Source organism: Lycorma delicatula, chromosome 3, assembly GCF_047948215.1.
Source record: "Lycorma delicatula isolate Av1 chromosome 3, ASM4794821v1, whole genome shotgun sequence".
Lineage (NCBI taxonomy): Eukaryota > Metazoa > Arthropoda > Insecta > Hemiptera > Fulgoridae > Lycorma > Lycorma delicatula.
Genome location: NC_134457.1, coordinates 85,456,581 through 85,600,217, shown reverse-complemented (window position 1 = coordinate 85,600,217; position 143,637 = coordinate 85,456,581). Strand labels below are relative to the sequence as shown.

Below are 143,637 nucleotides of genomic sequence, written 5' to 3'. Positions count from 1 at the left end.
ACTTACAGGAAAAAGCCCTATTATGCTTCCACCATTTTTAATAACTTCCAAACCATTTAAAAAAAGTCCCTTCAATTTATTTAATATAGAATTAACAGAATCTCTTTTACAATAACAATTTACTCTGTCTATGAATTTTTAAATAATACTAATTGAAAATTTTCTACATATCCTATAATGTGTAAATACTAGTAAATATTGGCTTATAATTTTCATTAATGCCTTTTGAATTGTGATTTTTTTTATAATTAATATCTTCAAAAAAATGTATTGAAAATTGAACTTCAATCAAATCTAATTTTTATTTTACAATTAGTTGTGTATTTTGTGATACTGCTCTGATCCAATGATTTCCCTCAATCCATCCAGGCAAAGGTTGAGATAGTTTCTTTTCTTTTAACCCATGGCGTAACATATCTACCCATTCCTATTGTAATCTGTATAATGTATTATTACATAACAAGCAATATTTATTTAGTTTATATTTATATTAAATATATGGACACATCAGTTAATAATTTGAATAAAAAAAGCAGTAGTATGTATCTAAAAAAAATTAACTAATTTTAGCATGTTTTAACAAATACAAACTAAAGTTGTAAACTTTAGTAAAGTTTAAATATAAACTAAAGTTGCATTACATACATATATGAATTATATACATAACATTTTGAAAATTCAAATAAATCATCAAGATACTGATCAGTGTGCAAGGTGAAGGTTTTGAAAAGAAGAAAAAAATATATATCAAAATATTCAATAAAAATACAAACTAAAAAATATTGAGATTCTCATCAAAGAGCAACTTTTTTTTTTATCTTAATTTGATCTTCTATACTATAATGAACACTTAAAATTGGTTATCAAAATTAATATTAAAATAAATTTTAAATGATTTTATTTTTATATAAAATCATAATATGCAATATTTAAAGCCATTTTGTAGAATCTATTAATTAACTGTGAAATCTTTCATATACTTTTCATTTCCTATTAAAATAACTTTTTTCATATAACTTATTCTTAAAAATTTTATAAAACTAAACTAACTCAGTTGCATGTGATGAAAAGTATCATTAAGAATCTACATTTTAATCACTTAGGAAAAACTACTTTACATTAGAACTTAAGTGATAAAAACTAAGAAGCAGAATTTGTTCACATTTAACTATCAAACTAGCTTTTAAATTTAACAATAATAATCATAATAAAAATTACAACTAATTACTATACTACCACTAAGCAAATGTTTATAAAATAAATAAATAATCAGAAAATAAAACATCTAAATCATTCTATAAAATTCAATTTCCTACATAATACCTAACTTGAGCATATAAATCTGCACATAATGCCTACAAAAATAACAAGCACAGGGAGTTTCCTCATTGTTTTTGATCACAGTACTGATAATCTTCAAAAATAATTCTTCTTTATTAGTTCTGAAGGAGTTGCATTTGGAATGGAAAACAAGAAAGATAAAATCTCAATGATGGAAGCCATATTTGAACATAAAAGATATACCAACAGTCCACTAGTCAGAATATTAAGGAAGAAACAAGGTAACAGATTTGAATGGTACTCTTATCATTAAAAAGAAAAATTTGAGAATGAGTGATAAACAAAGTAAACAAATATATTTTTAAATAATAATCTATACAATTGAATATAATGCATAATTATGTATGAAGTTCAATACATCAGAAATGGACTATGATAGACAAAAAAAATTAGCCAATTCAAGTTAAAATGACTGATTGTAATTTTAAAATTCCATAGTCAGATTCTTCAAAATTTGAAGCATTAATTAAACATTTTTAGATGGATCTGCTGGATTTTAAATTACCAATGTTTATACTCTTGCATTATTTATGATTTTTATGAAGGCAGACATCACAAAATATTTTATGAGACAATCTGATGTAGTTTTGTTATTCGTCAAAAGATGTTTACCCTGAAATTTTTTTATTTAGACACGCACATACTTTTCTTCTGTAAAAATACTGGACATACTATGCAGACTTACTATGACTTATAAACTTACTATGTATTTATTACTATGACTTTTTAATTAAATATTAAAGTCATGATGAGCAGACCTTTCAATATAAATTGGAAATGTTTTTATTATATGATGGAAATGTTGGGAAAAGTGGTCAGATTCCTTTAAACAATCAACTTCTGTACTCATCAAGAAATTTACTTAAATATATATCCAAATTTAACTTACTAATGTTCAGCATGTTTTATGCCAAATCTAATAATAAATAAAAAGAGCTGCTATTCAAAAATTAATTTTATTATATAACTAAAAACATTTTCTTCATAATAAAGCCAACATAATTTGTCTCTCAGACTATTAGAAAACTTTACACATTCAAAAAAAGTAAAACAAAATAGGTTAAATTTTTACGAACACTGAAAATTTGACGTAACATTTCTAAGGAAATCTTCCTTAAACCTGATTGAAACATAATATTTAATCGGAAAGTAGTACACTCAAATTAAATAGTACTTAATTGTGTAATTGCATGCTTCATCATCAGTTAATACATGCAATACTAATGGATTGCATGCAATAACAACAGTATGAGCATACATTACAAAACAATTAAAAAATTTCTAAAAAAAAAAGGCATCTGTATTGAAATTTAAAGAATAACAAAATACATCTCACATCATTATAATCCAGTACAAAAATTTTCAAACACAAAACAATAAAATGTATATTCAATATTTGATAAAATGGTTTTAGTGCTAAAATGGCACATTCTTACATTTAGAAATTATTTTAACTTAAATTTAGAGTAATCAGTATATTTCAATAATCAGAAATATTTCTTATTAAGAGCAAATTTTTCTAGTGCCCTTTAAGGTTACAACACTGTGTACATGACTATAAATGAGTCAGAATCAGTTACTGTCTTAAATTATTAAATAATAAATATATTTGATATTTACAAATTAACATAAAATAAAAAATAATCAATCATCAGATAAAAAAGTAGTATTTACAAATTATCCAGATCCACTCTACCAATGGAAAACCCATGCAATTACACAGTTCATTAGTGTAAAAAAAAAACCCACTACGTCTGTGAATATATATATTACACTGGATATAAAGATATATTTTATATGGAAAAAGTATCTAACGATGCCAAAAGAGGAGATTAATTTAAAAATTAGAAAAACAAAGAGTAAACTGAAAATACAGATTAGAGAACTGTATCTGAATCAAAAAACAACTATGAAACATAAACTATGGTTTCTTATGCATAAACCAAATAATCCTCAGTAATTTGATCTAAGAAAAGTAAAACAAGAGTGCTGCCTAGCCTTGTATATTTAACTTGTATATTTATGTTGAACATATAAAAAAAACTCCAAAAAAAATTTGAAATAAAACGTAATATGAAAGGACTTGTGTTGAACTAAGGAATAAGGAAAATAAGTTATAAAATATACAAGATCCACATATGACATGGTGCTTTTAGGAGATCAATACAAAGCATTGTATTCAACAATGATTTAAAATTAGAAGTTATGACAAATCATAGTATAAAATAAATGAATATTAAGAAAGCAGAATTAGTGAGCATAGAAGACAGCAAGCCAATGAAAATCTATACAAAAAAAAAAGCATGTTAACAGAAGACTACAAAAATACAAAATAAAAATAGCAGTAGCTGAAGAATGATCTACTGCATAGTTAGTTGTTGTTACACTTGAAAATACATCTAGTACAAAGTCCTATGTTAGGTAGATACTGTTATATCGATGTAAAACATAAACACTATGAAAAATGGAGAAAAAATAAAGGCATTTGTATGTGGATGTAAAAAATACTATTTTTAATAGATAAAAACATTTTACAATAACACACCACTTAAGTACAGGTACGTACTACTACCTATGAAAAATAAGAGAAATTTGTATAAGAAGGTTATACAAGAACTTAACAATGCACTTCTCTAGTTAAAAAAGCTTCACCATGTAGTAAACAGTAATTTTGTGTAATCATTTCAAGTAAAAAAATAATTACTTCTGCCGGAAAAATCTGATTAGAAATTATAATAATTTTATTTGCTTGAATTAATTTAAAAAATAAAAAGTTTTATGAGTTAAAAAAATAAAATAAAAACAAAAAACAACAATATTACAAAATTTTACCACAAAAATTAAGTTGAATTTGTGTCACAATAAAATATATAATATAATGTTGATACATGAATCTGGCTAAACTCACGTTTATAAAAATGTAAACAAATAATAAAATTAACTTCAAAAATGCCCTACAGAGTACATAATACTTTTTCAATTCTTTAAATTTTTTACTTCTCAGTTATATTGGTGCCAGATTAAAAGCTACGTGCACTGGCTATTACACAAAATAAAAGAATTGACTATGTATTCCTTTTGTAAATTAGTTCTGTTTTATTTATTAATTTTTTTTATATATAAGCATATAAAAAAATCTTTGCCCAAATGAAAAAAGCCATTTACAAGAAATGCAGAAGCAAAAAAACAATATTTTTATAAAAAGTAATACATTGGGGTTGCTAAAGGAAGCAAAAAATAAGACATACAAATAAACAGATTGCAAATGGGTGAGTTAGGGCTTTCTGTCATGTGGATTCATACGTTACTTTAGTTACACTACCACCAGGCAGATTACTTTGTTTTAATCAGAAAACAGATATGTCTGAAAGTAAAGATCATGAAAATAACAGACAAAACACATGATTTTAAAAATATGAATAAAAAGAAGGTAGGAAACAGGGTAAGAATACACTTAAATATGAAAGTAATAAGAACAATATAAATATCAAGTGTTATTTACATTACAGGTTTTTTTAAATTATGTTTCTCAATAATGATTGCCAGCAACAATTTTAAGCAGAATTTGATACTACAGTGTCCCATAAGTTTCCATTCATAGAATACATAAAAATAATATAATAATAAATAAAAATGGTTTTCATAAAAAAAGTTATTTTTTCCATGTATGGTAACTTATACAGGTTCATGTATATAAAAAAAGGCCCTCTTAATTTTCTTTGTAAAATCAGTAACTGATGCAACATATAGAAAAATGAAAAAAAAAAAAAATGATTTACCTATGTGGGGTAATTTTTATCCAAACAATTTTTTTCTAAGCATGTTTACTGCTAGTATATTAGATAAATAGGAGCCCCCATACTAAATTGGTTTTTTAGTTTGCATGCATTGATGGTTAGAATTTATAAAAAAAAAAATAACGATATGGCAAATTTTAAACAAGGTTTTATATATCAACTAGACCCGTACTATTATTACAAAATCAAGACAAAGCTAACTGCTGTTTGTCACCAGAGTACATTAGATATTCAATTTATTAATGCTACCTTTCAAATTACCCATCCTCTGAATGTTGCAGTACTTGCACTGAGCATTTAGATTTATATACTAAAATCAATTTGAAGATAATGTAAAAAAATTGAAACTTTATAAAGGAATAAAGTTTGATCGGAAAGTACCTGAACCGATGGAACAAGTTCAGAACTGAATAAAGTCACATGTGGCTGGGCAGAGGTTGATATTGGACCCTAGCACCCAGGGTCCTATGACTCATGTTCTATTACTGCTCATCCAGTTTGCTTTCAGAAGTGCTTTGTTCTAATGCCTTTGTAAATCTATTCATTGTGATTTTTAAAGTGTCAAAAAATTAATGAATTTGCATAAGATTTGACAAAAACTTTATGAAACATTTAAAGACATATTTTAAATTAGTATAGCCTGCGAGGGAGATTTTATAAGTTAGAATGATAGAAACATGTTTAAGATATGCTGAAAATGAAGTAATTATTTGCAAGTTATCTTAAGACTTTTACATTAGTTTTGGTTTAGTTCAGTTGATTCTTATGAATGTTTAGGTCTAAGATACACTGCAGCTGAGTTTGTAAGAAAGCTGTAGCTCTCATCATACTAAAAAAGAGGCTTCCTTTTATCTGCTTATAATAATTGGTTAGAATCTGTCAAAATTATGAAAACCTTTTAAACACAATAATTACTGGTAATGAATCATGAGTTTGTTATGAATATGATCCTGAAACCGAGAAACAATCTACTAATGGAAAACCACACATTGTGTACTCAGTCCACCAGGTCCAAAATATATTACAAATATTACTGTCCAATTTACAGTGTTTGAGAGATGTAATTGATTGTTGCAAATGGCCAGCATTAAATCAGAGTGGCAAGTGACAAGTTTATCATTGCAATGTACCAATACTTGTACCACACCTTATGAACCATTAAATTCTGCAAGTTCCACAACACTATTTACCAAAGTTTGTTCCCTGTGACATTATCTTCTTTCCGAAAATCTACATGTTTACACACATTACATAGCACTAATAAGCTAAACCAGATGAGCAGTAGACATATGAGGATAAACAGAGATACGAAGTCTATCAGAGAACAGATGAACATGGTGCATGTGTAGTAGGACCTCTAATACAAACCACCTGGATACTTTCTACCACCTGGATAGAAATGCATCACTTGGTTCTGGACTTGTCATCCCAGTCTGGTACTTTTCGTAGAATACTTCATCAACTTTAATTTTTTTATATCTAGTATACCTTTGGTATAATAAATTTAGTCTCTTAAATGATAATTTTGTTTCCTGTAAAAACTCCAAGTAAATGTTAATTACAAACTCATCTGTCAATTTTTTTTTTAATAAATATAGTATCCCAAAGCAGATGCTTTCTCAACCTTTTCCAGAATTGGCAAAAATGCACAATTTTTCCAAAGTTATTATGCTGTTTTAATGTAATGCTTTTTTTTTAAATGTTTATATCATAACAACAATAACATGCAGAAACAACCTTGAGGTTTGTAATGAAAGTAATACATACTTTGAAAGACAATATTTTAGACTTTAAAATATCTTGAAACAGATTCCTTAGATTTATTTACAAGCTATGTGACAGCATATTTTAAAGAACAAGAACTATTAGTCCACATAAATTATCATGCCCTTTACTGTAATATATAGGAACCATTTCATTACTTTTATGCAATAAAAGTAAAAATGACAAACAAATATATTGCAGTTGAATGTTGTATAGCAACAACAACTATTGCTTCACCATGAGCAATCACTCAGAACTTTGCAAGTTCAAATAGATTTAATAGATTTTTGAGCTATCAAGCTTAAAAATCTATTAAAACAAACTCATTAAACCAAACTTTTAAGAAAACTATCAATTAACTATTTTAATATTAATTAGTCTAAGTCAATATTAAAGTAAAATAATAATAAAACCTCAATGGCTAACAATTTGTAACTTTTTCATTAATCTAAACATACATACGGCCAAATTTCTACATTTGAGCAACTACTTAAATCCAAAATGACTTTATAAGCTTAATGTTTAGAAAGAAAAAATGATCTACACATTATTAACTGCAAATATTAATAAAAAATAAAGATACACAGTTTATAAAAATGAGCAGAAAATTATATTTTTACAATTGGCATGGCAACATACAAATTTTAACCAGAGTTTACCAGATCTTATAAGAACACTATTCTCGTAGTATGTAAAGGAATCTCTCCTTTTAGACAGGGCAGAAAGATAACACTTCTTGTTGTCTTTCTATCTGAAAGAAACACAACAATTACTAATGGTTATTTGTTGTGAAACCCTGATAACTGTGTTGGACAATTATATATATATATAAAAATTGCCATGTAGTCTCCCCATTCAATAATAACACCTGTTACCCTACTACCCATTAAGCGTAAGCGACTATCACATACTGATAAAGTTGTAAAACCATTTGGCTTGAGATTGTTTCAAAATAACGAAATGTTTAAGTGCAAAGATGATATGGTTAGAAGAGCAGGCAGAAGACTTATCTTAAAATAAATAAGTTCATTCATTTACCATGACACACACTTAATATATTCTATTATTCCAGCAAGTTACAAGCAAAAAAAACTAGTTAAATTCTACATTATTTTGTATAAAATTATATATATATATTTTTTTTTTTTTATAAGGTATGTTAGTAGAATGATTCTGACTCTAACAATATTTTTGTTACAATCTCATGCAATATGATAATTATTAACTTTCAGATACTCCATACACAATTTGAATAACTACTGAAAATGTTTCAACTTGTTCATAGTGCAAAGTTTACTTAACCATTATCACTTACTGCTTATTACTACTCACCTTCATGATGAATAGACTGCTACCCAAGAATGATAATCTAGCCAGCTCTTTCATAGTAACTATAACAAAATAACTTTAAAAAAAAACTAGAGACTGCAAATTCTTAAATTTAAATACATAATGGTCAGTCACCACAGATTCATCAAATAAAATTCTATCAGAAACAAGAATTCAAATAATTTTCTCATCTTATCTAACCAAAAATATTATTTTAATAAAGATTTTAATAAAGTAGCTTGGTGCACTTATTTTGCCAAAACTAATTCAAGAGTTAAGATATGAGAAATATCTAAAAACTAACTTCCATTTTTTAATATTGCTACTGCAGCACTGTAGTTCTGATGATGTAATGTGTACAGAGTTTGTTTATTTCTACTAAAAAACTGATCCCATTTTCACACATTCATGCAATGTATACGGTAATGTGTTCATGGTATGAGTTTGTAATATATAAGCAAATCACGTTACCTACCACATGTACATCAAATTAAGTGTAATATACTTCTATAACAAAAAAAAAAACATTTAACCAACTGAAATTCATCAATAAACGTGTGATGTTTATGGAAAACAACCAGTCAGTTATTCAATGGTAAGGTGATGGATGCAACTTTTAAATGAATACAAAAGTATGCATGATGATGATTAGACAAGTGAACTAACACTGTCTTTAGTGAGTAACAATCTGATCCAGGCATTTGAAGAGAGGAATTTCTAGAAATATCACACCCACTTCTACATGAAATTGTATGAGAAATTTAACTCTGCTAAGTGCTGAAGAAAAACAAAATGTAATAGCAGGATAATACATTGGCTTTTTTAACAAGATACAGAGGAGAAGGCGATGCACTCTTATAGTCACCAAGGATGAGATGTGGATGTCATATACAATATTTGAATCAAAACAACAGCCCACAGGATGGAAGCATATGACATCGCCAATACAGATGAAATTCAATTATAGGTTTTCCACTCAGAAGATCCAGAATATCTTGTGGCTGGTATTTGTGGACAGAAAAGGAGTTCAGCTTGTGAACATCTTGATTCAAGACTCCCCAATTGATGCAGAAGTTTACTGCAAAATGTCTAAGAAATTGTGAAGTGGAATCTAGAACAAACAACAACCCTAACCCAAGGTTCTATATTAACTCATAAGAAAATCTGCACACTCTGTTCCTACAAAGTAAAGAATTTTTACAACTTTTGACTGGAACAATTTTTATCATCCTCCTACACCCCAGACAAATTTTTATGTTTCAGCATTTAAAATTCTTCCTGGGTGCCAGCAACTTTTAACAACAAAAAAACACAACACCTAGTATTCCATTATAATAAGGCCTAAAAAATGGCAAAAATGATACAGAAAAATACTACTGTAAGCTATGTAATTCAAATAACAATAAAATGTTTTGTAAATACATTTATAGTTTTTTTCCCAATAGGCCATCAGACATCCCTCATACTTACATATAAAACAACAAAAAAACTTTAAAAATTTGGCAAACAGAAGATATAATGGTTTTTTTTTTCATTTAAAACATTTTCTAACAAATCACATGCTAATAAATTTTACAAAATATTTATGGATTTTACCAGTCCTCAAAATTAATCTTAGGAATTTAAAAAAAATTATTTTTATCATCAAAAATATTTTTTTAACCTCATTTACTTGTAAATTAAGTTGACTTTGTTTTCAAAAGTTAAAAAAAGACTTATTAATTAAACACTGAAAAACCATTTTCCAGTATACAAATTCTCACTATTAAATATCATTTTAAACAGATACAAAAATAAAATAAAATGGCAAATGTAACTAATAAGCCATTAATAGTAAACAAAAACTGTATTTGAGACAGTATGTTACTAATCACAGATATGAATTTTAATTTTCTAATGTAATTTCTATGTTATAAACAGAATAACAAAAATAAAAAGAATAAAATAAAAAAATCAATGGAAGCACTGAATCTAACGTGAATAACAATTAATTCTCATAGTAATCAAGAAAAATGTAATGCATGTTTACGTTAAGTAATGTAAACAAACATGCTTGAAGTTATGATTTTGTTAAACAGAAAGAGTAAAATCAGATCTAAAAACTTTTTTAATTTTAAAAATCATTATTTGGCTTTAAAATTTTCCTTATAACTTCATAAAACGTGTAACAATTAGTAACAAAATAACAAATAATTCTAGCACTTTGAAGATGAAGCTTGAATCCCAAGTTTTGACCTCATGGTAAGGTAAAAACAAAAGAGGGGGTTTCTCTTAAATGATGCTGATATTCTAATTAACTCCATATCATCATCAGTTCTTTTTTCAAGAGTATGCTTTATAGTTGAATGATTTGAAATAAATTTTGGACTATCAAATTGATCTTAAACAGCACACTTTACTATAGTAGAACCAACCATATTTGTTTTTTTATTATTATTGTCATTATTTGTAACCATAAGTGAATTGTGTATTTATTACACGCTTAAGCTTACTTAACTTTACCTTTCTAAAACTGAACCAATTATAATTTACAATCAATAAACATCATAATATTATTTCAAAATCTCCAGGACTTCTAAAAATTTAAGCACGGACATATATAAAATATTTTGTTAATCCAAAAATACTTTTAACAATAAAAATTATAAAACCAGAAATTCAGATAGGCCTGAAGTGTATAACACCAAAGGATGAAATCTTCAAAGTGATAAAAATTATAGGCATAGAAAAACATTTTTCTTTCTGTATATTAAGTTTAATATACATAGAACATACAGGATTTTAACAAATGATGATAAATTACTTAATAATCTGTAAAGACTGAAATTTTTTAAGCCAATTTATTTAACACTTAATATTAACATGCAAATTATTTAAAACGTAATAATATTGAAAAAAATATTTTTATGAGTTATCAAATATTTGTAGTTTTAATAATTGGTCAAATAGATTAAATGATTTCACATCTAAGATTTATTTGACTATAAAAAAGACATCTTCAGTGATAAAAAAATTTATTTGTTATACAATGTAAGTAAAAAGTCTTTTAATCAGTTTTATTACTAATAATAACAAAAACAACAAACATTACAAAAACAGTTTTACGTCTAGCTAAATAGTCTGATTTTTTTTAATCTTAATGATTGCTAATGTGCTTTCTATTAAAAAATTACTTATACGATTTACAATGGTTTTTCCACAGCTAATTTTTGGTAAATTTTAACTTGACATTAAATTTTTCTTTATTATTACATGTATACTTATGTAGCTTGTAGATCATATATTATGAACTACTCTTTTACATATATGGAGATGTTCTAACTTTCTGCGATTGTAAAAATTATTACAAATAAAAAATAATATTAAAAAATTATAATATTTTAAAAACTATTATTATAAAAACATTTGATTTGGAAATTCATTCACATCTAAAAATGAATAATAAATAACTGAATGTCTAGAGAAATATTTAAACAATATAAAGCCATGAAAAGTACTGATAAACCATCTGAGAGTAATTTAAGTGAAACAAAACATAAAAAATTATGAAAGAAATTAAAAATTGTCACTAAAATAAAACTATACTTTTAACTAATTATAGGTATAAAATATTATAAATTAAAAACATAAATGTACACTGAATTGTAAGCCAAATAATAGCTTGTCAAAATAATAAATACAATTATGACATAAACACTATACAAAATAAAGTAAGCAAATACTGTAGATTGTGCTTAATTGATTTTCTTCAAGATGAGGTCCTTTACACCTATCTACTGGTGACAATATTTCACTTTTGACACAAGATTTATACTGCAAGATTATAATGATCTGACTTGATACCGAATTATTATATATTAAACATTCATTATATCTTACAGAATGAATGAATTGTGAATAATGGCTAATGGACTAGTAGTTGATGCTATAAAAAAAAGTGAACTAATAAACACAAAAGGATAACTGTGATCTGATGCATAAAAAAAAATCAATAGATCTTTAAGTCTTAGAAAATTTTAAAAGATACAAAAAAGAGTATTTTAATCAAATGTTGAACATTTCAAATATTGAGTCTAGATATACTACAAGATGATAGAGATAATATGCAGAAGGATAAATATTTAAAGTTAATGTAATAAAAATATTAAAGAATACTTCAAATATTTGGAAAAATAATATAACATTACTATGTTATATATACTATCTGAATCTAAGATAAGTTTCAGTATGAAAGGTTGTAGGAAGTAAACAACTGTTTTGCTACTACAATGATTACAGCTCACATTATAAAAATAGTCATTTTGATTAATGTCACACCAACAATGAATTTCAGTCAATTGCCTAGTCAACAAACTTAATTTTAGTACCAATCGCTAATAAAGGCAGCTATATATACAAATCCACGCTCGACTGTAATAACTGTAATAACTTGTAAACTGTAATAACTACAACTGTAATAACTTAATGCATTCTTTAAAATTACTCAGAACTTGGAACAGACCAGCATTAAATTTTTATTTATATATTTAAAGAAAAGTAACTAGATGATAAACCACCACATAAAGAATGAAAGTGATGATTTGTACAAACTTGCAGAGCCATGTAGACTTATCTTTATAAATCTTTATAACTTTACTATCAGTCTGCATTTGTCCATGGGTATATACAGTTTTAAAGGTTGACAGACTTCATGCTGATTTTAAAAATGTAACATGTATCTTTAAACATACTGATTGATGATGATGAATTTAAAGGCAGTGATAAGTTTGTAAGTATCATCACCAAACACGGCATTATTGGTTTAAGATTCTTTTTTTTAATTAAAAAGGGTGACAAATTTTTAGTTGAATTAAATGGTTTAAAAAAAATTCTTTTGATTTTATCTCAAAAATTATAAATGCTGTATATAAACTCAAATTTATACAAAAATAATGAACATTTTATTAATTTAATAAATAAAATGTTTGAAAATTAATTTTGTTAAATTTTGTTTTTACTTACATTGTATCAGACTGTAATGTTAGTGAATTTTAATGAAAGAAAAATATTCACAATCCCACTTAAAACAAACAGAATTTTCAAATAAAACAATTACAGATTAAAAATATACAATACTAAATAACAATATTCACTTAAAACTAACACAAATGATTTTATTACAAAATATTAAAACCTAAAAACAGCAATTACATTTAAAACAATATACAAACAACAAGGAATTGAATAAAATATTACAATGTATAATTAATTACTTAGGAGGGCTTAATTTACAAGATGTATCTAGTAAATTCCCAAACTTTTAAAGAAATGTGTAAGATTACTTGCAGATGGCTTAATTAATTATATTACAATGAAATGACAAAATGAGTTATAGTCTAATGAAAAACACAATATTTTTCCCATAACAAGTTTTAGATGCAATTAAGAATAATTTTTTTTCATTTAATATAACCAAATTTCATGAAAATAAATCAGCATGAAGATTTTGCCACATTGGGAAAATTGACTGCACAAACAACTTAAATGTTAAGAAATCTATTAAGAAAAATTTGTTTTTAAAAATGTCAACTTAGATCTAAGAAAATTCATCACGATTAAACAAACAAAACAAATGTAGTTAAACATTTAAACAATCAGTTAAGTTTGTTTTATTGTGAGAATATTTATTTACCATGAATTTCTACTATAAAAAAAATCATGAATACAGAATATTACTTTCGAATAATTTCTTAAATAACTAGAAAATTGCAGGAAGAGGAAACAAATGAATGTTCCAAACAATTTTCCATGTAAATACTGCACTTGCAAACATTTTTAGTTTTAGTTTTAGGAACAATGGCTATTCCATAGCATGCTTGTTTAATACCTAAACTTAAATATGAAATGAAAGGCAGAAATTAGAGTTGATTAATGAATAAAAACTTCCATTATCATGGAAGAAGCATTTCAAAAATGTTTTGATGAATGGAAGAATTATCAGCAGTACTGCGTACAATGTGGATGGAAGTACTCTGAAGGTAAGAAGATGAAATTGCTTCCCAGTTATGCAAAAAATTTACATTAAAAATGTTTGGGAATTTACCATACAAATAACACATTAGCAGATTTAAGATCATATACTAAAGAAGTAGTAGTACATATTTTTGATTTTATTTTAATATTTTCACACTTAGAAATACAAATTTAAAATTTCTGTTTTTAGCTAATAATCTACCTTCAAAAGAAAATAGTCCTTTAAAAACTGAGAACTTCTTTCTAGTTACAAGGGCTATGGGGTATGGCATAGCATCTGTACATCTATAAAGTACTATAAATTAATCAGCATGTGGATAAAGGTGACCTGAGCCACCTCCAATAAAAAACATAAATTCACTGTAGGTATTCAATTCTGTTTGGCAATCTTTTGAAGATTGTTATAAGCTCATTCTGCTGGGTTTCTGCAGCAGTATTCAGTCAGGAGGTGGACACTTTAGGTCATTTTTTGGGAGGACACAAAAGATACAGGGATAGGAACTTATATTATTGTGGATAGATTCAATCCATTTGTGTTTCAGTCCATGGATAAACTCATTAAGAGTAAGGCATCATGGACCGCGATAGAATAGACATCCAAGCTTATTTCGTTTCCATTCTTCTAACTAGTCCTTCTGTACATGATGCATTGGTGTCTAAAAATAGATGTATACAATAGTGAAAACACTGGAAAAGAATTAAAAAGGAACATTCCATATGGTAATCATACGGAAAAGTTCCTAGTACAAGTGAAGAGAATCTTTTTCTCAAAACAGAAAGAAAATCTATATTCTTTAGGAATTCAGATTTCAGAATAGTTGGAACTTGAAAATAACAAAATTAGGTAACAACATATATATTTCCTAAGAGCTTTGACTATGGAAATATATCTTCCTAAGAGCTTTGACTATATTAACTATGGAAATAATGTCTATGAAGTCTATTGAAGTTGAAATGCAGATTAGGGAAGAAGAAGTGATGTTATATGTAGTAATCTATCCTGGTGTGGCCTTGATCAGTGAACTAGAAGATTTCTCTTGGTTCACTGGAAAAGGAGAAGAAGGATGATTTGGATTTAAATTGCTACAGAAGACTGTGAAATGTAGAATAGTAGTTTTTGTTGACAGCACGAAGGCTGAAAAAGATTAAAAGTGAAGGTTCAAAGGAGAACCAAGACAAAAGACACAAATCACAGGGCCATCAGGTTTGGAAGACCAGGCAAGTGAGAACAAATGCTATTTTTATATATAGACAAGGGGAAATAGCTGATGCTGATGCATTAAAGCCAATTAGGGTGGTGAATGAGTAATATTCAATCTCTTGAGTAATATTTCCATTCATTAGAGGGAAAACAGGAGGCAATCTTTTGAAGATCAAGAAAATAGGAACCAGGGTCTTCTTATGCAGTCATTGAAGAATCTCACTGTGACCACATAACATTTTTAGACAAAAGTGGTTAGTTTTAGGAATAAGAATGACATTACATCACTACTGTACCAAATGAAACGGTTAAGAATTTTTATGAAGTTACAGATATGAAGATTTGTAGCATGCACTATGGAGCGGAAAGTGGAGCACAGGAGGTAAAGTTAAAGAGTTAAAGCCTGAGTTAAACCTGAGAGTGTACAGGTAATCTATGAGGTAGTGACTGTCAGTCTTCCAGCCAAAATGGCAAGTCAAGCTGTGGAGATTTAAGTTTGGCTGAATAACTGCCAGAATCAGACCTTATATGTTCAAATAGGATGTTTTAAATGTTGGAAATTTGGACATGTAAATTGTAAATGTTCTGAAATAGGTCTGGGTGAGATGAGTAAGATTGAGATTGCAAGATGGAACTCATGGTCTGTTAACAGTTTTCTCAATCATTAGCTTAATGATGTGATAAAAAAAAATAAAAAATTTCATTCAATTGTTTTCATTAAGTGATTAATAAATTTTTATCATTAATTTATTGGTTCTTCATTTTTACTCTCCCCCTCACCAAAAAAAGGGTAAAAAAAATGTATGTTTCAGTTTTAAATTAAATTATATATATATTTATCTGTCTTATTGTTAAGAGATTTCAAAAAAAAAGATTATATCAATTTGATGAAATTTTCAGATTTTTTTCATAAACTGGAGGCTCATTAAAGACCTCATAAATAATAAAGTAGTACAAGAGAGTATCTATTACAATACGTTTATTTGCATTTGAATACAATACCTTAAACCATTAAAAATTTATTACTGAAATAGCAGCATGAATTTTTTCATTAATTACTAATTTAAAATGATAACCCTTTCATTACAACATACCAGAACAAGTATATATGCTCTGAAAGTTACATAACTGAGATAGCTTATTCACTATCATTTTGCAATGAGTAAGCAAACTGATAATTTATTCCTTCGTGTTTATTTTGCTAACTCATTATCATTCTGTTTGGAATGATAATAAATAAGCAAAACAAATATTTATAAAAATACACCTAACATATTAAGAATGGTTCATAATCATTAAATATTCTAGTCATATTTCCACTTAATTCTGGAAAATTGTTGACGGTAAACATAACCGTTCAATTTATGTTTTCCCATATTATATGTATTCAATTAACAATTAATTAATGATTTCACATTAAGAAACATGAATACTAAACTTATCACTTCCAATTTAATCAAACAACATTGAAAAGAAAATCAAAACTTTAGAGTAAAAAAATTCCTTAAATATACATACCAGATGAGAAATTATTCTGACAACTATAACATGGGACTCAATTACAATTAATAACTAAAAAGCTCTGCTATCCTTAATATGAATGTATAATTTTAGAATAAAAACAATACAAATTATCACACATTCAGAGAGAAAAAAACAATAAATGAAAAACAAAGCATTAATTTATCAATGATTTTTAACAGAAAATTAAAAAATCAGTCTTATTCTGTCTTAATTACTATGTGCTCACAAACTCAAGATTTTTTTCACATAACCTTTTGTGTTTTACAACAGTTATTTATTATAATAGATCATCTATTTTAAATTAGAGAAAATTATGAATTGTGCCAAATCTTAGTTACAAAATTTTAACACTGGCCAAAAATAGTATACAAATTACTGTTAAATTGGAATAAATTAAAAAATAAATGCATAGATAAAAATATTTCAATATTTATTTATTGTTCCAATAAAATGCTTAACTCAAAAACATATATCATTTGAATAAATGCTTTTTACATATTTATTTTTCTGTTTTTTGCCATGCGTACTCATGCTGAGAATATTTTTTTGTGAAAATAAATGAGAAGCGATACACAATTTATTTGAATAAATAGTTTAAAAATAATTTTAAATTTTTGTTGATTTAAACTGCAAAGATATGACTAACATGTCGTTAGTTCAAATTTAATTTATAAGATGACAAAACATAAACTTTAATTTCAATAAATGAAATGGCAAATCAACATTCTAAAACTGAAATTCTACAAAAAATTTAGAAAATTAATAATACACGTAGGATATCTCAGAAAGATTCAGCTAAATTTCTTCAGACATATTTCTCTCATTAAAATAATGAAAAATGTTCATATAAACATGGGTCCGAAACGCTTTGTTAGCCAGTCACAGTTAGTGAAAGATTTCGCTCAGATTTCTGCTCCTTCACTGAAATCAACCCGTACTGAAATTCTAGGAAGATTTAAGGGACAAATTTAGTGGTTTCTTATAGTTTTTGAGATGAAAAATTTTTAAAAATGGTTCCCAAAAGAATATCACTATTATTTTCTGTGAAATAAGGTATAATAAACAAAAAAATTGAGTTGAAAACAGTTTTTTAATTTTGGCATAAAATAACATTGTTAAATTGTCAATAAATAAGTAAAATTTATAGGTTAAATTTAATTCTGAGAAAATTGATGTATATTATCTATCAATAACATCCCACAACAGCAATTTTGTTGTACTTTCATGAAAAACAAAAACAGAAAAATAAAAATAATATGTATTTGTCCACCTGCAGTATTGTGAGTTATTCCTTAATTATTAGTGAATTAATTCCTCACTAGGAACACTGTAATGCTGTACAATATTTGTAGTGTGTATTTAATCACCCAAAGAGCAAAGCTCAACAAACAAAATTTTCAAACATTGTTGAGGTTATAATTCAGAATCTTGCCTCAGTGTACTGTATTTATTATTGAAAAGTTAATTTTCAATATAAAATTTGTAAATTGTGTATTTATGTTTTACGTGTACTTAAATAGTTCATTTACATTAACTTTAAAAGGTACTGATAATAATTAGTAAGCGATTTTACATTCATTTCATGTATGGTTTTGTAACAGCAATGCTACAAGAGCCATTGAAGAATATTGAAGATTTCCCAATTGAAATATTCCTAACCAGCAAGTATCTGCATATGCTCACTAGCACCTAAGGGAAAGTGGAACAATCAATGTAACATCTGAATGGGAAAAAATGTGAATGAGCAGATTTTACATATGACAGAACGAAGTCCAACTAATATTACTCAAAAATTATCTATATATTTGGGATTCAACACAACAGTATATGGTGAACATTATATAATGAAGATCTCTCTATCCATATCACCCTCAACCAGTTCAATATCTTGAAGAAGGTGACTACAATCTGCGGCTGAATTGTTGTCAATGGCTATTACAAAACAATCTTCCATTATAATATTTACAGATGAAGCAACATTTACACAAAATGGGAAAAACAATACATGAAACAAATGTTTTTGGAAATGTAACAATTCTCGTGAAACAATTGAAACTAATTTTCAGCATCGTTTTTCATTAAATAAATGTTTGGTGTGGGATAATATGTAATGTTCTTACTGGACCTCACACTTTCAACAGTACACGCAGAGATAATGGTTACCTGAACGTTCTTCAATACGTTTGGAGGATGTTCGACTTAATACAAGAACTGATATGTATTTCTAACATGATGATACACCAGCCCATTTTTATTATCCTGATATTCATTATTAAATGAAACATTTCCTAACCGCTGGAGTGGTCGAGATGGACCTCCAACTATGGCCAGCTAGATCAATTGATATGAATCCCTTAGATTTCTTTTGGAGATATAAGAAAACATTAGTGTACACACAAATATCAGAAAATACAAATGAGCTTTTACAAAGAATCATGTTGACCACTGAAGACAAAATGACCCAAGAATGCTAGAAAATGCTATCTCATCTGTTAACTCACCATGCTGAAGTGTGTTTTCAGGTTGATAGTAGACATTTTGAACAGTTGATGTAATGTAAAAATAATTTATGTTATTTTATCTGGTTTTAGAAGTCAATTTGTTTTTACAATTTTATTCAATAATAGAAGGATGTTTGTTTTAGTCTAAAACTGTAATTCAGTTTTTCCTTATTGTTCTGCATTAAAGAATACATTATTTTCTTGCCCTATTATTTACTTTTTACTGACTTTATTTACATCCATTTTTTCAGAACTAAATTCTCTACTAATTTAACTAATAAATTTTATTATTTATTAACAATTTAACAGTTATTTTATGCCAAAGCAAACAAACTATTTTTTTCAACTCAATTTGTTGTTTACTACACTCTATTTCTTAGAAAATAATAGTGATACAGTTCTGGGATCCATTTTTTAACATTTTTCAGCAGTTAACTTGTTACTGCAGATCAGATGTTTAACAAATTAGCTGATTTTCAAAGTTGAATGTTTTGAGATTCAAACACTAGTAAAAGCTAGTTGCTTTTATATGGATTTAAATGCTAAGCAGCTGATACCGGTGTACTTTAGTGGTTGGGGTTTAATTAACCACACATCTTAAGAATGGATGGCCAGGGTCTGTACTATACCTCATTTACATGTCATACATATCATTTTCATCTCATTGGGCCATAAGGGGTTGGTTATTGTTTACTAGTTGAATAGACTTAATGTACACATAAAGGGGAAAAATGGATTATAATAAAAATTAACATTATTTACCGCATGAATTGAAATTATATAAACTCCAAAGAATACATGTTCAAAATAAGGGAGTATAATATACATTTTGGGAATGCCTAAAAACCAAAATATGTCTATTGTTGACCATGAAAAAAGTTCAAAGGTAATATAAAAAAGCAGAATGTCATCCTGAAATAGGGGTGAAACACAGTTAAAGAGAGGCAAATATCTGTTTGAAACAGTTATATTGATTAGTTATTATTTGCATAATACAATCTCTTTTTCAAATTCTGCTGTAAAATTTTTGAAAGATTTTGGGAACTCTGCTGGAAGAATACATGCATGAATTACGTAATTTATTTTTACATTTAACTATATTAAAATAAATGGTGAGGATTGACACCACTGAAATATATGAATCATGTTTTAGTTTGTGTATATATTTTTCGAGTCACATGGACCTTCAACAGTGGATCCTCAGACTTTCAATAAGATGTGAATGAATTTCGTATCCGGTATGTCTCCAACAGAAAAGCACAAAAGCAACTGTTATTTGCTAATCACTTAGCCAGTTTTAATAATCATCTGATCTCTGGTTACTCACTGTGGGTAATATAAAACTTTTCTACCATCAACAGTAAATATAATCTAAATATCACTGACTATCAAATGAATTTTAACAATCATAAAAATGTTCCACATACAAATAATAGCATAGAATCTATTAAGTCATTTGTAAAAATAAAAATAAACAAAGTCTAATTCTTTTTAAATAAAATGATTTGATAAATAAAAAACATTGTAAACATTTATCTGAAAATTGTGTTTAAGGATTATTGGCTTTTTTTTAAACTGATTACAGGTAGCGCTGTTTTTACTTCTTTATTCTTTTAATTTATATTAGTTAATGGAACCATTAAACTAATTCAGGCTCATAGAGACTTAAAACTGTAAATATAAAGAATAATCAACAAGACCTAAAATAAAGAATAATAATATATAATTATCTCAATTACTTTTTATAATGACAATAGTACAATTAGAAAATGAATATAACACTTTTGGGTTTTAATTAATCTTACTAAGTAAAATTACCAGTTGTACAGTAATGTTGTATACAGTGCTTCCCAGTTATATTACACTCTGTTATACTGCAGATCAATTATACCAAAATAATAAATAAAAGGAAAAAGAATTAACAAATATAACACAACATAACAATCCAATTTTTTAATTTTAATGTAGGTGTAGTGCTCATATTGTAGTTTTACCACTTTTTAAAACATTTTTTTCTTTTTATTTGATTATTTTATGTTGTAAGGTAAACTATATCTATGTCATTAATTTTTCATGCAAAATCACTATTTCTGAAATGTTTTCTTACTAAAAGATTTAATTTTCGAGTCACCTTAATAAATATTTTTTCTACATCTGAAATTTACTTCATATAACAATAATAATAATAAAAAAAATATGAATAATTTCTAATTATTGAAGTAAGTAATATTTTGTATATAACACGAGTAATTTATAAATTACTGTTCTATAGACTACTTTTACAGTAGGCAAACAATTAACAGATAATTCATTTACAAGTACTTAAAGTTTAATATAGATGTGAGCTACTGTCAAACTTACTATCCTCTGAAAATTATTGATTTAACTAATTTATTATGTAAATAATCTTTCAAATCAGATAAATTATATGTAAAAATGAATGCTTTTACATGAGAGTTAATGTGTAGTTCATAAATATCTTCAAGTGCACAGTAATTCCACTATGAAAACATTTTCAAGCCATATTAAAATTTTTACTGAAATTATGCCTGTAACAAAGATTTTTCATATCTCTCTTAACATGTGAGATAACCCAGAGAGCTCTCTGTACACACATATTTTTTTGTTAAAGATAAATTTAATTTTCAATATAAGTTCAAAGCTTGTGCATGGTAATAAGGTTAAAATTTTTAAAATTGTAAAATGCGAAGTCTGACTAGATACTGCTACTCCAACATGGAGATTAGAGGATAAGTGGATATTATATTCCCATGAACAATCATTAAGCTTACATAAACAAAAAATAAAAAAATGAAATACTTCTACACATATAAAGTACAAGACAAATTTTCTTTCACCATTATAATTTGGATACAATCTAAATTATACAAACTTAATACCAAAAATGTAACCTATTCTTATTTAATTTTTTTTTACTTCAGTCAAATATCATGGCATTTATTAAAAAACAAGAATCTGGTTATTGTGACAAGAATAAATGTAATGAAAGGGCTATGATATTATAAACAACATCCAAAAATTGTATATTAGGTAATGATAAATATTTATGGGAAAAATCGAATAAATTTTTTAAAAAATATTTTCAATATAAATTTATAACAATACAAAAATACAGAAGGATGGAAGTAATTAATTATTTCATTAATTTAATGTTCATCTTAAATATTTTTTTTTCTTTTTACTTGGTGTAAAGTTCATAAATTCTTTTTCTTTACAAAGAGTTGTTTTCTTTTCATTATGTAACTTATCCAAACTCCATCGATACAGAAAACTAACTGCAAATCTCATTGGAAACACAACAGGTGCGCATGACTTTGTATGTTTGTAGGTTTATGTATGGTTTTTTTTTTTGTTTTATTAATTTATCTTTTAATGTGTACACATGTGTGAGTGTTTTCCAATTAGGAAGCAGTGCCGATCGGCATTTCTAAAACTACTCACCTTATGTATGATGACAAAAGCACACTTGACCTGTTGAGGCACCTATATGGACTATGATAAGTTCAATAAATTACTAAATTTTTTATTACATATTAATAGTGTCATTTGCTTTTCTTAACTGTTTACTGACATCTTCAACAGATATTAATTTTTCAATCGGTATGCACGACAGTTCACCACCTACTTGAATATCAGGTGAAGGACGTAATGGTGATGGTCTTTCTTTAGGAGGTTTACTTTCAGAAGCTTCTTTTGCACGTCGTTCTTTCAGCTTCAGAGAGAATATAGCAACACTACGAGCCCTCTTCATCAGACTCTGTTTTACTCTATGTTTTTTTGCAGCTACTGGATCCGGCTCAGATGTAGTAGTCTCTACACTTGTCTGCTCACTTACTCTTTCTACTATTGCTTTTGACGATCCACCTAGATAAAAATTAAAGTAATTAATTTTCATGAGTATCAGTAGAACTGTAAGTTTTCAAGGGGCAACTAATTCTAACCTAATTTACAATTCAGACAAGTGCCATTACATATACAAAAAAATATAAAACAAATATTCAGTCATGCAGTTAAGTTTACTGACAGTTTCTGGTTTATACACATAAATTAAAATGCATGTAAACAAAATCTCTAATATTAGAAAGGAAATAAATGTACATGATCGTAAATTAAAAATATTTACACCAAGCAGCATATAATTTGAGATTAAAAAAAGACTGATCATGAACAATGGCTAAATTGTTATTTATATATTGTAATCAGTAACAAAAAATTATCTCCAATAAACGCTAATGTAAATTAATTCATAAGAAGCAGAGATTCATAAGATATATAAACTGCAATATATACCTGCTTTTTCCCTTTCAGAAGGAATAAATGGAAATCTAGAATGTACCCAAGGAGGAGCTGATCGAAGAAGAAGATCAGAATCAGAAGAAGAAGCCAAGTCCTTCTGCTGAGTAACAATACAGTCAGTGCTGCGATGAACAGCACTTGTAGCTGCTCCCATATCCGGTTCACTTGTTTTTCTAACACCTTCCAAACCAAGCCTTCTAACCTGAAATTTTAAAAATTATTCAGCTCTCTGTATAAAAAATAAAGCAAATAAATAACATGTTCACCAACATGTGAAAATCTTATTTGAACTAAAAAAAAAAAAAAATAAAACATAACCAAATTTGCTAACCATAACATACAAATTACAAAGAGTATATGTTTGTGATGTATGCAGCACATAAACATAAGTACTACAAACTTAACACACTTGAATAATAAATGTATACTCACTGAATTTGATAAAAAATAGTCCGCTCTACAATGAGTTATTTAAGTTAGTTCTTAAGGATATAATGAAAGTCTCATTTTAAAGAAAGCATCCCTGACTAACTCAATACAAACTCTTAGATTACTATCACAGTCCTATCGCACATTAAATCAACAACATAAATATTTACAAAATGTAACTCTCTCCATGTTTTGGCCCTACAAAACATTTCTAAATTCATTAACCATTTCTTTACTAATACCCAATGCTTTATTTTTTTTTAAATTTTAACTTAAACCAATACTTTTTATAAAATCTGCTGACTTTATTCAACAAAAGCTCAAGGTTGTCATTATTATACACAAGAATGCAACATCACCAGCCTAGCATAAATTGTTAATTAAGTACCCATTACCTTTTATACCAATCTCCCATTTGTTTCAATGTCTCTTGACACACAGCTTTAGAGTAAAAGTTAAAAAGAGTATCAAAGGATAAACATTCTCGTCTGATACTCATTCATTCTTACATTCTTGATCGCTCATTGTACTAGATAATCCATTGTACCACAACGTTCTGCTACAAAAGCAGCCAAATTTGAACTCTTTAAAAAGCGATATGATAAAATGATTAGCCAAACAATAAATTAACTGTTCTCCTGCTATGATGAAGACTGAATTATGTGATATAAAATTACACAACGAAAATCAAAAGAAATTTCTAACAGTTGACATTTTTGAAAATTACGGTCACACAGTTCTATGGTTCCCACCTTATCAGCCTGACTTAAATCCCATTCAAATGACTTGGATTCAAGTGAAAGGGCAAATAACCAAAAGAAATACAACTTTTAAGATGCTGGCAGTTCTTAAGTTAGCTGAAGAGGAATTTCATAAAGTGTCTGAAGCTGAGTGGAGCAATGTCTGTGAGTATGATGTCAATGTTGAAAAAAATACATTGAAGATGAACATTTACATAATGTGCACATTGACCATTCTGTGATAAATGTGAATTTAGAATCAGACATAAGCTCTTTAGAATCTATCGACGACAGTGACTTTGGAATTTGCAAGTTACAGCAATAAAAGAGTAGAAAAAATAATTATTTAACATATTATAAAATAATATTAATTGGGATACTAAACTAGTTTTAATTAAATAGCATTGTATGTATTTTTAGATATAAATATCTATACTAAACTGACAATGTTTTCAGCAGGCCTATTACCATGCCAAATGTTTGTTGAATGCTAATAGTTTTTTTGTACCAACTTAAATGCCGATAGTTATATGTTTCCTTATTCACATCTGATTTATATAGTGATAAATGCTGTAAACCAATATTTTATAATAACAGTCGAATGATGTCATTTCATGTGAATCCACAAATGTATAGACATGTCAGTCAGTCAAGTAATGAGTAATTCAACGTGATGAAATTTTCTTCAGTATGAGTTCAGCTGTTGGTATGACTTGTGTTCTTTAGTTGTGGGAGTGGTATTATAATACAGATATTATAAAGATTGTTTCACAAGTGATGCCATAAAGTGCATGTTTGTGTTTGCACGTATGCATGGTGAAACAATTTTATGAAGTATAAATATTTAAAAAATTAAAACTTAATTTTTATAATTAAGTATTTCTGTAATATTTCAGTTTACTTTCATTCATTAAAACATTTTGAATTTTACAATGAATAAAAATCGAATTTGAAAAAATTCTCCAAATATTTTTTATTACTTTGCTAAGAATTTACCATGAAAACCATGCTGAAAACTGCTTACAAACATTATTTTGACTGTCCCTTAGGAGACCAAGATAAATCCTGGGCTTTACATGTAGCATGTATCAAGTGCTACGTTAAACTAACCCAGTGGTTAAAAGGAAAAAAAGAGTATTTGCCTTTTGGTGTACTTATGATTTTGTGTAATGATAAAAGAGTGTACAATCCAGAATACAATGAGGCTAATAATGAAAAGATCACAGATCTGGCCAAAGTTGTTCCCACCAAAGATCTGACTAACAATAATGTACACTCACCGATAATAAATCCAAATAAAATTGTAAAACTTCTACTGATTACAGATCTGGCCAAAGTTTTTTCCACACATCCATAAATCGGATAATAATTAGTACGGCAGTGAATAGATGTATACAGTTCATCCTCACTCCAACATGTGAAGGATGAGGAGGATGAAACGGATCGCCAGTCACAGACTATTAACAAGTCTTACCACAGAAGCAGTAAGAGTGATAGGATCATATTAGAAGGTGCCAAAAAAGATAGCTGGTAAAGTGATAAATAAAGGCATCGAACTACTGCCAGCCAAATTACATATTCCAGGATATCAGTACTGCAGATCAGGATGAATTTAAGAAACCGTTTAAAAAGGCGATCCAGGAATAAACAAGTTGGATGCAGCTTGTAAAGTACACGACATTGCATACACTACACACAGTGATAATGCAAACAAAGCCATTGCTGACCATGAATTTTGTCAAATGCGTGCTTGGGAACAGGTTAAAGCCAGCGACTCAAGTATCGCAGAAAAGGCACTGGCTGTTACAAATGCGATGAAACTCAAAGCGAAATTCTGTGGTGGATGTGGTGGTAGAAGACCATGTACAAAGAAGAAAAATAATCTTGTAGAGATGATGAAAACAAAAGCAAGGACTGGAGAAAGAGGATTATACCTCAAACCCTACCATATGACTGGGTTGGAGATCGATGAAAAGATAAAAAAAACATCATCAACGTCATCTCCGATAAAGGGAATACCAATGCGACCACTATTGAATATCGAATTGATATGGTATGCGCAAAAACTAAAAATAGTAGAGTTTCAAGGAGTCTATGTTGGATGCATTACCCGATGAACTGAAAACTAATGAGTCTCTGATAGTGAATCTAGATTGCAGTACTGGTCATGGAACGTATTGGGTTTATTTTGAAAACGAGGACAGTTAGCAGACTATTTTGACAGTTTCAGTAATTTGTGTCCATCGAATGAATTGATATGTTATTTTTATCAGACTCATTATAAATTACAATTATCAATCCAGGCAGCATACAAACACGATTATATGTGGACATTTATGTCTTCAATTCTTCAGTCGTGGTTCATCTGCATACCTGTTAGCATCATCATGTTCTGTATAAGCAGAACTACTTCATTAATACACACTACATTCTTCCCAGCTTTAGATCTAGTAAAGTCAGTTATTTTTACATGGATTTGAATAATAGATCATGGATACTGGTGTTCTTTTGGTGGTTGGGTTTCAATTAACCACACATCTCAGGAATGGTTGAACTGAGACTGTACAAGACTACACTTCATTTACACTCATACATATCATCCTTTGAATTATTATCTGAAAGGTAATTACCAGAGGCTAAACAGGAAAAAAGCTTTAGATCTAACCAATGGTCAATGGAAGTTGGCACTGATAAACGTAACCACATATAACTCTGTATCGAACGTTGAACCCGGGGGGGGGGGGGTGTCAACAACTCATTTACCATTTTGCGAATTAAAAAAAAAACAAGATAAAGCTAACACTAACAGTTGGATGGTATGAAGTAGATGATATCGCTACAAATTTTGCTGATGAATTAAAAGAAAAACATAGAATAACCTTATTTATGTGTCTTAAAATACCTTAAAATGTGAAGTTAAATGTACCGCCACGATTGACCTAATGTCAGAAGATATCTTGGCATCGCTGTTAGGTTTTGATAAGGCATGTCTAGGACCAAATACATGGCACACGTCGTTGAAGCAGACGACATTAACAATGTGAACACTGTATGTGTCAAATGCAATCTTATACAAGGTTCTTATAGAAATGGATCAGATCACATGTTGCATGAATTTAGGCTTAGCATACCGCCCGGCTTCAAAATAATCGAATAACCAAAGAATATAATATACCTACCGGTGAATACAAAGAGTATAAACAAAATCACTTTAAAGTTAAAATATGAGAACGGAAACTGATAAATTTTCATGGAGAGACCATAACCATGAGGTTACACTTAAGATAAACTGAAAGATGGGATTAATATACAACAATAGTAGCAGTACAGTTCGCAATCTGATCAGTCAATGTTTGAACATCAGAGCGTTAGCATCGCAGAACGTGTTTTTCCTTCACAAAATTGATTTCACAGTGATTCATAATGCAGCAGCAAAGGATACATTGGATGTTATTTAATGTTTCCTATGATAACACAATCACTCAGTTTGAATATCACACCCATCTATTGTTGCTTCGTCGACTTATAACAACAATGACAAAATTTGGATACCAATTCACCCACAGGATGTGTACACATTACCGTATGGAAATTTTTTGATGGTTGAAGGAATATTGACTATTAAGGCTGGTGATAAGAATGCGTTGGAATCAACACTGACGAACAATGCAGTTCTGTACCTGTTTGAGTACATACGATATGAAACAGATGGAACAGAAATGCCTCGTGTTCCAAAGTTGGGAATTACAACTACAATAAAAAATATTCTGTCGTGGCATAAAAGTGAAGAAAATATTTTGGAAAATTTCGGCTGGAAGTTCAACATGTCAGATAAGTTTACTTTAGATGAAACAATGGAAAGATTTTGCTTCTATGTGCCACTGCATTTGCTGATGGGATTCACCGAAGACTATAAGCACATAATATTGAATGTGAAATAAGATTGAATGTGGTTTTGCTTAGATCTTCTGGTGACGTAAAGGCACTTGTTTCCACAAAAGATGCACCCAATTCCAAGTTGAAGGTTACAAGGAGGCACAGAAATATGTTCACATTACTGATACCATGTGTGAGTTGGTAAACAAACATCTGTATTGAGGAATGAAGGTATTGAGTATCATAACTTCCTTGACAACCGTGATGATATTATACTTAAAGAACTCGCTGTTGTCTGTACAATACTGTAGATGGTTTGTGTTGACGTTGTATTGGTGTTAATGGTGGTGAGGAATTCATTTAAAATGGAAGGGGGTCTATCAAATAAGAGTTGTGTGAAAAAGTAGTAGACCACCATTCGAGGTGAAGTGGTGAAAGCGTCCACATGGATGGTCTTTCTTACTGGTTGGTCCAATCACAATGCTTACTTACCTGAAGGATATTCCTACTATAGTAAGAATTCAGAAAGAGACTTCAATAATCAAAAAGACTTCAGAAGACTTCAATAATTGAAGAGACTGACACTTTACCCAATACACTACTGCTGGGTACAGTGTATCAAACAAAATTACAAGTTATAGAAGATGAATTATTGGGCATAAATGATTGAATTGTGGTAAGCAAATGCGATATTTGAATATCTTTGAAGAAAAAGTTGAAAAAATTAAACAATAAAATCGTCAAGACTAAGCAAATGGTGAAAGATTACAAGGACGTAATATTTCTACATAAAAAATTATCAAATTTTAATGGTGATCAAAGAGACGTTTTTCAAATTGATTAACGATTTGATAAGGATCGGTTCACAGATGTGCAGACACTGTTCTATGATGCTTGTCACCCATTCTGTTTATTCTGATGACTATCATGCAATTGATTGTGAAAAATTTGACTATTGCAGACATGGGTCACCCAAATACTTACGTATGTGTAAACTGATAATTGGAAACATGAAATAACTGAAAGCAATTGTGTGTGAAAAGAAATATTAATTATTATAGGGCACTCCAAACACCTGTAGAGTTATTGGTGAAAACCAACTGTATCAGTTATTTTGTAAAATTGCCAAGAAGAGTTGGGGAAAGGAGGAAGACATAGGTATCTATACAAAACCATTTTGCAAGTCATTCGAGTATGAGTACTATTACTATGATGGTTGCCACATTTGTTAAGGCTTTTGACAGAGATTGTTTTCTCAAGAAGCTACCATATATGTAACAAATTAAGTTATGTGTTGGTACTGATTATATATTGTTGGACATGAGAAGGGTTTTAAAGAATAAGGTAAATTTCTCAATTGAAATACAGATCGGTTCACACAAGATGAACTGAAAATACTAAGACGTTATCCAATGAAGCTAACTTACTATGGTTTGAGAGATTAATGGTATTACAGAAAATATAGAATTATATTTGTAAAAAATTAATTAGTGTTTTATAGTAGATCTCCGTTGGGAGTGGAACATACAGTTATGGTAGGGGTGATTTATACTTTGGTTTGGAGGGGGGAGGGTTGAGAAGGGATACACCAAACATCATTCTGTATAAGTTTTAATAAATTTGCTTATTAGATCTTGGAGTGAAAATATAATGTTTTCTCTATCAGTGGCAATTCTGTTTATTTATTAAGTGAATACTTATCAAAGAAAACTTTTTTATCCATACATGCAAAATTGTTTTAAATATATTGTTTTTTTTAAATATTGCTTACATATTGGGACTGTTAACATTTTTTTTTTTTCTTTTAATAATATTTATTTAACTGTACAAACAAATACACACTTAAATTAAATTAAATATAGGGCCAGTGTAAGCAGTGTCTAGCAGTGGAATGCAGTTTCACAACTTATATACAACGAATTTCACATAGAGGTGAGCAAACTGGTGTAGCCATGAGGCATAACACACCAGGTACCAAGTCAACCGGATGACCCTGTTTGAAACCTACACAGTTACTTTTTTACACTTTAAATATTATTATTTATTTAATTCTACTGGTCACCTGTGATGTTACATCCTAGCGGATGACTAAAACAGCTGATGTACTACCAACCTTTGAAATAGGCCACCAATAATTAATATTTAAAGTGTAAAAAATTATTTCACTGACAACTATGGAATTTCAAATTTCCTGGAGCAAGAGGATGAGGTAAATGGAAATTTCTCACAGGGAAAAAAAGGAATTTCCAAGATGGCAGCTGGATTTCTAACTTCCTGGTCTAAGATGGCAGTTGTCAAGTGATTGAAGTACTGGCCAAGTATCATTATTCTCTACTACTATTATCATCAATTTTCTTTCATATACGTCTATTACTTAATAAAAAATTATAATTAATACTTCAATGAGCCGAAAATGTTATGCCACAACGTTACAGTTTTTCATGTAAAGATGTTACATTCTGCTAAGCATTACGATATATACTGAGCAGAATGGTCATATATTTTGTCCATTGTAATTATATAAAGAATTAATGTATGCTACTCTTTCTCTCCTTTTAAATATTTGCCATATAGAATAAAATTCTGTACTGAGATATCTACTGCAGAACCACACAAATGTGTTGACCATTTATATTTTCATGGAAACAGATGGAAATTACTTTTTTCTTATTAAAAATAAGTTATGAACTCGTCTAAATATCTATGTATTTTTAACATAGATTTTTATAGGATTTTTTATTTGAACAATCATACTTTGACTACTGATCTGTAATGTACAATCTGAACGGATATTCAATTTTTTCTATACTTAACCTAATTATATAAGGTGCAGCTGTAATGATATGATAATTGGTACCCTCTGAATTCTATGTCAGGGTCAGAGCAAGTTCAATTACTATTTTCATTGTGAAAGGAAGTACTGCCCTAACTTAACTGTCAATTATACTTATGTCATAAAGTAAAATGTTGATCATGGCATGTGAGAAATTCATGCCATCAGATTTAAAAATAAACATTTTTTAAAAAATGTTACATAGAGGTTTACGTTTAACATTAATTTTCTTACTTTTACGGTTAAAATAATAGCTATTTAAAAGGGTATGATGTGGATAATAACAATAAATAATGATTATAACATATTTACCCAATCGATTCCACCATGAGGACCAATAGTAAGATGGTGATTTAATGCATCATTATTTGGTGGCGGCCATTCGCGAATTTTCTTACGATCAGGAGGAGTAGTGGGAGGGAGAGGTTCTATTTGTAATGGTGTTGGAGATATTGGAGGTGGCAGTTCCTCTTTTACAGCTGTAAAAACTAATTCTTCAGTCTCCAATTCATTAACTACTTCAGCAGGCTCAACAACCTCTTCTTCAGTTGCTGGTGAAACAACAAACCTAAAAAAAAGAATTTAAAACTTACATACTGAATTTAAAACTTATATAATTCGATTACATACTGAATGCAAAATTATAAAAAAAGAAACGAGAGACATAAAGCTCAAATAACATCAATTAACTAGTACATCAAAGGCAAGTAAACTTTCAGACATGAAAAAGATGAAACACTTCATGACTAAATAAAATAAAAAGATCAACAGTTAAAGAAAAGTGGTGGATGGAAAAAAGCATCAATACTTTAATATTACTTATTGAATTTATAGTCTTAATTATTAATATGTAATATAAATCCATTTTCTAAACTAAAGAGAAAAAATAACAGTTGCTATAGTTGCATCATGATTAAAAACAGGATATGGAGCTTAGGCATGTAGTAAAAATATTGCCAATTAGCAGCAGTTGCACTATCCTAAAATAACACAGTTCTGGTGCTTCTGACACAATTCAGAGAAAGTAGACTCAGCATAACATTAAATCTTATGCCTCTATTGCAGCTTGGGAAATATTTCAGGATCCTGCAAAAAGTCCATAAGACGCCATAATAGTTCCTCAAAGTCAACAGTAATTCAGAAAAAAAATTCTCTCAGGAGTCCCAAATGGCTTAACTATGAGCCAGCAAAATGCTGATTAATTCTTTAATAGTTTACTGTAAAATAAAAAATAATCAAAAAATATTTGTACAAGAAGTTTGTACAAAAAATATTAAGTTTAACCTTACCCGAGTAAAATATTTTTTCTAAAATCTTTTCAGCTCAACAAAGACTAACAGTTGATAGTATGAAAACCTTTAGTCTTTCTTGATTTTTTTTACTCCTGTTATTGTGATTTTGGGATCTACTTCAACCCAACTGTTTGTGAAGATTAGCTGCAGTTCGTGAATGAAACCTACATGTAATACTTTATCCACTGAGAATATGAGTACATGGGTTTGACGATGTTACCTGATGTGTCTTCGTACCCTAATGTTGCTTTAATATATTTTCTACCAATAAATTTACTGCAGAGTAATATTTAACAGACTAATCAGTTTCGTGCGTGCATGCGTGTATGTGTGTTTTATATATATTATTATTATGCTTTTACGGCCTTATTTTTGTTCCTAAGAATCTATGGTTGGTAGGATTAGGCCCATGCTTCTAGTATGCTTGGGTGGGGGGGGATCATTAGGAGTGGGAAGAACCAGCCATTTCACACACCCAACCAATTCATCAGTAACGCTCATGATGTCAGAGCATCAGAGCAACAGGTGCACCCAACCATTGTGCAACGCATAATTATAAAATTTTTTTCTCATGAAGAAGTACAAGTGACGGAAATTTTCCAGAGATTGACAACACAGTTCGGGGACCAAACATTGTCAAGGACTTGTGTTTTGCCTGGCATAAAGAGTTCAAGGAAGGACGAGAACAAATGGTAAATCAGGAACACAATCACTGTCCTCGAACCAGTATTACAGACGAAAACATTTGTGCAATTTTAGACATATTTGGAGATGATCAATGGGTGAGAGTATCTGATATTGCAGAACAGGTGGAAAAGTTATGGGAACTGTCAAGTAATCATCACAAACGACCTACAGTCTCATAAAGTTAGTGCCAGATAGGTCCCTTACCTTTCGACCTCAGATTAGAAGTTGAGACGTTTGGAGGTCTGTCAGAAGCTTACAGCATGGTTTGCGAAAGATGATGCATTTTTGAGTCGGATCGTCACCTGTGACAAAATGTCGGTCCACCACTACACTCTTCAGTGGTGGAGAAAAAGGAAGGCAGCCTCAGTGAAAGCAAAGACTCGACTGTCAGCTGGCAAGGTTTTTCAACTGTTTTTTTCAACCAGCCCAGTGAGAACTGCATATTGCCACAAAAGACAAGATCAACTGATTCGAGAGGCCATCGTCCTCCACAACAACCCCAGGTGCCATAATGCAGTTCTAACAGTCTCAAAACTAAAAGAAATGCACTGGACTCAACTTGATCATCCTCCCTATATTATTTTTGCAATCAGTAATAATTATGTTTGCATTCTAACAGTCAGCTACATTAGCTATACCACTTTTTTGTTTTTCTAAGATATGTGTTGTTCTGTAAATCTTTTTCTAAATGATCTGTTGGTTTTATCAATACAAATAGTACATTTATTGCATTTAATTTTGTATATTTTTCTTAAATTTCCTCTATTATTTTATTTTTTATAATGTGGTAATTTGGTTTTATACTTTTTATATTTATTTTTATCATGTTACGAATGATATGTACGAATGTTAAAAAGAAAATTCTTAAATCAGCAGAAGCAAACTTAGGTGGAATAAAGAGAACTGGTAGAAAACCTTGGGTTTCAGACGATATATTGCCGCTGATGGATGAACGTAGAAAATATAAGAATGCTAGTGATGAAGAAAGTAAAAGGAACTATCGACAATTCAGAAATGCTATAAACAGGAAGTGCAAACTAGCGAAAGAAGAGTGGATTAAAGAAAAGTGTTCAGAGGTGGAAAGAGAAATGAACATTGGAAAATAGACGGAGCATACAGGAAAGTTAAGGAAAATTTTGGGATACATAAATTAAAATCTAATAATGTGTTAAACAAAGATGGTACACCAATATATAATACGAAAGGTAAAGTCGATGATAGATGGGTGGAATATATTGAAGAGTTATACGGCGGAAATGAATTAGAAAATGGTGTTATAGAGGAAGAAGAGGAAGTTGAGGAGGATGAAATGGGAGAAACAATACTGACATTGAATTTAAGAGAGCATTAAAAGATTTAAATGGAAGAAAGACTCCTGGAATAGACGGAATACCTGTAGAATTACTGCGCAGTGCATGTGAGGAAGCGATTGATAGATTATACAAGCTGGTGTGTAATATTTATGAAAAAGGGGAAGTTCCGTCAGACTTCAAAAAAAGTGTTATAGTCATGATACCAAAGAAAGCAGGGACAGATAAATGTGAATACAGAAAAATTAGTTTCACTAGTCATGCATAAAAAATCTTAACTAGAATTCTATGCAGAAGAACTGAGAGGAGAGTGGAAGAAGTGTTAGGAGAAGACCAATTTGGTTTCAGGAAAAGTATATGGAAGCAATTTTAGGCCTCAGATTAATAGTAAAAGTAAGATTAAAGAAAAACAAATCAACATACTTGGCGTTTATAGACCTAGAAAAGGCATTCGATAACGTAGACTGGAATAAAATGTTCAGCATTTAAAAAAAAATTGGAGTTCAAATACAGAGATAGAAGAACAATTGCTAACATGTACAGGAACCAAACAGCAACAGTAATAATTGAAGAACATAAGAAAGAAGCCGTAATAAGAAAGGGAGTCTGACAAGGATGTTCCCTATCCCCGTTACTTTTTAATCTTTACATGGAACTAGCAGTTAATGATGTTAAAGAACAATTTAGATTCGGAGTAACAGTACAAGGTGAAAAGATAAAGATGCTACGATTTGCTGATGATATAGTAATTCTAGCTGAGAGTAAAAAGGATTTAGAAGAAACAATGAATGGCATAGATGAAGTCCTACGCAAGAACTATTGCATGAAATTAAACAAGTACAAAACAAAAGTAATGAAATGTATTAGAAATAACAAAGATGGACCAATGAATGTGAAAATAGGAGGAGAAAAGATTATGGAGGTAGAAGAATTTTGTTATTTGGGAAGCAGAATTACTAAAGATGGACGAAGCAGGAGCGATATAAAATGTTGAAAAGCACAAGCGAAACGAGCCTTTAGTCAGAAATATAATTTGTTTACATCAAAAATTAATTTAAATGTCAGGAAAAAATTTTTGAAAGTATAAGTTTGGAGTGTCGCTTTATATGGAAGTGAAGCTTGGACAATCGGAGTATCTTAGAAGAAAAGATTAGAAGCTTTTGAAATGTGGTGCTATAGGAGAATGTTAAAAATCAGATGGGTGGATAAAGTGACAAATGAAGAGGTATTGCGGCAAATAGATGAAGAAAGAAGCATTTGGAAAAATATAGTTAAAAGAAGAGACAGACTTATAGGCCACATACTATGGCATCCTGGAATAGTCGCTTTAATACTGGAAGAACAGGTAGAAGGAAAAAATTGTGTAGGCAGGCCACGTTTGGAATATGTAAAACAAATTGTTAGGGATGTAGGATGTAGGGGGTATACTGAAATGAAACGACTAGCACTAGATAGGGAATTTTGGAGAGCTGCATCAAACCAGTCAAATGACTGAAGACAAAAAAAAAATCATATATGTTGGTAATTTTTTTTATTATTTTATTTGTGTAATCGGATTATAGGTAAAAGCTATTATTAATCTGCGTTATTCTCCTGTACTTGTATTTTTATACAATTATCGTAGTGTTTTATATTCTATTATTAAAACTATTAAACATTGCTATTTTATTTATTTCATCTAGTTCTTTTTTGGGTTGGTTTTTATTGATTCTTGTATAATGATTAACTCTAAATATTATGTTTTTTCTATTAATTTTTTATACCCATGGGTGATTAGAATTTAAATGTAATGTAATATTACTTGTGGGTTTTCTACAAACGTGTGTTTCTATTATATTGTTCATGTTTATTTCAATTTCAATATCTAAAAAATGTTTTCTATTATTTTCAATTTAAACATATTCAACATTTGTTAGAATGTGAATATAAATATAACTGACTGCAAAAATAATTTAGAAATTTTGTAAGTTTGCAATAATGATAAAAAAATGAATATACTCACAAAATATTTTATTTACAAATATAAACAAAATTGGGAAATGACGAACCACGAGTCACATTCAAAGATGATCATTTAATTAAAAAATAATACAACACAATCTAATGTAAGGCAGTAATGACATTAGAACAAAGGAGAATATAACATTTTAAATATTACACATCATTCCTGTACTGGACAGCAGAATTTGCATATTTGTCCATTTTTCTTCAGTCTTCAGTCAGTTGACAGGTTTGATGCAACTTTCCAACATTCCCTATCTAGTGCCAGTCATTTCATTTCAGTATACCCCCCTACATCCTACAACCCTTTCAATTTGTTTGACATATTCAAATGTTGCCTGCCTGCACAATTTTTCCCATCTACTGTCCTTCCAATATCAAAGTGACTATTTCAGACCGCCTTACAATGTGGCCTTGTTTTAGCTATATTTTTCCAAATGCATCTTTCTTCATTAATTTGCCACAAAACCTCTTCATCTGTCACTTTATTCATCCATCTGATTTTTAACATTCTCCTTTAGCACTGCATTTCAAAAGCTTCTAATCTTTTCTTCTCAGGAACTCTGATCGTTCAAGTTTCACTTCTATGTGAAGCTATGCTCCAAACATAAACTTTCCAAAATGTCCTGATGTAATTTTCAATGTAAGCAAATTATATTGCTGACTGAAAGCTCATTTCGCCTGTGCTATTCAGCATTTTATATTGCTCCTGCTTCATCCTCTTTAGTAATTCTACTACCCAAATAACATAATTCTTCTACCTAAACAGTCTTTTCTTGCCCTATTTTTATATTCAGTGGTTCATCTACATTATTTCTACTATATTTCATTACTTTCGTTTTGTTCTTGTTTATTTTCACGCAGTAATTCTTGTGTAGGACTTCATCCATGCCGTTCATTGTTTCTTCTAAATCATTTTTACTTTCAGCTTGAATTACTATATCATCAGCAAATCGCACCATCTTTATCTTTATCTTTTCACCTTGTACTGTTACTCCGGACCAAAATTGTTCTTTAACTTCATTAACTGCTAGGTCTATATAAAGATTAAAAAGTAAAGAGGATAGGGAACATCCTTGTCTGACTCCCTTTTTTATTACTACTTCTTTCTTATGCTCTTCGATTATTACAGTTTGGTTCCTGTAAATCTTAGCAATTGTTCTATCTCCATACTTGAACCTTATATTTCTTAAAAAGCTGAACATTTTATTCCAAACTATGTTATCAAATGCATTTTCTAAGGCTATAAATGACATGTATGTTGGTTTGTTTTTCTTTAATCGTTCTTTAATATTAATGTGAGTGCTAAAACTCCTTCCCTTGTCCCTATACTTTTCCTGAAACGAAATTTGTTTTCTCCTAACACTTTCTCCGCTCTCCTCCCAATTCTTCTGCACATAATTGTAATTAAAATTTTTGATAGATGAGTAGTTAAGCTAACTGTTCTGTATTTTTCGTATTTATCTGCTCTTGCTTTCTTTGGTATCATGACAATAACATTCGTTTTGAAATTTGACGGTACTTCTCCCCTTTTTCATAAATATTACACACTGGTTTGTATAATCTATCTTATCGCTTCCTCAACTGCACTGCACAGTAATTCTGCAGGTATCCCATCTATTTCAGGAGCCTTTCTCCCATTCAAATCATTTAATAATTATTAAATTCAAATCTCAGAACAACTCCTGTATCACCCTCTTCATCCTCTTCGATTTCCTCTTCTTCCTTTACAACACTACTTTCTAATTCATTGTCTCCATATAACTTTCAATATATTCCACCCACCTATAAACCTTTTTTTTCATTTTATAAATTGCTGTACCATCTTTATTTATTTAACACATTATTAGATTTTAACTTATGTATCATAAAAGTTTCCTTAACTTTCTGTATGCACTATCTATTTTACCAATGATCATTTCCCTTTCCACTTCTGAACACTTTTCTTTAATCCACTCTTCTTTCACTAATTTTCACTTCCTATGTATAGTTTTCTTAATTGTCGATAGGTCCTTTTACCTTCTTCAACATTAGCGTTCTTATACTTACTATGTTCATCCATCAGTTGCTATATATTACCTCTGATATCCAAGGTTTTCTAACAGTTCTCTTTGTTACGCCTTAGTTAGCTTCTGCTGATTTAAGACTTCCCTTTTTAATATTCTCCCATTCTCCTTCTATATTTTTACTTATCTTTTTTAATCAGACCTCTTGCGTTGTCCTCCTAAAAAATCTTCTTTACCTCCTCTTCCTCAAGCTTCTCTAAACTCCACCGATTCAAACACCTTTTTTTCAGATTTTTAAACGCCAATCTACATTTCATTATTACTAAATTATGGTCACTATCAATGTCTGCTCCTAGATATGCTTTGCAGTTGACGAGTGATTTCTAAATCTTTGCTTAACCATGATATAATCTATCTCATATCTTTCAGTATCACCCAGCTTTTTTTATGTATAAGCTGCTCTGTTTAAGAATGTTAACATAGTTGTGGAAATGTCCGTCACCAGGGGAAGCCTGCAAGGCTCTGTTCTCGATACCTTGCTGTGGAACCTGGTATTCCACGAATTTTTGAGACTGACATTTACAGTAGGGGTCACGGCCCAGGCTTTCACCTGTAAGTTTGAAAAACATGATTGTCTCCTGTTAGTTTGTGGTAACTCACGATCGCAGCTAGAAGACCAAGCACAAGCGGCTTTGTCAACGCAGAGGACTGGATGGACATTCAAAATTTAAAGATTTCTGTCCACAGATGAAGTTTATGCTTCTCAAGGGTGCAGACAAATTATCAAATAGTCATTTTAATATAATAGCTTATAAGCTTATAATAGCATATAAGCGCTTTAATGGTGGACAGGTACTTGCTGGCATTCAGCAACCTAGATATGGCAGCAAACTGCTGTCTTAGACGAGATAAATTTAATTTTTGATAGTCATATATGTGTTAGTAGTTGACAGGGTTCGCCTACTCATTTTAGTGATATATGACAAGTGAGCAGTGGGACACACAAGCAAGTGGTGTATGGTACCAAGTTTATTCCACTCACACTTTTAGGTTAGTTCTAGGAGCTAGTTAGGACACTTCTAGTCACTAAACTGTTTTGAGGCTCAGCAGCCGTTTGTGGCACAAACATTTGATCTTATGCTTTAGAATGACCGAATGGGCTGGTAGTGGGAGAAATACTAAGCAAACCAATAAAAATATGTATAAACTGGAAAAAATTGTGATTATGATTTTCAAACTATTATGAAATTTAAACTGGGTGTTAGAAATTACTAAATTATACTTCATGCAAAACTCAATAAGTCAGTTCCTTCTTTCATTTCTTTTGCCCAGCCTGTATTCACCCATAATATTTCCTTCCTGGCCCTTTCTGATGCTTGCATTCCAATGTCCAATTATTATTAAATTTTCTTCCCCTTTTAAGTGTTTAATTGCTTTGTCATTTCCTCACATTCACACTCAACCTCATTATCATCATCATAGTTACTTGTAGGCATAAGATGTTACATCAGGTTAGAGGCAGAAGCAAGATGAGAATAAGTAAAAGATCCTGAACCAATGAGCCAACCTGCCATGCCGGACGTACTGCCGGTAGGTGGGGAGACTTATTACAGTCTCAAGGACACTCCCCTGGGCTGAGTAATATTTGATTGTTGAGCCTGCCTAGGGGAGCAGGAGAACAAAAAAAAAAATGTTAATCATTGTCAATGTTAATCTTAGGTTTTGATTTATCCTGATTGCAATGATTCTATCGCTACACTTTTTGTAATACTCTATTCTCTCCCCTATCTTCTTGTAGATTACAAAACCTACTCCCGCCTGCCCTTTATTTGACGCTGAGCTAATTATTCTAAAATCAACTGACCAAAAGTTGTTTTCCTCTTCCCACTGAACCTCACTAATTTCTACTGCATCTATATTTAATCTACCCATTTCTCTTTAAATTTTCTAACCTACCAACTTTTTTAAGTTTTAACATTCCAGACTCCTACTTGTAGAATGTTATTTTTTAATTTTCTGGTGACTCCTTCCTTAGCAGTCCTCAGCCAGAGATCCAAACAGGGGACTAGTTTACCTACAGAACATTTTACTAAGGAAGGTGCCTCAATCTTTGTTACATAAAAATACATGGAGCTACATTTTCTTGGAAAAAAAAAACAGCTGTAGTTTTCCATTGTTTTCAGCTGTGCAGTACTCAGAAGATTGAGTGATGTTGATATGATCATTTAAGTCTTCCTGACCTATGCCCTTAACAGTTATTGAAAGAGCGACACCCTCTTTCAGGAATCATTCCTCAGTCTACCTCACACAAATACCACTCCGATATGGGTGCACCTTCGATCCAGCTACTTTGTATTACTAAGCACTCAAGGACCCTCACTATCGGCAAGGTCTCATGATTCACAGCAGAGGGCATCCATAATAAATTTCAAAATTATTTAACAGTAACAATTTCAACAAATTCCAAATTATAAAAACAATTTATTTTGTAATTATAGAATTAAATACCTACTGAAAATGAAGGATCCTGCGAAAATTGATTTTTTGAATTTATATGGTAAGTTTAATTTATCTATTTACTGTGTTTTGGTAGTTTAAATAACATTTAATTTATATAGTATAGTTGAATAAATTAAATAAATAGTTTGACAGTTCATAAAAAATTTAACTTTCATTATATAAACAATAACTAATATGGTTTCACAGGAATGTTTTTAACTTGGTACAATTGTTGTTGACATCTATATTGATTACTGTGTGAAATAATCAGATCTGAGAAGAGTAGAGAAAAGCTTTCTCCTACTCCTATGAAGATATTGAGAAAGCTTTTTGAAGGCTCAAATTAATCAAAACAAACTGTTTCTATTGCACAGTGATGTTTCAGAACAAAGTATAGTAAACAAACAATCCAAAAGGCAATCCACCTACACCTGAAATAAGTAATTAGAACACACAGGATGTTTGTGTTGGAAGATCTCCCATGTTGGAAGAAAAGATCGATCATCTTCACACTGCATACCAGCTTCCAGGTAAATTAATTAGATCAGCGAGTTAGAATCACAAATTTATCAAGCAACTGAGAGGAAAATTTTGTGGAAACAGTTGAAAATGAAACTTTACAAATTTTAATTAAGTTTAAATGATAAATATAGTCTTATATAAAGATTTTAATGTCGAAATTCAGTAATAGGTTGATGAAAAGATGGTTTCTTTCACCTAATTTTTGGTGACAAGTGTACACACATCTCAACATTAGTGGAAAGGCCAACACACACAACACATGAGTGTAGAACAGAAATTAACCAGAAAATTCTAAAAATTCTGCGCTACATATATACAACTGAAAAATGTGAACATGTTTTGTGCTATTTTCCATGAAAAGGTGTACTGACCACTCTTTTTTCATAAACAATCAGAAGGGTGGAGCAATTTATTTTAAGTTAATAGCTCTAGTACCTTAACTGAGAAAGATAATGAGTAGTACTTCATTCTTGTACAAGAAGATGATTAGCTTCACAGGTAAATAAAGGTTCAAAATTATCTGTATAAACATTTTCCAAAAGATGTTGGATTAGTCATGCAACTGACAAAAACGTGTTGATATGTTGCCATAAAGAAATCCAGACTTAACATCTAGTGGCTACTTTTTTGAAGTTTTATAAAAGATAAAGTTTTTGTCCCGCTCTTTCCTTTAGATGTAGACGACTTAAATAATATACCATAATCACCGCTACCAGTGTTGAATGTGATGTGTTTTAACATGTTTGGATTGAGTTGGACTATTGTGTTGATATCTTCATCACATAAGTAGAAAACCTATGGATACAAACTAAGAAATTTCCTGTAAAATCATGTAAGCAGTAATTTCCATATTTGAAAAATAGATTTTGTACAAACCATCAAAAGTATCTACTTCATTTGTAAATATTCTATATATAATAGCTACTAAATAATAGCTAATTCCCTGCTTCAAGTCACATTTAAAAAAGATAATTATGTTGCAGTCTATCAGGATCATGACAATGATAATAGAAAATTTTATTATACCAAGTGAAGAAATGTGGGTTTACTACTATGAAGTCAAATCTAAAGTTCAGTTTTTCAATGAGTCAGAATCTCACCAAAAATCACTTACGGTTTGATCAAATTTTAAAGTTGTGCTAAATTTTTTTTGACAGTGAAAGTGTTATTTAACATACATTTTTATCTTAATCACTTGAAGTAATATTACTACTTTGAATTTCAAATAGATTATAAGAAAAAAAATCAGGAGGTTGATGCCTAAAAATTAGTGTAAGTTTTGACTCCTTCCCACAGTAATGAACCAGCACCTTCAGAGTTGTTAATCCAGGAATCTTATGCAAAAAAGTGGGATGAGTTCAAATGAAGCTCTGCAGTCTTCTGATCTGGCCCTGCAAACTTCTTTTTATTTCTTTAAAACAACATTAAAGGGTGAAAGACTTGACAACTGAAAAAGCTAACAGACTTTCACAAACAGAACTGAAGACAATTCAAACCAACATGTTTTATAACTGCTTCCACTAGTGGAAACATTGCTGGAATAAGTATATCTAAAGAGGGAATTACTGTCAGTAGGTCCTGGGTAAGTCTCCATAATAAAAATTTGGTACTCTCTGAACAGGGCTTGCATATAAAATTACCTGCCAATTGAAAGTTGATTAGCTGGTGATGAAGAAGGTGATGTGTTAGAATCTGATGGTGGAGGCGTAGCAGTTGTTGACAACCGTCGTACAGCTTCACGTCTTGCAAACTCAACTTTTGCCATTTCTGTAGCAACCCAATCAGGTAAATCTGGTATTGCACTTGTTACAAGAAATCGCAGAATCAACATCACATGCTAAAAAGGAAACATTTAAATCATTTTAGTGCCTAAATAATTATAGTGCTCGCAAGAGATTAATTATAATGTCTTAACAAAAACTCTTAACATATTCTTTGCTACATCTGCGTGTAGGATGGATACCATTCTACACTATAACACAATTCTGCGGCAAAGGGTCATGTACTCATTTCCATCAATCCTGGAAGAGCAAGTACTTCTGAACATTAAGTTAATACTAAGAATCACTAGTGAATTTTTAAAGAGGAGTTCCATTGTTAGATTTTGTTATATACTTTTTTTAAACATGTTTTGAATTTTAGTCAATAATTCTAACCTGAGATGTTTTTTTACTTACTGTCAGAACTAGTGTAATAAAATTTTTGCTATACAATAAATTCTAAGAGAAACTTTGGTTAATAAATAAACTGATTGTTTTTGTATGTATTTTCTCCATAAATTTTTTTCTACAGTTAGTTGTTTGATCTGCTGTTATCTTATATTCAATTTATTTTTAAGTAATTCACATGAATCTTTTCAGAATTAAATTTTCTACATTTCTAGTTGATTACTTAATTAACCACTAAATAAAACAAAATCTTCTTACATTGGACAAATGTTATAAATGTTGGGGCATTGATCACAGGGGAGTACAGTGTCAAGGACAGGATAGATCGGCTCTTTGTTTTAATTGTGGGGGTCCCAGACACAAAGCCAACGAATGCACAAAAACTAGGAGATGCTATGATTGTGAAAACACAGGACACCGCACTGGAGGCCAGGAGTACAATTACAACATGTTGGAATGCATTTAAGCTACTCGGAATCTATTCTACAGGCTAAGGATATCGAGGAGTGGAGAACAGGCTTTTAGCTGGAGAGGTTCTAGTGAGAGTTTTTTGTATGGTGTGGATCAAAATAGAGGTTAAAAAGATGAAAGCCAGTGAAGATGTAGAAGATAAGGACAGGTGAGCGAGGGGGTGAAGGACAGCCTCCTGTAGAGCCATCATGCATCCTCGCTTGTGTGGATGGGCAATGGTAATGATGCACAAGGACTCCCCCAAGCTCGGGACACCTCCCACGGCTGAGTAATGCTTACTTGTGGGTCCGGCCCTGGGAGGAAGTGTAGTGAAATAGGAGGTTTAGTCGATAGGACGCAGGCACACGTACACTGTTAGTAACATCTTGCAGAACCTGTTAGCAAGCCTGACACTCTGCTCATAAATGGGGTTCCTCCAACTCACAGGGAAAAAAAAATAAAAAACCCAAAAACATATTATTTTTTATCCCCTGATTTTATGGTTTACATCAGATTTCTTTAAAACTAATGGGGTTACAGTTCTGGCCATTTTTTTAAAAATATTTTAAGGTCACAAACCATAAGAAATAATTAAATTCACCCCTTAATTTACCTTCTCAGAATTTCAGGACTTCTTCATTTCACTGGCAGGAACTGAAATCCGGGAGAAATCTTTCGCTAGTCATAACTCATTAACGAAGCATTTTCAAGGTTTTCTTTATAGAAACTTTTTTTCCTATTTTTAGCTATAGAATGAGCTCCTGAGAGACTGCCACATAGTTTTGAATCACCTTGTATGTGTGTGTGTATATATATATATATATTAATATTTTATACACGGGATACACGGCATACACGGGATCAAAAAATAAGTCACACCCTTGCCATGTTCTTGAACTGAAAGGGATATATTAATGTCTTGTGGTGGCAGCACTGGTTGTGTTGTCTTCATGCTCACCCAGCAGCAATTCTGTATGATATTTTCAGTACATGTGTAGTGCTGTTGTCAATATGGTGTATTCTCTAGAAGTTTTGTCCAGCATAGAAGTGCGTTCAGTAGTCTGATTTTTGTAGGCAAAAAATTGCAATTGTTGTGAAATTTATCGCCAAATTGTTGAGGTGCATGGTGAGAATGCAATGTCATGCCCCATGATCACAAACTGATGCCAAATGTTCAGAAACGGAAGAACAAATGTGATTGACGAACTGCGTACTGAGCGTCATTCAACTGCAAACACGACAAGTAACATGGAACGCATGATGAAATGATCTTGAGTAATTGTCACATTAAAATTAGAGAGTTTGTAAATGAACTTAATATCAGTTACGGTAGTGTGTTTACAATTATTCACAATCAGCTTGATTATCGTAAGATATGTGCACGATGGGTCCCACATCTGTTGATCAACAACCACAAACATCAACGTTTTGTGTCTGCTCTTTCTTTTCTTCAACATTATTCCAGGGCTAGTCCACAGTTTCTGAAAAAATCATCACAGGAGATGAGAGCTTGGTGCTTCATTACACTCCTGAGGCTAAAAGAGCACCACATGAATGGACACAAAATTAGCTGTAGCCAAAAAAAGTGAAAACATCCCCACATGTCTGAAAGGTTATGCTGACAGTCTTTTTCGATTCTGAGGGAGTTGTTTACAGTGAATTTATGCCCCAAGGAATAACAATCGCATAACAAGGAATAAGAACTGCATAAAGCCATTAAAGATTAAAGACCCAAAAGATTGAGCGATGGGGTTGTTTTTCTTCACAATAACACTACTCATTCAGTTCATGTAACGACGCAGTTTCTGCAAAAATTCTAGTGGGAAGTATGGTCTCATCCACCTTACAGCCCTGATCTAGCACCCTGTGACTACCACCTGTTTGGTCCTCTCAAGCAAGATATGGGAGGGGAGCATTTCGCTAATGATGATGAATTGAAGGAAGTGGTCCTTAAATGGTTGAAGGAAACTGGACGAAATTAAAGTGGCCTATACTACACCACAAGTAGTGGTCTCGTACCAGAAAGTTGAAGTAGGAGCATTTGCTGAGTTTTTTTTACGTAAAATTATATAACATACAAAACAATAGAAGGGCAAGTCAAAAAGTAAAGTGAAATTCAAAAAATCAATATATTTATTTGTACTTACATAAATGACACACATTATTTTTCAACATAATCACCTCCTACTTCTAGGAAGTAAAAAGATGGCACTTAGGCTATCTTTTATGAGCTTTTGAATTCCTTCCTGGAAGAAAGTTTTCGGTCTGGTGTATGGAAAATTTTTCATTACTTCTATGGTGTCTTCATCGGATGAATAATGATTCCCTTGTAACTCTTCTTTTAACGAGCCAAAAAGATGAAAATCCCTTGGAGCCAGGTAGACTGTATGGAGGGAGGGTGGTCCAGCAGTTGAAAATCAAGATCATGAAGGCAAAGGACCGTATTTTTGGTTGTATGAGGTGGAGCATTATCCTGAAGCAAAATCACGTCTTTAAGATCTTAAAGTTTACTACATCTTTTGGATTTAATTTTTTGCTTCAGTAAATGCAGTAGCTCACAGTAGTTGTCACTATTTACCGATTGACCTTTAGGTGTGAAGTATAAATCAAAAATGAACCTTCCATACCCCAGAATATTGTCATCTTTCCTGCAGACATCTGAGATTTGAACTTTTTTGCTGCGGGAGATGAAGCATGTTACCACATTAAACTTTGTAGCTTACTCTTGGGTTCAGTGATGGACACATGTCTCATCAATGATAATTATTCACTTAAGAAATGAATCTCCTTCATCCTCATAATATTTAAAAAGCTTCTGGGAAATTTTCAAACGATTCTCTTTCTGGATGCTGGTCAATTGATGTGGAACCCAGCAAGCACTTTTGTAAGTTTACAAAAATGGCTTATATTCAACTCACTTGCAATGTCGTCAATTGTAATTCATCAATTACAGAGAATTATATGTTTAACTGCTTCAATATTGTCGTTAATTTTGAAGTGGAAGGCCTACCTCACGCTGTTCATCACAGAGACAAATCCTACCATTTTTAAGCGATCAATCCACTTGTAGATCTTGCTTCAACTCAAACAACTATCTCCATGTTGCTGCTGCATTTGACGAATAATCTCTGCTGGTTTCACTCCTTCTGACCTCAGGAAACATATAACTGCTCATATTTCTTCCTTGGTGCAATCAGACAAGGAGGCACTAATTTTAAACAGACTTTTAAACATAATCATAAATAGCTAACAATGAAACAATAATTTTAATGAACTGCTGATAGAAGTTATGAGTTACAGCAGAACAATCATTGCTGCCATACATGTGATTGGGAGGCAAATCAAAATTTCCCTTTACTTTTTGACTTACCCTTGTAAAAATTAATAATAATTTTAACAATAACATTAACAATATATATATATATATTTATTTCATATTTCAATATGAAAATATTCATATTAGCAATATATTGCTAATGAAATATGGGAACCCTAAAATAATTTTTTAACACAGGAAAATTAGGTTTAGTCAATGCTCCTGCCTTGAAACTATTAAGTTTTCAGTATGAGATCACCACACCCCGAACATCCAGGAAGGAATCATGGGGGAACAACTCAAACAATTTTAATGGAAAGGGTCTAGATGTTTAGAGTATCTCTTAAATAACTGCTCGACAATGAAACACCATAAAAAAAACTCAGCAAATGTTCCTACTTTCAACTTTCTGGTATGAGACCACTACTAGTGTACTGTAGGCCACTTTTGAGAGTAAATTAAAAACATTTTGAATGGCCAACATTTGGTGTTGTCCTTGAATATTATACAATAATAATAATAATAATAATAATAATAAAACCTTGAATATTTTTTGACAAACTTTTGTTTTTCAATGCTTTAATGATGTATCAAACCCTTCCCTTTCCATTTAAAATTTTTTTAGTTGTAGCTTAGGGGGGCTCCTTACGAGTGCTTGGAATGTGGTGGTCACATATCAAAAAGTATATAGTTTCAAGGGAGGCGTATATGCTAAATTTCATTATTCCATGTAAAACAGTTGAAAAGTTATTTATGGTTCCCATACTTTATTTCTGTTAACTTATTTATATAAATATTATATATATTTCAAGTAATTCTGTTTTTTAAGTTTTAAAATAAAGTATCAATAACATATAAATATTATTAACAGTCTACAAAACGTTTTTACACTCTATTCTATAATTTTAGGTAAAAACAAAACTTGTCATCTCCATATAACAATATACCGGATAATTCAAAAAGGACTTCACAACTTTAGAAGTATATAAAAGCTTATTTAGATAACTTGCAGATTCAGTTGAGGTCTCATTTCATAGCATAACATACCAAAGTTTTGACTCGCACAGCTCATTAGTACCAAATACAGCCATCAGCGCTGTCACCAGTGTAGTTAAAAATGGATGCATTTACTATTGTGGAAGATGCTCACTGTGTGTGGTTTCACAATTTGCAGTCAGCAACTGCAGTTTAACATAATTTTTGTAAAGAGTATGATAGGGAGCCTTCTTCTCTGTTCTTCATCATACTCATCCAATCTCATTACAAAATACTTAAACCTATGTTACACTGCTGCATACTCATTACATTAAGACCATAAACTGGAGGCACTTTATGGAGATTTGTGGTTTAAGCTGAGAAACTTCATGATGAATTTTTATTGGTACTGTCTTCTTTGTCAACAAAAATAGAAGAACAGAACCGCAACTCTTCTTGTGTACAGACATAAAGAACAATCACCATTGTTAAACTACCTACAACCGAAAAGGAGTGTGCTGGAATTAATCACTCCATCTAGGAAAACATGAATCAAAACTAACTGTTATCTAAGAACCAAGTAGCTGTACGTAGTACTTCAGCAGCAATTAAATAGGGTAACTCATTTTCTGATTTCTCCTTTTATTCACAAACTGTTTTTTCTATCTAGATTCTATTTATAGCTAAATTTTATTATTATATTCTTAATCACCTCTAAAGCAACTATAAACAGAATAGTCTGAGTTGTAGACATCTCAGGAAACATTCTATGCACCTGTCCAGAGAGTCCAATAAGAGCACAGTTAACAAGAACAGCTATAATTCCCATAATCTCCATAGCATTCTAAGAAAAATGACAATAAATTGTAAATTAAATATCAAATATTTTAAATGAATAAAAATAATTACTACCAATTACAAGTTGAAATACGTACAAAGAAATAATGTAAGTCAATCCTTTTTTAAGTACAGTTATAACCTTAATTTTAATTATAATCATGATTAAATATGGGGCTAGTACCCCTTACTAGTATAAACAATTAAAATAAGGGACCACTCTCTTTACAATGTTTTTTCAAAATTTCCTCAGCTTTGTATACCCTATCAAGTTGAAGCAGTATCTAATTGTTTTGCTTTATAATAGATGGGATACAATTTAATACTTTCCACTATCTATTTCAGTCACTCTCATGGCTGACATATTCTGTCAAGATACAAAAGGTATCCGTCAGTTTCTTTCCCATATGTAAATGAGTTCATTATATATAATTAGTCCTGCAGTGAATAGAAAAAACGTGTTATTTATAAGGCTCAATTCATTCACATGGACTTGGTATACTGTTATGAACAGTATATATATTCAGCTTAGTAAAGAAAACATTGTCTTATAACTCATGTCAGGCTACCTACAGCCATTACAGCTACAACACTTTATGTGCACACAGGGTTAACTCTGTAAGCTCATTTTGATTAAATGTATGCAGGCCAGCAACTTTAACTAGCAAAGTTTTGATTTCAGTTAATGTGGTAGAAAAAAGGGCTGTGAAAGATATAATTCCCATTACAAAGTTTGCAATCTTAGCCACAAATTATAAAAGATCAGTCGCTTGATTGTACACTTTAATGTACGAACATAATGTTTGTATTTATAGCTGTTTTAACTCTACTGTGCTACAGACTGAAATAAATGTGTAGCATACTTAGGTTTTAAAATTAAATTAACTTTGAATCTTTAACAATTTAATTTATTGAAAACAGTGAGCTTTAGAGAGTTATTTAGTCTAAAATAAAATAGACGTGTCTTTGCTTTTGATTTAATTTCAAACTTATGTCCAGCACCTCAAATATAATGTTCTCCATTTCAAGCTGGTCGTTAGGAATAGTCAAACTAATGAGGATTTAGATGTCACAGTACGATTCCAACATAGACTTCAAAATAAATCAATTTTGTCATTTATCTACCAATATTATTGGGAAGATAGTACCCTCAATTTCTAACATTTCATTCTATCTACTTTGAATTAAAATAAAAATTGTTCTGAATGCACCACAAACAAGTTTTCAGTTATTTTTATTAAAATCTGACACTTTAAAAGATTTCTCATGATGTAAAGTCTCTAATCGGTTATAATGAGAGAAACCAATAAGCATTACTGCTTACTGGCTTACACAATACTGGCTTAAAGGTAATGTACAACAATATTTTATTTTTATAAATAAACAACAATTTCTGGCTAAATTACATCTGAAACTGTTTTCTATAACTAAGAGATACTTTTAAAGAACTTAATATTTTAATTGTATAAGAAAAATGAAATGGTATACCTGCCATGTCCCAATGTTTGGGACACGCTGACCAAACGGCCTCTGAAATATGAAGCACAATTTGAATGCATCACTACGAATTTCAACAAGATTATTAATAAGAGCACATAATGCAGCCAATGGAAATGCTGAAGAGAATAACACAACATATCCCAACTGTATGAACATCTCCAGATGATCAGCAAATGTTCCATCATACTGCAAAAAAAGATTAAATTTTTATTACAGAAGGACCACTTTAATAAGCGATTTTAGTATCATACTGACTGAGATCAATTAAAATAATAATTTTTGATTAATTAAAACAATATAGATCAATATTATATAATATAGATCAATATTATATAACTTGAATGGATCAGGCCAACAATCATAAAATAACTTTTAATGGACAAAATATCTTGAATTATTTTTCATTTTACTTCAAAAAAGTGGAACCAATTATAAGATATTTTATCACTGTGAGATCAGGGAGATGTGTATGATGTCTTCTCCATATCATTCAGCCATTCTTGAGTATTAAATGAATACCAACAACCAAAGTTGCTAGCAAAATGAGCATTCAATTACAAACAAAAGTAACTGTATTTATATAAATCATGAAAATGTGTTTTGCCATTTTTTTAAGTATAATAAAAAATACACATGAAATGCATAAACATATTATTTCAATGGATATCCAGATATACTACTTCAGTGGTTTAGCTATTTTAGCACCAACAACTACATATTGTGACCGAACTACCAAGTGACACACACTGCTCACCACTAATAGCTGAACAATAGTGTTTTGTTATTATGTATAAAATATAATTATAAACATACAATTAATAAAACACTATTTATTTAGAATATGGCACCAAAACACAACACCAATTACAGTCAAAAATTACAAACAAAGATTTAACAAATTAATATATGCTACTGATTCTGGAGTCACCATCAGGAAATCTTCAGGATTCCCTTCATAAGCTGTCCTAGGGCAAACTTCTGTGATGTGTTTCACCACATTGACAAAGGGGCGTCAGTGTTTTACCCCACTTATATAGACTTAATATAGACCCCACTTAAATAGACACCATGCTGAGTTCATAGTCTGTTTAGAGTTGACCATGTCTTATGTGGCAAGTCAAAACCTGGCGGCCTTTGAGTAATACATGGAATTTGGTTATTCTGCTTTGTGGCCCATTCTTGACGCCAGGCGTCAGTTAGGTTAAATCCGTCCTCTGTGGCAGCAATTGCTGTTTTGATAGGTGGCTTTCTAGATCGAAGGCGACCACAATTGGCATCCTCAATGTCCTCATGTAATGGTAGATATAAAACACTATATATTGTGGCATTTGTAGAGAGTAAGTACAGTCTCCTTCTATCACCAATGCAGTGCTGCAATCACAGCTTTCATACAATCATAAACATGAGCACCACATTCTCTCATTTGTTGACTTTTGATAGATCCAATATAAGTACAGCAAGGTTTGTTTAGAGTTAAATAAACATAATTTAAAATTTTCAAGTCAATCACGAATCCTATAGACTGTGAAATTAGGTCAGTTATCTGATCTTTAAACATAAGAAATGTCAAACCAGCTGATATTCATCTACAAACTAGTGAAGATTATGGTGAAAAAACTATATATGATGGAATGGTTAGAAAGTGGGTGTAGCAGTTCAATAGGAGACACAGTAATGTGCATGATGAACAATAGAGTAGGTGCCCTTCAGTCATGAAAAAAACCAGTTACGCGAGTAGATGAAAAAATTTAAAGTCAATGGTGTACAATATTTTTGTTAAGTACTGAGTTCCCAAACTTATGAACTGATTCTGCATGAAATCATAACATGAAACCTAGGCTATCTTGAATTCTGCTCTCGTTGGATGCTGAAAATGTTGAAAGATGTTTACAAGACCAAGCAATTAGACTATGAACCCATCGGGTTGGTCTAGTGATGAACTCATCACAAATCAGCTGATTTCAAAGTCGAGACTTCTAAGGTCCAAATCCTAATAAAGGTAGTTAGTTACTTTTATATGACTTGAATACCAGATGGTGGATACTGGTGCTCTTTAGTGGTTAGGTTTCAATTAACCACACATTTCAGGAATCGATCTGACAAGACTACACTTCATTTACATTCTTACATATCATTCTCATCCATCCTCTGAAGTAATACCTTATGGTGGTTCTAGAGGTGAAACAGAAAAAAAAGCAATTAGACTCTCTCCTCAGTCTTGTCTTACACAATATGAAAATGAAGGTGGTGATTTTTTGAGTCGTCACTGATTTAGGCAATCGCAATTGAAAAATTAATATTAAGTATAAAAATCTAAACAATTATACCTTCATTAAGTCATAGTGGGATTCCCCACCATGATTTAACAAATAAGATTATTTAAGAAAGTAGTTAACAGTTTACAATGTTGCTGACAAGGTAATGTAACTTCTGTTTGGGAATAAAAAATCAAATTCACAATTGATAAGTTTTGAAGTTACATAAGGATGTGCAAGGCAATTATTAGTAAACAGAACAAATCTTATGTTTTGCCTAATCATTTTTTTTTTTTTAAGTCTACTCTTAAAAATATCAGGGGCCAATTATCCCTTTCAATTATAACAGTAATCAGCTTCTACAGATTTTCTAGCCTTTACACAATCTTGATTGTCATCTTTGGTGCACCAAAACTGGCATCTTTCCTTTGCTGTTTTAACTCCATAACAATTGAAATTTTTAAAAGTTAGATTTTGTTTGACCAACATTTAAAGAAAAGGCCCTGTTTTGTTATTAAAAAATGTTATCTGGAGTGTATTTCAAAATCTTTTTTAAACCACTGTTTTTGCAGTGTGACACACACACACACTTTCCCAAAAAAAATCTTTTCTGATATGCTATATCGTTTTAAAATTAGTGTAACCAGTCAGAAACAGCTTAGGAATTTATTTACATCAAATTATCAGTATTGACTGATTAAATAATTGGTATGAAAAGCTTTTTTCTGTTCTGAGATAGCCTGAAATCAGCATGTTTTTGCAGTGTAGGAATATAAGCTGCAAAAAAAAACCCGCTGGACAATTCTGTGGGATTGTAATAACCTTGGATTTCAATTTTAATGCATTCTTCCCTTAAAATTTCAATTCCAAATTAATGGAACTTTGTTCATCTGACAGTATCATTAATAAAGGAATAATTTGCCTACTATCAACTTTTTTTACGTACAGAAACATTTTTCCCATTTTATGATCATAAAGATTCTCAATAACTTTGATATGTAAAGAATTTCAATAAATTCAATAAATCTGATATTACAGGCATAGAATATATTTTGTTACAAATTAAAAATAAAACAGAAACAATAAAAGATATAAATACACAAATGAATTACTTTGTATAAAGAACTCTCTAATTCTGCTTGACTGACACTACGAGAACCAGGCTTCTTGTCTTCATCATTTCCAGAAGTAGGTCCACCAAATGGTTCTTTTGCTGCATCGCTTGGACTAAGTGCACCAAACAAATCAAAACTCATCTTTGCCAATCTTAGTTGTTCAAGAAGGTACGGCAAGGCAGATTCTTTTACATTCCCGATAACTTGCCTGGCAATCAACAATGCAGCTAATTGCTGTAAACAAATTAACATTAAATTTTTAAATAATAACATTACATTAACAACAAATGTTTAAGCAAATAAATTTAAGATTATTTATAAAATGAACAAATATTGTAAAAAGCATTACACATTTATAGTTTTCAGTTACTTTCTTGAATTTATTCAAGTATATAACAAGCACTTTACCAATGGATTAAGTTGTACTTTAACTATTAGACCTATTTGGAATGTAAGTTTGAAGAAATTTTAAAAATGATTTCAAGTGTATCAAATTCAAATTTTGAATGTAGAGCTGACACAACTAACACAAGATCTAATCTGCTAGATCCTACATACGATATATACATACCTAATTAAAATTGAACCTTATTACAAGGCTACGACAGAATATCCTGTTGTTAAATAGAGTTTATTAAAGTGTCCGTTCACATATTATAGGAAATTAGTCAATCAAAACCTTTAATTAAGAATACAATCCAAGGTCCTATCAGTATATTTCTAAGATCAAACTGCTATGTCTCTAAATTACCAGTAACAAATAAATGAAATTTTAAGGTATAAATTATTTTAAATATACAGTAAATATTTTTTATAGTGACCTCCAAGGAACCAACGATTTTTGGTCATTATAACTACTAGTCATACTAACCAATGTTTAGGAAGCTTAGATGTACTACTTTAATATGAGATCTACATGCGTATTGCAATACAGTAAAATAATAATCATTAAAAATATTAATAATAATTTATTTCCATAATAAAATAATATAAAAAAAAAAAATATGCAATAGTAAATATTTTACAGTAGAGCAAAAGAAGATAGAGAAAAATTTTAAAAAATTACTTTTGCTGCAAAAAGTTGGTTATTTTCCTTTGTTTCGAACATTTCGTATTGTAATACAGTTTTTGAAGATTCTTTTCTAATTCAAAACAAACACTCTTTGTTTCTTCATTAGCAATTTCTGTAAAACTGAGAAACCAGCAAACAGTTTTCATTGCTACTAAAACTTCTGGAAGATTTGGCGGGTTGATGTCTTCATAGTTGTTGCAATCGTTATCTTTGTATTCATTACCTACGTCCCCGTCTATTTCTGCTAGTACTGAAGCCACTACTACATCATCATCTGTTACAGTTTCATGTGTTTCTAAATCTCTGTCAACCTCTTGATAATCTTCAAATAATGCATTTGATAACTGGTTTTGAAGACTATTGCCCCATTCCACTAAAGATTCTTCTTCGCATACAACATTAGTAACTTCACAAGCCTGTGGTAAAAATCCTGCATGTCGAAAGCAATTTTTTACAGTCAGTAAAGAAACCTCATTCATGATCTTTGTAACATAATTATAGCATCCAGAATAGTTATTTGTGTTTCCTTTTATTGATCTAAATCCTGTAATCATTTGTAAAATTAGGTGTTTTTTACAGTGGACTTTTACTAACTTTATCATGCCTTAATCAAAAGGCTGTAAGACTGCTGTTGTTTTCAGTGGTAAGAACACTAACATTATACACAGAAGATTTTCAACATGTGGATGAGCCGGACAGTTGTCAATGAGCTTTCTCTAGACCAGACTTTCCCTTTAACTCCCCATACTTTCCCTATAACCAGAAGTGTTTTTTGTCAGTTCCAGTCATATTTGTAGCAATTAGTACTGTTAAGTCTTTCTTTTGATAATTCCCCCCCAAACACATTTTACCTTTAAACCAAAGGGTTCCTTCTGGCATCAGTTAAAAAAAAAGACTGGATTCATCAGCATTAATAGATTTTTTTGTTCAAATAGCCCTCTTTTAATTTTAGCCAAATAGTTTCTATCCATTTTTCTGACACACCAGTTGGAGCTATTGCAGCCTCGCTGCTTATTCTTCCTGACACAATATCACGACGCTGATGGAACTGTTGTATCCAAGCTGAAGTTATTTCATGTGGTTTATCAAATTTTCCAGAATAATTGTTCACCTTAGATTCCAATATAGGGCTGCTAATAGAGATATCACTAGCCCTCTGGTATTTCAACCATTTTAACAGCCCTTAGTCTACATCATTACGCTGAATAGGCTGTTGTTTTTTGATTTCATAGATTTTATTTCAAATTTTTTCTCAATTTTTTCACAGTTCTTCCATATCACCGACATTGTTGAATGACTTACCTAATATTTGGGCAATGTCCTTATTAGTTTCACCATTCTCTAGCGGCCAGATAATGTGCACCTTTTCCTCTGTTGCGAATGTTTTTCACAAAGTCATAATTAAATCACTATTAAATGAATTGCACTTTTTTTTTTTTGTCTTCAGTCATTTGACTGGTTTGATGCAGCTCTCCAAGATTCCCTATCTAGTGCTAGTCATTTCAATTCAGTATACCCTCTACATCCTACATCCCCAACAATTTGTTTTACATACTCCAAACGGGGCCTGCCTACACAATTTTTCCCTTCTACCTGTCCTTCCAATATTAAAGCAACTATTCCAGGATGCCTTAGTATGTGGCCTATAAGTCTGTCTCTTCTTTTAACTATATTTTTCCAAATGCTTCTTTCTTCATCTATTTGCCGCAATACCTCTTCATTTGTCACTTTATCCACCCATCTGATTTCTAACATTCTCCTATAGCACCACATTTCAAAAGCTTCTAATCTTTTCTTCTCAGATACTCCGATTGTCCAAGTTTCACTTCCATATAAAGCGACACTCCAAACATACACTTTCAAAAATCTTTTCCTGACATTTAAATTAATTTTTGATGTAAACAAATTATATTTCTTACTGAAGGCTCGTTTAGCTTGTGCTATTCGGCATTTTATATCGCTCCTGCTTCGTCCATCTTTAGTAATTTTACTTTTCAAATAACAAAATTCTTCTACCTCCATAATCTTTTCTCCTCCTATTTTCACATTCAGCGGTCCATCTTTGTTATTTCTACTACATTTCATTACTTTTGTTTTGTTCTTGTTTATTTTCATGCGATAGTTCTTGTGTAGGACTTCATCTATGCCGTTCATTGTTTCTTCTAAATCCTTTTTACTCTCGGCTAGAATTACTATATCATCAGCAAATCGTAGCATCTTTATCTTTTCACCTTGTACTGTTACTCCGAATCTAAATTGTTCTTTAATATCATTAACTGCTAGTTCCATGTAAAGATTAAAAAGTAACGGAGATAGGACTCCCTTTCTTATGTTCTTCAATTGTTATTGTTGCTGTTTGGTTCCTGTACATGTTAGCAATTGTTCTTCTATCTCTGTATTTGAACCCTAAATTTTTTAAAATGCTGAACATTTTATTCCAGTCTACGTTATCGAAAGCCTTTTCTAGGTCTATAAACGCCAAGTATGTTGGTTTGTTTTTCTTTAATCTTCCTTCTACTATTAATCTGAGGCCTAAAATTGCTTCCCTTGTCCCTATACTTTTCCTGAAACCAAATTGGTCTTCTCCTAACACTTCTTCCACTCTCCTCTCAATTCTTCTGTATAAAATTCTAGTTAAGATTTTTGATGCATGACTAGTTAAACTAATTGTTCTGTATTCTTCACATTTATCTGCCCCTGCTTTCTTTGGTATCATAACTATAACACTTTTTTTGAAGTCTGATGGAAATTTCCCATTTTCATAAATATTACACACCAGTTTGTATAATCTATCAATCGCTTCCTCACCTGCACTGCGCAGTAATTCTACAGGTATTCCGTCTATTCCAGGAGCCTTTCTGCCATTTAAATCTTTTAATGCTCTCTTAAATTCAGATCTCAGTATTGTTTCTCCCATTTCATCCTCCTCAACTTCCTCTTCTTCCTCTATAACACCATTTTCTAATTCATTTCCTCCGTATAACTCTTCAATATATTCCACCCATCTATCGACTTTACCTTTCGTATTATATATTGGTGTACCATATTTGTTTAACACATTATTAGATTTTAATTTATGTACCCCAAAATTTTCCTTAACTTTCCTGTATGCTCCGTCTATTTTACCAATGTTCATTTCTCTTTCCACTTCTGAACACTTTTCTTTAATCCACTCTTCTTTCACCAGTTTGCACTTCCTGTTTATAGCATTTCTTAATTTCCGATAGTTCCTTTTACTTTCTTCATCACTAGCATTCTTATATTTTCTACGTTCATCCATCAGCTGCAATATATCGTCTGAAACCCAAGGTTTTCTACCGGTTCTCTTTATTCTGCCTAAGTTTGCTTCTGCTGATTTAAGAATTTCCTTTTTAACATTCTCCCATTCTTCTTCTACATTTTCTATCTTATCTTTTTTACTCAGACCTCTTGCGATGTCCTCCTCAAAAATTTTCTAAATCTTTGCTTAACCATGATATAATCCATCTGATACCTTGCAGTATCGCCCGGCTTTTTGCAAGTGTATATTCTTCTATTATGATTTTTAAATTGGGTGTTGGCAATTACTAAATTATACTTCGTGCAAAACTCTATAAGTCGGTCCCCTCTTTCATTCCTTTTGCCCAGCTCGTATTCACCCACTATATTTCCTTCCTTGCCTTTTCCAATGCTTGCATTCCAATCTCCAACTATTATTAAATTTTCATCTCCTTTTACGTGTTTAATTGCTTCATCAATCTCTTCGTATACACACTCTACCTCATCATCATCATGGGCGCTTGTAGGCATATAGACGTTAACATCCGTTGTCGGTTTAGGTTTTGATTTTATCCTTATTACAATGATTCTATCGCTATGCGTTTTGAAATACTCCACTCTCCTCCCTATCTTCTTGTTCATCACGAAACCTACTCCTGCCTGCCCATTATTTGACGCTGAGTTAATTACTCTAAAATCACCTGACCAAAAGTCGCCTTCCTCTTCCCACCGAACCTCACTAATTCCTACTATATCCACATTTGTCCTAACCATTTCCCTTTTTAAATTTTCTAGCCTACCAACCTTTTTCAAGCTTCTAACATTCCACGCTCTGACTCGTAGAATGTTATTTTTTAATTTTCTGGTGACCCCTTCCTTAGTAGTCCCCACCCGGAGATCCGAACAGGGGACTATTTTACCTCCGGAATATTTTACCAAGGAAGGCGCCTCCATTATTGCTATGTGAAAATGCAGAGAGCCACATTTTCTTGGAAAAAAAGCAGCTGTAGTTTTCCATTGCTTTCAGCTGCGCAGTACTGAGTGATGTTGATACGGCCGTTTAAGTCGTCCTGACTCACGCCCCTAACAACTACTGAAAGAGCTGCTGCCCTCTTTCAGGAATCATTCCTTAGTCTGGCTCTCAACAGATACCTCTCCGATATGGTTGCACCTTCGGTCCAGCTACTCTGTATCCCTGAGCACTCAAGCCCCCTCACCAACGGCAAGGTCTCATGATTCATAGAGGAGGATGAATTACACAGGATACGTAAAATTTAATACTGTACCCGCACGATATGATATGCTCACAGCAAAAGATTAATAACAGTTGAATGTGGCTGCTTCAGTTTACAATAATTTGGTAAGGCAGAAGTTAAGAAAAACAAGAACTATAGTACATATGCAGGTAAAAAGGAAAAGGTAAATCATTTTAACCATCAAAATATTTCTGTAGCTACGATGAAGGTAATTACATTATAGTCTCTTGCACCCGTCATTATAAGCAAAAATGTTGCATTACAGTAAAAAAAAACAAGTCATAATAACTGATATGTCTCTACAACCAATGTAATTATAACCAATATACATACTGTATTTATGTATTAACAGCACACCAAACCAACCAAGAGAGAAATTTTTTATCACGATATCCGATGTTTTTAAACAATACTTACTGGTATTAACAGCATACCAAACCAACCAAGAAAGAAGTTTTTGATCACTACATCCGATATGTCATTATATCCGATGTCACTATAAACGATACTTACTGTACTTTGTAAATTAGCATGAGTATGAAAGGAACTAGTAACTTATTATTTTTGATAATGGTCTCTTTAAGAGAAGAGATTTTATTGAACTTAAACAAATCTTGAAAAAATGCTTCCCAAGGGAGAAAAACTACAGATGAACTTTATAAAATCAGTTGAAAACATCACTGATGGGTTAAACGAACTTAAGAAAAATGACAAGTTTCCTACTGATTGTGCAACAGAAGCCAAAAAAAAAAGCTACATCACCATTTCATTCAAACGTTTTGATGCCCTTATACAAATATTCAACAATAACAATACTTCTATCCCCCCTCCATTAATTAGTTATAGATGTGGTATTCATAATGATCATGCACAGTGATGCTGACTTATAAAGTTAATTATAGATATAAATACATAAGGGAAAGTTTAATTATCTACCAAGAGATTAAAAATTTTCAAATTAAATACCATAAAAACAATAACTTATTAAATCCTAAAGTTTGAAACTGAGTTTAAAATGAATAAATTAAAAAAAATAAATCTTTTTATCTTAGTAATACTAAATCCAACCAGTCTTATATATTAGTATGTCAATAAATATTTTACGAGGTATATAAATAAAGTAATGAGGCTGGTTTAGAAAAACTTTTTATTTACAATACAATAATTCATGGACTATCACCATTGAAATAGTTCCCTTGGGAAGCTGCGCAATGCTTCAAACGGTTTTCCCACTCTTCATAGCAGTGTAGAAAGTCAGAAACCGGAATATCCTTCATGCGGTCGGTTAGATTTTTTTAATGTTTTCTACTGTTCCAAAATGGTGTCCTTTGAGGTGTTTTTTTGAAGTTGGGAACAGGAAAACATCACAGGGACTCAATTCAAGTAAATAAGGTGGTTCAGGAACTACAGGAATGTTTTTCTTTGCCAAAAACTCATTAATTGAGAGTGCAGTGTGACAAGGTAGATTGGCATGATGCGCATCCAGTTGTCTTTGATGGCTGGTTTCATGCAGGCAACTTTTTCCACAGTCTTTCAAGAATTTCTCGGTAAACATATTGATTTACAGTTTGCCCTATAGGCAAAAACTCCTTATGGACAATGCCGTTACTATCGAAGAAAAAATTAGCGTGGTTTTGATGTGATTCACGATGGTGCATCATGACAATGCACCTTGTCACACTCCACACTCAATTAATGAGTTTTTGGCAAAGAAAAACATTCCTGTAGTTCCTCAACCACCTTATTTTCCTGAATTGAATCCCTGTGACATTTTCCTGTTCCCAACTTTAAAAAAACGCCTCAAAGGACACTATTTTGGAACAGTAGAAAACATTAAAAAAATCTAACCGACCATCTGAAGGATATTCCAGTTTCTGAGTTCAACACTGCTATGAAGAATGGGAAAACCATTTGAAGCGTTGTGTGGCTTCCCAAGGGAAGGTGATAGAGTCTATGTATAATTGGTTTGTAAATACAAAATTTTTCTGAACCAATCTCATTAATTTATTTACAGACCTTGTATGCAACCAAGTAGTAAATGAATCAATTCATTAGAAAAAATCCACAGTCACACTTTATTTTACAAAAAATATTTAACAAACCACTATTAAAGAGCACAGACAAATAAATATTTGTACTGAGGATAACCACCAAATACTTTTTCATATGTTCATGAACCACTACGAACAGTTGAACAATAAAATTCTGCTCTCTTTTATTATTTCTTAATCAATGAATCTGGAATTAAAAAGTAATTCAAGCATACAAAAATATAGCATATTTTGTTTAGTTTATGTCCTCAAAACATAGTAGATAAGCAATTTATTACTTACATAAAAAAAACATCAATGTAAACAGTGATTATTATTTGTAATCCATGAACCAAAGGACCAAAACGTTTTCAGTCACTTTTTTAATGTACAAAAAACAATAATTTTAGTTTTTATATAACATTTTTATAATACTTTAAAATAAGATATATTATAGTATTTATAATAATAAAAATACAGTTTAAATGTAAATAGAAACAAATTACCTCCTTCAGTTTTTCTTGATCCTGAAGGTAGAAGGCAATGTAGAACAACGACAAGAAGGAATTGACAAATTGGAACTGTAACATATTAACAATAAATTTAATGTAACAAATCTACAGGTAATATTATATCAATCCTTTTTTTAAATATAAAAAATAATTGTCATAAATACTAACAAAAACTGTATAATCTGAAAAATTATATAGTCCATCGGCGTACATGAAAACATACAGTACAATTAATAATACATACCTCACTGGTTTTTTCTTCAGTAGCACAAATCAATATCATGACACATGTAAATTATTATTTATAAAATAATTAAATATTATTATTACAGAAATAAATGTGTTCACATACTCGTAAACAGTAAAAATTTAAGTAAGAATGTTTTATATCTTACGATATATTTTATATTGAAGAATATTTTTTTTTTTTGAGGTAACTCCACCATCAATTCTTGCACCAAAAGAATTAAAAATGTAATTTTAAAAAAAGAACGCTTAGTAAAAATAAAAATATCTTCCTTAATTTTTTACTGCTTAGATAAATTCATTAACTTCTGTGAATATCATTATATGAAAAGCAATATATTATTCTTTTAAGAAATAAATACAAGAAAGATCAGGAATGTAATTTTCAATAGTATTCTACCTACTCTTCATAAAAACTGAAGAAATTAACAGTACATAATGGAAGAAAAAAATGGAGTCATAATAAATGTTAGAAAGAAAAGGTTATTTCATAGCCTTCATTTAACTTCACAACAGAAAAATATATTCATATTACATTTTTCAGATAATGTTAAAAACACAGGGACGCATTAATTTAAAAAGGATATCTTTCTTAATATTCAGCAAATTGAGAACAAATCATATAAAATCAGTGTACAAAATAATAATTGAAGAAAAGATATCAAAATAATTAAGTTGCTGAAAAATAAAAAAAATAAATATTTATAAGAAAGTTTTACAAATTATACAAACACTTTCACAATTAATACCCAAAAAGGTACCACAAACAAAATTTAAATAACTTCAAAAACTTTTTTAATATAAAGTAATAACATGTTACATAATGTATTTTGGGCAAGCACAATAATTTATTGAAAATTTCTTATCAGCAATGTCATAACATTAAAACTATTTATTTATTTTTTATAATCGATCACCAGTTTTTATTGATGCAATTTTTATGTGCTATTTTTTTTTAATTTCAACACAATTACTATAGCCTTTTACTACCTTAATAATCAGCAATTACTACCTTAATAATCTATTTTATGTATTTCAATCTTTGTCCAGACTGAAGAAACAGAAAGTAAAAACTTTACAAAACCTGTATATCTTAGTAAATACAATGCCACCCTAGGAGAGAAAATATATTTCTCTCCTAGCAATAAATCCATGTTATTAAGTATTTCTTTTAATTCATCTGTGTGTCAGCCAAAATTCAGTGTGTGCCATCACTGAATCTTAATATCTTTATTTTTTATCCTTAGACAATTGCTTCATTCTCAAATTTATTCTTAAATTCCTTTATTGTTTCTTCTATAAACAAGCTAAAAAAAATTACATACTACATCCTTGTCTCACTCCTTTTGAATGGGAACCTGTATTTTTTTTCATTTTCTACTTGATATAACTGCTACCCAATTCTTGTGCAGATTGTAAATAACTCTTCTCTACATAATTTTCTTTTCTTTTCTTTTTTTTTTTTTTTACTTAATTGTACTACATAAAGTTATATTTTAAAAAATGACATTACAAAATGACAGTTTTAAAATTTTGAACAAAATTTTCTTAACTTGTTTTGTATATTTTGTAGGCACCTTTAATTTTTTTTAAGCTTGTATTCTAAAATATATTTGAGGAAAATAACAGCTTCTGTAACCATGCTGTTTCTAAAACTGAAATGGTATTTATCTAATACAAATTCTACAATATGTTACATTCACTTGTAAACTACCAAGCAACTATTTTCAGTTAAATAAGTGGCACAATTGTTCTTGTATTTATAGATTAATTATTTATCTATAGCTTAGTTGTTACATTATCTTTTAAAAAAAGAGTTACTCCATGGAAAAACTAACCAACAAGGTAATAACATTGAAATAAAGAAAAATTAATAATCTACTTCCATTATAGAATAAGATGGTTCAAAATAAATGACTAAACATAATTGTTAAAGTTCTGTGATGTTGCAAATTTATGGTTGAAAATAAAGTAATTACAATTACTTTTATCTGGATTTGTATTATTATGTAACAGATATATTTTGTCAACAGGTTTCAATTAAATGCACCTTGTAACTTGAATCTGAATTTGTGCATGCACATCTTGTAAACATTACACTCCAACCTTATCTGACTGAAACAGAAGGCAAGTTGAAAATACTTTCTTTCTTTCTTTTTCCTGTTTAGCCTCCGGTAACTACCGTTTAGATAATACTTCAGAGGATGAATGAGGATGATATGTATGAGTGTGAATGAAGTGTAGTCTTGTACATTCTCAGTTTGACCATACCTGAGATGTGTGGTTAATTGAAACCCAACCACCAAAGAACACCGGTCAAGTCCGTGTAAAAATAGCTGGCTTTACTAGGACTTGAACGCTGGAACTCTCGACTTCCAAATCAGCTGATTTGGGAAGGCGCGTTTACCACAGACCAACCTGATGGGTAAGTTGAAAATACTGTGATCTGCTAACATCACATCATGGAACAATTAGTTCCATGTTAATTTCACATTTGTAAAGAAGAGAGATTTTTGTTTTTTAATTTCATATGACTTGTCCATGCATTGATGTCTTATTAGTAAGTAGGTAAAAAAATAAAAGTGTAAATGTATTATTATTAGTTTACTTATTAGTTAACTTATTAGCATAATCATATTATATCTACAATAAAGCTATTACATTATTATTATTATATAATAATTATTTTCATTTTTATTCTCTATTATCATAAACTTTTATTTATGATAATTTAAAACCTAATAAACAGAGTAATATGTTTTTTGTAGGACAAAATCTTTTTACTTTATTTTAAATAAATTGGTGGGAATATCTTTTAAATGGTTCATTAACGTATTAAAAATAGTATCAGAAGACACTTTCTCATAAACTTTTAAGTACTGTTGAGTGTTCAATTACAAGAAAAAATCCCTTTCAGCACACCGGAAAATGGTTTCACCCAGGGAAAAATAGGGGTAGGGGAACTCAGATTGTATGAGCTTGTATCAAGCATTACTTTCCATGTTTTATGGATACTACATTTTCTCATTAGACAAACTATTGCTAAATTTATAAAGACTTCCATATGATTTTTCCTGAACTGCTTGACAACACACCTATTTGAGGATTAGTGGAAGATTCTAGGTTTGCCTCTTGGTATTGATAAAAAAAAGAAAATGTTTTCAAAAAATGTTATTTAAAAACATATATAAATGTAACAACAGTGATGTTGAGAAGATGATTTGAAAATACAATAGGCCTACATTACATTCAATGCTCATGTTGAATAGCGTACTTTGCCCATGTCCTAAGCTATTTCTGCTGGTTTTCCTTGGACCTGCTGAAGACGAGTCCCCTTCTGACAACTGGGGCTCGAATTGTTTTTATTATGTCCTCATGTTCCCTCGCCAAATACTGTCTCATCTGTTTGGAGTTTTTTTGTTGTTGGTAACTTTTCTTCTTAAGTCTAGGCATACTTACACACTTTCACATTAAGCAAGGATAACACAGAAAAATCACACTTCTTGGCAATAAAATATTGTCACTTGCAAAAATTAAAATATACACAGTACTAAGTCACGGCAGTTTAAACATGTTCACACTTCAAATTCAATCAATACAACAATGGTTTCACAGGTAAACAAGTTTCACATATGAAAGCCTCTTCTTCTTACAATTCCAACAATATTTTGGTCATCCACTGCTGTAAGTGTTGGTCATATCAAATTGTTTCAGACAAAATTTTTAGGTAACATTTAGAGGACTAATGATCACTTTAAACAGATTCGATCCTGAGCCTATTACAGGAGCTATGATTTTTTTTTGTCCTTGAAACCCCATTTTTTCACCCATTGGCCCTTATCCAAAGAATAGTGTTAATTTTTAAACATATTCAATATTTTACTTAATAAGAAAGTTATAGTGATATTTTGTTTTTTTTTTCAAAAAAGCCCCCCCCCCCCCCCAATGGTCAGATTTTGTCCATTAATGAACTTGACTGAGATTTTTAGTCATTATATTTTATCTATCAATTTGAAAGTAACTGGTACAAAATTATGGCAGTTATCTTGTTCACAAGAAAGCATATATATAAACTTTTTGGACTGACAGTGGTTTTGGAGCCTGGGGGATGTGAAACGCGAAGATATTTGAAATTTTCCAGAAGTCGAATCATGGTACCTATTGCAACAGGTAGCTTTCTTATGAAATCTACATAATACTTATGCAGTTCAATTTCATAGAGGTAGTATAATTATTTCTTATAAATAAACTACTGCATATCTTTAATAGTAATGGCTGCACATTATAAATACAGATATAGAGAAGTTAATATTTTTAATTTACAAAATATCAGCATACATGATTCGTACCTATGACTGCCAAACAACACTCTAAAGATACATTTCTGTATTATAAAAACTCAAAATTTCTTTTTTAAAAACCTCAAATGATGAAATACAATTAACTGGTGTTTCCTGATTTTCTTTCATTCTACAAACATAATATAACCTTTTCATGACTCAAATATATTGTTTTGTTCCATTTTTGAAAGTAGTAGGTATTTACTGTTAATAAACAACTATCTTATAAATTATGCAATAACCATAATAATAATAAAAAAATAATAATAATAGTGTATAATAGCCACAATAATAATAAATGTCAATAAATTACATACAAAACAGAATTTTAAGTCGACAGGATTTATTTAAAGGTAATCAATCATAAAATCCAGAATTCAGTCCCATTGACAAAACACACTATAATGACCACTAACATTTACACCTTTAAGACAATATTATTCTAAAGTTCATTTATAATTTCAAGAATGAAATTAATACTTTACTCCTTTCACTAACTGTCTATAGTAACTCACCAAACAACCTCCTGAATTATCCCACTGTCCACACTGGAATGCTTACATCACATCGAACACTAATCTGCACCCTGTAGTACTACACATTAACGTCGTCTTATTGCATCAGACTCATATTCTTATACTCACCTCTTCAAAACAGATCTTCCTGGAGTATTTATACTCCTATCCTCTTGACCTGCATACCCAAGTTGAAGCATGAGAATCATTGTCTGAGTCCTTACGTTTAACCATGAATTCCTACTCTAGTCTGGTAATTCTTCTCATGGAACATTTGTTATAGGTGTGTCAGCAGGCAGTATTACAAAGAACAATTACTAAATGGACCTGTTAGCCTTATAAAAAGGATTCCTTTTACTTCCATTCTGGATTCCTTCCATTAATACTTTATACTACTTTCTTCATAATTGGCAGGAATCCATTACTCAGGTCTTTATACCGGTCTTGTTACAGTATACTCGGTTTTAATGTTTAGCATTTCATTTTATTATAATGTTCAAATTATAGTAATGAGAATTACAATATAGCTTTATGAGAAAGATAAAATAAATGAAACAAAAGATGATCTTCCATGTAGAATCATGTTACTGACATTCATGATGAAATTGCAGCAACACTGCCATTCATTTTTAAAGTTTTAAAGAACTGTTATAAGACTTATATAGGTAAAATTAAACAGTGATGTAGATTACATTACACTGACTATTACACTTCTTGATCTGGTTTTAACAATTATGTTATTATGTTAACATAATTATAATTATGTTAATTATGTAAAATAACAGTATTGCAATATTTAATGGTATGTACTTAAATTAATTTTTATTAATTAAACATGGAATTACAGCAAAGGAATAGAAAAAAAACACAATTTAAAAGCTTATTTACAGATAAAGTATAAGTGTACATGAACATAAACAGAGGGGGAAAAAATAACAAAAAATTAACATCGTATTTACATGATACATTTACTGTAATTTTTGTGTTACAGAATGCAACAAAAAAGTAGCATCAAATAAAATAAAAAATATTGTATTTACATTGTATCTACTGTATTTAATCTTAAAAAAGTATAAGTATAAGTAAAAACTTCCCAGATTTTTAATGTAAATAGATAACAGCTAAAACCACAGCACTTAAACAACAACACATTTTTAATAAACCAGTTACAAAGTTAAACAATGTCAAGTGCAGTTTCATTAAATTCTCTTCAGCATTTATCAAGAGTCTAAACTCAGAACAGAACACACAAAAATTCATTTTTTTGTGTATTATACATGGATATATAATCCACAAGCAGTAACATACAACTTGTATAAACATTTTAAAGGTAAACGGGAATCTTTTAAAAAATAAGAAAAGTGATCAACATAACAAATCAAACTGGACATTTCAAACAGAATCTTAATGCAATCCTTTTTGTAACATCTTAACATTTGAGCAACAACACAGGCACAAACATTATTTTAATCATTGTTTACGAGATATGAAGCAGGAAAAAATGTGAATCAACCACAACATTTGGTTCATTTGGGAATTCAAAAAAATATATATGAACTGTTATAATTTTGTTGAAATCACCATAAATTTGTACTTAAGCAAAACTTTTGTGAATTCAGCATTTTATTTATAGATTATGATGTGGTTTTAGAAATGATTAGGCTGCAATAAGCCATCGTAGCTATGAATTCATCAAATATTTAATCAAAATGTATAACATATGATCCCACTAATGTAATTTTCATATCTAATATAATTTGCAAGCTTATACTACACCTACGAGAGTTTTCTGTTGATTAATTAGACTTTAACACATAGCTGTAGATGATTCCAGAAGAATATATTAAATTAGCTTTCTATCATTATAGAATTACTTTAAATTGTATATCAAGATAAAAGTAAGTAACTAAGTTGAAGTCTACCTTGAACAAAGGTTCATATTAAAATGTATTTGTTCTAAAATAATTTCCAGGATGAAGGTATAGTTTTATAATAGTGTAATCAATCCCTCTTCAATTACTATTCTGTAATTAAATCACTATGCAATGGAAGAACAGGAAGAAAACTAAAAAGAAAAATTATTTGAGGAAAAAATTCCTAGGAAATATTCAATTTATTTAATCATACAAATATACCAAAATATATTATAACTGATTTACTAAATGTGCTTGATCAAATTAATTCATGAAGCCCAATACGTTTTTATGAGTTAATTAAAATCTACAACCCATGGAATGAAAAAAACATTATTTCTTCCTGAGAAATATTTGGCAAAACCAATGTCACATTTATCAAAAGCAATGAATACAAGATCATGAATTACTTATGTACTAATAAAAACACAGACAAGACTTTTGAGAAAACCTAGAAAAAGAGTAGATTTTTGAAGCTGATGAATAATAAAAACATTTCCTGAAATTGTAAGCTTTCTAGTCCTCTACCCTAGTCTCATAAGTCTACACCTCTACTAAACAAATACCTTCAGTCAATGCGTATTTTCAGATAAAAATAATAAAGGAAAACATGGTCAAGTTAGATTATCAGTCACTTATATACTGATGAAACTTAACTTATGAAGTTAAATTTGTTTGATCAATAATGGGATAAGTTACAGAATTTGAAATATGAGTTGCTGTGTTGGAATATTCAGAGAAAATATAATGTAGGACAGAACCATGACAAATTCTTGAGATTAAAGGTGCCATAATCAAAAGATTGTGAGTGATCTGACATGAAATAAAGGTTTGGTTATCTAAAAGCAATCCGTTTTTGAGAACTAAAAACATGTTTTTAAGATTTGAAAAATAAAATCACCTTACAACAACACCTTACTGAGCTGATTCTACAGTAACTGAAATGTTTCAGAAAACAGTATCTTGAAAAGTGAAGAGTGCTGTAATGGTAAAACACGAGATTATTTAAATAAACCCACTCCTGAAAATCACTGACATTAAAAAACACTAGGTGAAGTTTTATAGCACTCTGAAGTAGATATTAGTCTCTAATGGCTGTAAAATTCAATCCAAAAAAAGCATTCAATTGAATTTGAACTAAGGTTTTACAGCAATTAACAACAGTAAAATTAAGTAATCTACACAGCAGACAATAACAATTCATCCAACTGATGGGTTAAAATATTCATAAATGTTTAGTTAACCATTTATAGAATAAACAACAAATTTTGCAGTAGAAACAGGCATTACATCAAAAAAGATTTCTGTAGATATTAGGAGATTAAGTTTTAACATCATTTTCTAACAAACATTTTCTCTACTCCACAAAAATTTACCTTCAAAGAAGGAATTACATAATACAATGAACTAAACAAAGTTGAACTATGAACAATGAACTAAACAAAACCTTGCCAGTAACATCACTAAAATTTTCAAAATTCCTGGGTGTTTAAAATTACAGGAATTGTAAAATACAAAAATACAGTCAAGTTAATGTATTATACTTTATAACACAATACTAGTTCACACAATTAACCTTTTTCCACAATATTTGTTCAACATTTAATTACTATAGTACAACATGGAGTTAGATTATATTTTTAGATTTAGAATTAGTAATCATTTTGAGACCATGTCAAATAATGTTTTAAAATCAGTATTAAATTGATGTAGACATAAAAATTAAAACATTAAAAAACATACAATCTTTGGGAAGAAATCAATAAATTCAATAATTAAAATAAGTTAACAAAAATTACATTATGTGGTTGACAATAAGATTTATTACAATAATTATTTTGTATAAACATAAACTGTATGAAAGTTTAGCAGGAAATGACACAGAGGAGATGGCTAAGGAACATAATAAATGTAAAAGAGATATCTATATTAGCATTTTCACGTGAGTGAGAATATTGAAGTGAGATATTGAAGAAGAAAAATAAGAGTACATTAGATATAGATAAGAATAAATATAATTTTAAAAACAACTTTTAATATACTAAAGTTAGATGTTTTGTTTTACTATTTCTAATTATAATATAAAAAAAAATTGAAACAGTGAATTGAAAAGTAATATGCAAGTGTAACTTAAAAGTAAAGTGTTACTTACAAACTGTTTACCACAAAGAAATTGCTGCCCAAAGTATTTATATTTTATTAAATAAAATTTTGTAAATATAAACTCGGCTAAGTAGGAATATCAGTTAAAAATAACCCTAGAAAATTAAAGTTGATAAACTAATTAAATAAGATTGTCGTAATACAGATAAAGAATAAAACAAAATGGTCATACTAATAAATTCTGTAATCATCAAAGGATTTGTGTTCAATGGATAGCGTGTATGTTGTTCAAAAGAAAAACAAAAGAGAATAATCAAGTGCTGTTGACAACTCTTGAATTCATATAATGAAGAAAAAAAATGATTCCTTTTCAAAATTATGACACATAATGAGAATTGAATTCCCCATTACAACTCAAGAAAAGAAGATGAGAGGATGGAATAGATCATATAAATTATTATTCCCTCAGCCAAAGAATTCAAAATACATCATTCAACCACGCAGATTCTTTTGATTGTTTTTGGGATTTAAAACTCATTCACCAATTACCTGGAAGATGGGGGGGGATACAAATTCTTTTCAATATAAAGAGTCCTTCAAATAGTCAAACACCTAGAGGCAAAACTGTGAGTGGAGTATGGAAATCGATAACGATAAAACTACACTTCTCAACAAACATGTTCTTGAAAAACAGAAATTTTATCATTTTCCACATCCATCATGTAGCACCAATTTGGTTCCCAATGACCATCCAAATAAAGCCTTGGTAGCAAGACTAATCAGGACAAGGAGTGGTTCAGATTATTAAAGGTAATCCGAAATACATAATTAACACGTAGTACGTAATTAAAAATATACCACATTTTGTATTAGGGTCAAAGTTGTACTAAATAAACAAATAATATTTACAAAAAAAAACATATTGTAAGGTTATAAATAAATTACAGTTTTTATACAAATAAGCCTATTTTTACATCTAGCTTATGTAAGATAGTAAAAATAAAATATAAGTATTTTATTTTACAAAAACATCAAGAGTTTTTCTCACACATTATAGGCAAAGTTTTGCAATGAAACCAGTTTATTAATTAAAATAACAACCAATCTTCCTTCGTACTAATGCTGATAAAATGTTTTGGTAGGAGATCTTTGGATATCTTTAAAAGGGAACATAAGTTGAATTGCATTTTCCAGACTAACACATCGTAGTTTTGAATGAATTATATGAACTTAGAGTTAGTAGTTATCATCATTATTTCAAACTTCCATCATTATCAGCTGTAACAATGCTTACAATCTCATCACAAATTGAATGAATTTAGATAAATTTGTTTTTATCAAACTATCTATAACTGATTCAACAAACTGCAAATTCTTCTCCTATATTTTCATCCTCGACATTTTCACGTCTACCTTAACTAACTAGACAATAGTTTATTCCATCCTTTCTCCAATTCTTCATAATACTTCTCCATGATTCAGTAATATATAGCAATCTTCCACCTTTAGATTTTTTGAAATTCAAGTACGCTTTCTTTATCCTGTTGACAAGAAATAAAATATCGTAGAGCCTGTTTCCCATGCTTATTTTTTTCATTTATGAATTATACCATGGTCTGTCAGTTGTAGAATGGCTGTGAAATTAGGAGAAAGAAACTTGATTAAAGTTTTATTGTTGTATTCAAACCAAACAACACTCGGATCAATAGGTTTCATCAATTGGAAGCAACATTTTTCTACTAACTTCACAAAAACGTTCATGTCTAACAGCAAAGGACAGTATCCTAATTTCAATTTTTCATTTATCTGAATGGCAACCTACTGTAATTCTTATTATCAACTTGCCAAAATTCTATTGTATTTCTTACATGAACAAAGAACATGAGGGGAACTCATTTCACTGTATATCTCTTACAAGAAATAGAATTGTAACTTTAAAATACCTACTCTTCGACAGAGGAAAACTCATGTAAAACTAAAACATCGCATTTATAACAAACTTTTTGTTCAATGTGTAGCTTGATCTTCATGGTGGTAATCTCATTAGTCCTTTTTTCTTACCAAAAAAACTTTTAGTTATTTTTCCTACAAAAAAAATCTGATTAAACCCTGGAAAGTAATCCAATTGTAGATAAGACTAAAAATGTGGTTTATGTATGGGGGTGCACCAACCCACATCTCTCGTATTGTTACAGATTATTTAAATAGTGCACACGGTTGTCGATGGATTAATCAAAACCGACTAATAAAATGGCAATATAATAATCACCTTCCAACCTCATGCCATGATGTATTAAACTGCCTTCATATTCCATCATAATACCATCATATTTTCTTTGGAGTTGGACAACATCATCAGTTTATTCTAAAAGTATTGGCATATAACAAGAACTAAGAAATTGCATCATAAAGACTGCAGCAACTATTAACAGTTAATATATACTATTAACATGCTTCTTGACAGACTCAAAAAGCACGGATTTACCATGATGAATTCAACAAAATTGTGGCTACTTAAAACAACTATTGTGAATCTATGTTGCTAGTAACTTTAATTATAAATAAATATTTCAGTAGTATATGTGTTTTATGGATACAAGTTACTAATATAAATTTTTTTTTATTTGGTTTTATATATTTTGAGATATAGTTAAATTTGTTTTGATAATTTTTTAGCATCTGAAGATTTTTATTTGTTTAAAAATTGAATGATATTATGAATTTGATATTTTGATATTTATGATTTGAATTTAAATCATATTCCAGAAACTTGTTTTATTTTCTACTGGCTTTATTTTCATCACCTTTCTCAAAATCTCACCAATTTTTATTGAAAATATTTATTTTTTATTGTCAATTTAACAAAATTAATTCATGACAAAACTAAATGAAAATTTATTTTTTAATTTTTGGATTTTGCATCAAGAATGTTCTCAAAGGCTATTAGATACAGTTCTGAACTCCTAGCCCTTATGTATATTTTGAACTAGCTATTTATATAATATAAATAATACCTTCATAAAATTAAAAACTTTTAAAAATAAATGTACAGTTATGAAATCATACATCTGTCAATCTAATTCGCTGAATTATATGCAATTTGTATAAAATGAGTAACTGGACCAATAAATACGGAAAATAAATTTAACACGTGTGCAGGTGTCAGAACAATGAACTCATCAATACTTCGATCAATACCGATCACCTATCTATTCATACTTTTTTTTATAATAGATTTTGTATACTGAATTTTTATATTTATTAATATATCCATTGAATCCATTAAGTCACATACTCAAGTCATGAAATCATGTTTTCTGTTAACTACACGTATATCAATCTTTTTCAGAATTGTCAATAAATCTATTAAGAGATTTTTATTGTTTATTGACAAGGTTATTTAAAAGGTAATTTTTACTACAAGGGATTTTTACTCTAATTTTTTGGACTTTGCAACAGATTTCTTGGAAACTATTGGAGATACAGTTCTGGGACCCATTTTATTCAATTTTACAAATCAAAAACATAAAAACCACCCAATTCACTCCTTAGTTTTCACATGTGTTAAAATTGACAGACATATGATTTGGCTTCATTTTCCCTTTAACAAGCAAATATTTTACTGGGCATACTTGAAAACATAGCATTTCCATTACTTATTTCCATTTTTAAGCAACTAAAAGAGCTAACTGCTGGAATACAGCCACTGATGAGGACTTTTTTTTTTTTATAAATGTCCCAAATCAGCTACCAAAGTATTATTGTACAATTTTGATTCATCTTATATTTCACCAAAACTATGGTAACTACTGAAGATGACTGAACTGTACATCTAATACTTAATTTTATTTTATGTAAATAGCTTTGAACGTAATCTTTTTTATTTTAGTACAATAAATTTTCATTCAGTGAATTGAATTTAAGATAATTAAACAGATTTCTAGTAGTAGAAATGTAGAAACTATTTAATTAATAAAAATAAAGACAAAGCTTTATGATCAGTTTTGGAAAACAAATTTCTCACAGAGCCGAGAATTTATTAGAAGGCAGTCAATGAAACCTAGTTGATGTTCTATCTAAACTCATATCTTCTTAGTAAGAAGGAAATTCAATTCTTTAAAGGATATACAGTGTGAGAAGGAAGTCACCATATCCCTATAGTTAACAAAATATATGAGTTAGGATATGTGTCTACAACATACGGTATTTTCATTAGGGTTGGTTGGCAACAGTTTTTTATATCATACACTATGAGTAAAAGACAGTTGTGCTAAAATGGCTAACATGAGTAGTTACAGCATTGAAGAGCGGTTAGTGAGATGGGTACACCTTCATGAATGACAACATATGAATCAAACAATGAAGCTAATTAGTGATATGTTTCAGCAATGCTTTAATAAGCCACCACCACATAAAGCAACAATGTTGGCAAGGGAAAGAAGTGCATTTGAATTATGCAGTGTTAAAGACAGGCCGCAAAGTGGATGTAGTTAACACTGTTAGAAACATGTGCTACTATTGTAGTTTCCACTGAACAATCCCCAATGAATTTAACTTGTAAACAATCAACTGAACTTCGTATATCATGGTCAATGCAAGTACATTTGAAAAATGACTTGAAAGTTAGGTGATTTCATCCGATGTTCATCAATGAACCGTCAGATGTGGACATGGAATGTCACGCTGCATCCTGCCGGGCTTTACTAGAAAACTTCCCCACTGCAGTGCACTGTGAAAAGATGATTTTTACTAATGAATGTGCATCTATTGCAAATTCCATGCCAGAAATGTGTTATTTTGGGCAAAAGAAAATCCTTGTTACGCAACAGAGTTGGAAAGAAATCCACCACACATCATGATATGGGCTGGAATGACAGCTCATCATTTATTTGGTCCTTATTTTTTTAATAAGGCAGCAAATGCACAAACTTATTTAGAGATGTTGGAGTCTTGGTTAATACCACAGCTTTAAGAGATGGATTGTTGTAGCAGGATGGAGCACCTGCATATTTTTCTCTATCAGTCCACGCGTTTCTGAATGAAAAATTTCCAGGATGTTGGATTCCAGCATCACCAGCTCTGTTAACATGGCCACCATGAAGTTCTGATCTTACCATACCAAACAATTCATTATGGGGAATTATTAAAGACACACGTATCTGCACATCGCTACACCATAAATGAAGAATTGTGTGGCACTGTGAGGGATGCCTTCCATAACATAAAAATTTAAATGCTCCACCGCATGTCACAGTGGATGTGGGGACGTACAGAACTGTGCGTGCAACATGAAGGCAAACACACAGTCCCACTCGATGACTATGTATCAAGTCAATAAATAAAATAATTCAATATTATATCATATTTTTCATTTATAACTCATTACAAATTTTTAATTCTAAATTTAGAGTGTACGATGACTTCCTAGCTATCCTCCTGTACACTAGCACATAATAAACTTATTTTAATACATTTATCTTATAATTTAATGGAAAATCAGATAACTTAACATATTCCCTTACTTTATCTTTTGTACTTAAAACAGAAATTTGTGCTTATAGAAGCAGAAATTAAAACAATTTGTAGTTAATAAAGTAAAAGTAAATCAGATGACATATTAAGGATTCAGATTAGACATTTATGTAAAAAAAATAGATAAATGCTATTTTTTGTGGCAATTTGTAACCCACATCATAATGGCAACATTAAAGTTTTATTAAAGGATTATTTTACGCTGAGGATATTAAAAGTTAATTATATAAAATTAATAACAAATCAAAACAAAAGAAAATAAACAATATAAATATATTCTTTATGATGGATTTTCATCAAGTAACGGCTTCATCCATCGATTATTTAAATCAACAGACTGCAAAAGTGGGGTTTCCAAAAATTTAATGCAGAATCAATAGATATCATTCAGATCTATTTTTATAAATTTAAATTTTATTTCATTAAATTAAATGTAATTAATTAAATTTTAATTAATATTTAAATTGGTAACTTTTAAATTAAATCTAATTAATTTGAATTAGTAATTATTATTACTAATTCAAGAATACTTTGTAGTAGGTGTAAGCACAAAACTCGAAGTTGTTTATTGTCATAACTATAAATTTATCAACTCTACATATTTAATTTATCATTGTAGTATTAATATTTAGATGTACATAAATCATCTTCACCGAAGAAGGGATAACCCTCAACAACAAAGAAATAAACATTAAAAACAAATTTCTATGTACCAGGTAGCACAAAAGTCATCTAACCAAAATCATATGAAATAAATTGATAAATAATTTTTTTTTTTAATGTATTTAACAGTTTCAATTAAAATTTTTTTTATAATAATTGTTGAAAATGTCCAAACTTACCTCTGAACAAACTTTCACTCTAATCATATTTTTTGGTTCTACAATTTATTCAATTTAATTTTTCTGTTGTTCTTAGTTCTTCAGACACATTTGGTTTTTACTCATTTTTTTCGCAAATCCCCATAGTCTAACCCTTTTGAAATTTCTCAATACAGAAAAAATTCACGGTTTCAGCTGCGTTATGTACTGTGTGGTACTATAATTATGTAGGTAGCAATAATCTTCAGGGTCTAAGAGAGTAATAAATTAAGTTTCTCAGGTAAACACAGTATTAAACAGTATTGTTAAATAAATTTAAAAAATCAATCCAATAATTTTCTTCTACAAAATGGTAATCAAATACCAATTTTTTCACTGTATAAAGAAGATAGAAGTGCATCTATATGCAAATTTATATTAATACTGTAAATTTGGTTATTCCATGCACATGCAGCATATTAGATTAAAATATGCTTCATCATTAAAATAAACATTAGCTACAGATAAAATTATAATTTCAATAAACAACTTGCCATAATTAATCAGTTTAACTTTATTTGGTACAACAATTTTTCGAATACTGATTTTGCAATGTCACAATTTTAAGTATTGGTTTGCTCTTAAATTTATTGTTTTATGAAGCAAAACAATCTGAGAAGATAGTTTACACAATTTCCGAAGAAATTGCACCAAAGTTTTTAAAGCGGGCAACGACTTTGACCATTAACAATGAAGTACAACCAAACTATTGTTGTTGATCATCTCTTATCTTACAATTCTTTTAAAAGCATGGTTGAACAAACATTTTATATTTGATTTATTCAGCGGATGTGTACCAAGAAATTTATTCCTAAATTCTTGGGTCTCCATCATAAATCTATTTATAGAAAAATTTCTAAAATACAAGGTGTGACTGGAGAGTTTTAAGACTGGGCTTGTAATTTCAAAATGGCAGAACTTAGGGGCTATTGTAATGGATCTCCTTCAAAGAAGTCCCCTTCGGATTGAACACACCAGCTCCAACAGTGTTTCCACTTTTGAAAGTATTCCTGGAAGTTTTCTTTCTCAAGGGTGTTAAGAACTTTCTTTGCATTTGACTGGAAGTCTTGAGTTGAGTCATCGGTTCCCTTTCAGTGAAAATTTCAGTTTAGGAAACAGGTAGAAGTAAGCAGGGACTAAATTATGGGTACATGGAGATTGCAAAACACAGGAATTTGTTCAAAAACTCCACAATTGAAAACACATGATGAGTCGGTGCGATATGTCTTGGTGGATGACCCAATTCTTGTCTCTTCAGATTGCAAGACTTTTCTTCCGTAAATTTCACGCAAATCCTGAAGCACACTTTTATAGTATTCCTGGTTGACTGTCTGCCTCCTAGGAGCAAATTCGTGACGCATGATACCCTAAAAATCAGAGAAAACTACCAACATTGTCTTTACATTCAACTAATTTTATCAAGCTTTTTACAGTTGTAGCAAACTTGGACCCTTCCACTGCGATGATTGCCCTTTGTATCTAGGTCATACCCATGAACCCATGATTTATCACCTGTAATTACTCTATTTAAAAAATCTGATTCAATTTCGGGGCGATCATTCAGTTCTTGGAACACTTCAAGTCGGCAGTGTTCTGCTGGTCTGACCTCAATTTCTGAGGAACACTCGATGTATGCTCTAAAACTGACTGACCCACATAGAAACTTAAATTCAGCTCATCACCCATCTTTCTAATTATAAGATTACAGTCAGAGTACACTAAATCAAAAACATTCACAATGTTTTCATTGAAGTAGAAGGCCGGCCAGACCAAGGTCATCTTAGACTGATTCGTTGCTATCTTTGAATCTGTTGAACCAAATAAAAACATTTGATTTGTTCAGACATTTATTCCCAAAAGCTGTTTTTTAAGAGTTTATAAATCTCCGAAACTGATTTCCCAGTTTTCAAACGAAATTTGACACAAACTTGTTCCACTTTTTCATCCATTTTGCAAAATCAATAATCCACCAAGAATCAAAAATGCATCTTCACTTTCAATTGAACACTCTCTATTGATGCCACTCTCTATTTAACAAAGATATTGCAATGATCTTTTCAGTACATTTCACAGACAAAACAAGCTTCCCTTTCCACACCCATGGGCAAACCTACTCCTTCTATTGAACAGTGGCGGCACCTGTCTTAAAACTTTCCAATCGCACCTCGTAAAAACTTGAGGCATTTTAGAGTAAAACGTTTTTGATAAAATAAGAATGGTGACTGTTTAACCACAGAAACACATGCCAAGTTATGAAAAAAGAATTCAGCGTTACAAACATTTTTGTATTATCCCCTCTGCTGAGAGGTACATTTTCAAATTCTAATCATACGTCTTTTGGACTACCTGTTACATCTAAACTTTATAACATGTTACTTCTTAGTTTACTTCAGTAGAATCTATGTTATCATGAAAAAATAAATATGGCACTCCAAGTTAGAATCCTGTTGTACTTAATTTTTAAAATGAAACTATCCATACATTCCTACCAATTTAAAAAATGACTTGCTGTCTAAATAAAAGAAACCACATTTCAGAAGAATATTTTACAGCTATTATGCAGCTCCTTCATTAGATATTACAGGTAACTAACAAAGGTGTTTGGTAGTAGTCCTGAAAAACTGCCTTTTAGAAAATAATACAATATATTTTGAAACATTTAAATTACTTTGTTTTTTGGCTTAACAGTCTTCTGGTCTTTAAATTTTGTCATGTTAACTAATGAATTAATAATACAGTTACTACTACAAAAAAATTACTTTTATTTGCCTATCATTTATTTTTTGCAAATCATTAACAAATCAAAAAAACAAATTCATACTTCTAACCAAACATTAAAAATTTAATGCAGTGTGACAAATAACAGCTTAACATTCAATTACTAACTAAAAACCTGCAGAATAATCACAATTATTTATAAAATATTTTTGTGATGACATTAATTTAAAAGTAACTTAAACAGAAATATATGTTTAAATGAATCCTTAATTGTTAAATGTACAGATTAACATAAATCAATAACGCCCATATTCAATTTAGAGTTCCTAACATAAACAAAACTTAAATGATAACTAGGTACACATGCAACTACAAAATATTTACATAATTTGATCTTTAATAATTAAACAGAAATGCTAAAGCTATTAAAATAAACCATTACAATTGTATAATCAAAAATAAGCATTAAAGTTAAAAATAAAACAAAGATTGAAGATTTCTTTATTATTTACGATATAAAAACTAATATACAGTAATGTTTAACATACTTGTAGGCGAACTTACCCAACTTTGTTTTTTAAATTATTGTTCTTAATTGTAAAGAATTAATCTAAGATATAATTGTACATCTTATGGATAATAAATGCAGATTAAATTTCAATTTTCAGTTCTATAAAGCAGTTTAAAAAAGAGAGTAATAAAACAAAAAAAATATATATATATTTGTTTATTTTTTTCAGCAATAAATCTACAGATATGGAAATTGGATAAAAGGAAATTATAATAGAGTAGCAATACATGCATAAAAGCTACAAAAAATTGCTGTACAAGTGAGGAGAATTATTTTTTGTAGACACCAGGGTGCAGTATATAGTCCGTAAAATTTTACATGGATTTAAGGCTTTTACATAAATAGCAAATTATTAAAGCCAACATACTTGAAAATAAAGTACATCAAACTTAAATTACTACTTTAAAGAAATATGTGTACAATAGTAATTGCTACGCAGTATAAAATATATGTATGAAAAATTGTACAACACTGACAGCGAAACATGCAAGCTAAATTTAGGTTTGTTGGATACAAACCAATGCTACTTTGCCGATAAGATGGTTTTCATACTTCGTATCAAGCCTGTAGTTTTCTGGTTGCAAAGAACAAAGATATTTATAACATATTAAACTGATTTTGAATGAATAGAGTGTATTAACAGTAATAGTGTAAATATTTTTAATATGCTACGTAACTCGATTTAAAAATATTAGATATTTAGAAGTGTTCCAACAAAGCCTATTATACGCACAATAACAACTGAAAAAAGTTTAATACAAATGCAGATAAAACTAAAAAATGTAAATGTAAACTACGCTCCTTCAGAATTAAATATCTGATTTAACTACCAAAGTTAACACCCCAAAAGAAAGAATTAACTTTTGGTCAAAAACATATAGTTGAGAAAACCCAAATTTAGCATCATCAAACTCAAAAGAAAATGTACACGTAATGACTATAATCTGTGTAAAAAATGTCAAAGTAAGACTAATAACATTCACTGCACATCTTACTAAACCGCATCATTCTGTACACCCTATAGCTTAAAAACTATAGTACTAAAGAGCAGAAACTTTTCATATTTATCTAAAATAAAACCTAAGACTTCCAGAATCACATAAAAGATTTTGTTCCATCTCCACACAGGAAATACAACTTAATCCAAACTACAAACTCATACAGATGAATCAAAGCACCATTGCCCTCCAAATTTTCAAGTACTAATATTAATATGTAAAATTAACATAAAATAATGCTGTAATAAGGAACTAATTAGGAGCTCAAAATAAAACTATGAGAAATTGTTTTAGCATAATTCGAGAAACTGAAGTTTCGCAAGGGCAAGATAGGGATAAGTTCTTTTTTTATTAAAGATGAAGGGTCAAAAAAGTGGGTTTTTCATGAATAATTCAAAAATACAAAAACTAGATTTCAGAAAAAAAATTTGATAATCTAGAACAACTTTTTTAACAAAATCTTTTTAGATGCAATATTCTACAAACATAATTGACACTTTTTAGCTCTTTGAAACTAACCATATTTACATACTCATTTTACACAAATAATTTTTAAAGCAAAGCCTTATATCAACAAATGTTTAAAATAATAATTGTAGGGCTTTCATCTTCGTCAGTTGTTTTTTTTCCAAATCTGTGCGAACAAGAAATAAAGAAAATATATAAAAATGTCCCAGTCCCCAAAAAATTGGTTTTCTGAATTCAAAACATTAATTTTAAAAATAAAAAGAACATTATCTTTTTTAGTAGGGTTTTTAATATAACACAGGTAATAACTAATTTTTTCTCAATAACTAATTTTCATTGAAAAATTGCCTTTTTCAATATTTTTAATAAAAAATGGTAAGCACTTTTTTAATGTTAGATTCCCACACTTAACAACTAAATTACATTAATCTGATTAAGTAAGAAAAAAAAATTATGTCACTTTAAAAATGTATGGAGCACTGAAAAATGTTTTTTTTTTTTTTTTTTTTTTTTTGTTAGTATTAAAACAAATTTAATGGTTGCACATAGTACCATGATTTTTTTATGTACATAGATCATACTTTAGTTGCTACAGACACAGAAGGGAGATCTGGTTTCCAGTATATTAATGATTGTAATCAGTTATCAACTTTCACTATTTTGGCAAAAAATTGATAGTTTTCAACTTTTTTTCAAAATAGGTCAAAAAGTATTTATTTTATGAAAAAATGTGTAGAATAAAAGGTTAAAGATAGAAAAATCCTTTTTAATTTGCATTTGAATGGTGTCTCTACAATAAAATATAAAAAACTAATAGCATTTTGAAATTGAGAAAAATTATCATATTTTTTATCACAAAAAAGATTAATTGTTAATAACTACTGAATGAGGTCTTTAAACTACATGAGACCTAAAGCAATTGACAGATCAGAAAATTTCCTATCAGAATCTATATCTATATTATTTTTTAGTAAATATAGCTCTACAGGCAAGATCGTTTGGTCAGTTGCTTACAACTTAGCAAATAAAAAAAACAAACAGGAGGCTGAGTCTTAAAAAATGTTTAAACTGCTATATCTCAGTCAATTTTAAAGATAAAAGGTCTCGAGAGGATACAAACTGTAAGGAATTGAATGCTTAACAACTTTCATTTCACATTCATTAATATCTAATTATATTTGAAGAAACAGCACCAGGAAATACAATCATTTACAAAGGTGTGAAAGTTATAAACTATTTAATCCCCATCAATTTTTGCTGTAGAAAGTCATGGCTAAAAAGGTTTAATCAGAAATTTGATCTGTTTTCAGAAAAAAAAATTATGTAGATTACTTAGGATTACATTTTTTGGGTTATACAGAAAAACCTACGTTTTGAACCTTCAACGTTAAATTAAAAAATCCACTCCTATCTAGCTTTCAGAACTCTTCAGTTGTTTAAATTACATGTCAAAGCATTTTCTCAGTTTCATCTTAGTAAAGTTTATTTCTACTGCATTACAAACAGTAAATTACTTTCCTGAGTAAAAATAAGTTTTTTACTTTGCAAAGTGATTCTAGCTTAATAACCTTATTTAAAAATATATATATCTTTGAATTAAAAAAGTTTAAATTTTAGCTGATATATGTTGTTAAGTCTCAAGAAAATCCTAAAATTTTGCATTTCAACTTCATTAGTCAAACTGTAAAATTTAATTTTTTGTAAAAATTATTACTTTGTAATGTACAGAAATTTCTAGCTTGAAGGCATCTCTATATTTATTAATTTAAATCCAACTCAGCACAACAGCATTAATAATATTATTGAATTTTTCAAATTGAATTATTTCAACTTGGCAACCAAACGCAAGCAAAATTAAGCTAGTAGTATATCTTTCCCAGATTTTGAAATTCCTGGTAAAGATAATGAACATAATCATTTAATAACCAGAGTAGTTTAAATGAATAGAAGTGTAAATTCATACTGCTAATAAAGATAGGAACTAAAAACAGAATGATATGCTCATTCAAACATCCAAAACAGCCACAGAATGAATACATGATTCATTTAAAAACATAATACATCTAAAATGTGCATGAGCACATTTTAAAGACATATTAGTTTCTAGTATGCTTCCTTACCTTTAATTAATCTTAGTTCAATTGGACGAGTCTTTTCAAACCTCAGCTTTTTGAAATTACATTCACCACTTCATTTGAAAGAATTTAATAATCATTTCATACTATACTCCTCAAAATTTTCCTTCAAAATTTCACAATAAAATTTAATTCAGTAAAAGTTTTATGCTAACAAACAGGTGGATATGGCAATCTTATCAATTTCAATAAAAATGAGGGTTAGGTATAAGCACAACCATGAGAGAAAAGCTGGTAAGTGGGAAGAGAATGATTTTTCAATAGAAAACCAAATGGCAATTGTAAAATCTGTTATCACATATTAAAATAAAAAGTTACAGCAATACTGATGGAGTTGATTTCCAATAATGATGATAAAAAGACATCACATTCCACAAATATAACCAATAAATAATATGAACAACCTGGATTTATCCTACTACTAACAAGTAACAACTCTTTAAAAAAAAACACATAATAAAACTACAAAAACTGCATTTTTTTATAATTAATAAACAGAAATAAGAAATAAAACTGTAAATGGAATTAATAAAAAATATCCAATGAGCAAAATAAACTTTCAGCGAGGTTTGAATTTAAGAACTTAGCTTTCCAGTTAAATGTCTTAACCAATGAGTCACAATGACTGACAGTGTTTTAAGTGTTATCACTTTAATTTGTGTAAGAAAGCAGAATTCAAAAAAAAAATTACTAATATAAAGAGCTTATCTATTTCATCAATTAAACATGACTACTTTAAAGCTCTAAGTTTGATTTTAAACTAAATTTTAAGTCCATCATTCCATTCTAAATGGCTGACTTAAATTATTCAAACAAAATCTTCCCAGTCATAAATTAGAATGTTTTCTTTTTTTATAATTTACGATTTTGACAAGAAAAAAAAAATTCAATCATAAATCAAAAAGTGACTGTTTTCTTTTGTATGCATAATAAATGTAAAAATAATAATTAAATACTTATCTGTGGACAAACAAAGAGAAAAAAGAAGCCAATCAACTTTGTACTTAGAATTATAATCAGAAATAAACTGAATATAAAATATGAATCAACCCAAAACATATGAAATCAAAACTATCACCAAATTACACCATCTACCATATTTTAATTAAATTTAATAATTTACTTTTAATAAAAAAATGTAATGTAATACAATCCCTTCAGAAGGAACAACACAATCTGTACAGAATTTATTTTTTTAAATAAAACTCAGAATTAAAAGAAATATATGTATAAAAATCAAGAAATGCATTTAATTAATATCATATGGATTTAAATACTAGATCATAGATTCTGGTGTTCTTTGGTGGTTGGATTTCAATTAATCATATATCTCAGGAATGGTCAGCCTGAGTCTGTTCAAGACTATATGTTTATCGAAACATTCACACAGATATTGACAAGTTACTAATGACTTTAATTGTTGATCTAACTTATAAATAAAAATATTTCAAAAAAAAATATTTTAAAAATATATAATTAAAAAAAAAAATTGAATTTATAATTATTTACAACAAAATTTTATAAAATAAGATGAAAAATAAATTTATTATTTTTCATAATTATCATAACTTAATAATGGAATGGGATTTTTTCCTTTTTCACTTCCTTGCATGAAGTAAAGAAAGTATTGTTATACTTTCAATGGAATTTTGACCATCCCAGAATCCATTTGACTAGTTTCGGCATGATGTCTGTATGTACATACAAGGTCTGTAAATAAAGTAATGAGATTATTTTTTTTTGGCAGCCAAAGTGGCAACACTGTAGATACTAGTAAACACATGGTTATTTCTGATTTATATTAAGTATTACTATTTTTACTCTATTATTGCTATGTGAGACATAAACTTTTCATGAAACAAATTTTCATTGTGCGTTACAAAAATGAGTGACGCTAATTATGAGCAACGTTGTGCAATCAAATTTTGTGTTCAATTCGGTGAGAATGCTACTGAAACCTTTTCAAATTGAAAAGGCATATGGCCCAAGTTTTTAGGTGGTTTATAGCATTTTCAAATGGCCAGGAATCAGTTGCAGACGATCCATGCTCTGAAAGACCGTTAACGTCAAAAAGTGACAACTATGTTGAGCGAATCAGTCTTGATATGGTACAACTGCCAATTAATTGTCAGAATGACTGCAGAACAATTGAATTTGAACCATACCACAATCCATCAAATTTTGACAAACAAATTTGACATGAAAAAAGTTTGTGCAAAATTGGTCCCAAAAAACCACACTGTTGCAACAGAAAAACAACAGGGTGGAAGTATGCCGCGATCTTCTAGGGTGAATTGAAACTGATCCTGATTTTCTAAAAAATGTTATTACTGGTGATGAATCTTGGATATTTGAATATGACCCAGAAACATAGCAAGGAGTGGCACACTTCAAACTCACCAGATCACAAAAAAGCAAAAATGAGCAAATCAAAAATTAAAACCATGCTAATTTGTTTCCTCAATAGTAATGGCATTGTCCATAAGAAGTTTTTGCCTAAAGGACAAATTGTAAATCAATACGTTTACTGAGAAATTCTAGTAAGACTGCAGAAAAGAGGTCCCCGCATGAGACCAGCTATCAAAGACAACTGGATGCTGCATCATGACAATGCACCTTTTCTCTCTCAATTAATGAATTATTGGCAAAGAAAAACATTCTTGTAGTTCCTCAACCACCTTATTCAGTTGACTTGAGTCCCTGCAACTTTTTCCTCTTCCCGACATTAAAAAAACACCTCAAAGAACACCATTTTGGAACAGTAGAAAACATTAAAAAAATCTAACTGACCAACTGAAGGATATTCCGGTTTCTGAGTTCCAACACTGCTATGAAGAGTGGAAAAACTGTTTGAAGCATTGAGTGGCTTCCCAAGGGACTATTTCGAAGGTGATAGAGTCCATGTGTAAATGGATTGTAAATAAAAAGTTTTTCTGAACCAGTCACATTACTTTATTTACAGAATGAATATATATATGTATGTATCTATGTATCTCGCATAACTCAAAACAATTAGCTGTACGATGTTGAAATTTTGGACTGTTGTAACATAGTTGTGCAGCACCTCCTCCCCTTTTGATTGCAATCAACTGAACCAAAAGTGTCCAAAAAAGCCCAAAATCCCCAAAAATTTGGATTTTCTAGTTTTTCTTAACTCCAGTAATAAACCCTCATTGAGAGCTTTTCAATGATATATTATAGTGGTACTTATTTTCATTAGTTCCAGAGTTCTAGCCAAATAAAATTTTAATTAATGAAATATTTGGATCTATAAGGAAAGCCACATCCGTTCAAATCAGTCATCTCCTTTTTTTTAACTTTTTTTTTTTAATTATTAACCTGTGATTGCAAAAACATTTTACAAGAAATAATTATTCAATAATAACAATAAAAAAAAAATTATGAAAAAAAATCAGAAGTTATTAAGGAAATAAAAGTTTATGTACTTTTAAAGATGTGATATGTAATTTAATAAGCATTATTACATATGTGTGTATGTAAGAGATTTAATAAAACATCTGATTATTTAATATTAATTGAAAATTATAATTTACAATTGTATTATTTTTGGATTTTCTAGTTTAATTTATGTTTAATTTTTTTAATTATTCTGGAATTTCTGTTTAATTTTATCTACATTAAAGTTAACTACAGAGTGACTGAAAAATAGACCCTCACAAGAACAACATATACAATGAGGCATACATGCTCGATCGTTAATATATTGCAAAAATTCTTATCTTTTAGTTTATTACTCCTCTGATATTGTCAGACAATATTCTCCCTAAGTCAGAGTTGATCATCATTTCATTTATTTGTTTTTTGTTGCCAATCATTTAATTGCTTTTTGGTTTGATATAATTCTGCTGATCTTAACTTGTATACACACTCTCTAGTTTTCAGATTTTCTCTCTCTTTACATTCATCATCCTCTCTTAATCTTTTCATTCTTTCCTTGGTTTTAACATTTTCTTCCTCTTTAAATTTACCATCTTCTCTTATGTTTTTATTCTTTCTTTGTTTCCAACATTTTCTTCCTGTTTATTTTTTTTTGTTTGAAACATTTTCTTTCCTTTTATTCTTTCTTTGGTTTTACCATTTTCTTCCTCTTTAAATCTATCATCTTCTCTTAATTTTTTTCTTCTTTTTTTATTTTAACATTTTCTTTCTCTTTATATTTATCATCTTCTCTTATTGGTTTTATTCTTTCTTTGATTTTAACGTTTTCTTCCTCTTTACATTTATCATCTTCTCTTAATCTTTTTATTCTTTTTTGGTTTTAACATTTTCTTCCTCTTTAGATTCATCTTCCTGTGGTTTTTTGAGTATATTTATTCATGTTATCTTTCTTTTTCGCGTATGATGGTTTCTTTTAATTTTTTATTTTTAACCAAATAATCCAATAATAAAATATGGTGAATATTTTACACCATAAGGTTGAAATTAACATTTTTAACCAGTATACAGGAGTTCACTAAACGAAATAGTTTAATTATATTAACTTTTATTTACACAACACACAAGAAATCTAAAACGTTTGTTAATCAGCAACTCATGAAAATACGAATAATACTGATCTAATAACAGGAGTAATAATGGGACTTCTTACTCTATCTTAATATTCCATGTAAGATTCTTGAATTAATAATTGTATAAATATTTGATGTTAATAAAAACTAATATTTAATAACAATATTAGTTAATACAAGTAATAAAAATAACTAATAGTTAATAAAAACTAAAAGGATTATATCTCATTTTCAAATGAAATAAGTTTAGATGAAGTGTAGTAAAAAATGTGTATATATAATTTAGTAGATATACAAGGAAGTCATGTAGTGTCCACATCAGATTTTTTACAGTAACTATATGAATAAGCTATTGCAATACAAAAAACAAATTCTATTTAATACTCATTTTATTTTGCTTTTTACAATTACTTAAAAATTAATATTTAAAACAGCAATCTCAGAAAATTAAATTAAGAAATACTATAAAAATTAAGAAAGTACTCTTAAAAATTCATTTAAAATTAAGCATCAAAAAGAATTGTAATATTAAAAATAAACTGTAAAAGTTTTTGTTAGCTTTACAAAAAAACAACAAAAATATCATCAAGACACTTTTACTCTAATATAATAATAGTAATAATATATTAGATATTTGAATAATATATTACATACTGTATTAATAGTAAAATGGTCTGTAAAAACTAAACAAACTTTCATAAACCTTAGTATAAAGTAATTAATGAGAAGGATGAATTTAGTGATCCCATATAAGCAGTTAGTAACCTCCTCATATTAGTAAGCAATAACCTTAATTATCCCAGTAATCTATTGGCAATCAGTATCCTAATTTTTTTTTTTTTTTTTTTTTTTTTTTTGCAAGATCTGTGACGGAATTAAATTCACTTTCTATTAAGTACAGCAACGGAAAGACAATCAGAAACCTTTTCATAATGGCCTGTAATTCAGGATAAGATAATGAATTTGCTGCTGCAACCAAAAATGATGGAAATCATTCATAAATAAGCAATATGTTTTAACTCATTGGTAGCCTTGCAAATGTACTTCCATGAATTGTTTGGCCTGTTCTTTATGTAGAGCTTCCAATTCAAACATTCATATTCAAACATTTCTGATTTCTAATTTTTCCTTGATAAAATTCTCCATATCCTACAATCCACTTCAAAAGAACAGATTTCAAAACATACAGATATGCCTTTCAAGTGCATCTATATAAACCTGACATACAATCGACATCCCTTTTAAATTTTATCAAGTTTGTCACCAGACTGACATTCCAGTTTGTATAAAATTTCAGAACAGACTCATAGAATCCATAAAAATGGTTCAGACAGACATCCTTTAAGAACCAGCAAACTTCAATATGAAACAACAAATGAATAACTTCCTCATAGTTATCTTTACATAATTATTCAAACAATCTAATACTCAGGAAATTGTTTCTGATTTTGTTAATAACTGTTGTGACATACTGCAGTGAAGAATATAAATGAACATTCAGATTTTTTGCAATGAAATCACAAATACAATACAGTTGCCATTGATATTATATTTGGAATACTAATCTCTTTTTCCTTAGAATATTTTCCACAACAAGAAATATTGATTCTCCTTTAATATCCATCACCAATCTCTGGAAAATAAAACCCTTCTGTTAATTTTTCTCTATAAACCAAACATCAGCCAACAATACGGTTAATTTCCAGGTAAGACTGAAAGTTGAAATCAAAAATTAGTCAACTTTAAAAAGGTTACATAATATATCTTCTACATCTAGCTATTTCTTCAATTCATCACTGTATATATAGCTGCTTAAAGAAATTTTCCTAATTATCTCAAATTCCTGATCGGTGCAACATATGTCAGCACTAATTGCAGACATATAGAATTAATAACTCTTTACAAACAGTATGTGGTTTCCCAATTTGACAATTAGGGAAATTTAACATGTGTGTAATCCAACAATTTCTTGTTTTGATGCAAAAAACATAATAGACAACATTGGCTGTTTGAAAATTAATCTTTGAGAATAAGATTAAGTCTTATCATCTTTCTTACAACAGTGTATATTTTTTCAAAGTACTTCTAATTTTATGATTTCATAGATTTGTTGGAAAATACTTTACACAAATGAGATATATTGGTAACAGTTTGTTTCTATCACAGATGGAAAAAGTTATTCCTGAAATTCAAAGACTTCAGTTGAAGAAAACAATTAATTATTAACTGTTTAAATGATACAGATAACAGCAAATAGTGATGTGCAAATAATAAAATAACACAAATAATGAAGAAATAATAGTGAATTAATGATAGTAAAACTACATAGTGAAAGAGCAGTAGATCTTAGAACATATACAAAGTTATTATAAAGGTCTGAATTGTGAAATTTTTATTTATAATAGTGTTGGGTAGTAGACATGGTGGAACATGTTTAAGTAAATACCAATCGAAATTTTCAAATGAAATAATGTAACAGTATGTTGCAGCATTGGTTTTTTTTTAGAATTAGCTACGTGTAGGACTAAATATATCGAGTAAAGATGCATGATTAAGCACTATTCAACAAAACATCAAATGAAAGGCGAGACATTAAATACAATAAGCACAACCTCGTGAACCATTGTCCCTTAGTCACATGTTTTGCCTCATTAAATTCTCATGAGATTCATATTATTTAATAATTGGACCTCTTTATCTTCTCACATCACACATCTCAAATGATGCATGTTCAATTAATTTGATTAAAAGTTAACATTAAAGTAGGTATAAACAAGTTTTTACAATTATCAATTTTATTATTACAGAAAAATTTACATTCTTTTGAACAAGTAAAAAAATTATATTTATTTTTATTTTTTGTTTTTTTAAATTACCAAAACAATACTTAATTTTAGAGTCCTGAATTTTATAACTTAGCTTTTCTAAAAACTGTGTTACTGCGCCCCTCTAAACCTAAACATGCTTAGAAAAATCTTATGTGATAAACTTTTATCATTTGAAGATGTACCCTTTAGCTAGAGTAAATTTCCTAAAAAATAAAATTACCATAAATTGAACAAATTCATAAGAAAGGTGAAAATTTAAGGAAAAATAAAAAACCAGTCAACATTTTATTAAGATTTTCAAAATCTTTTGGAATGATTATAATTTCTAACAAATTGTTATGTCCAATTGTTATGTCAGGTAAGACTGAAAGTTGAAATCAAAAATTAGTCAACTTTAAAAAGGTTACATAATATATCTTCTACATCTAGCTATTTCTTCAATTCATCACTGTATATATAGCTGCTTAAAGAAATTTTCCTAATTATCTCAAATTCCTGATCGGTGCAACATATGTCAGCACTAATTGCAGACATATAGAATTAATAACTCTTTACAAACAGTATGTGGTTTCCCAATTTGACAATTAGGGAAATTTAACATGTGTGTAATCCAACAATTTCTTGTTTTGATGCAAAAAACATAATAGACAACATTGGCTGTTTGAAAATTAATCTTTGAGAATAAGATTAAGTCTTATCATCTTTCTTACAACAGTGTATATTTTTTTCAAAGTACTTCTAATTTTATGATTTCATAGATTTGTTGGAAAATACTTTACACAAATGAGATATATTGGTAACAGTTTGTTTCTATCACAGATGGAAAAAGTTATTCCTGAAATTCAAAGACTTCAGTTGAAGAAAACAATTAATTATTAACTGTTTAAATGATACAGATAACAGCAAATAGTGATGTGCAAATAATAAAATAACACAAATAATGAAGAAATAATAGTGAATTAATGATAGTAAAACTACATAGTGAAAGAGCAGTAGATCTTAGAACATATACAAAGTTATTATAAAGGTCTGAATTGTGAAATTTTTATTTATAATAGTGTTGGGTAGTAGACATGGTGGAACATGTTTAAGTAAATACCAATCGAAATTTTCAAATGAAATAATGTAACAGTATGTTGCAGCATTGGTTTTTTTTTAGAATTAGCTACGTGTAGGACTAAATATATCGAGTAAAGATGCATGATTAAGCACTATTCAACAAAACATCAAATGAAAGGCGAGACATTAAATACAATAAGCACAACCTCGTGAACCATTGTCCCTTAGTCACATGTTTTGCCTCATTAAATTCTCATGAGATTCATATTATTTAATAATTGGACCTCTTTATCTTCTCACATCACACATCTCAAATGATGCATGTTCAATTAATTTGATTAAAAGTTAACATTAAAGTAGGTATAAACAAGTTTTTACAATTATCAATTTTATTATTACAGAAAAATTTACATTCTTTTGAACAAGTAAAAAAATTATATTTATTTTTATTTTTTGTTTTTTTAAATTACCAAAACAATACTTAATTTTAGAGTCCTGAATTTTATAACTTAGCTTTTCTAAAAACTGTGTTACTGCGCCCCTCTAAACCTAAACATGCTTAGAAAAATCTTATGTGATAAACTTTTATCATTTGAAGATGTACCCTTTAGCTAGAGTAAATTTCCTAAAAAATAAAATTACCATAAATTGAACAAATTCATAAGAAAGGTGAAAATTTAAGGAAAAATAAAAAACCAGTCAACATTTTATTAAGATTTTCAAAATCTTTTGGAATGATTATAATTTCTAACAAATTGTTATGTCCATTAAATAGTTAACTGCCTCAGATAAATATTTCTAGTACGAATTTAGTTGCAGCTAAAAATTTTCTTCCCAAGAAAAAATTACGTTTTATCATTTTTATTACATTTTACTTTATTATTTTTAAATTATACTATATTTATTTTTTTATATTGCTAGTGTATATAAATTTTAAATGCATGGTCTGTTAAGGTCCATTCCAATAATATTATTCAATTTTTTTTTCTGAAGAAACAGCTGGAAGAAAGTCTTGGAAACAGCTGGAGGGCTTAGCACAGTTCTGTTAATCCTGGTGTATACTTGTGATTCTTCTAACATTATCGATAATATTAATTAGTGATTGCCATGTTGAAATTTTTTGTATTATAATTTGATATATGGTAATCCAGATGTGTTGAATAACACTACTGTGCAAGTTTACTTGTGAAGTTAGCAAGAAATCAAGATGAAAGTAGACAAGATTCTCTAAGTGTTTAGTGATGATGTCACAGGATTTAAATAACAAAAAGTATAGCAAACAGCTACAACAGCAATGTTTCCAAACCCTCTAAATCACAAAAAACAAAAATAGCATAAGTGAAGAAGAACATTAAAGTGATGACTTTTTAAAATTCTTCCTCAAATTTGTACACCATGAAATAAATAAAATTATTAAAATGTCTACAAATATCTTTATGACTGTTTTTTGCAAAAAAAAAAATACAAACTTGTATAAATCATGCAATTGCAAATTCCATCATGACAACACCCGTACCTATTCTACACATCTAGTCCAGAACTAAACTCTGATTACATGAGGTGGATGAACAAGCACCTTATTCTCAAGATATGTCTTCTTGTAATTTCTGATTATTCCAGAATTGAAATTGCCACTAAAGGATTAAGTCTCTCAAGTGAAGGGGATATTATGAAAAATACTGAATGCCAATTTAAAACAAAACATTTTGAACAATTGAAAAAGCAATGGGAAAAGTGCTGAGCTAAGTATGATTAATCACACAGATTATGATTTGAAGAAAATAACAGAAACTGATGAAACTTTTATTTATTGGCTTAAAGATGGATAAAGATAAAAATTAATAATAATAATAATAATACACATGAAATCACATCTTTTTATTAGATTTCCCAAAGAAAAACTTTTTTTTTTAAATTTAACACACTGGAAAAGTGATTTACAAAAAAAAAACTGGTTTTAAATAAAGTCAACAGCACCAATCTCACAATAAAAGCAAATTCTTTGTTATTTACCACCTCGAATCCTTCAATCTCTTTCCTTCTTCTATAGAAACAAAAGTTTGCTTCTAAAAAAGACCTTCTAAAAAAGGAACAAATTTTTTTGTCTATCAGCTACGATAATTTTTGGAAAATATTTGAATATCACTTTCTGATCTACAAATCATTTTAAGCTGTCAAGTTTTAAAGCATTTCTGTTCATGTATATACACAAATGCTACATGTAAAACTATACAAACAACACCTTAAAACTCTATTGGCTATTCTCAACTAAAAAATTCATGGTTGATAAGGAATTACTACATAATATAAGTTCAAAATTTAACAAGACTGTCAATAAATTATTTTTTTTACTTTTACTTAAGTTCAAATTTCAATTAAATTTTAACAGCATATTAATTATTATTACACCTACATTTTGAAATAAAATAAACGGTTTTTTTTTTTAAATATTCAGAAAAAAATGTCAATATTCTGAAAAAGCAAAAGTAATAAAATTTAATCTTTCAGACAAAATTTTATTTAAAAAATACATTTAACCATGCTCTAAATACTAAACTAACACGATACATAAATCGTGCATCAAATAAACTAAATTTTTTTCTAAATGAGATTAAGTACATTAGACCTACTAATTTTACAAACAATCAAATAAAAACGAACAGTTTTTATCTAAAACAAATATATTTAAAACAAACAAAACCCTAACAGTCCAGATGCTATCATAAATATAAAATAATTTTTTTATCACAACAACCAGAACTGATAATTTATTATAACTCTAAATTTAGCTAATACTTAACATTAAGATAAGGTTCTGATCTCCAATATTTAAAAGAACACAATTCTTTGATTCCCCTAGGAAGTTAAGGTAAAACAATAATATCTGAAAAACAATAATCTTAGATCACAATTAGCTACATAGAAGCTATACTAGTATATTTCCATTTGATTTCACCAATTATACCGACCAGTTACAGAGGTATATAAAAAAAAATCTTTAAAGGTGTAATCTATAAACTCGTCAAAATTATTTCAATCTTTCTTCACATATTGCTATAATCTCCAATAAAGTAATGTAGTTTATCATTATACAAAATTAAAATGTTGAATAAATTTTCTAAAAATTAAAATGTAAAAATTTCAGCAACGTAAATCTTCCTCCATAAGCAAATGGTTGATATGTTGCAATGATGACTCAATTGTTTCCTTGGATGGCCATTTTCTTATATATTTTAAAGACAGATTTTAGCTACAATAGAATGGCCTGATAGCATTTGGTTGTTTAAGCAACCCAAAAACAGCACATAAAAGCCTCAACAAAGAAGTGATTGTCCTGCTCACTACTAGAAGGAAGCAAAGCATGACCCTGCCACTCGTAAAATGACTGACAATTTCCATGATTCCTATTCAAGAAAGAAGGAATGAACAAAAAGGTAGAAGAGAAGACAGAGGAGAGGGTCAAGACTCTATAGACAGTCAAACAAGCAACTAAGATTGACCATTATAGAATTTTTGAATGTGCCATATGCAATTCTATTTTAGAATAATGTTTTATGCCACTGATTGAAATAAGACATACAGTGCAAAAAAATAACTTTAATATGCTAAATTGCATCATAAAATTTGCTTAGAACTAATTAAAATGAAACAGGATATACCTCAAAAACCACCCTCCTCTTTGAGTTTCCATTACACAGTAAACTTAAAACATGTCAATTTGGTTATGAAAAATTAATCCTCAATCTTATACAAAGTAACTAATTTCTGAGTTACCAGTCACAAAAAGAGAAAGAAAAAAAAAATATATATATATATATATATATATATATATATATGAATACTTATTCCTGAAATCAGGTCTTACCATTTTATCTCTAGGAAAAAAATGTTAAAAATTTCACTTTGTGATTTATCACATATTCAATGCAGTAACACTAATAAACAACTCATATTTCTTTGTTAAGAAGTTAGATACCAGATAGCAAGTTTTAGCAACTTCTTTTATGAAACACAAAACATGTACATCATAACAAAGTAACACTTTCATTTTTCTCCAAGGTTTTTTGGGGAGGATAGGAGGCCCAGTTTTATTTGATACTCAATATTCAGCTTATTGTGCAGCCATTGGACAGGAAACAAAGGCACCAAGTGACCCAAGATATCACAAACAAGTCCTGACATAGTCAGAACTGCATTCATTGATTTAATAACGGAGGAAGAAAGGATCAAGGACGACGAAAAAGAATGGATGCAACAAAGAACAATCTAGCAATCAGGATAGATCAGGAGAATCTATTGTCTTGCCCTGGACCCACACCAGAGTTAGAAGTCAATGACAAAATGTATGCTTACACAAACATTCTTGCCTCTATCTAAAGACATAAAAATAAGCTTAGACACTCCTTGACAATACCGAAACAAAACAAGTTATTTCTTGCTGATAAAATTTAAATTTTGTTAAACTTGATAAAAGTTCAACCAAACACCTATAAAACCTATTAAAGTTCATACTATTTTTAGAATACTGTGTTTACATGCGTCAACATATGAACATTGTAAACACAATATTCTGAAAGTAGTGAAGAAAGTAATTCCCTAAACTAAAAACAACTTATAGTGATGATAGAACTTTTAATGTATATGAATTTGCAAGTTCATTGTGAATAGACACACACAATAAAAACTTTGCTCAATTTTTAAAAAAATTTTTTTTATATTATCATTTATTGACGTAATACAAACTGGTCAGGTAGATAAAGATATTAATTAATCATATGCTTACTATGTTTGGATTATTAAATTGTCTACATTTACATGATTCAATATATTATACTGCAATTTTTTACATAACATCTCTTTTCATACTAGAGCATAAAAGGAAATAAATAATTTTTTTTTAATAGATATCTGAATTTGAGAAATTTAGATGTGATTAAAAATAAACAATATTAAAAAAATTATGTGAAATTTTCAAATTGGCAGTTATTTTGTAAAGTTTTTTTTAATGATTTAATTCACCATACGCTTGAAGCTTACTTATAGAAAGGGAATAAGTTATTGAAATTGTAGTGTATGAAGAATGCCGAGTCTGATAAAATTTAAATTAGCCTCAATGGCAACAAAAAGGAAAATAATCGTGATTACAACAAAAATAAAGCCAGAAGCTATTACAAGAGTTGAAACCAATGAATTATTACAAATTGAAATTAAACTAATGATAAAAGTTTTCTACAAAATACAGTTGTAAACCACAGTACAAAATAATAAAGTACGCTATAAATTACTAACATCACTCTAAAGGTAATTTTTGCTTCATTTCTTCAAGTAAATGGAGTCCTTTAGTCAGCGCCTACTGCACAAGAGAAGGAAGACATTGTTCTAATAATGGGTAATATTTATAAAGAGTTCTGAATGATTTGATGGTAGAAAACCTCACTATAAATGGGAAGCATTTAGCTATCTATAAATCAAATACTATTGTGTAACTTTAAATTATTAAGTGTATATATATATATATATATATATATATATTATTATTTTACTGAAATTAATATTTTCAAGATTATCTTACTTAATTTTACTATAAAAGTACTTTCACAGGATCCCACATCCTCAAGACATGATTGAAATATTTAATTAAACTGCAAATTAAAAATACTAAAATAATGAAAATCGCATATTAATTTATTAAATGACTGCTGCTATCTGTTGCAGTTTTTATAAGATTGTCTCCGTCAAATACTGTCTGATGGTTTATCAAATTGAAATTTTATTTGTATTATAAATGTAATATTTTTCAAATATTTAATTTCATATCATCTTTATTAATTTCCAATATTTCTAAATTTCTGATAATATCAGAAATAGAATGTTTATTGTTTATTAGATGGTCTCCCATATTAGATAAACCTAATTCATTATTTTTCCAATTTCTACAAAATTCAAGAAATCTAGTTTTAAAGATTTGTTTTTCCTTTATAAGATACAATCACAATTATTACATTTAATTTTATAAATTCCACATACATTGTTTTTTTTTTAAACATTCTATTATGTGGTTATTAGGTTTATATGCTGGTTTAAATATTTCTTTATTGTAAGTTTTAATAATGTTTTCAGTGATATTATTAGTGTATAAATAATGTTTATGCTTTCATAATATCTGATTCTATCAACAAAATAAACTTGGAGAAATAATATCAGTATAACAATTTTACAACAGAAATATCAAATCCATAATAAAATGAATATTCTTTTTAACACTAATACATGACTGCGGCAGTCAAAAATCTGTGTCACAAAAAGTTTCAGAAGTGAAACTTCCTGTATTGATTGTTTTCTAGTTAATCACACATTTATCATTCACTACATTTTTCTACTATTATTTAAATTTCTAGTATATTTCAGAATTAATTTTCTGTTCAATTTTACCACAATAGATTTTATAAAGAATGGAGGAATCATTAAAAAAGGAGTGCAATTGCCACAGACTATCATCTTTCAGAGGATGGTAAAGATCTTTATCAATCATTAATAACTTTTTTAAACCTGCCATTCCAGAATATATTCTTTAAAAAATTGCATTTAAACAAAAAATTAAATCACTGTTTTTTATTAATTTTTTGCTATTAAAATACACTTATAAGGTAGTCTATATCACATTCACATATCCAGTAGTTATTCAAACATTCATTCATATAATTTAAGTTCATAATCTATTTCTAACAATAAAATAGATATTATAACTGAAAATAAGGTGAAAATATTTTTAAAACATGACATCACATTTAATCAGCTTGTTTATCCAGATTAGACAGTGGTAATTTTTCAGATTAAGCTAGAGAGAAAGAGTTTTATAAAGAGTGGTACAGTCATTTTTACTTGATGTATATAATTATTTTCATCTTAATTACTACTATACATAATAATCAAAACTACCAAGATACAGAATCTTTCTTTATCATGTAGGATCGATTAATGTGGTCTGACATGCTATTTTATTAATTTAGTTTAACTGATGATTAATGACTCGCAGTTCAATATTAAATAATATTTAATAAAATATGTTAATATTTAATATTAAATTTCATATGAATATTATGAAATTATAAGAACTTACAATTTCATAATATTAACAGTACATGTGATTTAGACTATCTTTTAATAGTCGGTGTTTAAAAAAAGAATCAATCAAATTATATATAATTAACACTTAGGGTTTCTGGAAATAACAAATATTATATAATTATTAGATATATGATGGAATAATATTGAATATCATATACAGAATATTTTGTAATGGTCTAGTTATGGTCATGAAAAAAAGTTATACTATTTTATGCTCAGATTCTTATAAACAAATTTAGTTCACCAAATAATTGGTTTACTGATACCCACATATAAAAAAACAACACTAATAAAAAAAACCTGTAAACAGAAGCCAATTAAAACATTATCCAGGAAATAGGGATAGAATCTTCAATTTAAACTATAGCTTTATAGTTGTTTTTAAAGCACAGACCTTTGAAAATGCAAAAAGTAGCCAGTAAAAATATTTCTTATTTTATTCTTTATGAAACTCTATAAAGAAAAACTTATAAAAGTTCTTTCAAGGCTAGATGTTCAGGTGGTGTTTTCAACATAGTACATAGAATATCAGTGCGATAGTTTTCTATTTCCATACAAATATACAGAGTAATCCACAAAGTATTAATAAATAAACTAAAATTCTGATTCAAATTAATGACCATCATCTCAAGATATATAAAATAAAGGTATACAGCCTTAATTAATGCAGACTCAAAATTTTCTTCTAAAAAAAGGCAAAAAACAAATAAAAGTAAAAATACAATTATGAGTAAAACAATCTTACAAGACATAAATCTGCTGCTATACAATATGACATGAGATCACATAATGCAACATCATGCATCAATAATTAGTGATATTCTGAAAGTAATATTGATCTCATTATTTCAAAAATGTTAAATAAATGCTACTTTCTAAATTCAAAATAACGTGCTTGTAATAATTCCTGTGTAGAGAACAAATTATATCCTACATAAAATAACCATAACTTATTAATAATATAACTAAATCAATAAATTGCAGTGCTATAATTTATTAACAGTATTTTATAAGTACTTAAACAATAAATAAAAATACTTTAAAAAGTGGTAATAAAATTTTATTTTAAAACAACTAAAATTTTCAAAATCATGAAAAATACGCTATGAAATAAACTATATTTGAAAAGTAAACTTAACAAATCTAGATGCCAAAATATAATTTAAGCTTTTGAAATAATACTACATGAATAGTATTATCATAAGCAATCTTTAAAAAGAATTTAATTTAGATTTGTAATTAATAAATCCATCAGTTGTAAGCAAATCACCCAATCATCTGACTAAATTCTACCCCCCATTCATCTACCTGGTAATTAAATTCCAAAAATGTTAAGCATTTCTTGATCTACATTTTACCTTTATAAGTTTATACAGAAAAAAATGTTAACTGTTAACAAGCAATAAATAATTTATAGGATAATAATTTTGTTAGGAACAAATACCTCAATGAAAACACAACTGCATAACTAATTTGAACTATTTAAAAAAAAAAAGCAATGTAATAAGATAATTTATTCTCTGCTCACCTTTGTCATTTAACCAACATGCAACTTTATAATATGCTTCATCAAGAAGTGTAATTCCTATAGCAAGAAGTATTTTTGGCAAATAACTCAACCAGAAGGCATATCCATTAGATTCTATCTGGTTATCCCACCAATCCTAAAAAAACACAATATCAAGAAAGAATGTGTAGTAGTAGTAGTAATAAATACAAGGTAGTAGTTGTATATAAATACAAGGACTATTTATAAATTAACCTCCAGTCGAATAATAAAATTAAACAAAATAAATTGAAAAAAATTTACTATAAATACAAAATTACATCCATTTTTAACTAAATTACTGTACTTCTCAACAATTACTTTACTTCTCAATAACTATCTTCTCAACAAAATACTACCCAAGTTCAAGTACTTGTCATCTCATGACACCTCTGGTCTATTCCCTCTTCGAAGAATGGTGCCGCAAAAGTGCCCACCCATTTGATGATTCCATCAGTGAGTTTATCACTGTTTTTGAAGTATTGAGTACTGGACCAATTTTTAATTTTTTAAACAGATGATAATCAAATGGAACAAATCAGGGCTGTAAGTAGAGAAAGAAAAGGCACTTTTTTCTTGCCCAAATGTGGATTTTATTCTTAATGGCCTCCTTCAATTGCTCCAAAAATGCTGCATAATATTTTCCAGTGATTATTTTTCATTTTTCCAGATAGTCTTTGAGCACCACTCCCAAAAAACATTGACCATGACTTTTCCCACTGATTGAACACTTTTTGCCTTCTTTGGAGCACTTCCAGTGGTTTCAACCCACTGCTTGGACTGTTGCTTCATTTCAGGGCTGTAATAATGAATCCACGTTTTATCAGCAGTAATGGAAATTTGCAAAAATTCAGTAAAATTATGGCTGAACATGTCCAAACAATGCTGAGAAATGTTCACTTGAGTGGTGTTTCTGGTCAACCTTTAACAAACACAGCACGCATCGCACTGACAGCTTTCTCATACCCAAATGCTAATCTAAGATGTTGGGAGTACAGTCTACTGATATTTTTGCAATCTCTTCAAGCTCATATATCTTCAATCGTTGATCTTTTAAAACCGCATTGTGGATTTTTATAATGTCTTCATTGGTCGTGGAGGTAGCAGGGCATCCTGAACAATCATCAAAGATGGAGGTTTGACCGCATTTGAATTCAGCTGCCTACTTTTTTTACTATCAAAAACAATGGAGAAGATTCATTTAATGTTGAGTCTAACTTCTATTTTATATCTGTTAGGTTTAAACCTTTCACAATGAAATATTTTATTACTGGTAGAGTTTTGATTTCATCCATTTAACCACAACACTCATCTACTACCTCTTAACACAACAATTAAATAACGGAGAAGACATGTTGGAAACAGTTTAGTATGCCATCTAACAGATATTAACTACAAATTACAGATACAGATTAACTACAAATTGCCATTTGGACCTGCTAGCAGTATCTCTGTAACAGGCCATGAATTTTCCGAACCAACTGCCCTCATAAATTCATTACACAGAAATTCAATACTGTAAGGATTTAATTACATGCCACTCCTATTACTGCACATAGCAGTACTCTCCTCTACATGATCCTGCACACACTTTTTGAAATGAAATGGAGAAATGTCTTACTGAATGCCAAATTAACAAAGAGTAATTAAGACAACCAAATGTGATATAAAAAAAATTATAACTGATTAGCCAAATAGTAATAGTTTTGTATCCAGTGATCAGCTAAAAAAATAATATTAGTTCTAAATTAAAACATTATTCAATAATACTTATTAAAAGAGTTATAATAGAATAATAAATAAAATTCATTATATCTATTTCCATTTTGGAAAGCAGTTTTCTGTTGGTAAGATGTGATCATATATTAACATTCAGTGAAACATCAATTTTCCAAAATTACCTTTGTAAGACCAAATCCAGATAATTTGAAAAATAAAAAGCTTTTATCATACATATGGACATATCATTTTAATGTGAATTATCAGGCTTACTAAAAAGATGAAAATATAAAGAAATAAATGTATTTCAGTAAAACTAAGACCATTAAGAATATGTATAATATGTAAAAATATATGTTACAAAAAATCCAATGGGTAGAAATTTACTAATAAAATAATCAGAATTTATAAAAATTATCTAAAGAATTTAAAATTTACTATCCTATGTTTTATAAAAAGAGTTAATTTAAATAAGCTTATTTAAAAAAACTTATAAGAAAAATCGCATTTAAGGGAAAGTGAGTTAAGTTACTATATTATAAAAATATAATTAATTATATTTAATAGAATAAAACTTAATGACAGTCAATAATCAAAACACATTTCTAAAAACAATAACACTAGCTTCCAATAATTAATGATATTAATAACAGGAGCCGCCTTCATTGTATGTATTTTAAACACAATTACTTTTTAATTTAATAATATTAAATAAAATGAGGAATTACCTGCAATTTAAGATTGAGCATCATAACAACAAAGACAACAGCAAGGCAAATGGCAATGACAGGGAAACTCACAAAATAACGAAAAATATTACGTTTCCACACAGGATAAGTTGGTTCTAGACGGCCTGTAACAGGGCTGACTTCAAGTGGTCCCTGAAATTTTACAATTTTCACTTAAATAACATTATAAAAATAGAAAACAACAAAAAATTACTTGAAAAGCTTATACTAAGACTAAACTACATAAATAAGTTAATATTAACATTCCTCAAACTAGGAACGCAGGTATTCAATCCTTTAGCAAAAATACAAGGAACATATTTTAAATAAAGTTCATTTTAAGTTTACTCATTGTTGGGCATTGAGAAGTGGCGGGAAAACTTGTAATAAGGTTTGGTTGTGGCCAGTCATTAAATCGATCATGCATAGCATTTGTCAGGAGCAACATCAGTTAGTTCCACCAGCGAGCAGTCGTGATTAGTATTTGTCATAAATAACACAGCTCCACTCTGTCAGCAAATGTATTATGTGCATTTACTATGTCTTGTAGTGAATCTTATTGTAAATTAAATATCGTTTATTTTATATATTAAGTATCTTCATTCTCATACTGGTCCAAGAGATTGTTCCAACCCTAGCATTATCCTACACAGTCCACTATCTCTAAATCAACATAAATTTTCTACCTAAATGGTATCATCCTATCACTCAATAAACCCAACAATTATTTTAATTTTCTGATTAAAACCCACATTTTTATAGTCCTCTGAATGCATTATTTTCTTTGTTCCTAACCCTTCATCTTTTTTTGGTCCTCCTAACTAGCGGATATGAGAACTTCCATTACTGAACTTGTGTGGCTTTTCAGACATTTATGTGTGTTTGGTAATTACCATACAGACTTTTTTTATTGTTTTCAAAACTGGATGAAAACTAACATCAAAATCGCAATACATATACTCTTAAAACTGTTTAAGGAATTTTACATATGTAAACTTAAAACTAATAAACTAGTAAACTAATTTTACTTTGTATGACATCATTGAGCAGACTGTCGCCAGTATATCAGCAGTTCGAGCCTAGCATTTCTTATCACCAGCTGCCAATGTATTATATAGTTTACAGCTATTTCACATCCTTATGTCCTTTGTTTATTAACCATTCATTCCTTTATTATATCATTTACCTTATTATTACACTATTTATATATTAATTGACTTTGACTTCCAAAACAAATCATGTTAATGACCTATACTTATCCTTCTACAATTTATTATTCTTTCATTCTATTCGTTTTACAAGCGTTATCATTTGGTTATAGCCTTTATGACCACTGAAAATGGATAAATCAGAAAAGGTGAAACTTATTAAAAAGCAAGGAATAATTAAGGGTAGTTTAACTAGAAAAAAAACATTTATTAGCAATGAGTAAAATCATGCAGATTTATAGTTATTATAAACAAAATATTGACGGTACCAAAAAGAAATATAAGAAAAAGAATTTGATTTATTTCAAAGCCAGTTAGAACTGGAAGATGACGAAGATCATTCCCAGTACAGAGCAGAATTTGAAGATTTATATGATGAGCTTGTGTCCCAATTGGAATCGCTGTTGGAAAAACAACAGCCTCCAACTATAAAACAAGAAACCATCATTCCCACTGAACCAACTACTCCTGCAGTTAAGCAGAGTTTTCAGTTACCTACTATTAAAATCCCATCATTTAGTGGTGGCTTCTCAGAGGGGTACCATTTCAAGGATACCTATGAAAGTCTTATTTTAAATAATGAACCTTTGACTAATGTATAGCGAATTTCACTATCTTATTGCTTCTCTAGAAAAGGAGCCAAAACAACTGATTCAAAACCTTCCTGTTACAGATGCTAATTTTAGCAATGCTTACCAGTTAATCTGTAATCGTTATGAAAATAAGAAATTAATTATAACCAAGCATGTAAAATCTCTTACGTTTCTTCCTCAAGCAAGCAAAAGGATGAATAATTGATCTGAGACATCTTATTAATGAATTAGTAACAGAGATGCAATTAAACCACTAGATATTACCATTCTGATAGATGAAGTACTACTATTAACACAACTGTTTTCGACAGAACTGATGTATCAACACTAACTCAATTTGAATCCTCTTGTAATTATAAGGAAATGCCTAAGCTACATTAGTTAAGTTTTTTGAAAGAAAATGCCAAAAGGAACAATTAGTTAGTAGTTTTAGTGATAAGGATTTATGAATTTCTGCATCAAATGTTTCTAGGAATAATAAACAGCAAAATAAGCCTGTTTTATCATATATGTTTATGAACCAAGTATGTATTATTTGTAAGAATCAACATGCAATTTATAAATGTCCGACTTGTTTGTCTTTAAAACTCAAAGAGCGGTTTAATCAAATAAAACGTGACAATTTATGCACAAACTTCTTAAAATCTAATCATATTTTTAAGAATTGCAAATCTACAATGTGTGCTAAATGTAACGTACACCATCACTCTAGTCTTCATTTTGAAAATGGGCATTTAAAACAAAGCGTACTACCAAAACCAAAAAATGATGGGACCAAAACGAGCAATATCAATGCAAAACTAGTTGTCATGTTTTCCAGAGTAGCCAGCCACAAATAATTTTCAAAAGGTAAAATTCAGAGGTGAGCTCTCTGAACCATTTGAGATCAAAATAGGACTGTACCAAAGTAATGAGCTCTCGCCACTATTATTCAACTGCATTCTAGAAATGGTAATGAGGGAATGGCTCAAAAAATGCCCCAGAAAAGTAAAAATAGTCCGAAAAATCAAAGCAAGCTGTCTTGGTTTTCGCCAACAATTTGGCACTCGTAGCAAATGACACTGACAAAGCTAAATCACAGACAGGTATTAGAACTTCAAAACATTGCAAATAAAATTAACCTCAAAATATCATTTAAAAAGACAGAAATTATGCCCCAAAGACCAACATGATTAAAAGTAAACATAAACAGTAATAAAATCAAAATAGTAACCCAATTTAAATATCTTGGAGAAATAACAACAAACAAGTTAAATGCAAAAACCTCAATCCAAATAAGAAGAAACAAACTAGCTAAAGTTCAAAATTAACCTGGTACACTTACAATAAAAAATGCCTATCAATAAACAAAAAAATAAGGCACTACAACACAGTTTTAAAACCAGAAGCCACTTATGCAGCAGAAACACCCTTCCACCTAAACGAACAATCAAAGACAGACAGACTCCAGAAAATCAAAAGAAAAATTGGAAGAACATGTATCAATAAAAAGTATCAGAAAGATGGACAGTGATAGAATGTGCCTGACAAATTCATGTACAAATACTTAGAACCCATCATTGATACCATGCGTAAGAGGAGACTAGCATTCTTTGGACATATCATGAGGATGCAAGATTATTACAGCTATTACAGTACAATTTTGATTCGAAAAACACCAAGATAGATGCAGATGGATCAGAGAAATAAGTAAGAGGATCTGAAGGAAATTTGCCTTACATCTGAAGGTACCACAGATAAGATAAAATTAAAGAAAATCAAAAACAAAAACACTTGCTTTACACACACAAGAAAATCTCACAATACAAACATTTTCAACACTAGAAAGGACACAAAGATTGGAATGAATGAAAAAAGTACTGGGAGAACCGCAAGGCCCAAACAGTCCCAACGAAGAAACTTGGATAACAGACTAACCAAAGTAATCCTATGCAATCATAAAAGATAATAATAATAATAATAAAACATTTTATGTATTGTTGTCATTTTGTTAAATTACCTTAAAACAACATAAATTTATTAAAACTCAGTGAAGTCTAGATGTTACAACTTACTTTATACATTAATAATAAGTTACATAATTTTACTTAATGTACAGGTACGTACGTTCAAAAATTAACAACACAAACTGATGTACAGTAAAACCGGTTCATTCAATGGCAATCAAACTTTTTGAGGCTGTTAATTAATGAGCTGTTTGGTCATAATTAATCTATGCATAACTTCTTTTGTTGATTTCAGATTGTCAGCTCTGCTTGAAACATGTATGCTAGAAGATCAATGCTCAGTGACAAGATTTTTGCCATCAGGTGTGAAACCAGCAGAAATTTACTCAAGAATGTTAAAACAGTATGGTAAAAAGTGTTTAAACCACAGTATTATTTATAAGTGGGTGGAACAGTTTAATTTGGGCCAAACAAATGTGACTGATCTCCATCGCTCTGAAAAACCAGTTGAAGTTTCGACTACTGCAATGCAAAATTACATAAATGATATTATTTACAAAGACAGGCGAGTCAAAATTTCCCAAATTCCTAGTTTGTGTAAAATTAGTGTTGGAACCATGCATTCAATCATTCATAACGTGCTGAATTATCACAAAACGTGTTCAAGACAGTTGACTCAAGCCCATAAAAACACTGAATGCGCATTTATTCTGAGCTCAAAGAAGGTTAGAAACAGAGGGTAATGACTTCTACCTGTAATGAAACATGAATACACCATTTCAAGCCTGAATCCAAACAGCAAAGTCTTGAGTGGAAACATCCAGTTCACCCACCAAAAAAATTCAAAACTCATGCATCAGCTGTAAAGTAATGTTGATGATCTTCTGGAACTCACAAGGCTCAATTTTTTCTCACTATTTAGAAGAACAATATACCGTGAACAGCAAGTACTATTCTAAAATGCTCCAACAGAAATTGAGACCCATGAAAAGGGGAAAACGTCAGGGAACTCACAAATGTTAAATTTTAACATTTCAGTTACTCATCAGTGAATGATTACATCAAACACAATATTAATATTTATCTATCCCCTTCAATCAAAGAATAGTAAAATTAATCAATCTTCTAGATGCAAAGCTGCCATACCAAATTTCATGATCGTGAGTTAAAAATTTCCTGGGTATATAGCAAAATAGTCCGTAATATGTATACCAGTAAAATGTTTTATCCAAGTTTTATATTTTTGGTCTCAGGAATCCCAAAATATCAAAAAACATAAAATCTACTATAAATTAGGCACTGTAAAAATTTGTAGAGGGCATCAAATTATCTTAGCGTAAACACAACAATGCACAGTAGAAAACTTATGTTTGTGAGGGGGAAAATGACAAACTTATGTTTGTGGAGGGGGGTAGCATTCCTGTCTAGTGCTTCGCTTGGTTGTAATAAAATAGTATTACCTTTTGTTTAAACAGTATTTATCAATACTCTTTTCACAGTGTAAAATACAATATTTTCAATACTACTACTGCAGTTTGTTAGAATCATATTATATAGAATTATGGTGTCTAATGCCTCAAGCAAGATCTAACTGTAGACTGGGACGGGGAGTAGTACAAGAAGCCAGACTAAATATATTAACATCTACAAAAAAATTCCAAAAGGAAATCCTACTGTGTTACATTCAAAAACACAAGCTCACATTGCTGATTTATGTGGCATATCAGTTCACATGGTGTGAAAAAAGTAACTGAAAAAAATAAACTTTGTGAAAATGAAAGTTTCACTACACCAGGAAAATCTGGAAAAATAATAAAGAAAAAAGTTAGTATCAATGATTTTCAAAGATATGCATTAAAGAACATCATGTATAAATTTCATATACACCATCAAAAATTACTGATGTTAAATAACTTGTTAGCAGTTTTGAAAACAGAACATAAAGATTTGGATTTTGAATTTACACATGAAACAAAAAGAAAGTTTTTACAAAATATGGGTTTTAGGTGGAATAAAACTGCTAATAACAGAACATTGTTAATGAAAAAACACGACATTAATTTAAACCACATAAATTATGCAAAATTTACCAAGGTTTCTGACGAGTCCTTTCTTTTTCCTATTTAGCCTCTGGAAATTACCGTTCAGGCATTACTTCAGAGGATGAATGAGCAGAATATGTATGAGCATAAATGAAGTGTAGTCTTGTACAGTCTCAGTTCGACCATTCCTCAAACATGTGGTGAATTGAAACCCAACCACCAAAGAACACCGGTATCCAAAATCTAATATTCAAATCCGTATAAAAGTTTACTAGGACTTGAACACTGGAACTCTCAACTTCCAAATCAGCTGATTTGGGAAGATTCCCACTAGACCAACCTGGTGGGTTTTTCTGACGAGTCCTACATTTATTCAACTCACACAAAAAGTTTTGGTTGAACTGATGACTCTGTTAATGATTACAAGAAACCTATATCGAAAGGACAGAGATTGATAATGGTGCACGCTAGAGGTGAAACTGGAAAAGTCCCTAATGCTCTTTTAACATAATCGGGTCAGAAACAAAGTGATTACCATGACAACATGAATGCTGATAACTATGAAAAATGGCTGAAAACAGAATTGATTGCAAATCTTTCACCTCGTTCAGTTTTAGTTTTCAACAATGCATCTTACCAAATAAAACATTACACCAGTTTTTGAACTCAAATTGTAGAAAGTAAATGCTATTACAATGGTTGCAAACTAGAAATATTCCATGCTCATCACAGATGTTGAAAGTCCAACTTTATCAATTGGGGAAGTTAAATACAGTTCGCTACGAACAATTCTATTTTGACAAAATATTGAAACATTATGGACACAGTGTTTTAAGACTGCCACTATAACATCCTGAACTTAACCCGATTGAGCTGATTTGGGCAAAAGTAAAGAATCAGATGGCTGAAGAGAATGTTTTACCTCGGCAAAATATTGGTGAAGTTAAGCAAATAACAGAAAAAAATTTTCTGAATTAACAGCTGGAGACTGGAAATTATGCTGCGATCATGCTTTAAAATTTGAAAAAGCGTATTCAGAGACAGATACAGCTACAGATATGCAAACTGAAAACTTCATTATAGTGACTAATGATAATGATAGTGCCAATGAGTCTGAAATATAAGATAGCGACGATACGGATAACGTAACTGATGATTGTATAGATGGCATTGAGCCACTTGACTGACTAAAATAAAGCATGATTTATTAAAAAATTTATTTATTAAAATTTATTTATAATCTACCCAATCAAAACTACCCTATTTTTCCTTTCAGAAAAATAAAAGTGAGAATTTAAAAAACATTTTACAAATAAAAGAATGGATAAAATATGCAAAAAGAAAATTTTGTGAAAAATAACAAACAGCACCCCTAGTTGCCATTCATCACCTATGTGTACTGAGTGCATCGATGGAATGCATACATATGTGTGGGCGCAGGCATTCATATGACCACCACAGACCCACAGACAGTATGATACACCACAGACCCAATCTTACTCCACCCATCTAGCATTCCATGACCATGCTGAGCAGTGGTTGCACTAAGATAACTAACTTTGTTCTACTTTACATTCTCGAGAGTTCTACAACTGTTCAATCAAGATGTATAATATTGTTTAATCACAAATATAATTCATTTAGCTCATCTAATTTTTTTAAAACATCTGTTAACTAACCACAAAACAAACTGTTAAAGAATCAACATATGCAGGAATTGGGTATACATTGAAATGTGTCAATTATTAATTTTTAGAAGATTTATATTTTCAAGTTATGGTAAACTGTGGACAACTGAAACCACTGCAGTAATTTACTGCAAATCATAAAAAAGTTTTTTTGTTAATATTTATTCAACAAAATGCCTTGTACAAGAAAATGAACTAAGTTTATGCAAATATTAATTAATACAAATTCTGTGCAACAGTAAACTTACAGTAAACAATGGCCTTGGTTCGAGCAGTAATTCATCACGTTGATCAAGTGTTCCCCATTTATATGCTAACTCAGCACAATACCTCTTCCATGCTTCCAAATAGACACTGAACCATAGCACATTAAAAAAGGAAAATAAGACAAAGCCAACATCTTCTGTTGCCTGATCACCCCGACCAAACCCAACCTATAATACAAGAAAGAATTATCTTAATCCAGGATACACAAGAAAAATAAAATGTGATACAAGCATGATGTGCGTACTCCCACATTCATGCACAAATGCATGCATATATATATATATATATACGTGCACACATACACAATATATATAATTTATTTTATTATTATTAATTTAAATAAAACAATTTATTAACAGCAAATAACACTAAATTAATTGGAAAAAGTAAATAAAAAAAATTACTTAACTAACATAACTTACTCATATTTATTAATACAAATAAAAGTATTACAGTAGAGAATAAGAGTATTAGAATATATCACACAAGGTCTGTAAATAAAGTAATGAGACTAGCGTTTTTGGCAACCAAAGTGGCAACACTATAAAATTACTAGTAAACATATGGTTATATGAACAGCTGATTTATATTAGGTATTAATATTTATAGTCTACTGTTGACAGGTGAGATATAACAAACTTTTTGTGAAATGAGTTTTTGTTGTGCGTTATAAAAATGAGTGATACTAATTATGCACAATGTTGTACAATCAAGTTTTGTATTAAACTCTGTGAGAATGCTTCTGAAACTTTTCAAAATTGGAAAGAACATATGGAGATGATGCTCTGTCAAGAGCCCAAGTTTTTAGGTGGTTTAAAACATTTTCAGATGGCCGAGAATCAGTTGTGGATAATCCACACTCTGGAAGACCATTAATGTCAAAAAGTGACGACAATGTTGAGCGAATCAGAGACTTGATACGGTACAACTTAACTGTCAGAATGATTACAGAACAACTGAATTTAAACCACACCACAGTCCATCAAATTTTGACAAACGAATTGGACATAAAAAAAGTATGTCCAAAATTGGTCCCAAAAATGTCACTATTTAACAGAAAAACAACAGGATGGAAATGTGCAACGACCTTCTAGGGCGAATTGAAATTGATCCCGATTTTCTGGAAAATGTTATTACTGGTGATAAATCTTGGATATTTGAATACAACCCACAAACAAAATGCCAGAGCAAGGAGTGGCACACTTCAAACTCACCACGTTCCAAAAAAGCAAAAATGAGCAAATCAAAACCATACTAATTTGTTTCTTCAATAATAATGGCATTGTTTATAAGGAGTTTATACCTACAGGACAGACTGTAGATCAATATGTTTACTGAGATTCGTGAAAGACTGTGGAAAAGAGTTGCCCGTGTGAGACCAGCTATCAAAGACAACTGGATACTGCATCATGACAATGTATCTTGTCACACTGCCCTCTCAATTAATGAGTTTTGGCAAAGAAAAACATTCCTGTAGTTCCTCAATCACCTTATTCACCTGACTTGAGTCTCTGCAATTTTTTCCTGTTCCCAACTTTATAAAAAAACACCAGTAAGGACACCACTTTGGAACGGTAGAAAACATTAAATATGTAACTGACCATCTGAAGGATATTCCAGTTTCTGACTGTAACACTGCTATGAATAGTGGAAAAACCATTTGAAGTGTTGTGTGGCTTTCCAAGGGAACTATTTCGAAGATGATAAGAGTCCATGTATAATTGGATTGTAAATAAAAGGTTTTTCTGAACCAGTCTCATTACTTTATTTACAGATCGATTATGTTATTTAGAACATTTATTAACAAATAGCTCCACCACAACATGGTTCAAATCCCAGTGAGGCTTGGCATTTTTTATACACTACAAAACACATCATTCACAAACATCTGAAATCAGGCAGTTAGTTTCCAGTTGCTAGAATTTTAAAATAAATGAAATTATTACTGACAAGTACAAACCACAAATCAATACAAATCACATAAAAACAGATTTGTAATTATCAATCACACAGCATAAGCAAGAGTGTAAGATTAAGGTACAGACTATATATTCAATATCAAGGTATACAGATAAAACTTTTATAAAATAAATTTTACAAAAATTATAATTTCCAAATGCATATACCAAAGTTAAACCTTTATATCCACCAATTTCAGATACCACGTCTTATTAAAGAACATTTACGATTAAAAATTACCAACCTCATGCTCATTAACATTCACTACACCTAAAATGTCAATTAATAAAATATACTCATAAACATCTCTAAAACTAGTGCACAACAATTTGACCAAAAGCTGTGTTACAGATATCATTGAGCTTAATGAAGTAAGATATTAGTTAATAGAAAAAGACTGATTGGTTTCTTGTTAATATACACCCAATGTAAGACAATTCCACAGATATTAGATTAACTTAAACCAAAATTTTTCGGGTCAGAAATTATAGGCTATGAACCACACTACCTCAATTCAAACACTACATGATAAAATAAAATTAATTTCTTTTGTAATGTAAAAGTCCATTATTTACAGCAGGCACTGCACCTCTAATCACACTATAAACACAATAAAAATCATAGATGGCCGTTAAGCCTGTTTATTGATAATGATTTTTAATAACCTAGATTTTAAAAGACAATAGATGGTTAACTTTCTGAGCAACTGAGAAAATCCTTTGCACTGTAGAATGTTTCTGAAAAAACTGAAATTTTTTACATCACTGTCAATTTTGAAGTTTAATTGTTAAGTACATTTTGAACTGTCTTATTTGAGTAACAGACACCACTATGTAGAAGCAACTGATTTTTTTATAATGACAGTGTTTTAATGTTAATTTATGACAGTGTTACAAGGATAGTGTAAATTAATTATGTTTGTGTTACAACTTTCTTCGTTTAGAATTCAGACCAGGGCATAAAATTTGAGATAATTTTTTTTTTAGTTCTTATAAATGACAGACTCCTGAAATTAAAACCATACTAAGCACATTATTTGTTGATGATACTTATTTTCTGATCTCAGCTGAGAATGATATCTTGTAGTGTCAATATGAATTGATCGTGAATCATTTAGAAAACTGATAGAAAAAAATTTTTTCTTGTTAAATTTTACAATAAAAAGCAGAGTACAAAACACTTCATGAAATCTCTGTAATCTTTTATAACAATTCATTTAAAAATGTTCTGAAACCAGCTTCCACACATCTACATTGATTCAAATTTGAACTGGAATTCTTATGCATTATATTAGCACTTCTTTATGAACCTTACTTGCCTTACTTCTTTAACCTTAATAGACTCCTTATTACCTGCTTTTCCCTGATATCTAATGATCCTCATAATTATATTAATGAATTTACACAATTATTTTTAATAAGAAATACCAGTTTAAAAACCTACAGAAGCCTAATTCATTCAGTAACATGTAGTCTAGGACTTGGACAATGTCTGATGATGGAAGTCAAAATCATCTCTGAATATCTGAAAGGTGAATGGACCAACTTCAAAATAGAATACAGAATTTAGAAGAATCGACTACTGAATGGACTGATGCAAGAAAAAGATATCATAAGATCTATAAAGGAATTTAATAATTGGGACATATTATATGAATTTAATAGCAATGGATATTAAGAGGATGGATGAGAAAGGATTTCTGAGGACTGATAGGCTTAGAGTAAAGTGGTAACAAAAGTCAGGTCAATCACAGTCTGTGGCACAAAGAAAAAGAAGATAAAAAAGCATTATAAAAAATGCAAAAAAAAATTATAAAATTTTTTTAAAAATTAAAAAAAAAATTTTTTTCAAATTAAAATTTCACAAATTCCAACATTTATAAAGTTTCGCACAGTATTATTTGATAGGGTTAACAAATATAATTTTTAGAATGAAATCATACAAACCAAACAAATGACAAAAAAAAACTGTATTATATTCATTAAATGTTTTAAATACAATGAAATAGAAACTACAAAAAAAAAAAACAAGTGAAACAGCTAATACCAAAAAATGTGTAAAAATCTACTGAAAAAGTAATAAGATTAAAAAACATTTTTATTTCAGCTAAACTCAGTCATATATTCTTCTTCCTGTTAAGATACAAGGATATAAAGCAGGAAGCAGGGTTCAAAAATTAATATGTTCAAGAACGCTGTATGCATTCAATGAACTAAATGACTACTACTGTTAACAGTATGCAATACACTTTTAATCATTTATATCATGAACAAAATAAATATTATAAAAATATTCAGATTTCACATAACATATCAAAATACTGACTAATCTGTTAATTATAAATAATATAAGCTTACCCAAAATATAAAACCAACAATGGCAGGCACAATTAGGGCAAAAGTATAATGACCCAACCAAGCAAAATACATTGCAATTTTCACTCCAAAATAGTTACACACAGAATCTATGAAAAAAGTGAAATAATTAATACAAATAAAACAAATTTAAAAATTTGATTAATTATCATTAAAAAGTACCTCCATTTTTGTCATGTACTAGTTTTTCCACACTGATAAATCAATGAAACGAAATTAATCAAATGAAAGTAAGTAAATAATAAATCTGTAATGACTTTATTAAACTAATTTGTAACGATTAGAGCAGCTTTCTAATTACTTAACATTAATCAGTTCAATAAATCCATGTTATGAATAAATACAAATACGATATTAACTTTAATACACTCAGATTATCTTTAATACAATCTTTATTAAGCACGAATAACATTTTTAGAAGTACTGCAACCACCAGTTCTATTTTTTTAAATAATGAATTTTAAAAATAAGCAATACATAAATAATAAGGAATAAAGATTTATGTAAACTATAATTTTTATCAAATCTACCATTCAAATGAATTAATTTTAATCTCATTATTTGTACAGCTTATATGCAGTTTCAAATGCATGCATGCAGGCACGCATGCAGCGTTTGAAATGAAGGAAACTGCAATTCAAACTTTGGGATCTGTGTTCAAATTCTCAATGAGATCTGTGGCAAGTTACCTTGTCAAAGTCTTCCATTTAATTTGACAATTTAATTTTTTTTATACATTTATTTACCATATTTACTCTTGTATGAAGCACACTTTTTTTTTTCTTAAAAACCTACATGAAATTTATGGGTGCATGTGATAAGTGGGGATTTCCAAATGACGGTCCAGTATATTTACTATTGTACTACACATTGTGGTATAATATACTAGTACACAGTAGTAATGTAAACAAATCATAGAGTGTAATTTAATTATTTCTGTTTCCAATCAGTAACTTAAATGTTGTCACATCCATTAAGTAGGCTGTAACAACATAATTGCATGTTTATAATAAATTTCTGTCATAAGCATTTCAGTTTATCTCTGCATTTTTGGTTATTATAACATCTGTTATTCATCATCCTGCATTTTTGTATAGGACACAAGTTTCAACTCAACACATAACAGTATTCATTTTATTTTAGTCAACTGAAAGTAGACTGTGTGTTAAGTTTATACTCATACTAGGTGTTTACACCAACGCGTAAAGTTGTTTTATTCCAATAAAGTCAAGGTTATGGTCGAGTCTTGTAGTTAACAGGCTTGGCAATTTATTTTGCAATTTTTGTAAGGCTTATCTACGTGTATTTTTAAATAGGTTGTTTGGATTTGTTTTCGATATCATTTCTCTCAGGCTCCGGCTTGACTGACTGTTGCATCATCATACTGGTGTTAGCTTATTTCTTTCTCGCATTATTTACTGCTGTTTGGTCTTAATGTATATATTATTCTTAACTGTTTTTTATTCTCAACCAATTTCAATATTGTCATAGTTCCTAGAAGTCTATTTTTCTTTGTCTGCCCTGATGCCATTTCGTCAACTTGCGTATTCAAAAATTTATTTTATCACACTTACATAATTCTTTAGTGGTCTGCTTGCTTGTAAATTATTTTTGTTTTGTCTTCGTTCCCGATTCCACACGTTTTCTCTAATCGTTCTCATACTAACACTTAGACACTACTCTTGTTGCCAACACACACTCTCTCAGGTCTGCCTAGGTTTGGTTTCCCCCTCTTTTCACTCATGCCATTTTTTCGGCAGAGTAGATCAAGCTTTCAACATGTGCGGTCGACTGCGACCTTTCTCTCACATACTTAATGTTCTAAATACTCTCGTCGTCTTCGTACTCTTATAAACGCTGGGGTATTTCTGCATCGAAATATTCTCTAGTTCTACTCATCAGTTTTTCGTGATTTCACAAATTTTCTATGTTCGTCCAGCCTCGTTTCTTTGTTAAGTTATTCTTCAAATTCACTATATTACGTCTCTGTGGAAAGTGTTTCAATCACTACATACTGCCAATTCTATCGACGCCGAATCTTCTCCAGCTGCTTACTACAATTTTCATCAATGCACAATCTCTCCAAACTGGTTGCTACATATTTGAGATGCCACGTCCTGTTTAACCTCTAAACCACGTCTCACCCCTGCATTCCTGATACACCACTGCAGACTACACCCAGGATTACTGTATGTATTCATTTACCTTCATTCACGAGTTCATCTCTTGCTAATATTTGTGTGCTACAGGCAAGTTCAATTTTCATTATTTATTACGTTAAACAGTTATTTTATCATTAAAATTTGTGGAACATTCAGTTCATCGTACCTTATGCATTTCAATTTCAAGTTTAGTTTAAAAACCATTTATTCACTTAAGTGCAATCACGACAGATGACTTATATAAGGTTATGTCATTGTTCGGCTGCAACCTATTTTACGTGCTTAATTATTACAATTTGTTGTTATTGTAATTAACTCTATCATTTAATCTTGTAACATGTTAATCGCCGAGATTAATTCTTCTCTACTCATGAACTGTATTCATAATACTTTTCTTAAATTAACCTAAAGCAAATTACTCCTGATGTGCAGTTATGTTTTAGGACTTCTTTGTAATTTTATATTTTCAAGAAAGCTTACTATTAAAGGAACTCTATTTATATGTTTATTTATTTCAATTTGGTTATTGTAATTAACTCTTTTTGTACTAGAATATTATTGTGGCCTTTTTTCTACATTAAACTAGAATTACATGTTTGAATTATTTAATGCTAAGTTTGTTGTTCATAAATCACGAAAGGCCAGTGCCAATAATAAGAATTTTTGTAATTTATTTTTTTAAGTTAAGGACATTTGTTCATTGCTAATTTTCATTATTACAGAATATGTCAGCAGTAACGCAACAGCTTTCCAGTTACACTATTTTTAAGTAGATAATTGTAAATAAGATTCTTTTATGTTCTCTTGTTTTCAGGCTTTTTTATATTGTAGATTTTTAAAATGTGTATTTGAAAAATGTATATTCATGTATTTTCTCATTTAATATCATTGCTCATATGATGATTCAACTGATATTTATTAAGTATCATTAAGTTATGTTAATTTCAAAATTTCTTTTAATTTTTTAAGGTTATGATTTTAACATAAGTTCATTTGTATTCTTTCTAATTAAAGTCCAATTTCTTTTGGCAAATACGAGCTGTGTGTTCTTTTATTTTTGCTAACTTTACCCAACACTAGGTTTTCCAGTTTGTACTTTAAGCAAGCAAGTAAAAATGAGTTATATAAAATGTTTGCGTTCATTTATGGTCAGCGAAAAATTTAGTTATTCTCTTAGCTGAGGAAATCCGTAATCGTGCAGCAGGCCATAAATATGATATCCAGAACCATTTATACAACTGAAGAAAGAAAAAAAGAAGCTTATGGACAGTAGTAAAAGTATAAAAGCATTTCGCAGCAGAATTCAGAAGTTTCTCAAGAAGAAGAGCAGTTGATTTCTTACTTTCGAGACATACACACAAGCAAGGATTTGCTATTTCAAGAGAGATGGTACAATTAAAAGCCGTACAAATTGCAAGGAAACTTCAAATATCAAAGTTTAAAGCAAGCCAAAGGTGGTTTGCCTTGCCAAACATAATCATTTTATGAACTATCAATAAGAAAACATACATCTAGTTGTCAACATTTGCTGGATACCTATGATGGAAAATTATTAGCCTTCCACAGACATGTAATTCAGTTACAATAACTGTTTAATAGGAAAGATAATAAATGCTTATCAAACACCAGTTTACTTCAACATGCCAGCAGATTCAACAATTAAGTGCTGTCAGTGAGAAAATGTTCGCATGCTTACATGCGGTTATGAAAAACAATGATGTAAGATATATGCTGACAGTACTTGCAAATGGTAAAATACTTCAACCATTTGTTGTATTTAAAAGAAAAATCCTTTGAAAATATGAAAAATTACCTGCTGGTATCATTTTCAGGTTTTTGTCAAAGAAAAAGGATAGATGAATAATAGGTGGTTTTAGAGAGGGTAAAATGCTCTTGCTGGAGTGGCAATGTGGTGCTCTTTTAATATCGAAGTATGTTAGTGATGGACAGCTTCTACGGAAAAATGTGAAAAAAAGATTTCAAGAAAGTAAAATAGTGTGTAAAAATTTAGTATTCCTGCTGAAATGATGTCATTACTCCAGCCACTCCATGATTCTATTAATCAGCCTTTCAAAGCTTGTTTGAAACATTTTTATTCAGAATGGATGGTGACTACAGTCTATGAAACTACTCCTACAGGAAAACTGAAAAAGCTTAGTTTGACATTAACAGGCGAGTGAATCTTGGCTACATGGGATTTTACTATAAATGATTTGGTTGTAAAAAGCTTCAAGAAATGCTGTATTTCTAAGAACCTAGATGGAAGTGAAGACTCGGCCAAATGGGATTATCAAGAACCCTTTCTGAGATCACATTCCTTTTGAAGTTGGAGATTCAAACAGCAATGAAGATTAAAAAAACAGATAAAAATACCTCTTCAAATTTACCATATTAGTGTTTTAACTTGATTGCCTTTTAAAATGATTTTACAATGTCTCTACAATAGGGTCTTTGTTCTTTTTTTTTGTTTCAGATGACCTGCTAGCCTCATTGTATTTCTATATTTTTACAATGTTTATCAACAGACCATAATTTTTACATATACTGTAATAATGATATTTCAATATAATGTAATATTAATGACATTTCAATTTTAAAGTGCATATTTTAATATTTAATTGTATTGTGCAAAAAATAAATAGAAATTAATTGAAAATTTGAAGTGTTTTTTTCCATAACTTTTTTCCCAAAAACTACACAATTACTTTTCAGGTGCTATCTTATGTAAGGGAACATCATACATGAGTAATTAGTGTATTTTTATGACTAAAACCCAATTTTAAAATTCAGTACTACTTAAAACAACTACTGGTGTTTCTAAAGCTAAATTACTATTGAAGGAATAAAAAAATATGGAAAAAAGGTAAGAATCCTTATATTTAGAGCTAAATATGGAGTCACTGATTTGATTAAATAATTATTAAATAATAATTATTTTATAAAAATAATATATTCTTATAAATATATTATAACCCGATCAATTTAAAGAAAACTTAAAAAAAAATGGATAAATGCATAAATGGATAATGATTTTTATCATACAAAGTATAAAAATTATGTCAATAGAGAATAAATTAGGTACAATGTATGGTTTTGGCAAATGGAAATAAATGTGAAACAAGCACACAAACATCAGAAAAGCAAATCATGATAACCAAAAAATGTTAGTTAACTAAAAACTTAAGAGCTATATTAACAAATTTTATTATTAATCACAATTTGATACGATTCTGTTTGCTTAAAAATACTTAAATCTTCACTCAACAACATTAGTCAAAAAATAATGATAAGTTTATAACGTGCATTTAAAGCTAATATGAGATTAGAACATGGTTACTTCATAAAATAATGCTAACAGCCTCTAACTTGACTCAAATGTACTTGACCTGGTGACATTTTTTATAATTGATCCTAGGACTTTTTTTTCCTCAAGACAGCTGTAAATAGAAATATATTTTACATAGTAATAAATATAGCTAGCAGTATCAATTTTTAACATAAAATATACAAAATTAAAATTAAACAAAAAAAAATTAAATTAATTAATGAAATAAGCTTTCTACATACCTAAAGGTTGTTTGTTGAAAAAGGCACGAACCCAAGAATCACGTAACTCCTTTAGAGCTGGCAGATCGTGCAAAGGAAATACTTGAGCTATTACTCCTGCCGAGACACATTTTGGAACTGAAATCAACAAGTCAGTCATACTCTGTTTGATATAAACCGTTTCATAAACAAAACTGTTCAATAAATCAACAGTAATTTATTAACTGTATCACCAAATAGTAATTACAGGAATTTTTTTTAAAAATGAAATAAAAATCAGAATTAATGACAAAACAGAAAAACCTGTATTCAAAAACTAGACAAATAATCAATTTTAAAACTATAAAAAGATAAAACTGACAGATAAAGATTAAATAATAAAACGATGAAAACTGATAAAGATTAATAATAATATGATGTAGCAAATACAACAATTTTGAAAATAAGGGATTGGAGCAAAATGTGAAATCATTAAATTAGTCCAATCAATTCTTTCACTAACCACCACAAAACTGTATAAAGAAATGAAGTCAACTTCAATTAACTGCGATTTAAAAAAGATAAATCTTCTGTTACACTAAATTTTAACTTTACTTCTTCAACTTTATCACAACTTAATCTCAAACTTAGTCACACATTTATGTTTGTTATCTATACGTAGCATATTTTTTGAGTAACAATTTCTATAAACGTAAGTCATCAAAATAAATTTAATTGAGACTTAATGACTCTTACTTAAAAATTATATTTCGATTTTCAGAACATCGTTAAAACTGCAGTAGAATATCTACATTCATTGATAATTTTAACTATCACAAAAATATACGTAACATAAAATATACTATGTAGTTAAATTTTTATAAATATGACTATCATAACATTACCTATTGCTTGTCCCTCAATCAGTTTAAGACCAGGCAATGTATCACCCTGTACAGCTCTTAATGTCTGTAACAAATGTAAAACCAATGACTGGCGTTCTTGGGTAGAAAAGAAATGTCCTTCTTCTTCTATACCTTCAAAACAATTCATTTCTGTTTGAACAAACTCTTTTAATCCACCACCACGTTCAGGGCGCACGGCTTTTGGTAAATGAACCTCCTCAGCTGCTTTCAGTAACCTAACCAAAACAAAATTGTAATGAACCTTTATAGTAAAATTAATTCAAAGATTATTAAATAGATACACTGCAACAAAAAGACAACATAAATATGATAAAGGAATACTCTTGAAAGACTCATTGAAACCAGAAATTATATTATTCACAGATAGGGTAAATAGTACTTACACCAAAGTAGGCAGGCATGCATACATGCATACACTTGCGCACTCACACATATACACACACATACACACACACAAACAAACATATATGTGAGCATGCATATATGTGGTTATATATGTATATGTTCACACGCACAAACCTTTTTTATAAAAAATAGTATAAGAATGAACACAAGAAAAAGTAGCAGAAGTTTATGCATTGGTGTTTTAATAAATATTGTCATATTTTTACACAAATAAATCACATTAGAATCCAACACAACTTTGTAAAAACTAAGCCCCCTACCCCATTAAATAGAAAAAGATGTGCTTTAAAAAAACTGGAATGGATGACAGGAGTCAAATGAGAAAATGTATTACAGCACACATTAGTTTCATGAAGGTATAAAGTACTACTGATGATATCTGTATACTGAAAATGCTGCAACACTTTTTCAACCCTTACCATTTCCTTCCATTTTTCTCCTGCTTATTCAAAATATTCCCTTCCTTCATTTTCTTTCCATCTCTGTAATTTTTCTTTACCTTTTGAATATAGTCATCATGATTTTTTTTATTAATTGAATCAGAAATTCTTTATGAAATACATACAGGCACAATACATATTAGTAATAAAACCCATGGCACAAAGAATACAACAGGCTCTAGAAGACTGCAGTTTGTAATTTATTTCATTAAAGTGCAAAATGTAAAAGCTTTTAGAGAGTGCTTATTCTCTCATTAAAACAAAGAACGTGTTTCTCTATCTTTTTATAGCTTTATTTTTGGCGTTTTTAGCTGTAATAGATTTATTTTTATTGTTTCTTACCATACCATTCATTAATTTTATCATACATTTTTTTCATCAGCTAGTCACAAACATTAAAAGATTTCTTTATGTAATGATTAGAACTTTTACAGCTTCAGGAGCTAATTTAGGATACTTATGGAGGGGAAAAACGAGCCTATAATGTCCAGAAATGCTTTCATTTACATTTACATTTAGTGATATGTTTCATCATGATTTCTGCTCCAGAGTACAATGAATCCATACTGAAATTTTTGGAATCTCAATTACAGCACAGATTTGGTGGTTTAATACATTTTTTACCAGCAAAATGGATAAAACAGATTGTACAACTGTATCTCCACAAATTTTCATGAAAATTGTTGCAAAGCCCAAAAAATTGAGGGTAAAAAAACTCTTTTACGGTTGCCATAAATTAACTTTGGTTAATCGTCAATAAATAAGTAAAAATTTCTAACAAAATGGTTGTAGAGAATTAATTCTGAGAAAATTGTTTTAAATAAAGACAATAGAAAACAGAAACAAGTTTCAGATATTGATGATGATATTGGTGATGTAAAAACATCACCATTTGTATAATAGATTATCTGTTCAATTCATGTACAGCTGACCAACAATTAAGTTCTATACATTGAATGTGGATAATTATATTAACAGTACTGTGTTGCTGTTTTAGTTAACAAAAAAATAGCTTATCTATTATAATACATAATGGGAGAAAACAGAATTTGTATGCATTTGGAGAGTTGTAACCACACGCTCAGTTTATGGGTAATTAAATAATATTACTGTTTCTTTAATTGAAACTGCAGTTTAAGAATAAGATTAGAAAGATTTACATTGAAGAATCTCAAATTCTAAAATGTTTCAAGCTGAAGAGTTTGTCAGAGAAACAAGCACACTGAAACCAAAACTAGCAGATCCTGGTCAATGATGGTTTGTAGGAAATGCAAACACTGAAGAAGAAATACACAATCCTAAACAATTACAAGCAATTATACTACAAGAACTGGTCACATTGTTAAATGATTCACAACCAGCATGTGATGAATATTATGAGCTCAAGAAGTTTACCCGTTCTACATAACCCATACACTGGACACATTGCCATCAGATCACAATAAACAGGCATAATTCTTCTGTAAGAAAATGTGCACATAACCCCAATTTTCTTAATCATATTTTGATTAGAGATGAATCATGCTACAAAAAAATTTTAACTGTCACTTTTTGAAACAGCTACACTGACAGAGGAAAATCCACACAAGACTGACTTAAGCATTAACATACTTTCTCATTAAATGTGTGGTGTATGATCTTGTTGACAATTTCTTAAGCTCTTTTTTCTAACCACCAAAGCTTTTAGGGGTAGTTTTACTTACTTTTCTTAAATTAATTTATTTAAACTCTTGGAAGATTATCAAATTACAGATACACTGGAGATGTGGTGTATACATGATTATGCACCAGTTCACTTCTCTTGTAATGTTAGACACATTATTTTTTGATAATACATGTGATATGATTATCATACATGTATTGACCGATAAAATATTGATGAAATGATCAAAAAAATGACCACTACAATCTTCTGATTTCATGCCATCCTTTGGGGTCGGATAAAATTATTAATTTTCTGTACAAGTATTGGTACACAACAGGAACTGAAAACTGCTGTAACTATTAAAAGCTGCTATAAGACATGTTTGATAAGCATGGATCATCATCCAGAATACAGCATTCAAAAAGTGGTGACTACAAGGTCTGTTCTGAAATGAAAATAACCAAACTATTTTTTAATCTTTATTAATTTTACAGATTATTGCTCCTTGCCCCCTTCAAAGTACTTCCCTCTCCAATTCACATACTTTTCCCAGCAGTTTCCACGCCGCGAAGCAGTTCTGGATAGCTTCATTTGAAATGGCCTTCAAGGTCCATGATAAATTTGCTTCAATGTCATCAGTAGCCTCAAAATGGCATCCTTTCATCACTGATGGCTTAAAACCTTTTATTACCAAAAGAGATATGTTCATCTGCAGAAGGAGCATATCAGAACTTCTATGTCTACGAAGGAAATATTGGGGAAAGAAAGATTTCCAGGCTTTAATTGTTATTTATCAGAATTATTCTCTTACAATTATGAGGATAACAAACACAGTCAGGGAGCAGAGCTCTCTGGTTACATAGGAAGGATGAAGAAAGCTAGCTAGTATGTAGTATGTATGTGTATGTGTGTGTGTGTGTGTGTGTGTGTGTGTGTGTGTGTGTGTGTGTGTATATATATATATATATATATATATATAGATATATATATAGATATATATGTGAGAGGTTATCTCTAAAATAAAGAGTATTTCATTGTAAAAAAATTTATTTTGAAAACTTTATAAATATTTTTTATTTCCCTTAAACTACATACCTTATACTACTTCTCTGTACAATCGCCAAATGAATTAAGACATTTATGTAGCGACATACACCAGCTTCAATGTACCCTTGTCATATTCTTCTGCCGCCAGTCCATTTCACCACTGATTTGCAGCACTTTCAAGTTCATCGTCACCCGCAAATTGCTTACCACTCAAAAATTCTTTCAATTTCCCAAAGAAATGGTAATCAGAAGGAGCTAAGTCCAAACTATATTGGTGAGTGATGGTAAATTTCCCATCCAAATATTCTCAGTAAATCACACGTCAGACCCACAACATGTGGACATGCATTATCAGGCAGCAGGACGACACTGTCAGTCAGCCACCCATGTTGCTGATTTTGAATGTTGCACCGTGACTTACATAGAGTTTCACAGTAGGCTTCTGCATTTCTAATCGTTCCACATGGCAAATGAAATCAATCAGCAATATGCCAAACCGATCCCAAAATACTGTAGCAATCAGTCTGCATCCAAATGGCTGTGGTTTGACCTTTGTTGGTCTGGTTGGTGATTGAGTGTGACGCCATTCACTTCACTGCCATTTTCTCTCCGGCATGTAATACAGAATCCATGTTTCATTAACAGTAACAACTGAATTAAGGAACTCATCACCTTTTTCTGTGTAGCGCATCAAAAATTCCAAAGCAGATCCTATTCAGATTTTTTGTCTCATTCTGTTAAGACGTGCAGCACCCAACATCCAACATACACAAACCTTTCTGAAGCCTAAATGGTCACGAACAATGCAACAAATAACAGCTCTTGAAACATCAGGAAAAAGAAGGGCCAGCTCAGAAATCGTTGAGCAATGATCTTTTCTGATTTCATCATAGACACATTTCAACAAGTCCTTGGTGATTATCAAGGGCCTCCCCGAACATTCCTCACCATGCACATTAATTTTATTACTTTTAAACCTTTCACACAATTTTCGGACGTTTCTTTCATTCATTACATTATCACCATACACAGCAATCAACTGCCTATAAATTTCTTCAGCTGGCTTAACGTTTTGATGGCTTAAAAACCATATAACTCCACATATTTCAGTCGGCAGCAACAACAATTTTCCTATTCATTTTATAATGTTATAACTCACAAGTAATCAACGATACTACAACACAACAACTTACAGACAACACTGCAGTGTATACATTACTAGCGTGGCCATGAATGACAGAATTGCCAACCTTAAGGAGAGAGATTTCCTAGTGGTCTTTACTTTAGAGATATCTCTCGTATATATTATTCATATTTAAGAAATAATTTTCAAAAATTTATACATCCTACATATATTAAAAATTGATTTAAATTTAATTTATTTAATTGATTTGAATTTCCAGTATTTAACTCAACAATACTATTTAACAATTGGTGTTTTGGGAGAATAATAATAATAAAATGAAACAATTAGCATATGCGTAATTTACATTATACAATACAGACGTATAGAAACATTATATATATGCATGTATCATATCTGTAAGTACATATATATATATGTGTGTGTGTGTGTGTGTGTTTACAGAATATAAACACATTACATATAAGCAAAAATGCAATAGTTATTACATATTTTCAATAATTGAACAACGTTATTTACTTTTCAAAAAAATACATAATAGCATACAAATTAATCCGAATACAAGGAATCTTTTTGTTTATTTTTATGTTGTGACTACATTGCTCGACCATATTCATTTTTTAAATTGTCTGTATAATTTAGGTTCTTGTTCTTTGGTTATTTAGCAATTTTCACGTTATACATTATGTTTAATGAAAGTTTATTTCATTTTTTATTATAAAATTCATATTTTTGTATTTTTTATTTTGTGTATCTTGAATACTTAATAATGGAAATTCTAAGAAAGCATTTGAAAATTGTTTTTCTCTCTGAGCATACCAGTACGATACAATGACACATAGCTTCAATGAGGATGGCTTCTGCTGGAGTAGTAACAGTGAATGCTATTTTAAAACAATTTAAAGAAACTGGTTCCTTTTTAGCTCAAAGGAAAGGCAAATGTGGCTGTAAAAGAAAAACTACTCCTACACACGATCAGTTATTAGTAAGAAAAAGTAAACTTGAAACAAAATTATCTCTTTGTACTTAAATCAAGAATTAGCATCCAGTAGAACAGATTTATAAATGACAACTATTAGACACTGACTTCTTGCAGCTAGATGAAAAGCTTGTCATCCAGCTAAAAAGCTGCTTTTAACACTAGCAATGTACAAAAAAAAGGCTCTTGTAGGCAAATGCACATGCTAACTGGACCACCAAGTCACTTTATTATGTTCAGGAGCAAAGAGTTCCATTCGTTAGAAAAACATCAGATGAAAATACATCACTGGCTCATAACCAACAATCAAACATTCCCAGAAAAAAATGTTTTGGGGTTGTTTCACATTTAAAAGCGTCCTTGTTCATTACTTCGAGTAGATGGTACATTGAAAAGTGATGGATATATTAATATTCTGAAGGAAAGGGTTGTGACACACCTTCAAAACAAATTGCCTCAAGGCAATGGAATGTTCCAACAAGATTTGGCACCATGCCATATTGCCAAAGAAATGGAACATTTTTTTTGAAGAATGAAACACTCTAGTGCTCCTATATCCTGGCAACTCCAATCTTGTCCTCAGGCTTAAACCCAATTGACAATTTTTGGGAAACAGTCAAAAAACAACTTTTAAAAATGGATTATACCACAAAAATTTACATCATTAAAGCAATAATATCAGTATAGTTTCTTGATGAAGCTGTAAAAAAATGTGTAATACACTTGTTGAATCGATGCGAAATCGCATACAAGAAGTAATTAAGAGTAAAGGAGGACATAATTAATTATTTATTAGATATTCGTAAATTGTGCAGGTATGATTTTATTTCTAAATAAAGTTATTTTTTATTAAATAACATCTGTTTTTGGATTAATTTGCTCACTATTATATTTTTTTAAAGTAAATATATTTAAAAAAAGAAAATATTATAGTGCACAATCTTAAATATAATTCAATATAATTAAAAATATAATACAAAAAATAAATAAAAATAATGTGTCAAGTTGAATATTTTGTAATGCTAATCTCTACTGATCATTTCAGGGCTCACTAATTGTCTGTACAGTTTGCCTTTGGTCTCATGCTTCAATACAATACTACAGGGCAAAAATAAAAAGAATAATATATCACCTACATCTAAATTTGGCTTTTGTGAACCTGAATAATGCATTTGACAGGATCCCACAAGTGAATATAGATATGTTTACAGACTTTCTAAAAAGAAAATTAAAATAAAAAATTTACAAAATGTTACAAAAAAAATTATAAAAATTATTTAGTGATCAACAATGATGCCATTTTTTAAAACTGTTTTTAAGAGAAAAAAAATTAATTTAACATCACAAATTTTAACAACCTAAGTTTTAAAAACAATTTATACTAATATAAACCCTAATAAGAAACCATGAATATAAACATGGATTAGAGTCCCATTAGATGTGGATCAGGTATGATCTTTATAACAAATATTCATTACAGTCACAACAATATTCATCCACCCCTACTCTACTCAGAATGAAGCATTTGCTTCCTTCAGCTCTTTATCATTCATGAGAAGTACCTCTTTCAAACAAGTCTTTGAAGTACCTCTTTCAAACAAATCTTTCAATTTTGTGAAGAGAACAAAATTACAAGTAAAACGGTCCAGGGGGGAATGTCCTATTTGTAATGTTCAAGGAATCATGTTGTTTGCCCACCAATTTGGGACAAAGCCACTGAAAAGAACCACACTAATAGATGACTGACCCTATCCTACAATTCTGAAATACCAGCTGCAATTGCACTAGCTTTTAATAAATAAAACATTTTTTATGTGTCCTTTCACATAAACTCCACACAATGGACAATTTAATCCCAGAAGACAATTTAACCATAAAAATCTACTACCTAACCATCAAAATGAATCACACATTATAATGGCACTTTTGGCACTACAAAATCAAATAACTGATCTTAGTTCACATGATGTATTATTTTGCAATTTTATTTTGAACTAGCCATGATCACTGACCTGCACAGTAGTGATAGAAATAACAGGTATTACTTTCTAAAGAATTAATTGCGTTAATTTTCAGATCACTGATATTAAACTACATAAAAATCAAGAACTTAAAATACTAACATAAATTAATGACTGAATACTTACACCTGAAATGGAGCAGTTAGGTAAAATCCATAAGTATCGGAATGTGCATGATGTCGAACATGGACAACAAGCCCAGGGGTTCCTGCACGTAATCTTGATAACAACCACATAAGGGTAAAGTCCTGAGCTCCAGGCGGAAACATAAGCACCACATCGCATTCCTACACACATAATTTACAAACATTTAAACTACTATTTAAAAAGCTTTAACATGGAGAACTTATTTTCCAAAGGATGACTAAACCACAAACCCAATTTTCATATCCAATTATTTTTTTCATGAAATCAGAACCACTATTAACACATTCCAACATCTCTTCTGCAACTTGCAGTCAGTTTTCCTTCTGTTCATGAGTGAGAAGGTCAGGGACAAATTTTGCTGCTACATACCACATCCCAAAATCTTCCATTAAAATCAATTGCATTGAACCAAATGACATTACTCTGTCATCTTCAAGCTCTGTAATTGTTATTTGATTATCAGTCATCACTATCTGTCAAATTTGCTCCATTTTTTGGGGGCTTTTCACTAGTGAAAAATCTGCCAGTGTTCATCACTTTCAAAAATTATTTAATTTAATTGGTGTGACATCCATAGCTTAAGCACGAAAAGCTGTTTGAATCTTCCTTATCGTCTCTAATTGCATGTCACCAAGTTTCTGACAAAATTTAACGCAGATTCTCTGCTTAACCTTCAGTCATTTGAATGGCAAAAAAACACAACAAGCACTACACTCACATGTTTTACTTTCATGTCTGTTAAGCGACAACAAGCTGCAAAGGCAGCAAAAAAATGAATCATACATAAACAATACAATTTAAGGTCACATTCCAAAAAAAATCCTTCTCCTGTACTACAACTAGTTACCACAATAAAAATCAAGGTTGAATACTTTTTGTAATAAAATCCACTTTTTTCAAAAGTCTGAAGAATATGATTTAAATAATTGTTAAGTTTCAACAGCAATTGAAAGGTAAATAGTGGAACAGAAAATAAAAAAAAAAACATAATACAACTGCAAAATTTGCAGTTACTATAAACATAAATAATATTTTTATTTAACACTAACAATTTAATTATGTAATATATCTTATTTCGCGTTAATTATTTTCAGATAAGCTCTCAAATTAATAACCTTCATTAAATATAATTTTACCTTATATTAACTAATGCAAGTGACAAAATATGGTCACCGCAAGAGGTCTGAGTAAAAAAGATAAGGTAGAAGAAGAATGGAAGAATATTAAAAAGGAAATTCTTAAATCAGCAGAAGCAAACTTAGGCAGAATAAAGAGAACTGGTAGAAAACCTTGGGTTTCAGATGATATATTGCAGCTGATGAATGAACGTAGAAAATATAAGAATGCTAGTGATGAAGAAAGTAAAAGGAACTATCGGCAATTAAGAAATGCTATAAACAGGAAGTGCAAACTGGCGAAAGAAGAGAGGTTTGAAGAAAAGTGTTCAGAAGTGGAAAGAGAAATGAACATTGGTAAAATAGACGGAGCATACAGGAAAGTTAAGGAAAATTTTGGGGTACATAAATTAAAATCTAATAATGTGTTAAACAAAGATGGTACACCAATATATAATACGAAAGGTAAAGTCGATAGATGGCTGGAATATATTGAAGAGTTATACGGAGGAAATGAATTAGAAAATGGTGTTCTAGAGGAAGAAGAGGAGGATGAAATGGGAGAAACAATACTGAGATCTGAATTTAAGAGAGCATTAAAAGATTTAAATGGCAGAAAGGCTCCTGGAATAGACTGAATACCTGTAGAATTACTGCGCAGTGCTGGTGAAGAAGTGATTGATAGATTATACAAACTGGTGTGTAATATTTATGAAAAAGGGGAATTTCCGTCAGACTTCAAAAAACGTGTTATAGACATGATACCAAAGAAAGCAGGGGCAGATAAATGTGAAGAATACAGAACAATTAGTTTAACTAGTCATGCATGAAAAATCTTAACTAGAATTCTATACAGAAGAATTGATAGAGTGGAAGAAGTGTTAGGAGAAGACCAATTTGGTTTCAGGAAAAGTATAGGGATAAGGGAAGCAATTTTACGCCTCAGATTAATAGTAGAAGGAAGATTAAAGAAAAACAAACCAACATACTTAGCGTTTATAGACCTAGAAAAGGCATTCGATAACGTAGACTGGAATAAAATGTTCAGCATTTTAAAAAAATTAGGGTTCAAATACAGAGAAAAGAAGAACAATTGCTAACATGTACAGGAACCAAACAGCAACAGTAACAATTGAAGAACATAAGAAAGAAGCCGTAATAAGAAAGGGAGTCCGAGAAGGATGTTCCCTATCTCCGTTACTTTTTAATCTTTACATGGAACTAGCAGTTAATGATGTTAAAGAACAATTTAGATTCGGAGTAACAGTACAAGGTGAAAAAAAAAGATGCTACGATTTGCTGATGATATAGTAATTCTAGCCGAGAGTAAATAGGATTTAGAAGAAACAATGAACGTCATAGATGAAGTCCTATGCAAGAACTATCGCATGAAAATAAACAAGAACAAAACAAAAGTAATGAAATGTAATAGAAATAACAAAGATGGACCACTGAATGTGAAAATAGGAGTAGAAAAGATTACGGAGGTAGAAGAATTTTGTTATTTGGGAAGTAGAATTACTAAAGTTGGACGAAGCAGGAGCTATATAAAATGCCGAATAGCACAGGCGAATGAGCCTTCAGTCAGAAATATAATTTGTTTACATGAAAAATTAATTTAAATGTCAGGAAAAGATTTTTGAAAGTGTATGTTTGGAGTTTCGCTTTATATGGAAGTGAAACTTGGACGATCGGAGTATCTGAGAAGAAAAGATTAGAAGCTTTTGAAATGTGGTGCTATAGGAGAATGTTAAAAATCAGATGGGTGGATAAAGTGACAAATGAAGAGGTATTGCGGCAAATAGATGAAGAAAGAAGCAATTGGAAAAATATAGTTAAAAGAAGAGACAGACTTATAGGCCACATACTAAGGCATCCTGGAATAGTCGCTTTAATATTGGAAGGACAGGTAGAAGGAAAAAATTGTGTAGGCAGGCCACGTTTGGAATATGTAAAACAAATTGTTAGGAATGTAGGATGTAGAGGGTCTACTGAAATGAAACGACTAGCACTAGATAGGGAATCTTGGAGAGCTGCATCAAACCAGTCAAATGACTGAAGACAAAAAAAAAAAAAACATTAAATGGTTCAGTACAGTACAGTAGAAGGTTGGCCAGCTTTATGTGATTGTGATTGGTATCTCACACACTAGTATGGCTTTTTTGCACAATTCCCAAATAGTAATAAGAGTCCTTAAGTCAGTGGTTCACAACCTTTTTTTTTTTTTTTTTACTGACAACACTTTTCACTGAACACCCACAATGTTACAACAGACTTATTTGTTTTTGATTGATAATAACAATGATTATCTCTGTAATAATAATATGTATCCAGTTCTAGGTATCTCCTAATTCAGTATCTAACTCTAAGCATCAGATATTGAGTGTACATAGACCAATGTTAACATGCAAGCAGGTGCATACTTCTAAATATGAGCAACAGTGAAGCGGTATCATAAAAAGACAAAGATAAGTGCCTGGAATACCGACCTATCTCTACCAGAAGTATGATTAAAAAAACACAGTTTTTTTTTTTTTAAAACTCACCACTAAAATCAATTTGAAGTCTGTGCTTGGTGTATTCACACAGTTTATCAATACATGGCTTTATGTTGACAGGCCATCATGCAAATCATCTTCCAAGATGTTCCCAGCCTATTCCTCTGTTTAGATTTCACTATTTTCATTGCACAAAATGTTGATTCACATAAGTACGACATTGAAAATGGCAGCAAAACTTTAAGGTACTCTTTGTAGTTGTGGGATACTGATATTGCCTATAAATGTAAAGGGACTGAACTAAAATGTTTAGAAATTCTGTTTACATGGCAGAATCACATGAAAAATTTAACTATTAATTTTTTTCATTGACAGTTACGTTATTGACACTTTATATGTTGATCCTTTTGGATCAACATACAGAATGCATACAGAAGTTTTAGGGGTAAATCCCTTAATGTGGCAACATTGTACACTCAGTCTATTACCAATTAAGTTGCAAGTGTTCACCATCATTCAAAATTATTAGCAGAAAGAAAAATTTAATTCAGCATTGTTGCATGTATTAACTGGTACAGTCGGTCTCAAAATAATTTTCACCATATTAAAAATTTCATGGTAAGTATAAATTGCTATAGATTTTCTGAGTAGACTTTTTTTGTATGTAAATTTTCTGAACGGCATAAAATTTATTTTTAGATTCTAAAATTTCATGACACATCTCAGAGGACTGAATGACACACTGATTGTGAACCGCTGCCTTAGGCAATTCCATAGCCAAATTCATCAATCCACTGGTGTTAATAAAATTACTCAATTGGCTACTAATAGGTGCCAACATGGCTCCATAAACAAAACCAGAATGACTCAGTTAATTCCCACGGTACCTACTCAAGGAAACAGGATGAAGTAAAGGGTTTAGGAATATGATGATCAAGACATACAAAAAAAAATCAGAAATAAATGTACAATTTTACATAATAACAAATAACTAAGATAAAGCCCATTAATAAAGGTTACAGCACGTCATTTACTATGAATTATTACAGGTTTAAAATTTTATTTTAAAAATTCCTTAACTAAATAAATTAAAAAGAAAAATTTCTAGAAAAAAGAAAAAATTAAAATCTGTGCAAGCAAATAAAAATTTCATTCATTATATTTTGTCCATGCTAAGCAAATGATAAAACTATCTATCAGACATAAATACAATCTAATTCTGTTAACTTACATGAGTAGGTACAGTCTGGATCCATAACCTCCGAGGTGTCATCAAATGGCCAGTACATGGAATTTTTCGCCGCAACATTCTTGATGCTACATTGAAAAAACAAATTCTCTTCTAATACATATTTTAATAATTACATTTTAAGAATCGTAACCTACCTCTAGCAGAATTTACTACCTACATAATGCTGTCAAGCCGTCATTTGTACTTGGTGTCTTCGAAAGTATGGCCTCTTATGCTGCGTCCATTTGGGCACATAGGTTGGACAGAAATAGAGCACTTATTCAGAATTTACAGAGGGCCCAGCACAGAGCCTTAATAGTATACACTGGTGTTTTTAAAACAACCTCCTACAAGGCTACCACCACGTATTGGGAAAGGCTCTCCTAATCGATTTAGTGGAGAAAGTTCAGGCGGCCATGTGGAAGTTGCGAAGAGGCAGGAAGCCCAAGGTATTTGGGATACAGTTTCAAGCCAGGCCTGTACCGGAGAGGTACAGTGATCACAATGCACCGGATCTGAACCGAGCCTGCGGATGAGGCTTACAGCCTCACAATGGATGCATGGCAGCAAGAATGATACACCACGACTAAGGGAAGGTCCTTGAATAGATTTATACAGGATTTGGAGGGATGGTATGCATGTCCATTTTTAAGGGCAACAGGTGCCCAGGTGCTCTCCAACCACGCAAACTTGAACCAATATTTGTTTTGGTTCCACCTGGCAGCAGATGAGCTGTGCATCTGCAGGGAGGTCCAGTTGAATGAACATATGATGTTCGACTGCCCAGCTCCTGGGGGGGGGGCCAAAACTCAGGCCACCTTGGAACTTAGAGGTCAAGGGGAAAATTGGCCACTCACAAGCAGCGAGTCAATGTGGCATGAGCCGCATTGTTGGACCATGTGGGTGTTCTTTGAAGCCATTGCTTTGTTCAATCAGTATCAGTAGTTTATTTAAAGGAAAGACTCCTACCTCGCTGCTGTGGGAAGCTACCTGAGAGTTATGGTTGGCCCATCAGCCAATTAAGCTCCAAGCATTTTAATATTGGTAGACAGGTACTTGCTGGCATTCAGCGACCTAGGCGTGGCGGTGAATTGCTGTCTTAACTAGATAAATTTAATTTATTGAATGTGAAATATATTTTAGTAGGTGATAGGGTGCGCCTACCCATTTTAGAATGTATGACAAGTGAGCGTGGTGGGACACAAAGCAAATGGTGTGTGACACCATGCTTAGTTTGCTGATGCAATTAGGTTAGCTCTAGGAGCCAGTTAGGACACCGGTCACTAAACTGATTCGAAGCCCAGTAGCCGTTTGTGGCACAGACATTTGGTCTTATGCTTTAGGGCAACCAAATGGGGTGGTGGCAGGAGAAATGTCATGCAAATCAATTTACTTAACACATGCATCCATTATTTTTGCTGCACATCCTCAGTTTAAGCACTCCAATGTTATTACAAGTTATGTACTGTAACTACAAAAGTATTAAAGATGGTTAATAAGAACAGTATAATTGAATTGCTGGTTTTTTATTTTTATTACGAACTAGATCCTTTCATAACAAGATTCTCAATACCTTCAGTTAGCATCTAGCATTACACATGCATGGTTACGCTGTTCTTTATATATCAAGTAAACAATTTTTAGTAATTGTATCATAAAACTCCCCCTCTAGGAATCATGAGACCTTGCCGTTGGTGAGGGGGCTTGAGTGCTCAGGGATACAGAGTAGCTGGACCGAAGGTGCAACCATATCGGAGAGGTATCTGTTGAGAGCCAGACTAAGGAATGATTCCTGAAAGAGGGCAGCAGCTCTTTCAGTAGTTGTTAGGGGTGTGAGTCACAATGACTTAAACGGCCATATCAACATCACTCAGTCCTCTGAGTTCTGCGCAGCTGAAAGCAATGGAAAACTACAGCTGTTTTTTTTTCCAAGAAAATGTGGCTCTCTGCATTTTCACACAACAATAATGGAGGCACCTTCCTTGGTAAAATATTCCGGAGGTAAAATAGTCCCCCGTTCGGATCTCCGGGTGGGGACTACTAAGGAAGGGGTCCACAGAAAACTAAAAAATAACATTCTACGAGTCGGAGCGTGGAATGTAAAAGCTTGAAAAAGGTTGGTAGGCTAGAAAATTTAAAAAGGGAAATGGGTAGGATGAAGATGGATATAGTAGGAATTAGTGAGGTTCGGTGGGAAGAGGAAGGCGACTTTTGGTCAGGTAATTTTAGAGTAATTAACTCAGCGTCAAATAATGGGCAGGCAGGGGTAGGTTTCGTGATGAACAAGAAGATAGGGAGGAGAGTGGAGTATTTCAAGACGCATAGCGATAGAATCATTGTAATAAGGATAAAATCAAAACCTAAACCAACAACGATTGTTAACGTCTATATGCCTACAAGCACCCATGATGATGATGAGGTAGAGTGTGTATACGAAGAGATTGATGAAGCAATTAAACACGTAAAAGGAGATGAAAATTTAATAATAGTTGGAGATTGGAATGCAAGCATTGGAAAAGGCAAGGAAGGAAATATAGTGGGTGAATACGAGCTGGGCAAAAGGAATGAAAGAGGGGACCGACTTATAGAGTTTTGCACGAAGTATAATTTAGTAATTGCCAACACCCAATTTAAAAATCATACTAGAAGAATATACACTTGCAAAAAGTCAGGCGATACTGCAAGGTATCAGATGGATTATATCATGGTTAAGCAAAGATTTAGAAATCAACTCGTTGACTGCAAAACTTACCCTGGAGCAGACATTGATAGCGACCATAATTTGGTGATAATGAAATGTAGATTGGGGTTTAAAAACCTGAAGAAAAGGTGTCAGATGAATCGCTGGAATTTAGAGAAGCTTGAGGAAGAGGAGGTAAAGAAGATTTTTGAGGAGGACATCGCAAGAGGTCTGAGTAAAAAAGATAAGGTAGAAAATGTAGAAGAAGAATGGGAGAATGTTAAAAAGAAAATTCTTAAATCAGCAGAAGCAAACTTAGGTGGAATAAAGAGAACTGGTAGAAAACCTTGGGTTTCAGACGATATATTGCCGCTGATGGATGAACGTAGAAAATATAAGAATCCTAGTGATGAAGAAAGTAAAAGGAACTATCGGCAATTAAGAAATGCTATAAACAGGAAGTGCAAACTGGCGAAAGAAGAGTGGATTAAAGAAAAGTGTTCAGAAGTGGAAAGAGAAATGAACATTGGTAAAATAGACGGAGCATACAGGAAAGTTAAGGAAAATTTTGGGGTACATAAATTAAAATCTAATAATGTGTTAAACAAAGATGGTACACCAATATATAATACGAAAGGTAAAGTCGATAGATGGCTGGAATATATTCCAGCCATCCAGAGTATATTCCAGAGTTATACGGAGGAAACGAATTAGAAAATGGTGTTATAGAGGAAGAAGAGGAAGTTGAGGAGGATGAAATAGGAGAAACAATACTGAGATCTGAATTTAAGAGAGCATAAAAAGATTTAAATGGCAGAAAGGCTCCTGGAATAGACGGAATACCTGTCGAATTACTGCGCAGTGCTGGTGAGGAAGCGATTGATAGATTATACAAACTGGTGTGTAATATTTATGAAAAAGGGGAATTTCCGTCAGACTTCAAAAAATGTGTTACAGTAATGATACCAAAGAAAGCAGGGGCAGATAAATGTGAAGAATATAGAACAATTAGTTTAACTAGTCATGCATCAAAAATCTTAACTAGAATTCTATACAGAAGAATTGAGAGGAGAGTGGAGGAAGTGTTAGGAGAAGACCAATTTGGTTTCAGGAAAAGTATAGAGATAAGGGAAGCAATTTTAGGCCTCAGATTAATAGTAGAAGGAAGATTAAAGAAAAACAAACCAACATAGTTGGCGTTTATAGACCTAGAAAATGCATTTGATAACGTAGACTGGAATAAAATGTTCAGCATTTTAAAAAAATTAGGGTTCAAATACAGAGAAAAGAAGAACAATTGCTAACATGTACAGGAACCAAACAGCAACAGTAACAATTGAAGAACATAAGAAAGAAGCCGTAATAAGAAAGGGAGTCCGACAAGGATGTTCCCTATCTCCGTTACTTTTTAATCTTTACATGGAACTAGCAGTTAATGATGTTAAAGAACAATTTAGATTCGGAGTAACAGTACAAGGTGAAAAAAAAGATGCTACGATTTGCTGATGATATAGTAATTCTAGCAGAGAGTAAATAGGATTTAGAAGAAACAATGAACGTCATAGATGAAGTCCTATGCAAGAACTATCGCATGAAAATAAACAAGAACAAAACAAAAGTAATGAAATGTAATAGAAATAACAAAGATGGACCACTGAATGTGAAAATAGGAGTAGAAAAGATTATAGAGGTAGAAGAATTTTGTTATTTGGGAAGTAGAATTACTAAAGTTGGACGAAGCAGGAGCTATATAAAATGCCGAATAGCACAGGCGAATGAGCCTTCAGTCAGAAATATAATTTGTTTACATGAAAAATTAATTTAAATGTCAGGAAAAGATTTTTGAAAGTGTATGTTTGGAGTGTCGCTTTATATGGAAGTGAAACTTGGACGATCGGAGTATCTGAGAAGAAAAGATTAGAAGCTTTTGAAATGTGGTGCTATAGGAGAATGTTAAAAATCAGATGGGTGGATAAAGTGACAAATGAAGAGGTATTGCGGCAAATAGATGAAGAAAGAAGCATTTGGAAAAATATAGTTAAAAGAAGAGACAGACTTATAGGCCACATACTAAATCATCCTGGAATAGTCGCTTTAATATCGGAAGGACAGGTAGAAGGAAAAAATTGTGTAGGCAGGCCACGTTTGGAATATGTAAAACAAATTGTTAGGGGTGGATAAAACAAATTGTACGAACTTTTATTTATTTATGTGGTAACTTTTAGTTGCTACTATTTATTTTAAAAATAGTTTTAATTTTTATAATCCCTTTTGAGAAATATTATATAAAGTGGCTCACACCTACGCACAGGTTATACTTTGCAGGTATTATGTTTCCTAATTATAGACTGTAATTCTTTTATAGGTCATGTTTTGTACAAGGGAAGTAAGGGTTTATTCATTCATTTTAACTACTTTTAACAATAACTGATGTAAACTTAAAAGACATGAAAGTGTAAAGCAGAATTGATAAGCTATTTATTTTTTTTTTGTGTTTTTTCAGTTACTTGTATTTTTTTTAAAATCTATTTATGCATTGAATATTTTATTTTTTATTTAAACTTCAGATAAGCCAACAAAAACATTGATCATTTGAAAAAGACCACTCACAAGAAACACAAAGATGAGAAAACTATATATAACTTATTAAATAATAAAAGTAAATCAATGAAACACTGTAAAGAGACTAAACACAAGTTACAGTTCTCTATTATGAGGAAATATGTAATAGTATTTTCATTTATTTACATTATTTTCCCTATCTAATTTTCTTCACCACATATACATATAAAAAAGTACATACAAATCATATTAAGAATCCCCTTTTTTACTGAAATCTGTTTCCCATAAAAATTTATAGAAAAAGTTTCAGTTTTTTCAAAAAGCTAAACTAATATGAAATTCATATAGTCAAATCAATTTCAAATTTTATCAGTGAGTGGAATACAAAAATAATTATATGATATAAAAGTGCAAATGAACTGGAATACTGCAAATATCACCTCCATTAAGTGAAACTTTAACTATCTTGTTAACACTACGTTTAAAATACACACTGTTATGTGTTTATTTAATAAAATCCAATGTGTTTTCTTGAAGTGTCATGTATATAGAACAACAAAGTTTCAAAAAATGTGTACAACAAAATTTTAAATAAACAATAAATTTTAACATAAATGTTAAAGTGAAATTGACTTATGAAGACTGTCCACTACCCAGGGTACACATTTTGCATAAGGCATATTTAGAGGGCTGTAGAATTGCAGATGAGACCTACTACAGAAGTTTTTCCACATCAAAAACAAAGAAAAGTGTACAAAGTTAGAACTATCAAAATGCAGATTGATGATTTATGTTGAGAATCATAATAAATAGTAAACTAATGTTAAAAAGTATGACTGCTAACATTACTGTAAACAAGATTTGAAGTCCATGCAAAATTGAATACTGTATCTCAGCAGCACTTACATTAATACCACTGTCTCAACATAGAATCTTTAACCAGGAATAACATTGCAGTGATTCTTTTACTCCTTATTCTCTTGAAATGTGCCTGAAGTTGTGCCTTTTTTCTATTCCAAATTTCAAAATGACCTGACAAACTAAGGTGAATACCTGAAGGTTTCAGCAGTACTACAAGAATTAGAGAAATAACTCTATAAACATGTAGCTACTTGAAAAAATTACTTTGAATACGATAATGTCTTGATTCATAGGTTACTTATACATAAAAATGGACCAATTACTTTTGTGCCACATCTTATTAACTGGTTGTAATCCAACAGTGATTGTAAACCTAAAAGATAATTTTAAAAATCAAGTCCTACATAAAAACACAATCCATTAAAAACAAAAAATAACACCGTAAATAAAAAATTTATAAAAAAATTACATCTTTCATCCTTCATCTACTAATATAAATGACACCTTACCTATCATGACATAATTAAAATAAATAACATGCAAACGTGTTTGAAAATCATATTAATTCGTTTTTGACATAGTCTATATAGCTAAACTTTTTAATTAATTATTTAACAATAAATTTAAAAAAAAACCATAAAAATCAAATAAAGTTATTAACAAAATGAGATTTCACTAAAATATAAGAGTGAATTTAAATTACGAAGTTTGGCTAACCTAATACATAAAAGTAAGAAAACAAAAACTAACCATTTTCGATAGTTTCTTTGGCACAATCAATAAGTTTTCGTTGTCTTAAATTGAATTCCTCATTACAATTATCCCTAATATCTTCACCCTCCGTCGCAGATTCATCAACTGCTGTCTCATCCATTATTAAACAATATAATCAAACAATAACAACAAAGAAACACTGAACGTATATTACCACACAATATACTTCATAGAAAACACTTCCGTTTCGCATATCTCATAAAATTACTAGCGCAAACCAACATCAGCTGATTTTAAAGTAATGCAGTCACCAACAATAAATCCAGCCTACACAATTTTACAGTTCATCGTTTGTATACATCGTGTAGATGATAATAACGTTTTATAGTAGCGCACCTACAGTTTATACAAAGGACTAGACACATCGAAATTTTATCTGTTCAGTAAAAGACGAATTAGATTAATTGACAGTACTAAGTAAATGTAACAGTTAAATTACTCATAAAAGTCACTTTCTCTTTTGGAATACATACATAAAATGTTTAAAAATCCTAATTCTAATCTGCTCCGTTCAATATGCCGTAAAAGCAATCTAAAAGGGTCAACGTTTGCAGTCGATCGGCTACTGTCTATAAAATTGTCATATCTGATTAAGATAAAAACATAAATTTATATTCTTTTAGAAACTTCAGAGCACAGCGACAACATAAAAGCTTAGTTGCTTTTGGGTCACTCTATTACTGATCATTACTTAATTACCTGATTACCTTGATCTCCTACCCCAGGTCATCAATAA

At 30.1% G+C, this 143,637-nt stretch overlaps 1 protein-coding gene across 1 annotated transcript; it reads right to left on the bottom strand.

Annotated features, from left to right (window-relative positions):
* Positions 1-22,497: 22,497 nt before the first annotated feature.
* wwk (anoctamin 8 white walker) lies at positions 22,498-143,169 on the bottom strand. The gene is made up of 18 exons (XM_075360123.1): positions 142,878-143,169; positions 136,025-136,110; positions 131,160-131,320; positions 123,332-123,567; positions 122,469-122,585; positions 116,722-116,828; positions 112,387-112,572; positions 104,662-104,814; positions 102,197-102,332; positions 82,042-82,097; positions 62,720-62,794; positions 54,595-54,831; positions 51,216-51,413; positions 49,603-49,734; positions 43,622-43,818; positions 31,977-32,232; positions 23,781-23,988; positions 22,498-23,354 (listed from the first exon to the last, which is right to left on the bottom strand). The coding sequence occupies exons 1-18, from the start codon at positions 142,999-143,001 to the stop codon at positions 23,017-23,019; spliced, it is 3,003 nt and encodes a 1,000-aa protein (XP_075216238.1). The 5' UTR covers positions 143,002-143,169; the 3' UTR covers positions 22,498-23,016.
* Between the last annotated feature and the right edge of the window lie 468 nt (positions 143,170-143,637).

Excerpts from the sequence above, each read along its gene's own strand:
- wwk (XM_075360123.1), bottom strand. The coding sequence starts at position 143,001 with ATGGATGAGACAGCAGTTGATGAATCTGCGACGGAGGGTGAAGATATT. Across the intron at positions 136,111-142,877 it reads CAAAGAAACTATCGAAAATG|CATCAAGAATGTTGCGGCGA; the intron begins GTTAGTTTTTGT and ends TTTTCAATGTAG. Across the intron at positions 54,832-62,719 it reads ATCAAGAAAAACTGAAGGAG|CAATTAGCTGCATTGTTGAT; the intron begins GTAATTTGTTTC and ends ATTTGTTTACAG.